General features: G+C 44.0%; 2 protein-coding genes across 2 annotated transcripts in view; both read right to left on the reverse strand.

The window, feature by feature from the left end:
- The window catches only part of LOC307073803 (olfactory receptor 13C7-like), a gene marked incomplete at both ends in the record, with an annotated part of 918 nt that extends 169 nt beyond the window's left edge, over positions 1-749 (reverse strand). Inside the window, one exon of the mRNA XM_079733765.1 lies at positions 1-749. This exon is cut by the window's left edge and continues 169 nt beyond it. Within this exon, the coding sequence (XP_079589891.1) occupies positions 1-749 (749 nt within the window).
- Positions 750-9922: 9173 nt separating this feature from the next.
- On the reverse strand, positions 9923-69320 carry mylkb (myosin light chain kinase b). Its single transcript, XM_079732769.1, has 19 exons — positions 68884-69320; positions 68093-68209; positions 67288-67344; positions 62809-62856; positions 61939-62066; positions 61444-61600; positions 53728-53918; positions 52953-53067; positions 43952-43987; positions 43220-43310; positions 41535-41738; positions 32582-32799; positions 32106-32229; positions 29801-29953; positions 29582-29705; positions 29043-29133; positions 28502-28630; positions 12378-12490; positions 9923-12095 (listed from the first exon to the last, which is right to left on the reverse strand). Exons 1-19 carry the CDS (start codon positions 69305-69307, stop codon positions 11970-11972), a joined length of 2646 nt encoding a protein of 881 aa, XP_079588895.1. The 5' UTR covers positions 69308-69320; the 3' UTR covers positions 9923-11969.
- Positions 69321-144179: the final 74859 nt, after the last annotated feature.

Here is a 144179-nt window from a genome sequence, read left to right on the forward strand (position 1 = left end):
TCGTAGGAGGTGGTGATGAAGTAGTTGATGAAGACCAGCAGGTGAGGAAGGCAGGTCTGAAGGGCCTTGCCAATGAAGACTCTGGAGCTCTGCATGCAGACGGCCAGGATGCGTGCGTAGGAGTAGAAGACGAAGAGGCTGGGCAGGTACACGGTGAGGAAGATGCCCAGCATGCCGTAGACATTGCTTAGCAGGATGTCCCCGCAGCCCTGCTTGGCCAGTGAGTAGATGTTACAGTACAGTCGCTCCATGCCCAGCCTGCACAGCGGCACCCTGCTGGTCAGCAGAGTGGCTCCACCGATCAGACAGCCAGGGGCAAGCCACGCCCCCACCAGCATAACCCTCACCCGGGCCTTGGTGATGAGGGTGTGGTACTGCAGCGGCCGGCAGATTGAGACGTATCGGTCGTAGGCCATGACGGACAGCAGGGTGAACCCCGAGGCGCCGATGAAGTAGGTGACAAAGGCCTGCAGGATGCACATGGAGAGGGAGATGGTGGGCTCCGATGCGGAGAGCAGGTCCACAAGGAGCTTGGGCAGGATGGCGCTGCTGCCCACCAGGGAGTTGAGCAGCAGTGCAGCGATGAATATGAACATGGGCTGGTGGTGGAGGCTGCTCTGGGAGCAGATCACATACAGGACCACCAGGTCGCTCAGCAGGATGAAGCTGTACACTAGCAGCAGGATGGAGAAACACACAGAGTTATACCGCCCTACACCCCGGAACCCCAGCAGCGTTATGAGTGTCATGTTGGGACTGTGGCCCCCAAGCTGGGACGCATTTAAGGCCATCAGAATTGGGCTGTGCCCGCCTCCAGCTTTTATGAGTGGAGATGGACGTCTCTCTGGAGTTCAGATGTTGTGATGACCTCATCACCAATCAGCCCCGCCCCCAGGGAGGTTCAGACCGTTCAGGGACCCCTGGTACCCTGATCAAAACATATGCTGATTGGAACTCAAAGAGAGCTTTAACAACTCAATAATATGGATATTTGTCATGTCTCTCTGTTTCTCCTGCTGCCCAACCATTAAAATATTGAAAATGATAAACAACATGTTACACACACATCAATTATCTTTATTAACTAATTTTTTAACTACATACACAAGTCAACATTTAAACTTCATACACACCAAGTTAAATTACACATATATCCTGTATCTATTCTTGAATTTGCCATATGGGTTAATGCTCGTCTTAGTCAACATTCTGATTTATATAATAAACAACCCAACAAACTTTGAGTTATATTTTGACATTGTTTAGTTGGATCTCATAGATTATGGTGCTTCTCCTGTATGTATCCTTTTGTTTGTATGTCTGCAGAAGATACCTGCTGAAGCTGCTGTCAGGCCTTCAGATGGTGATGATATCACCAGAGATGTGGACTCGAGTCACATGACTTGGACTCGAGTCATGATTTTGATGACTTCAGACTCGACTTGACAAAATTACGCATGACTTGCGACTCGACTTAGACTTGACTGCTATTGACTTGAGACTTGACTCGGACTTTGCCTCTTTGACTTGTAATGACTCGACGCGATGTCTTGAGTCAAAAACATTTTTTTTTTTAGATAACCTATTTCCCGCCTAGAGGGCTAGACACCCAAGACGCATTCACTTCCGTGAAGATGAAAAAAAACAGCGAGCAAAGACAGATCCACACTTCAATAATATCAAAACGAAATTTCGATATCGTTTATACCTTATTCAGAATAACAGTTTTAGTTTCATATCGGCTGCGTTTTGAGTTGGTCCCATTGAAGCCGTCTGGCCAGCCTCTGACACTTAAGACATCGTAGCTAAATCACTGTTCAACCGTTTACCTTCGTTCAAAAAATGTAAAAAATCTACACACTCGTATCTTCAATAATATCTAAACTGAATTTCGATATCATTTATGCTTTCTTCAGAATCACAGTTTAAGTTTCATATCGGCTTCGTTTCAGTTGGTCTCATTGATTTACGTTGACGCTGGAGGTGAGGACGTTCAGCAGTGTTGCCAGATTGGGCGTTTTTCCCACATTATTGGGCTACTCTTAACAACATAAGATTTCGGCGCATGCGCATAACACATTTGAAGACAAACAATGAACATATTATAACTGTATTGATAAGAAATGACTGTACATTAGAGTGATATGTTGAAATTATGATCAATAGCCTAATCATGACATTATAAAGTGAAAATACATAGTGACTTGTTCAAGAGTTGAAAAAGTTTGGGACTTGGACTTGGACTCGACTTGGCTTTGGTGTGACTTTGATTTGGACTCGACTTGCCTTTCCCTGTCTTGACTTGGGACTCGACTCGGACTTGATTGGTAAGACTTGGGACTTACTTGGGACTTGCCAAACAGTGACTTTGTCCCATCTCTGGATATCACTAATACTACTGTAGTACTATGGTAGTAGTACTGTAGTACTAGGACCTTTCATGTGTAACATGCAGTCTGCCCTTGTCCTTTGGCGGTGATGAAGCAGGTGGGGATGATTCAATGACTCAGGTGTAGAAATGCACAATCATTTGTTAGGCATATTGAATTTCCTCAGCTGCCTCAGGAAGTATAACCAATAAAAGTTTATATTTATGTTTCCATGAACATTTAGTAATCAAGACATCCAAGTGCTGCGATCAAAACTTCAATAACTGGTTGTACTAAGTACAAGCAGGTTTGCATAGTCGAATCAGAGTGAGAAGTGAGTCCTTTTTAATTGAAATAGAAAACAGTCTGGCTGACCACAGCCGCCCTCTCTCCTGCCACGATGCCATCTGGGGGGTTCAGGGTCAGCTCTGAAGAACACAAAGAACACATGATGAGGACTCATCAAGTAGACTGAAGAGTCTACTTGATGAGTCATACAAACTATCTCAGAAGTTTGTATGGAGAAGAAATCGTGCTCTTTTTTCTAAATGAACGAGATACCTCCAAACCCCAAGAGCAGCTTTAACCTCAGGGAGCAGGTCGCTCATCATTCTGAACCCCGAAGGTCTTTCCAATAGGGGCTGGAACTGGAGACCTGAGCTATAACATGTCACATGTGACAGGTTACATGTTACATGTCAAATTAGGATTCACCACTTGCTAGGCTGGATGATCAATGTTCAAACCACTGCCCTTCTATTTTATTTAATAGCAGTTTATAATATCTGAGGCATAGTGCTTAAGGTCTAACGTTAGCAGAGAATTATGTGGAATCTTAATTCTCAACTTCCTTTCAATTTGTTGGCTTGGCACAAGTAAACCAAGCTTTATCGCTGTAGGCTATTTCTGCTGTCAGCCTACCTGAAATACACACGTTTCCATTTACAAATACCACTGTTGAGGTGCTCAATGTGTTTTATAATGAGAGTGGATCAGACTCAATGTTGTCAGAGTTGGTACAGATAAAGGAACAGCACCTCAGCAGGTCTTTAGAAAGTGAAGCAGCACTCTGACCACAGGGGGCGCCACAAACAGCAGTCAGAGTTAAAGGGGTGATATCATGCCACCGGGTGTGAGTGTGATTAGCCGTTTGAAAATCTGCCTTTCCCTGTGCCCTAGTGACATCACTAGTGGGCGTGTCCACCTAGATGTATGGAGTATGGTTAGATGCATAGACATCCTATATCATAGACGGAGCATCGAACTCTACTGCCGCTGACGAGAAGCGGGGCCGCCATCTTGGAATGGTGATCCGCTCCACTTAGGCTACGTTTTCATTATGACGGTCTGAACAGAAGACGCAAAAGTGGCGTCACGTCTTCACTTTTTATTCCGCGTTTAGACAAGCGTTTTCGGCAAGGTGGTGCTGTGATACACTATCACACAACACCCCCATGTCTGAGCGCATGCATAGAATCTTCCTTCTTCTCTTATCTGCGCCACGAAAACCTAAACATGATTACAGTTCTTTCCTTGTTCAGTAATACTATCTGTACATATCCTTTACATTTCGTGGAAAGACTCCTGTAAGTTTATAAGAGCTGCCAGAGCAGCTTGACGGTTCGACGAATGGAAATAATCCAACATGTTTGTTTATTTCCCTGTACTGGCGCTGTATGTGACGTAAACGCGTACGCGACGTGAGCAGATCTGAGCAGAGTTTTGCGTCTTGGCAGTGTAGACGGAAACGCTACGGCGGAGGGTATTCAAGTTTTCCACTCTGGAGGGTGGTTTCAAATGTTTGCGTTTTTAAGCCCCAAAAACGCTGTCACCGTCTAAACGAAAGCCACCTCCGATAAAATATTTGGTTGTTTTTACCCGCAAACCTCCTCGTGTAAACGGGGCCTTAGTGTAATCCGTTTGGCAGGAGCAATGAACTGTCAGCGCATTTAATTAATCATACCTCGCTGAATACCACTGATTTTCACACGTTTTTTTGTCATACGTGTAGCTATGATAAAGGACACATGGTTTGGTGTGTTTTATTATTCATTGTTGGCTTAACAGTAATAGAATATTCTTATATGCTATAGGTGACCAGACGTCTGAGAACAAAATTGGGAACATAATCCCAGAGAAGGGGAAAAACAGTCAGCTATTTTTAAGTTGATGAAACTATATATGATTAAGCTATATATACATATACATCCTACATAAACAATGTATGAATACATTAGATATCTATATATTTTAGGGACCTTATAGACTGTATCTCTGACTGTTGCTGCAGCAGCAGAGTTTTTTCTGTCTTGACACTTCGTATTGATATTTTGTATTTACTTGTATTAACAACATTCTTTCCTTAAATTATTATAATGTTCACAGTGATTGTTTTATTTGTATTTTTTATGTATGTCGCTTTGGAATAAAGCATCTGCCAAATACTTAAACATAAACATATATAAACACCTTTATATACCTTTATACACCTTTATACACGTCTTTATATCAGCTAAAACCACCAATCTGTTTCACTGGATTCCAAATAAAACCAAATTCTGTCTTACCAACAATGTTAGTATTTGAATATTGTTACTTCAATGACTCCATTTATATCATGGTTACAATTATACTGTTAAGGAAGTATTGTCTTATACTTTGCCTAAAATGAGAATGCATCATAATACAAATCTGCTGATGGAAGGATGGATGGAATGGACTGGAGTTTGCAGTTGGGAATTTATCCAGGAAAATGATCAGACCAGAACCAGTGAAATTCAAAATACAATAAAAAGCAGCCACGGTAAATTCAGACTGACCATTTACAGTGTTTAAAAAATAAGAGAATAAAATTCAAAAGAATTATGATGGAAAATAAATCTATCGCATTAGGCCTGATTATCATGAATTAGGAGTGAAATTCTAAATACAATAAAAAGCAGACAGGGTAAATGCAGACTGACCAATGTAGTGTATGCAAGGCAATGTGAATGTAAAAAATATCAATATCTGTGTGGGATTAAAACCCCTGAAAGAGGACTGTTTTGCATAGCTTCTTTCTCATGCTTCCTTTCTGAAGTTTAAGAGAGGCGAGTTTGGCAATGTGGTACAGCCTTATCTTATGAAACACAGACACAACCAATGATAACAAGTCCGAATGGTGGTTGTCGATGCCAAACTGTAGCGGCATTTACATGGATACATCTGATCTGATAAGAATTGGAAGAACAGCTCAATCGGAATAGAAAAGGATCATATATACGCCTCAATCGGAATACATTTCTCTGATCGGAATATAATTCTATGCAGAATAGAAGAGGTGGTGTAGTCCCCTATAATCGAAATGTATACACTTATTCCGATTAGTTTGGGGTGGGTGCAGACTATTTCTCTGCTGATCAACACTATGAATGGTAATTGTAAAAAGACACACCGTGTGAAGATATTGTTTCGTTTTGGCAAGGAGCCGTGTAATAAACGGGATAATGTATACAGTAGAACGTCGCCAGTCATTATCGAAAAGAATACCCTTCAGGGCGAAGCTAGACACCTACGCTTCGCATCGGGGTCCAGTTCGCCCTGTCAATGCTTATTTTCCCGATAATGACCAGCGTCCTGTACAACATTATCCCTTACATATATCATATAAGTCCAGACCAACATAACGGTTGTGCACGAGAGACATACGGTCGTACACTTACCACTTTTGTAAATGCCATATATACAGTACATTCGGATTGCATGATAGGAATAGATCTGTTCCGATTAGAAATCTAATCGGATCAGAAGTGTCCATGTAAACGCGGCTACTGTGTTCCCTAGGAAATACATCCTCCGTTCCAATCTCCCCTCAGACTTTATGCTGCTCCCTGGCTCCCCATCCACACTTCAAGATGGCGGCCGCATTTCTCGCGTCCCAGCAGCCAATGCTGCGTCTATGATATAGGATGTTTATGGTTACATCAGGCCACCAGCCTTCCAATTGGACTGTTGCTCATCTATCCATCATACATCTAGGACAGTAGATACGCCCACTAGTGATGTCACTAGGTTAAAGGTAAAGGCATATTTTCAAACGGCTTGTAACGGCTAATCAAACTCACACCTGGTGGCATGATATCACTCCTTTAAACAATCAGCCCCAGTATTCTATCAATTTCAGATCAAAGTGGAGCCTGGACCCTGTACACCAGCCATCTGAGGGCCTCTCTCAATCATTCAAGTGTCACACATCTGAACATATAAACAACCCAACATATTACTCCATTATTCTACTATCGTACTCTACTATGATGCACCATATGTACGATATGTGCTTCTGACAGCATTCTGCAGTGTTTGCAATGATAGAAACCATATTATTACTGTGTAAAATGTGTTTGAGGTCTTGCCTTTGTATGAATACTCTTTTATAATTTATAATTAGTAATCCTGCTTTGTTTTTATTAATGTATTTGTCATTCTCCAGGAGTAAAATACAGCAAATAGCCTGTATGTTAGAAATACCCCGTACTATTCTCACACTGTTCAATTCTGAAAACTATTTCAGCGTCTTTCAAAAACGGTCTGTATTGTATCATGCCACTTTAAGGCCCCCTTCCCGAGTAGCCCACTCTGCTGTGATTAGTCGAAGGCTTTGCACGTGTGTCGGCAAATTCACACCCCGAAAGGTTATGAACTTGCAGGTAGCCGAGTGTCGGGGCTTCTGCACTTCAGCACCGCCCACAACTTTACGGAAATAAAGTTTGGCCGCAAACGAGCCGTTTCACACACTTATTGAGCGGCGTTCTCGGTGGGTGGGAATACTCCCCCAGGCCCGGACTTATATTGTTAGCAGAAGCTAGCTTAGCAGAGGTAAAAAATGTAAACATACGTCAAATAACAGTAAAGCAAAGGTTAAAGTCGAAAAAGCATGATATCACCCCTTTAAAGGTGGTCTGGTGTAGAGGTGTGGTTTCCATTATTAGCGGGCTCTGGCAGGATACAACAACCAGCCCGTCCTGCTGCATGGTGGACTCTTTTGCTTTCTCTTTCTCTCTTTAGTACATAAAACAGTAAAACAAAACACATGACAGTGGCGGTCCCCTTCAACAGCCACAACATCTGAGTCCTCCGTCAGGGTGGTGGTGGGAACAAGAGAGATCCACAAAGACAATTTAGGATGAAACTAAAGGTCGTTAATAAGACAACTCAATATCTCTGTTCCTGTACAGGCAGAATAACACGACAACTGGGGAACCACAAGGAATAAAGGACATGACCAAAAACAGAGAACTGACCAGGAACAAAGGAGGTGAACTAAACTGGGGAGTGATCAGGGAATGAGTTGCAGGTCAGAATATGGACAAGGACCCTCAGGTGAGGGGAATGAGTGGAATGAGTGGAATGAGGGGAATGAGGGGAATAAAGGGAATGAGGGGATTGCAAGCTGGAGAAGTTAAGGGACATCTGGTGGACAAGGGTAGAATGAACACTTCACAACACGGACAAAGACAGATCATGACAGTCTGACTGGATGGCAATACACTGAAGTGCAAAGAAGAGATACATTTTTTACATAAAGTTTATGCACCCATGCTTAAGTCGACAAAAAAGAGGAATAAAAAATGCCTTAATTAAACAAATGATGAAAAATCCAACCTTTTAGGCCACCAATGTTCTTCGTGAATGAATAATGTACCGTAAAGAAATAAATGTTCTTCATTAAAATACAGGGTGCATAAGGCTAACTGAAAATAGCCATGCCAATCTCTAGGTATGGTGAAGGGAGGGTGAGGATGTGGGGCTATTTTAATTCCAAAGGCCTAGGTGACTTTACAGGATGCATAGTATCCTGGAACTATGAAATAAATGGCCTTTAAAAATAACAATCTGCCTGCCTCTATGCCTGCCTCGGGTTCCTATACTTATGCACCCTGTATTTGAATGAAGAACATTTAATTATTTACGATACATTATTCATTCACAAAGAAAATTGGTGGCCTAAAAGGTTGGATTTTTCCTCATTTGTTTAATTAAGGCAATAATTAAATTTGAATAAAGATCAAAAGATCAATCAGTCCAAAAGATTATATTTTTATTCCTCTTTTAAGTCAGCTTTAGCATGGGTGCATAAACTTATTCTTACCACTGTATTTAGTAGAGAAAGCTTGAGGCGGAGTGCCCAAATAAAATCAATAATTCTAATGTCAACCATGCAGAAAGTACAAGACATATCTGGAGGAACCCTTGTTCAACAGGGACGTTCAACCTATTCAAGGTCAGGCCTACTAGAATCAAGACACCAAGACTCAGGTCAAATATTACAAACACTGATGTCCTCTGTTCCTTTTTAACCAACTCCCTTGACCTTAATGGAAAACGTCCGGAAGAGACACGAAGGAGGATTAGAAAATGACAGAATCCAACAGTTACACTCGGCTACGTCGTAACTACAAGGTCCTGTAGATTGACTAGTGGAAGCATCTTAAATACATAGCTCTATGCCTTCTCACTGTCTGTAGAAACGTGGACAGTCCGGTAAAAAATAGTACTTCATTACCAAGGTTGGAATTGAAATAAAATAAGTTATAAAGGTTTACCACTCACAAAATTGTAATTGTACTTGTAGGGCATTTTCATTGTTTGTTCTCCTGGTCATCCAAATGGTGCATTGATTTAAATGTTCTTGCCTTAAGGAATTATTGGTTTATTTTGTAACAACGACCAGCTCACAGTATATTATCCAGCTTATTTTGTTACCTACTAAATAAATAACTGTCTTACACAAAAAATAACAAGAAACAATTCTTACACTGATTTCACAATAATTGTATTGTTTTCTCTAAAAAGTTTAGGCAGTTAGATTCTAGGGTTGGAACTGTGTCCATAGCAATGGCCTGTTATTCATAGCAGTGGTTTGCTATTCAGAAATAAAATACTTGAAACAAGTGACAGATAATTTACAACAAGCCGTCATTTTCGTGAAATAACCCCTTGAATAACCTTGAAGAAGTTTATTCTGCGATAATGCGGGGCTTGCTGTACAGGGTCCACCTTATCAAATGGCTACTAACTTAAGAAAACAAAAATCAAGTTTATTGATTTAAAATGCATTGCATGAAAAAAATATTGTTTGTTAGATTAGACGGTTTTGAATAGTCCAAAGCCACGTCTGCTAAACATAGCCATGGCCTGCTGTCATGGAGGCAATAAGATGCTGTTTGTTCCCTATGAGTGTCCTCTGGGGGCAGCACTCCCTGGAGGGGAGGGAGCAGCCTAATGACCTCCTGTTTACTGAAGCCCCATCATTGACGTCCACTAGTTGTGTGGTCAGTAGACAGGGGGTCCTAATGAAAGGTGAGAGGACAGTGGTTTCCTGGGAACTCATTAGTGATGATTTGTAAAGCTAATACGATAACAGAGTTAGGTAAGGTCACCAGTGTGGTTGGATAAAGCTTACATTACACCTGATGCTTTCATGGAGTTCAGGTCCTCAAACATTGTTTTCCATCTTTGGTGAGAGTAAAAACTCCTTCTGGAGGATCTTCTAAACAAGAGGAGGACCAGGGGTGTTGGTTTTGTGACAATAAGTTTATTAAGTAACTGAGTAAGTACAGCAATGGTGCTCTCCTATTAGACCGATGAAAACAAAGGCTACATACATCAGGAATAAACAGAACCGCAGAGTGACAATTAGCAGATAATATCATATCAAAAATCTGTGCTTAAATAAGTCAAAAAAATAAATCCTTCTTTATAACATCAATTGAACAGGCAGTGTCAACCAAAGTGAGTAATACGATCACACCAAGAACACCTGTGACATTCCAAACGGATCTAAACCAGAACCAGAACATTTAAATAAAGTTCAGAGCCCACGCAACGCTGGAATGTGGCGTTACCATGTGGATCTCATAAGGCATCACTGCGACACATGGATGATGTCATACCTCAGGCACATCGGACGACTTCAGATAACAATACACAGCTCTTGAGTTAGTCTGTGCTGTAGTTCTGTATCTAGAGAACTTCCAAAGATTCGATCAACCTGGGTGGTTGCTGGGTTTTATTTTTAAACTTCAAGGGCCGGACTCCTTGGGAAGGAATGTGCTTGTTTGAATCTCTTGTGGTAGAATCATTAAATAATGAAGTATAACTTAAGCACATCTACTTTCTAAGAGTTTTGCCCAGAAAACATCAGGTAGGATCAGACACGCACTAAAGACCAGGGGAATCTCAATTGCGATCCAAAATGGTCCTTTTGGTAAACTCCTTTCTGCAGGCTTGCTGCTGAGCTTGTAGCTAGCTGAATATGTATTAAACTTAGAAACTCTAACCAAGTAGGCACTGATAACCACATGGGGAAGTGTAGTTTGGCTGACTAGTGTGTGGTAGGCAGAGGACAGCCCATAATCTCCTTTTAAGGGTCGGACTGTTGCTACCCAACTCAAACCCTAGCTCTAAAAGTTCTCACCCCCTTACCATGTTTAAAGTTATAGCTCGAGGTCAATAACTTGGCAAGAACTTACTCCATGACTGTATAAAAACATAGTCAACGGGTCAGAAGATGAGAGACAAAGGGGTAAGCTGAGAAACAAATCCTGAAGAGCTAAGGCACTGAGCAGTGAAACATAGAAGACCTTTTTCTTCACTGTAATCCTGGTGATAGTCAAACGTAAGACCCATTATTCATAAAGACTCCTCATTCATTTCTACATTTGATTTTAAGGTGATATTATATACCATTTGCTTTGTGCCAAAGGTCACTACCCACAAGGCCACAAAACCTGCCCATGATGAGTCTGCCTCTGGGGGAGGATTGTGTGTGTGTGTGTGTGTGTGTGGGGGGGGGGTCGGGCTGTGGTTGGCTCTGATTGTCGTGTAGTCTAGTCTCGTCGGGTATCTCAAGAAACGTGATTTTGCTGCGCCCTGCAGAGTTGAGACTATCTGGCACAACTTGGATAGTGTGGGGGGGACTGAAACCAGCCATTAGGGTGGCGACGGCCACTAGGTATAAAAGCTTGAAATGCTATTACCAGTAGTGAATAAGGATGTGCCAGATAGTGAAACTTTAATTTGAGCTAAGTGACAGCGCCGTTCATTTGAGAGGTCTTGATAAATCAGTCAGCCATTATTCAAATATCTAACGGACCTCGTTCGCCGAGTGGGAAGGATCAATAAATGGTTACCTTTGGGATGTAGGACACTGGCCTCACACTAGGAATACACACACCAGTAGTCACACCTGTAGTCACACCTGTACTCACACATGTGGTCACACCTGTAGTCACACCTGTAGGCAAACACCTGTAGTCACACCTGTAGACACACCCGTAGGAACACTTGTAGACACACTTTTAGGCAAACCTGTTGACACACTTGTAGGCACACCTGTAGACACACGTGTTGACACACCTGTAGGCACAGGTGTGACCACACCTGGCTCAAATAGCCCGCAGCCCAGTTCCCTTGTTGTAGAGCTGGGTGGTGGGTAGATTTGAGCCGGGTGAGTGGGTCTCTGATTCCGTTTGTGGTTCAGGTCTGGACTGATCCCTCAGGAAAGACATGGGAAGATCAGACCTGAACCAGCACACCTTCCTCCCCTGACGGTTCCATAGTTTACTCCTCCTCCTCCTCCTCTTCCTCTCCAGCCATCACCTCCACCAGGAGCTCTGCGGTGCAGGTGGCTTCTCCCAGACTGTTGACCGCCTTCACCGTGTACTTTGCATCATCATCCCCAGACACCTTCACACACACACACACACACACACACACACACACACACACACACACACACACCTTTATCTGTCTGTCTACACCCTCACACACATACACCTGTCTGTCTGTCTGTCTGTCTGCAGAGATAAGCACCTTACCTGTCTGTCTTTCAGTCTACCTACAAAGAATCACACGCTCCTCATAGCTATCTATAGTAATAATAGAGATACTAAACCTCAATCAATATAACAATGAAATAAATAAATATAATCTACCAGCTTTAACCAGGATGATATTATGGGATGTCACCTCAGATATGACCAGGCTACAGTTGCCCTCCTCATCATAGTCGATTTGGAAGTGTCGGGTCTCTCTGATTGGCTGATCGTCCTTATACCACACCACCTCCGGGTCCGGGTAACCTAGGAAACCAACAGATACACTTAAACTGGCAATCTGGTAAACCAACTCTCCACAGGTAACCTAGGAACCAATAGTTCTCACTACTGGTAACCTAGGAAACAAATAATAATCTCTACTGGTAACCTAGGAAACCTTCACTACTCTCTAGTGGTAACCTAGGAACAAACAGTACTCAATACTGGTAACCTAGGAAACCGACAGTACTAACTACGGGTAACCTAGGAAACTGACAGTACTCTTTAACTATAGAAACTATTGTGTAGATGAGTTATCAATGTAGTCATCTTATGTGTAAAGGGGACATCTTCAAACATACTCACTACTTGTAACTTAGAAAACCGACAGTACTCACAACTGGTTACCTAGGAAACCGACAGAACTCACTACTGGTAACCTAGGAAACCAACAGTACTCACTACTGGTAACATAGGAAACCAACAGATAAACAGTACTGGTAACCTAGGAAACCAACAATACTCTCTACTGGTAACCTAGGAAACCAGCAGTACTCACTACTGGTAACCTTGGAAACCAACTGTACTCACTACTGGTAAGCTAGGAAACCAACAGCACTCACTACTGGTAACCTAGGAAACCAACAGTACTCACTACTGGTCACCTAGGAAACCATGAGATAAACAGAACTGGTCTACAGTACTAGTAGCTGGTCAGTACTAGTCTACAGTACAGGTCAGTTCTGGCCTACTGGTAACTGGTCAGTACTGGTCTACTAGTAACAGGTCAGTACTGGTCTACTGTTAACTGGTCATAACTGGTCTACTGGTAATGGGTCAGTAATGGTCTACTGGTTACCTGTCAGTACTGGTCTACTGGTAACTGGCCAGTACTGCTCTACTGGTAACTGGTCAGTACTGGCCTACTGGTAACTGGTCAGTACTGGTCTACTGGTAATGGGTCAGTACTGGTCTACTGGTAACGGGTCAGTACTGGTCTGCTGGTCACTGGTCAGTACTGGTCTCATGGTAACTGGTCAGTACTGGTCTACTGGTAACGGGTCTGCTGGTAAATGGTCAGTACTGGTCAACTGGTAACTGGCAAGTACTGGTCTATTGGTAACTGGTCAGTACTGGTTACTAGTGATGGGTCAGTACTGGTCTACCGGTAACGGGTCAGTACTAGTCAACTGGTAACTGGTCAGTACTGGTCTACTGGTAACTGGTCAGTACTGGTTACTAGTGATTGGTCGGTCGCGAAAGATTCGGTCAGAATGAACGAATCCCGAAGGAGAACGACGAGAACTGATTCCCAAAACAAGAGAACTGATTCTTTTTTTTTAAACATATAACAAAAATATGGTGACGTAAATAAAATACACAAACGATCAGAGCTTTGTCTCCCCGCAACCTTATATTGATTGAGTCTAAAACGTTCTCAACGATTCAGCCAATGAGAGTACTACAGCAGATAGCAATCGCGTTGCCATGGCACATGGGTAAACAAATGATAAGGCACCGCCACACAAGTTAACTAACGATCGCTGTAGGCTTCAATATCATGCAAGCACTTTGTTTTCTTTTTATTTTGTTCTACATCACAATTGCATGCTTTGATAATGTTACGTATTTTAAACACATAAGCTGTAATTACTATACATAGCCACAGGGGGTAGAACACATAAGCTGTAATTACTATACATAGACACAGGGGGCAGAACACATAAGCTGTAATTACTATACATAGCCACAAGGGGCAGGACACATAAGCTGCAATAACTATTTCAGCCATAGAGGGCAGCACCTTTAGAAAGGTGAGAATAGCGAAACCGGTGCATTTTATAGGCCACGCATACTCAGTATAAAAGCAAGAATTGAAGCCCGAGGAATTTGAGAAACATCCGGCAAGCCATAGAGAGAGATAGGTAGAGAGGATTGCTGTTTGTCGCTCCGCACGTGCGTAATACAATTCCCCTCCTTCTGCTTCGTAGTTACCATACCGAAATACTTAAGTAAATAAAGTGAGTTCAAAGCGATCCTGATTAGACTACTTTCCTTGAAGAAGAACGCAACATTTGGCTGACCCCGACGTTCTGGGAAATAGCCGAGGCCCGGGGCTCGGAGGCACGCGGCCACCGCGACACTCTACAACTCTTCACAGGCGCCACAAACAAAGGTAAGCAGAACCTGTTGTCGTAAAGGCCGAATCTGCATAGGATTAGATATAGCAATATTTAGGTGTAAGAGTTGTTGGAGCCACCGTCTGGTCGCGGCGCTCTCTAGTCCCGGCCCTGGGATTACAAAAGCATAACGGACATAGTTAACCGATCGCGAGAACTCAGATAGAAATTTCTTTAAATAATACTGTACAAGAAGCAGAGGGCCAGAAATGTGTTAATGGGTTAGTTTGATTTGGTATCCATCCCATATAGGCCTAATGTTTGTACCGCGAGGGGACTTTTCCTCCGGTTTTTTTTCGTTTGAAGAGATTGTACCGTGATGCTGTCCCACGTGCAATTCTCCCTCTCTTCTCTATATTGTGACGTGATGCTGTTCCACGTATAATTATTTCTCTTCTCTATATTGTGACGTGATGCTGTTCCACGTATAATTATTTCTCTATTCTCTATATTGTGACGTGATGCTGTTCCACGTACAATTATCTCGTTATTCTCTATATTGTGACGTGATGCTGTTCCACGTGCAATACTTGGTTTGTTAGTACCGCATGGTCTCACGCGCCATCTTTCTCCCTTCCCCCTTCTTCACCGACAGAAATGTGTTAATGGGTTAGTTTGATTTGGTATCCATCCCATATAGGCCTAATGTTTGTACCGCGAGGGGACTTTTCCTCCGTTTTTTTCGTTTGAAGAGATTGTACCGTGATGCTGTCCCACGTGCAATTCTCCCTCTCTTCTCTATATTGTGACGTGATGCTGTTCCACGTATAATTATTTCTCTTCTCTATATTGTGACGTGATGCTGTTCCACGTATAATTATTTCTCTATTCTCTATATTGTGACGTGATGCTGTTCCACGTACAATTATCTCGTTATTCTCTATATTGTGACGTGATGCTGTTCCACGTGCAATACTTGGTTTGTTAGTACCGCATGGTCTCACGCGCCATCTTTCTCCCTTCCCCCTTCTTCACTGACAGAAATGTGTTAATGGGTTAGTTTGATTTGGTATCCATCCCATATAGGCCTAATGTTTATACCGCGAGGGGACTTTTCCTCCGGTTTATTCGTTTAAACGTGTTGTACCGTGATGCTGTTCCACGTGCAATCGTTATTCTCTATTTCTCTCTTCTCCGGGTTTCTTAGTTTGACGGTATTGGGACGTGATGCAGTTCCGCGTGCAATACTTGGTTAACACTACGCCGGTTTTTTCGTTTGAAGAGATTGTACCGTGATGTAGTTCCACTGCAATTCTCTCTCTCTTCTCTATCTTGTGACGTGATGCTGTTCCACGCACAATTATTTCTCTATTCCCTATATTGTGACGTGATGCTGTCCCACGTACAATTCTCTCGCTATTCTCTATATTGTGACGTGATGCTGTTCCACGTGCAATACTTGGTTTGTTAGTACCGCATGGTCTCACGCGCCATCTTTCTCCCTTCCCCCTTCTTCAGCGACCAAAATGTGTTAATGGGTTAGCTTGATTTGGTATCCATCCCATATGGACCTAATGGTTGTACCGAGATAAGACTTCTACTCGGGTTTTTTCGTTCGAATGTGTTGAGACGTGATGCTGTTTCGCGTGCTATTTTTTGGTTATTTGTTAGTACCGCAACCTCGGATACATAGTTGCATATTCTCACGTAGGCGTGGGACTCAGTTCCCCGGAGGCCATTACACATGCTTCATCGGCAACGATCCAATGCATTGTGTTTGTCTAAATACTGATTAGGACGCTTTACAGTAATTCAATTTTGTCTACAGACGCCGTCCTGTCTTGGGTGAAACACCAAGGACTTTGTGTTCAGAGGGATTGCACCAATTTGAACGAGTAGGACCTCTTTGTTTAAAGCAACACCGCCATTTTGTAACGTGAGTGCATGTGACAGTGTTCTTTAGGACAGTAAACGCCATCTTGTTTTCTGTAAGCACCGCATGGTCACTTACCTGAAACGATAAGGACAGGCAACCCAGTTGAGGTGTTGCACACCCCCCTCTCCCGAACCCCCACCCTCTTGCGCTCTCCCCCCCCTCACTACCCCCCCCACCCACGCACGCTCTCCCCCCCTCCCCCACCCGCGCCCTCTGCCTCCCCCACCCACGCCCTTTGCCTCCCCCACCCGCGCTCCATCCCTCCCCCACCCGCGCTCCATCCCTCCCCCACCCGCGCCCTCTCCCTCCCCCACCCGCGCCCTCTGCCTCCCCCACCCGCGCCCTCTGCCTCCCCCACCCGCGCCCTCTGCCTCCCCCACCCGCGTCCTCTGCCTCCCCCACCCGCGCCCTTTGCCTCCCCCACCCGCGCCCTCTGCCTCCCCCACCCGCGCCCTCTGCCTCCCCCACCCGCGCTCTCTGCCTCCCCCACCCGCGCTCTCTGCCTCCCCCATCCGCGCTCCACCCCCCCACCCCTGCGCTCGCTCTCCCCCCCCCCCCCCCCCCCCCCACTCCCTTTCCTCTCGCTCCCCGTTATACAACCCCCTGCCCTTCTTACAGGGGTACCTGCGCGTATGATTACACTCAATGTGTATATATTGCTATTAACTACTTTTTTACGTCATCAACTACCACACCTTTCACCCAAACAAATAGAGTTTGTTTAGTTTGTTAATAATTACGTTTGTGGTTTCGAACACCACCATATTAGTCGTGCTTCGTCAACTCGGTAGCTGAACACCCCACCTCAACGCCACCACTACTGGCCTACAACCGACATCTGCACCAACAATACCGTAACGCCTCCTTGCTCCCCAAGGAGCAACTCCCACTACACACCCACACCTAGCCCCAGTACATACACCCCATAAGAAGGAATTCATGGCCTCGCCCGACGTGCAGCCTCCCCTTAAGAAAGCTAAGCCTACTCCAGACACCCCGGCCCAGATGAGGGCAGCAGTGGCCAGGTATTTGGCAGCCAACGCCCTAAAGGACAGACCGCTGTCCACTGAACAACAGCGAAAATGGAAGAAGAGAGAAGAAAAGTACAGAAAAGAGTGGGAAGTTGTTGGAATATGGGCCGTTGGAGCAAAAATTACCACCGCCCTAACTGCGGCGGCCTGGGACTATGCCCAGAAGGAGAGCGAATGGGCTAATACGAGACGCACTACAAATCAAAAAGTGCGGGAAAAGGATTCACCAGACTACAGGAAGAAAAGAGAGGGGTACACCTTCACCCTACTCAACGCGTATAATGTGGCAATCAACGTGGAAACGCGGAGGAGGGAAGGACTAACAACCGACCTTTCGCCCCCACCGCCTGTACGATTACTTGAACCATCTCATAACATGTTACCTGCGACTCCACTCACCCTGGAACAAGCGGATGCCGAGGACACGGGAACACCATTTGAAGCAGGAGACACCAGCCTCCAACCCTGCGCGTACCCCAGCCTCACGACTGACCCACCTTTCCAAACCATCGCAAAGGCACCCCCCCCATACGGGTGCTATGACCATCTAGCACCACAAAAGTCACAAAACCTCGCCCTTCAATACCCAGTACTCCATATAGCAAAGGGGCCAGTGGATGTCTCATACAATGGCCAAATCCAACCGTCATGCCCGGAGGGACGTCAAGAAGACGATGGTAAAGACGGGTACAAAGCCTCGATGACGACGATGGGTTGGACCAACCGAGTGATAAGTGGGAGAAGTGGCCCGGGGGCCATAATTAGTCGAGAAGATGACTACCTCCCAAACTCAACCTACCAAAGCATCCAACAACCCCCTCCACACCAAGTCGACCAACAACCCTCTCCCCACCAACACAACCAACAACCCCTTCCCCACCAAGGCAACCAACAACCCTTTCCCCACCCAAGCAACCAACAACCCCTTCCCCACCCAAGCAACCAACAACCCCTTCCCCACCAAGGCAACCAACAACCCCTTCCCCACCCAAGCAACCAACGACCTCCACCCCACCAAGGCAACCAACAACCCTTTGCCTACCAAGGCAACCAACAACCCTTTCCCTACCAACACAACCAACAACCCTTTCCCTACCAAGGCAACCAACAACCCTTTCCCTACCAACACAACCAACAACCCTTTCCCTACCAAAGCAACCAGCAACCCTGTTCCAACCAAGGACCTCAGGGACAAGGATACCAAGGGACCCATGGTCCCTATACCAACAGCGAAACAACGCAAGACGGCACAAGGAACCCCATGAAGATTGAATTAAGTACAGGGGCCACACAAAAGACCCACAACGCTCACGAGGATCAACCGGACCGGAGTCAAGTCAACACTCTTACGACCTTACCCGACACGAATCAACGCACGACGCCGGGGACACTAGGAACGAAAGAGGATCCACGACGAAGAGTGGCGGCCGGCCCCCATACCCGACCCCAGCCGCAACAAAAAACGCCGAACCAGGGGGGAGCCCCATACTATGAGGACCAGGTCGAAGGATCCCGGTACCCGACGTCAACAGACACCGACCCAATCTGATGTGGGATCCTCTGACGACGATGTACCCAAACCCAGACAATTTGACTTTCCGAGCCCGAACAACAGCGATACACCCCGACCCAAACAAAGCGGGTCTCGACATCCCCCACAGCCGGACTTCATGGCACCCCTAACCACAGACGCAATGGGGAGGGACACATATACAGCATGGGGACACCGGGACATGGCGGCCCTTGTCACACGCTTGCCATTACTTACGGCAGGGGCGGCTGCCTGGATCAGGACGTTCGAGAAGGAGACATCAGGGGATGTCCTAGCCATAGGTGATATACGAGCCATCATCGGCAGGTCTCACAGCTCCCTTAAAACTGTCGAACTGGAAAATTTGACCCAGACCACTCAACTGCCTGACAGAACCTCTTTCGACATATATCGAAACATCTTCTGGAGGACCTTGAAGAAATTATATCCACCCGATGTTAGCAAAGTCGGAATCGCCGGCCTGACCATCGCACCTGGAGAATCCGTCTATGCATACGTTGAGAGAGCCGAAGGGCTGTGGGCGGACAGGAATGATTGCCACCCACACAGTAGCACCCTGGCAACAAGTGTTTTCCAGAAGGCGATCATGGATGGACTACCACGTGAGGTCCAGAAGGCACTTAAAACCGTGGTTGGACTGTCCGTCAAACCAAAAGCAGAGTGGATGGAACACCTAGTTCACCACTTCAATCTTAGCGAGGAGAAAAGATCGACCAACGACGAGGATCATGAGGCTATAAGAAACCAATTAGCAAAGATGCAGCTAAAAAAAGAAGTGGAGGAGTCTCTGCTGCGCTAGAAAGCCAAATGTGCCCAGGAGCCCTTAGCTATGATGTCCCTAGTACCCCAACAAACGACACCGGTACCTCAGAAGACCCTGGCACCTGTATGCTCACACCAAGAAGACCAACCCCCAACACGCCCTGCATACGAGACCGCCGCCCTGCAGCAACAACACCAGGGTTACGGAGGTAGAGGAAGAGGAAGAGGAAGGGGGCAACGTGCAATTCAATGTTTCCATTGTAAACAACTGGGACACTGGATCGGGGATTGCCCCTCTTACCAATCCGACAGGGTGCAACGTACATCTCAATGTTTCCATTGTAAACAACTGGGACACTGGATCAGGGATTGCCCCTCTTACCAATCCGACATGGCCCAAGTATGAACCACACCACACCAACAACAGCGACAAACCTACGGGTCTGCGACCGGACCAGGTGAACCCATGTTCAGCTTACAGCAATAGGGATGCCCAGAGGACGATCGGACGAGAACGGAACTAGGCCTTGGACTACCTACAGTGAACGCATATGTAGGCGGCCACCGATGCACGTTCTTAGTGGACTCGGGAGCATCCGTATCAACTATCGGAAGTCTCGCAGGAAGACCACCTCCACTATCTCGCCGCTCACTAAAGACCATGGGGTTCTCTGGGAAACCCATGGAACAACCTTTCACAACCCCACTCGACTTCGACATACTGGAACAAAAAGGATCTCATTCGTTCTTATATGCCCCATCCTGTCCCATCAATCTATTAGGCAGAGACCTAATGGGTTCCCTACAGATCACTTTGGCCTGCGACTTGGGAGGCATCACCTTGTACCACCCCACAAACCCGGCACCGGAAGATGCACACATGTTCATGTTAATAGATGACCCAAGGCCGGAAGCTCATGACGATACCACCATCTACTGGCAGGAACTAACAGAGGTAGCACAGACGACTCCGGGACTGGGAAGTACATATCGAGAATGGGAGATGTGGATTCGAGAAATCGGGGGATACAATGAGCTATTAGACCCACTGCACTGCACACTCAATATCACACACGGACAAGATCTGACCTACGATGAACCATGGTACGATCAGAAGAATGGGAAACTGGAAGACCTAAGATGTGGAGATATATTCCTGGGACCCGAAGGAGTGGCAGCGGGAGTCGACCTCACACAAGAACAACTATCGTGGTTCCAACTGGACCCAGAAAGCGTCCCTCATGTCTCCCTCTTGGTCAGCACAGATCATCAACCCAAACAACTCGGACCAATGGTAAAGAGAGCACAGGCCATCCGTGAGTGGCACTCTACGGACAACAAATACCTTTTCAGGAGCCCGAATGCGGAGTTCTGGAGAATATCCTCAAGAACCAGAGACAAGGTCATTGGTCGAAAAATGGACGGACATCGGCTAGTGATCAAGGACGAAACCACCAAAGACGATCCGGAAGACCCAGAAGTGTCCAATATGCTCTCACGCATAAATGAAACGGTGTGGGCTAAAGGCCCATATGATGTGGGACACACCCCACAGCACAACGTTGTGGTGAACGTTGAGAACCCTCATCGACCAGAATGGAGACATCAATACAGAATAAAGGACGACGCTGAGGAGGGAATCAGCGACACCATAACAGGACTACTGGCGGCAGGAGTGCTGGAGAAGACCACCTCGGAATGGAACACACCGATCCTACCGGTGAAGAAAGCGGATGGACTGACCTGGAGGATGGTGCACGATTTGAGAGCCATCAACATGCGGACCGTGGCCCCGCCGGAAAAAGTCCCGAACCCATATGTGGCCCTGAATCTTGTAAGCTCTGACCACAGATGGTTCACGGTAGTGGATCTTGCAAACGCTTTCTTCTGCCTCCCCCTGGCAACTGTGTCAAGGCCCTTCTTCGCTTTCACGTATAGAGGGCAGCAGTACACATACACGAGAATGCCACAAGGTTTCCGATGCACCCCCACCATCTTCAACGCCTGCCTCAAGGAGGACCTCATGGAATTGGACCTCCCTCCTGGGACAGTCCTCATTCAATACGTGGACGACCTCCTCTTGGCAGCTGAGACGAAGGAAGCTTGTCTACAAGCGACCGAGGTCTTACTGCAAACGATAGCGGACAAAGGCTACAAGCTGAAGAAAGCCAAACTACAACTGGTAAAAGAAGAGATTACTTTCTTGGGGAAAGTAATAGGAGGGAATAGTAGAGAAATCAGCAAAGGACACAAAAGCGCAATCGGAAACTACCCAAAGCCAATCAGGGTCCAACAAATGCTAGCATTCCTAGGACTGACAGGATACAGCCGGACCTACATCCCTGATTACACCGGCGAAACAACCAAACTACGACAGCTCATCACCAAAGCAGGACACAGGAATCTGAAAGCCCCCTTGGAATGGAACCCTGAAGCAGAAGAAGCATTCACCAGACTAAAACAAAGCATGTACAGTGCCGCGGCCTTAGCTGCCCCAGACTACAAAGAACCCTTTCACCTGGATGTATCAGTAAGAGACTGCGTGGTCAACGGAATCCTGTGGCAGAAACACAGAGGACAACGAAAAATCCTGGCATACCACAGCTCTGCTCTAGAACCACCAGAAAAAGGACTCCCTGAGTGTGGAAAAGCTATATGCGCCATCGCCAAAAGCCTGGACAAGACGGCCTACATAGTAATGACACACCCCGTGGTGGTCCACACTATCCACGGGGTAAAAGCATACCTGGATAGTTCAGACTACACAATCACCACAGCAACCAGGAACGCTAAACTCCAGAGAATCTTGGGGAATCCAATGGTCACCTTCACCACCCAAGGTGTCAACATGACAGACACCATGCCCGGACCCAACGATGGAGAACCCCACGTATGCTCAGAAGAAATAAAAAAGGCAGTGAAGATCAGACCAGGATTGAAAGCAGAACCCCTACATCCGGTGGACGTGACCTTGTACACCGACGGATGCTGCTACAGAGCCGCCAATGGAGAAAATCTGGCGTCTTGGGCTGTAGTGGAACAAACCAAACAAGGAATATGCAGCACTCTGGCCAGTGGCATATTAGAACAACCCGCTTCAGCACAAAGAGCCGAGCTGTATGCCATGTGTGAAGGACTACGAATAGCCAAGGGGCGAACACTAAATCTATACACCGATTCCAACTATGCATACGAACTGGCCCACCTAAACGGACGACAGATGATGGACAGACAGATGACCACCAGTGCTAACACCAAAGCAAAACACACAGACTTGATCTTGTTGTTAGCCAAAACAGCCCAACTACCTCGAGAAGTCGCCATAATGCACTGTCGAGGACATCAGAAGACACAAACAGCAGAGGCAAGAGGAAACCACGCGGCGGATGAAGCAGCTAAGAAGGCAGGCGGATACGTCCCAGTAGAACATCTGAAGGAAGGAGGATACACCCCGGTGGTACACCTGATGATACTCAACGAGGAACCAACCCTGGACCCAAATGAACAAATGGTCAAAGAAATGCAAGAAGGAGCAGGACCTTATGAGAAATCGGCATGGAGAGGAAAAGGGGCCAGGGAGAGCCCGGATGGAATACACTACTCCTCCAATGGAAAGCCGGTTATCTCCTCCAAGGCCCTGTTGTTCTTCCTAAGAAAAGAACATGGATTGGCCCACGAAGGAAAAGCCAAGACCCGGGAAAGGATTGAAAAATACTGGTGGCATCCAGAGCTCAAAGCTGTGTGCGACCAGTATGTCCAAGACTGTCAGACGTGCCAAACCTGTAACCAAAGACGGGGATTCAAGATAAACCAAGGACAATTCCCCGTGCCCCAGCTCCCGTTCCAAGAAATCTACATAGATTTTACAGATATGGGACAAGAGAACAGAGTAGACGGAAAAAGGTTTATGTTAGTAGCCGTCGACAGGTTTTCTAGATGGGTAGAAGCAATTCCAGCTAAGAGGGAGGATGGAGACACAGTGATCAAATGGTTAACACAAGAACTGATTCCCCGATGGGGATATCCAAAGTTAATCTGCTCAGATAATGGAAGCCACTTCGCCAACGCCCACCTTCAGGAGGTAGAAACATACTTAGGACTAAAACACAGGTTCGGCTCAGTATATCACCCCCAATCACAAGGCCTGGTAGAACGTGCAAACCAGACAATTAAGAATCAGGTGACCAAAATACTCAAGAGTGACAGACAGAAGAAACTCAGAGACAGCACAGAGGAGGTAGAAACCCGAAACTTAGGTCGCATGCAGGTGAATCTGTTGACAGGGAAAGTTAGAGAGAGGATAGTAGGAAAAAAGATGACCTGGGTGACAGCTCTTCCATTAGCATTAATGGCCATACGCTCCTCCCCCTCTAACACCACCCTTCTCAGCCCCCATGAACTAGTCACAGGACGTCCCATGCAAGGACCATACAGTCCACCATCCAAAGGACCCCCATCAGACAGGTTTGATGAAGTAATGCAAGAGTACCTACAAGCACTAACCTAAGCCTCGTTAAGATTGTACTCCCAGATCACAGACCAAAAGCAGTCCGACACAGAGGACCCCTCACCACCGTTGGTGACACCGGGCGAGTGGATCTGGGTGAAAAAGCTCCACCGAAAGAACCTAGAGGATCGCTGGGAAGGACCATACAAGGTACTCTTGGCAACACCCTTTTCTGTTTCTGTAGAGGACTGACGTGGGGCCCAGTGGCATCACCTAAGCCGGTGCCGCAAAGCAGATACCCCTGGCCGATCGTGGACAGAGACTTTGACCGACCTAGCTGCACTCCAAGCCAAGGACAAACACGTCCCACTCCAAGACGATGGGCCGGAATATGCACCTCGGGAAATACCTGGTGGGACTCATACTGATGGTCCTGTTCCAGGAGGGAGCAGGAGATAATCCCGCCCTACATGAGGACCCCGTCAGGTACCCACCGTACAAACCAAGAATACCAGGTCATGTCTTGCTAAAGTACTGTCGGGGGGTAGAAACTATCTTTGAATTAGATTTCTGTCAACTACTGCCCTGTGGGACCCGGATGGACCGGGTCTATTTGGCAGAAAAGTACATGTGTGTAGTAACCGGACCAGGTGGAGACTTCCAAGGAAAATATGCCTGCCAGACGTGGTCACAGGCGTCGTGGCTTACTCACCCTGGGTACAAGGAGGGTTATTACCCTCTGACGACCAGCTACAAGATACTCCAAAAGGGAATCTCCCTGACCAGAAGGACATATGGATATAAGGAAACCTGGACCAGTGATGGTCTAGCAGTCAAGGGGGAGACAATATTCATAAGGTTAAAGGCAGAATTAATCGTTCCTGAGAACAAATCGCAAGAGAAAGACAAAGGCCTGGTCTTTCTAGTGTTAAGGGTGGATACAAGGGGAGAGGACCTAAGAATAATAATCCTTCTTTCTGGATATTCATGCGGGCCCAATAAATCACCACCTAAAGGAACGCATTATTTTTTAGAAACGTCACATCTCTCACCCACCCCGATATTACAACCTGACGAGGTGGCTCGAGAAGAATATTGGGAGGTACAGACGGGTGAGCTTAATCAGAACATGTGGTTGAAATGGATGAACTATACGGCCCGGGCTCAGGGCAAAACCAACTGTATTATTTGTGCCGCAGGACGTCCCACCTTAACCACAGCCCCCGCTAGGATCACCCCTCTCAACTCACCACAAGGTTTTGCTTGTCTATTGGAGCTGTTCGTAGACGGCCACATCCCGGGGTGCTCGATTCCAATAAAAACCAGATTACAGATCATGTATCCTCAGACCCCGATTAGAGCTATTCCCCCCAGATTCGAAGTTAATCTAACTCCAGACTATCATTGTATCACAGGGAAGGGAACAGGGAGAAAGGTAGGATCCCTTCCCCCTGGGACATGTAATACCACTAGGGAAATAGAAGAGTTGTCCAATATGACCCATGCTCGTAGTGATATTTGGTAGTACTGTGGAGGACAGACCCTCAGGGGAGTTCTCCCCTTTAACTTCTTAGGCACATGCGCAATAACACAATTGGTAATGCCCATCTACATTTTACCCAATAGCAAGACTGTAATGGATCTCAAATTATCTAGGAGTGGTGATTTCCCGGATTTGACCCGTCGGAAACGGGAGCATGTAACCGTCCCGGGTAGTTTTGATAAAAACATATATATAGATTCAATAGGAGTACCCCGAGGAGTCCCAAACAAACATAAAGCCCATAGCGGCAGGATTTGAAACGATTCTATTCTGGTGGTCTACTATTAATAAAAATGTTGACTGGATAAATTACATATACTATAATCAACAACGGTTTGTGAACTTTACAGAAGAGGCAGTCAAAGGACTGTCCGAACAATTAGATGCCACCTCTAGGATGACTTATCAGAATAGGCTAGCCTTAGACATGTTATTAGCAGAACGAGGAGGAGTGTGCGGAATGATAGGGACGACATGTTGTACTTTTATCCCAAATAACACAGCTCCTGATGGGTCAGTGGCCAGGGCATTGGCCGGACTACAATCCCTCAGGTTAGAATTGGCTGAGAACTCTGGTATCAGTGACCCTTTCACTGGATGGATGGAGAACCTGTTTGGTAGATGGAAGGACATGATCCAGTCAGTGCTCATCGCAGGAATAATGGCAGCTGCCGTGTTAATTGTGGTCGGCTGCTGTTGTATTCCCTGCGCACGAGGACTACTACATCGATTGATCACCACAGCAGTGGGCTCTACGGAAGGATCAAGTGCCATTCAGGCATACGTAGGAGTCAGATATGATTCGGTGAACATGGACGAGATATCACCTGAGGGGCCCGACCATATCCCACTGCAATAAGTAGAATAGTCAACACCAGTAGTAAAGTCTAATTCTAAGATAATTAATATCCCGAATATACTTGAATAACAAATTGTTAAAACAACCAATGCAGGATTTGTTTGTTATTGATAGTATTGTTTGGATGTGAGTGCAACCCGTTATTTCTGTATCACTGCACTGCCAATGGGACTGTTGATTTTTTGAGTTAGTTGTTTACAGGTTTCTTGCTGTTGACATGACCGAGTGGATGAATGAACGCCTGAAGGAGGCTCACATGATGTGCTAGTAACCTCTCTATGTGAGCCGCGCCCTTGACAAGGAGGGACAAACGTTGGGCACATGAACTACAAGTCCTGAGGACAACTAAGGAAGATCACCTGAGCCATTCACAATGTCCAAAACCCCCCACATGTACCAGCGCACCAATACATGAAGATCACCCGGGCCATTCAAATCTATGCAAGCCTACAGACATTTTTGAAATTTTAATTGACGTAATTTTACTTGTTTTTTGTATGCTACTTGTTTTTGTATCTTTTACCTCTAATGTTTTTGCATGCTACTTGTTTTTGTATCTTTTACTTCTAATGTTTTTGCATGCTACTTGTTTTTGTATCTTTTACTTATAATGTTTTTTACATGCTGAAAATTTATATTACCAGGAAGTATTACTCCAAATTTCTATGAATGCATTTATCTATGTGCCTTTTGACCATATGATTGTATGATAACCAGGTTATATGCTTCCTATTGTGTTGTTGACAATAACCTGTATTTCCTATGAGACCCACCAAGGTAAATTCCGTTTCAGAATTAGGGGGACGCGAGGTGGTTTCTCTCCCCTCTGGAGTTTTTTCCACCTCGGTTGGTGGTATTGATGATTTTCCTACTTTGACTATGTTTTCGGTGTGGTAAATGATGTTTATGACTTAAAATATCGTATCGTATGGTCATCTGAGATGACCAAGGAGGGACTGTTACGTATTTTAAACACATAAGCTGTAATTACTATACATAGCCACAGGGGGTAGAACACATAAGCTGTAATTACTATACATAGACACAGGGGGCAGAACACATAAGCTGTAATTACTATACATAGCCACAAGGGGCAGGACACATAAGCTGCAATAACTATTTCAGCCATAGAGGGCAGCACCTTTAGAAAGGTGAGAATAGCGAAACCGGTGCGTTTTATAGGCCACGCATACTCAGTATAAAAGCAAGAATTGAAGCCCGAGGAATTTGAGAAACATCCGGCAAGCCATAGAGAGAGATAGGTAGAGAGGATTGCTGTTTGTCGCTCCGCACGTGCGTAATACAATTCCCCTCCTTCTGCTTCGTAGTTACCTTACCGAAATACTTAAGTAAATAAAGTGAGTTCAAAGCGATCCTCATTAGACTACTTTCCTTGAAGAAGAACGCAACAATAAAGTATTGTTTTCACCTCCCATTACAAGTCTTGTTTAGTCTAGTAGGGAATTCGCACAATGGTGATTCACTGCTTATTAGTGCTACTTGGAAGACGCCATTTAATTCTTACTGCACCCCATTATGTATTAAGGATATTTATGAAAAAAGGCCGATTGTGCTTTATATATATGCTTAATATTTACACTTAACCTGGGTTATTTCGCCAGAACATTAGAAAGTAGTAGGCTACATGCATGTTGACATTTATTCCATCATTTCCGATTCCCTGCCAAATGAAGTAGCAGACCATCTGACTCAACGAACGAATCAAACAAACAAATTGCGATAGTGAACGGAACTGAAAAAACTGATTCCGGGAAAATAATCGTTTTGCCCATCCCTACTGTTTACCGTCTATCTTGCAGTGGAAGCGTGCGGCACTCCCCTCCACCACCTCCACGTCCTTCATGACGGAGCTGAAGGTCGGCTTCCCCTCCACCTTCTGTTCATACTCTAGACACTCCAGGAACTGGTTGTCCTCTGCACACGGATACACACACACACACACACACACACACACATACCCCCCCCCCCCCCCCACACACACACACACACATAAAGGTTACACACACTGACACTGATACAGGTTACACACACATGTACAGGTTACACTCACACACACACACACAGACACACACACACACACACACAGATACAAGTTACACACACACACACACACACACACAGATACAAGTTACACACACACACACACACACACACACAGACAACACACACAAGCACACACACACACACACAGATACAGGTCACACGCACAAACACGCAGATACTGGATAAGCACACACACACACACACACAGGTTACACACGCACACACACACACACTAACATGTAACATGAGCAGAAGTGTGTAGAGCATCCAGCAACACACACACCTTCTGTCGGGGAGCCCTTCTTGGCGCTGACTCCAGCCAGCATGGCCATGGAGGACAGCCTACCGATCGCACGCACAGCATGGCCCGTTTTCTACACACACACACACACACACACACAAACACACACACACGCACACGCAAACACACACACACACACACACACACACACACACACACACACGTACATACTCAAACAGATACACAAAGGACAACACAAAGGTCACCTTTGCGTCAGCTTTTATCCAACGGGACATTTTGGGCATCTTGCTCTAGGGTGCCAACTGGCAGATTGAGGGAACAAACCAAGTGCCTCCTTAAGCACTAGACCATAATTTCCTGTCTACCTGCCACATCCTGCAGAGGATATACTTCCTGTCTAGCTGATACCTGTTACGTCCTGTAGAGGATATACATCCTGTCTACCTACCACTTCCTGTGGAGTTTGTACTTCCTGTCTACCTTTCTACACAGGAAGTGTCAGATGCACTTCCTGTCTAACTGCCACTTCCTTCAAAGAATGTACTTTACTTTGTGTGTACCTGCCACTTCCTGCGGAGAATGTACTTCTTCATCCTCTCCTTGGACAGCTTCTTCGCCTGCATGGTATTGGTGTCCTGCTTCAGCCAGGGGTGTTCCACACAGCTGGCACAGGTCAGACGGGCCCTGGGGGGAGGCTGGGGGTTAGGGCCTGAAGCAGAAAGGTTTCTACTGAATGACTGCCCAGCAAGTCTATATGAGATGGTGAGAGAGGTCAGCACTTCATGTTCTTCTTCAGCAGGTTGGTGATGAAGTCCTTGGCGTCATCAGAGATCTCGTCAAAGGCCTCGTCCTCAAAGTCCCAGGTGGCCGAGGTCACGTTGGACAGGGTCTCGTTGTCGTTGTCCCCCATGAAGGGAGAGAGACCGCTCACCCTGGGGGAGAGAGCTACGTCAGCCAACCTGGACCACACTGGTCTAGTCTGGTCTGGGCTACGGGTACGGTCAGGGTTTAGGGTTAGAGGTCAGGGGTTAGGGTAAGAGGTCAGGGGTAAAGGTTTGAGGTCAGAGGTTGGGGTAGCGGTCAGGGGTTAGGGTTAGGTTTAAGGGACCTTAACCTGTCTGTAGGGTTAGGATCAAGGTTTAGAGGTCAGGGGTAAGGGTTACAAGGTTCTTACAGAAAGTAACGTATCTCCTATCTTCCACATGTCTGTAGGGTTAGAGGTCAGGGGTTAAGGTTAGGGTCTTACAATAGTTCTTGTTCTAAAGTTATAGTTATAATTATGATGCCTACCATGTCACATCTCTAGCTGTACATCTGGTTATTTAACCTGACTCTTTTACTTTTTTTTACTATTACTTGTTTATATACTGGAGGGGTTAGGGTCAGGGGAGGGGACAGGGGTTAGAGGTCAGGGCTATATATTGAGTGTAGTCTCCAAGGTCCTGGAGAAAGTAGTTCATGAACAATTGTTTTAATATGCTGTGGATGCCAAACTCCTCTATGAATTCCAATCAGGGTTCTGACAGTCACATTCAGCTAACTCATGTCTACTGTACCTAACTGACTCCATAAGGGGTGAAATAGATAGGATCATGCCACATAGCAAACTATGTGGCATGATCCTAATTGACTTACAAAAGGCCTTTGATACGGTCGATCATAGCCAACTGTACAACAAGTTGTCATTCTTGGGCATGTGCCCTTCCGCCTTAACATGGTTTGTTTCCTACCTCTCCGGTAGATCCCAAAAGACTGTATTCCAAGGTCATATATCCAAGGTACAACTGGTAACTTGTGGAGTTCCACAAGGGAGCGTCATAGGGCCATTACTGTTTTTAATCTACATCAATGACATGAAGTCCGCCTGCAATGAGAACTTGTTTTTATATGCTGATGATTCAGCTATTATAGCCTCCAACAAAAATGAGCTTGAGCTGCATGCCATTTTGCAAGAGGAATTCAGTAAGATCAGTGTCTGGCTATTAGACAATAAATTGTCTCTTCATGTGGCCAAAACTGAATTAATTCATTCATTTGTCTGGCTCTAAGCCAAGACTGCACCAGAAAGAGTTGTCCAGTATCAGCCTTGGTGGGCAGCTCTTCCCTGCCAAGCCCTCAGTTACCTATTTAGGAGGCTGTTTAGACAGCAACCTAGATGGGGGGAGCATGGCTTCAAAGGTCATGAGCAAGGTAAATGGCCGATCCAGATTCCTAAATTCCATTCCTTGATGCAGTGAGCCTCAGATTGCTAGCTAATTTACTGGTTTTATGCTGCTTTGATTATGGCCTTGGCTCATGGTATGGTGGTCTTACTAAGGCCCTAAAAGACAAACTGCAGGTTTCTCAGAATAGGTTAGTCAGGGTAGTGTTGGGGCTCACACCAAGGGATCATGTGGGTAAGCTCCAGTTCCAACAGCTGGGCTGGTTCCCCCTGGAGGCTAGGGCAGTTCAGCTCCAGCTCAGGGTTGTCCATAATGTTTGCAATCACAAGTCACCGGCATACCTTAAAAATCACTTCATCGAGAGTAGGGATGCCCATGCTTACCACACCAGAACTAGTAATGCAGACTTGTACTTGCCTAAGTTCAAAACAAACATTGGTAAATGTACTCTCAAATATAGTGGTGTGGTGAACTGGAATAAATTACCATTGGATATTAAGAGCATAGACAACTATCATTGTTTCAGAAATAAGGTAAAATCCTGGCTCATGTTGAATTTAATTCCCTAGTGACACTATCATGTCTTCCTCCATGTGAGTTGTTTTCTGTTGGTGTTTGTCTATGTATGCACTTTGCACTTTAATTCAGAAAGTAAGGGTTAGGGAAGATTCTTTTATATGTATAGCCTCTCATAGTCTCATAATTTTTTATGATGTTTAATGTTTTGTTTTATGTGTACATCTGTCCTGTCTTGTAACATCAGGGACCATGATGGAAATAAGTGCTTGCACTTTGTCATGTTTTTCTTCTATCCCTTGGATATGTCTTTATTCCAAATTAACCAATTCAAATAAAAAATCTGGGGTTAGGGTCAGGGGAGAGGTCAGGGATTAGGGTTAGACGTCAGAGGTTAGGGTCTTACAGGATGTAGCAGATGACTCCTATGCTCCACATGTCTGTAGGGTAGCTGATGGCCTCATAGTTTATGACCTCTGGGGCCACAAACTCTGGGGTCCCGAACAAAACCTTCAGGGTCCCTGCACTCTCTGGATGGGGGGGGGGGGGAGAGTAGTAGTATTGTCAACAACACGCCTGTACACTGTCATAGTAGTAGTATTAGTACTCAATACTTTAATAGTATTACTACTATACTGTGGATCAGAAACAGTACTGTATACTGTATTATTAGTAGTTAGGTTTGCTGTGGTAGTGATAGGATTGCTTAGTTATGTATTGCTAGCATTATACTGTTAGTGCACGACTAGCAGTCAGCCTAGTAGATTTGAACCAGCCTGGCTGGAATGTTTCTTATTTTCTTAACTCTATTTATAACACAGGGGTAATAGTTTATAACAAATGCTTTGCATTGGAGTAGCCATATATGAAGGTCTGCATTACCCAGGCGTCGTGCCAGGCCGAAGTCGATGAGTTTGATCTTGCTGCCAGTCTTGTTGACACACATGATGTTCTCGGGTTTGAGGTCCAGGTGGACGATGCCCTGGCTGTGGATGTAGCTCACCCCGTCAACGATCTGGAGCAGGTACTTAATCACTTCTCGCTCTGTCAGCTCAAAGTCCTCATCAATGATCCTCTCAAACAGCTCCCCGCCAGAGATCCTGTTAACACACAGTATACACTCATTATACATGTTACACACCTTATACACAATGTTATACATAACATTATACACAACATTGTACATAACGTACAAGCAGTATTCAGCGTCTACATACATCTCTAGCACCATGACGATCACGGAATGGTATGTGTTGTATAGTTAACAATTATTCGCCGAAGGCGAATTGAATAGTGAGGGGGCTATTCCCCACTATTCACGGAGCCTGAGGTGAATAATTGTTTTAGTATATACTACACATGAACAAAAATAAACAAGATAATATTTTTTGCCGGGATTTTTTTGTTTTTATTAGCGGTTTATTTGTTGTTATTGTTATTATTATTATTATTATTATTATTATTATTATTATTATTAAAATAAAACAATTATTATTGTTTTATTAGCACGACGAGATGACCGATATCCCGAGTTTGAGATCTCAATCATGGCGATTCCGATTGAAACGAATGACGCAGTGATTAGTCTTCAAAACGAGAGCTGGTAAAATGTGAAAAATGAATTAAACTGTTATCAGACAACGCCGTTATATGCTATAGACCCTAGAGTATCTGTGGTATAAAGGCTGGGACGAATTTCGAATTATAAATATGTACGATGCATAACGTTAGCTCTCTGGCTCATAGCTGAGAGGACTAGAATATCTCCCGTTGCCATGTCGTATCTAAGGTCTGTCCTATTTACTGGAGGAGTCAACAACGTTTCCGTTGCATAAGAACCTTACAGGAGGCTAATGATTGTTCCAGGTATTAGTCAAACCCTCAGGTGTTACCAGGGAAACTAAATCATGGCTTGTGTAATACTTTATATTTGGATTGTAAAACGCATGAAAATATAAATTAATGGTCTTAATTTCTTTTTCTTTGGCAAGTGACCATGGTATAAGCGGGATAATGCCCTTCGAGGTATCAATTATCAGGAATTAATGGACAACGCAGGGATAATGCCCGCGAAGTCGGGCATTATCCCTTACTTATTCTACTTCGCTTAAGAATGCTTGATTCTGATTGGCTGGGAGGAGGGCATTAACCTGGCAGATGGCTGCTGACTGTTATATTAATATCCGTTCACTTGCATGGGCCTTCCCAACTTCCGGCAGTCAATTATTTTTTGATAATTGACCGTGGCTAAGCATAATTGACCGCTGTCAAGGAAAGTGGATTTTTTGCCTCTGATTCACGTCTTTCGGATCTATGGAAGTGTATCTGTCTCATCGGATTTTGAAAATAAAAGCCATTGAATATTTATGCACTGAAATAACGTATCTGATTTTTTTTGCCTCTGAATTTAACTCTTTCAATTTCCAAACTTTATTTTACAATCTTCACAAATGCAAAATCTAATATTCACCGTTAAAAAATTCAATATGCAAGATTCAGATACAAAATTCAATGTATAAAATTCAAGGACGGGTTAACATGACCACGGGCTCTTGACACAGAGAGAGAGAGAGAGATAGAGAGAAAGAGAGCGAGAGAGAGAGAGATTATCTAACCCCGAGGCTGTGGGCATGCATAGTGCCAGCGCTCGTCTTAACGGCAGATCATGGAATCTGTCAGGTTAATATCATGACTTTAAAAGCACCTAATGACTTCCTTTAACAAATTTCGTTAGTTTAAAATATAAAGAATTCCGTATCGTCACCTTGTTCTGGTTTTTTGTTAAAAAATGTTGAGATGGACGGTATTTGTTGTAGGCCTACCAGGGCAGTATCTTTAGTGTCTTTTACTTTCTTTTGTTTACGCTTTGCCGACCCGCTTAGCACACGTTTCTCCATTTTCACTGTGAAATTGGCCGTTGACCAAGCACTACGACATTGACGCCTTTAAATGTGATGTATTTATTTTGCAAATCATAAACATTCAAATCCTTTATGACCAAAGTCTTGGTCATTTGAATTTTTTTTAATAAAAAATAAATTAATAATAATAATAATAATAATAATAATAATAATAATAATAATAATAATATATATGTATATATATATGTATCTGTCTGTCTGTCTGTCTGTCTGTATATATATATATATATATATATATATATAAATGGACATGGACATGTGCCCACTTTGCCCATGCGGTAATCCGTCGTTGATGAAATTCAGATAACACCCGGGGAGCCAATTAAGAGCAATTGATCCAGGATGCTTGATCGTGGTCAAGCACGGAGAGCAAGCTATATTTAGTGTATATTCTGAACAGTAAATATAGTGTAGTATAGTCTATACTTAGTCTAGTATAGTATAGTCTATAATGTAGTATAGTGTAGTATAGTCTATAGCAGTGGTATTCACTATTTTTTTCAGGAGAGCCGCACTGACAGGGCGACGTCAACAGGAGAGCCATTTTTACCGCAAAGTATCAAAAGCTATAAATCCAGTCATAAATAAGTATGCCTGCTTAATAATATGTCCTCCCTAAAGCAGTGTTTCCCACATAATTTTGTGAAACTGTGGAGGGAACCCGGTCCTTAGCGGGGTCCGGGGGCATGCTCCCCCGGAAGGAAATTTGGTACCTTTTAACCTGGAATGCATCAATCTGGTGCACTTTGAGAGGAAAATTATGACTTGTGTGACTGTGTGCTATTTTCTGGAATAATGTGGCGACACTGGGTCACATAACATGGAAGCTATTGAAGAATAAGTTAATAAGAATAAGTCCATCCAAAGAGCACATTCTCTCTTGTTATGCAGGAAAACCGCCAATCTGGCAACCCCGCTGTCAGCGTAGAGCCGAGCAAGTTTAAAAATATTTTCTAGACAAGGCTATATTTCCACCTTTTAATGCCGCTGTTGATTTATTTTTTAAATAATTGTTTGTATTGTTTTTTTAAATATCTGTATTCACTGCATGATCATATCACTGTATATTTTTACCCCCATGCGAGCCGCAAATAGAGGCTTGGCGAGCCGCATGTGGCTTGCGAGCCGCGCAATGAGTAATGCTGGTCTATAGTGTAGTCAGGGCCGGCCCTGTACACCTGGGGGCCTTAAGCATGATCATTTTGGGGCCCTGCTTCGTAGTAGATAGAGTAGTTTTGCCACAGAGAATAAGCAACTGTATGCATTCATAACCCTTGCTTAAGAGTGCTTAAGAGCTTTTGCACAGTTTATGGCGTTCATCCATTGTCATAATTTGTTAAATATCCTTGAACATTCTTTATAGCATTTTTGTATGTGCAATTTATTAGACTTGATCCTTTTTGCTTTTTTGTGTCGCGTTCTTTTAGAAAAGGTAACCGAATCAGGATCGCTTTTAACTCACTTTATTTGGTAAAGTTTCGGTATGGTAACTATGAAGTAGAAGGAGGAGAATATGTATATGCACGCGTGGAGAGACGCTTAGCAGGTCATCCGAGGTTGTCCTGCCTCTAGAGATTTTGTCTGTCCACCTGCTTACGCGCTGTTTAGATGCGGAGTAGGCGTGGCCTAGATGACGTAGTACGTGCTCTGATTGGCTAGGGCTTTGAGAGCCCGCCTCCCGTTTTACCCATGTGTGATGGTGCTGCAATCTTGTGGCTATGTGCAGTTATTACAGCTTATATGTTTGGTCTTGCTCCCCTTGTGGCTATGTGCAATTATTGCAGCTTAAATGCTTATTTGCGTCACAATTGTTAATAGTTGATTTCATGTAAAATATTCTTGAGCATCTTTAATTTATTTATGGAGTTTGTTTATGTATGTTTATGTGTTTATGTATGCATATAAGTTATTTAAAATAATTAAAAGATTAAAAAGTTTGTTGTCCATGCATCACACATTGTTTAATGCAGCATAGTATAGTAGAGCTATAAGTGGGTGAAGAAGCTGCTAAGCAAAGTAAAGTAAAGTAAATAAATCAGTTAATATGTGTCTTCAGTGATGTTTAGTAATGTAAATTAACAGGGCAACGCTCCGCACGCTTTTGAAACGGGGGACGCAAAACTCAATCTCCCCTAGGGCTACCAAAGGGCTAGAACAGGCCCTAGGGGAGAGAGCGGGAGAGAGGCGATGTCGGACAAAGGTAGCGAGCTTTGTTCGTCATGTATAGGGTTGCCAGATCAGTCAGAATCAGGTCATTTTAGGTTATCATGATCAGACCTTTATACACAGTCAAAATTCTTAATTCCGCCATTGTTTTCTTAAACTAATATGAACTGTATGTTTAGAATGTTTCCTTTCTTGTTAAGCAAATTGCTTTGTGTAAAGAAATAATAAAAAAAACTAAAAATATAGTTGCAAGCAACCATGAAGGGGTCCTACTGTATGACCTTTTGACTGTATGACCGACATTATGAACGTATGACCAACAGAATGACTGTATGACCGACAGTATGACTGTATGACCGACAGTCTGACCGACAGTCTGACCGACAGTCTGATCGACAGTATGACAGTATGACCAACAGTATGACTGACAGTATGACTGTATGACCGGCAGTATGACCGAATGACTGTAGGACCGACATTATGACTGTATGATCGACATTATGACCGTATGACCTACAGTATGACCGTATGACCGACAGTATGACCGACAGTATAACCGTATGACCGTCAGTATGACACTATGACCGACAGTATGACTGACAGTACAACAGTATGACCGACAGTATGACCGTATGACAGACAGTATGACCGTTTTACCGACAGTATGACTGTATGACCGACAATATGACCGTATGGCCGACAGTATGACCGTATGACCAACAGTATGACTGACAGTATGACTGTATGACCGACAGTTTGACTGTATGATCGACAGTATGACAGTATGACCAACAGTATGACTGACAGTATGACTGTATGACCGACAGTATGACCGTATGACTGTATGACCGACAGTATGACTGTATGATCGACATTATGACCGTATGACCTACAGTATGACCGTATGACCGTCAGTATGAAAGTATGACCGACAGTATGACCAACAGTATGACCGACAGTATGACTGTATGATTGACAGTATGACAGTATGACCAACAGTATGACTGACAGTATGACTGTATGACCGACAGTATGACCGTATGACTGTATGACCGACAGTATGACTGTATGATCGACATTATGACCGTATGACCTACAGTATGACCGTATGACCGACAGTATGACAGTATGACCGACAGTATGACCATATGACCGACAGTATGACACTATGACCGACAGTATGACTGACAGTACGACAGTATGACCGTATGACAGACAGTATGACCGTTTTACCGACAGTATGACTGTATGACCGACAATATGACCGTATGGCCGACAGTATGACCATATGACCGACAGTATGAAAGTATGACCAACAGTATGACTGTATGACCGACAGTTTGACCGTTTTACCGACAGTATGACTGTATGACCGACAGTATGACCGTATGACCGACAGTATGACCGTATGACTGACAGTATGACTGTATGACCGTAGACTGCCAAGGGCAGATTAGAGTATTTTTTGAGAAATTATTTTCTTTATTATTTGAGAAATACATGTCTTCTGTACGCAGAGGTATGGCGAGCTTGGTCGGTATGGTAATATGGCATTCGTATGCCTTAAAAGCTAAACAATCACCAACCATGTTTCTAAAGCAATTTGTCAAAATCCACTGTCAAACAGATGTTAGCGAAATTACGTGTGTACCGCTTTAAGGCCCAGCCTGCATTGAAGAGAGGCCGTGGTTCAGAAGGGAGAACTTCAAATATATATCTTTTGTTGTTTTTTCAGTTATAGGGCCCTATCTTGCATCCAGCGCAATTGACTTTCTACACTGACGCATGTGTTGTTGCTAGTTTGCAACTGTCGCAGAGCGTTCTTTTCCCTCAACCGCCACTCGTCGGTAAATTAGGGAATGATCTTGCGCTTCAAGGGGCGGTTCGAAAGGAGGAGGCGTGTTCTGGCGCAAACGTTCCCTGGTGCTATTTTGCAGTTTCAGAAAACAATTCTGCCACAAACCAGGAAATACCTGGTTTAAAGTCAGTGGCGCGTTGTTCAGAAGCTATTTTAAGGGCGCATGCATAATGTTGCTTGTGCACCTCGCGCATACACTTTGCTTCTCTCATCTACCTAGCCACACATTCTTGGTACATTTTTTGGGAAAGAACAGCTGATATAGCAGTAATAAGTTGTACTTTTAAATCAATGCATCTGCAAACACCGTACAGCAAACACATATTTTCTTGACACAGACATCGTGTACAAGCCATAACTTTTAGGATTGATGAGTATTTGATCGTGAGAAAACATTGTTTTACCGTGAGTGAGTGTGAAAGAATGAACGAATATGGGCGCGTGTGTGTGTATGTGTTAAAGAATTAATGAATGCGGGCGCACGTGTGTGCGTCCATCTGTTTAAACACACGCAAACTAAACACATAACGCCTAATACAGTCCATGGCAATGTATATTAACGGGGGGACACATGCATATTAGGAACACAAGTCCTTAATGATAATGCATACAATACTGGTAAGAAACGATGTTTGTTATTATAATTAGGCTACTTCAGACAAACACTTTTTAGATTTGCGCCGGGCGCAAGAGTCATTTATCCGCCGGTAAAATAGCAACATCGCCATAGAACCGCCCACAAAGCTACTGGCGTTTGGCTCTTCTCACTTGCGTTTCAGACCGTTAAAATAGGGCCCGTAGTCTTCAAATTGGCATGGCGATACTATGGAATCTACCATTTTTAGCCATATTCGACTGCTGAGCTTACGTGTTTTTGACGCAATGTCAGAGCTGTATGTATGCTAGGCTTTGGCTTAAATTTAACACCATATAGTCCCACAGTCACCTGGTATATTTGTGCTGAGTTTGCAGCTTTTACCACTTTGGCACCAAAGGAGTAAATTTGTGGGTGTTTGTTCAAGTTGTGGTCACTGCACCATATCCAAATGGTCTGACCGTATGGGTTGCAGTGTGAAAGTTGTTCATCATGACAAATGGTGCATGCATAACAAGTTTAACGCAAATTCCACCCTCCTAGTGGTAATGGCAGCCTGTTGAAATGCTGAACTTCAAGGCCTTGTTATAGCGCCACCTATGTGTTATTCTTGCCCATCTTTTGATTCCATTATTGATTCTACGAGTTATACGAGCCTGCCAATTTTTATAACTTTTGGAGCCAAAAAGTCAGGAAAATAATAATAAATATAGTTGCAAGCAATCATGAAGTGGTCCTACTGTATGACCGTTTGACCGTATGACCGACAGAATGACCGTATGACCGACAGTATGACCGACAGTATGACTGTATGACCGACAGTATGATTGTATGTCCGACATTATGACCGTATGACCGACATTATGACCGACAGTATGACTGTATGACCGATAGTATGACCGTATGAAGTCTGACCGACAGTATGACGTTTCACCGACAGTATGACCATTTCACCGACAGTATGACGGTTTGACCGACAGTATGACTGTATTACCGACAGTATGACTGTAGACTGCCAAGGGCAGATTAGCGTATATTTTGAGAAATAGAAGTCTTCCGTACGTGGAGGTATGGTGAGCTTGGTCGGTATGGTAACATGGCATTGGTATGCCTTAAAAACTGGTTTAAGGCATAAACCAGTTTTTATGCCTGGTTTAACCCTAACCTTAACCCTGGTCTAACCCCAAAACTAACCCTATCCGTAACCCCTAACCCCTAACCCTAACTCTAACCCTATCCCTAACCCCTAACCCTAACCCTAACCCTAAGGCCTAACCCTAAGGCCTAAACCTAACCCTTTACCAGAAGTTAACATATCAAAACAATCACCAACCATGTTTCTAAAGCATACTGTGTCAAAATCCACTGTCAAACGGACGTTTTTTTTAATTACGTGTGTACCGCTTTAAGGCCCACCCTGCATTGTAGAATGGCCGCGGTTCAGGAAGACAACTTCAAACAAATGCATCCAAATTTTATTTTCAGATATCGACTTGAAATTTGGCATGGGTGTACTATGGAATCTACCCTTTATAGCCATATTCAACTGCCGAGCCTACGTGTTTTTCACGCAATGTTAGGCTGTTTAAACATCGGAGGTATGCATGTATTTCACTTTAAAATGTATATCTCTGCCGTCTTTGGCCTTATTGCTATGAATTTAACATCATATAGTCCCACAGTCACCTGGTACATGTGTGCTGAGTTTGCAGCTTTTACCACTTTCGGCGCCAAAGGAGTTAATGTGTGGGTGTTTGGTCAAGTTGTGGGCACTGCACTATATCCAAATGGTCTGACCATATGGGTTGCATATGGTGCAAGTATAACAAGTTTCATATATATTGCACTTTCCTAGTGGAAATGGCAGCCTGTTGAGTTGCACTTCAAAGGCTTGTTATAGCGCCACCTACACTTCATTCTGGCCCATCCTTTTTATCCCTTACTTCATTTACGAGTTCTACAAGCCTGCCAATTTTCAGAACTTTTGACAATGTCGTTTTTGAGATATGGACGATTTTGTCAGGAAAATAATTATAATACAATGATTACAATACAGTTGGGTTCCTACGGATTTCGTAGGACCCCTAATAATAATACTAACGAAAACAAAAGGGATCCGACGGATTTCGTAGAACCCCTAATAATAATACTAACGAAAACAATAGGGTTCCTACGGATTTCATAGGACCCCTAATTATATATATATCAAAATAATACAGTACTCTTGGGGCCCCCTAAGCGGCCGTTTAGTTTGCGTATAGGGAGGGCCAGCTCTGAGTTTAGTATGATACGTACATCTCCAGCACCATGACGATGTCGGACTTGCCCTCGAAGGCGTCGATGCACTGGACCAGCTTGGGGTGGTGCAGGCTGTTCATGATGAGGATCTCCTGCCTCACGTTCTCCTTCTCCTTGGCCGAGAACGCCTTGATGAACTTACCGGCCCACGTCTTCCTGGTGGCTTTCTCCACCAGCTTGAACACCTGGCCGAACTTACCCCTAGACACACAGGTATATAGACATAGATACATCAATATAAACATATAGACATAAATATATAGACATGAATATATACATACATATAAATATAAAGACATGAATATATACATCAATATATAAATTAATATATAGACATTAATATATACATCAATATATAGACATCAATACAAACATGAATATATACATACATATATACATACATATGTATGTAAATAAATACATAAATACATACATACATACATACATATATACATAAATATTAACATATATAAATTAATATATACATACATATATTCATAAATAAAGACATAAATATAGACATAAATATATACTCACCAGCTCAAGCATCTGGCCAAACCCTAAAACACATGCATTTATATAGACATACATATGTATATAAAGATAAACATATGTACATAATGATATATACATATCTATATCTATATCCTCTATTTGTATATCTATATAAACATATGTATATCTATATACCTGCATGTGTTTTAGGATAAGTTTGGTGAGATGCTTGAGATGGTGAGTATATATTTATGTATATATGTATGTATGTATATATATATTGTGGCAGACTGCAGGGAGGAGTGAGGGGAGTGGTAGGTCTGGCAACCTGCTGGCTCCACCCCCAAGCCATACATGGACTTCCTCCCCTTAACGAGGCAAGCCTGGGGATCATTGAGCTGGAGTGCTGGGGCTTAAAAAGGCTGAGGCTAAAGCTAGGGGTGGGTGATTTTGGAGGGCTAGCACACTATGGGTAGGAGCTGTGTGATTGTCTGGAGTAGCTGTACGGCCGACGGGAAAGAGACAGGTGGAAGGTGTTGGATTGGTTGGACTGTATCACAATGGAGGTGGATAACCCTTTTCCCACCCTGGTGGTTGTATTTACGCGGTAAATAAACCATCTCTTTGAACTGCTTTCTGTGTGTGGTGTCTATCTGTCCAACTTGGTAAAGTAGAAACCCCACACCCATAGGCCCACTACTATATATATATATATATATAATGACACTCATATTCCATGGCACACACTAGGCACGGCGCCAGGATTCCAGTTGTGGATGGGCCAGAACAATTGTGGATGGTCCGTTATGAACGTTATGAAATCCCTATTTAACCCAATACAAATGACTGACTAATATACTGTTATATTATCTGTGTATAATAGAGATTTGAATAGCTTGATGCTCTTTAAATATTTGTATATGTATATACATCAGCACCTGGTACCCTGAATAAACACACACAAGCATCAACAGGTACAGATGTGGGTCCTTAAATTAAAAACGTTATCAAATCCCTGTTTAACCTAATACAAATGACTTACTAACATACTGTTATATTATCTGTGCATAACAGAGGTTTGAATAGCTTGATGCTATTCAAATATTTGTATATGTATATATATCAGCACCTGGTCACATGAATACACACACACACAAGCATCAACAGGTACAGATGTGTGTCCTTACGTCCCCAGTCTCTCCTCCACGTCGTAGAGGTCCTTGACCTTCAGGTCGGGTCTGATGCTCACGTCTCGGTAGTCCGGATCTTTCCCTGATTCTAAAACAGGACGAGGTCAAAGGTCACTCTTCCTTAAGTCACTACCATTTTTATTAGGGTCATGTTGGGTTCTGTTATGTTGAGAGGTGCCCGGTTGTGTTTGGGTGGTGTTGGGTTGTGTTTGGGTGGGACTGGGTTGTGTGATGCTGGATTGGGTGGTGCTGGGCTTTGTTTGGGTTGTGTTGTGTTTGGGTGGTGCTGGGTTGTGTTTGGGAAGTGTTGTGTTGTGTTTGGGTGCTGGGTTGTGTTTGGGTGGTGATCAGTTGAGTGATGCTGAGTTGGGTGGTGCTGGGTTGTGTTTGGATGGTTCTGGGCTGTGTTTGGGTTGTGTTCAGCTGGTGCTGGGTCGAGTGATGTTGGGTTGTGTGGTGCTGGGTTGTGTTTGGGTGGTTCTGGGATGTGTTTGGGTGGTGCTCAGCTGTGTTTGGGTGGTGCTGGGTTGTGTATGGGTGCAGCTGTTTTGGGGGATGCCTGGTTGGGTGGTGTTGTGTTTTGATTGGGCTGGTTTGGTGCTGGGTTGTTTTTGGGTGGTACTGGGTTGAGTGATTCGGAGTTGGGTAGTGCAGGGCTTTGTTTGGGTGGTGCTGGGTTGATGGTGCTATGTTGTGTTTCAGTAGGATGGTTCTGGTGGGAGTCAGAACCTTCATCCTCCTCCTCAGCCTCGTCTTCGTGTTCCTCTGTTGAAGGAAAACAAAAGGTTGGATCTCTGCTCAGAGCTTCACAGCGTGGCCAGTTTTGAGTACACCAGCCCTAAGTACACCTGTTCAAACTAGAAATGCTCAAAGTAGACCTGCTCTGAGCAGACCTGCTCAAACTAGACCTGCTCAGAGCAGACCATCTGTTGAGGGCTACGTTATGGCAGAAGTCCTTTTATTGGAGTAAAGGCTTTTTATTGGAGTAAAGTAATATGTTCCAGGCTGCTTCCTGTATAAAGGTCAGTAAAGGTAATATGAAGGAGGTTGTATCTGATGTCTGTTTTTTTGAGCCCAGGTTGAACACATTCTTCACCCTAGAGGTCAGACATCTATTGAGGTCTCTGTCCATTCTCTGTTGTTCCTTTATCTTTATGCTGTTTCAACCTGCTTTGGATTTCTTCTTCTTGAGCAAGCAAAATGTCTAATGTCATAAGGAAACCTGGTCTCACAGGAATCTGTGAAATGACCACGGACGCTTATCTCAAAATCTGTGGAATCCTCACGGAAACACGCCAATTTCTGTGATATGGCCACAGATTTTGCTCCAATGCAAGTTGACACTCATATTCCGTGGCACACACACAGATCCCCGTTTTAATGAACGAGTCGAACAAGGGCGCTTAACTCAAAATCCGTGGTGGCCTCACGGAATCACTTAAATTGTCCGTGATATGCCAACAGAATTTGCTCCAATGCACGTTAATGACACTCATATTCCGTGGCACACACCAGGCACGGCGCCAGGATTCCAGTTGTGGATGGGCCAGAACAATTGTGGGTGGTCCTTGAATTAAAAACGTGATCAAATCCCTGTTTAACCTAATACAAATGACTGACTAATATACTGTTATATTATCTGTGCATAAGAGATTTGAATAGCTTGATGCTCTTTAAATATTTTGTTGCATTGTAAAAAGTTTCGGTGCATAGGACGGACCTATCAGCGATTGCTCCTTAGGTCTTTCTACACTGCCAAGCCGGTTCGTTCGCGGCTTGGCAAGCCTGGCAACTTCACCGGGGGTGGGAGGCGGGGCTGTGCACGGAGTCTAGACCTCTTTAGAATAAATTCCATACTCTCAAACGTTTTTAAAGAATGAAGACACCCGCATGAAAGAATGAGTTCATGTTTGAGTAGGCTACAAACACGATTAACTATTTACAAGTGCAAAAATGGCAACATATTCTTAATATTGCTGACCATTTGTTTTTTATCCAGACAAAAGCCTCATAAAGAACGTTCCTCTTCGTCCTTCTCATAGATCGCACCATCTTTCAACGTCTTTGTTAAATGCGACTGCATCACCTTCTCTCCCATGATGGTCAGCAGCTCTCAGATTTCACCGTCTCCCAGTGATATCGCTGCGTTATTGTCTCTGTTGAGACAACACACCTCTACCCAAGCCCCCCCCCCCCCCCTCTGGAACCGCGGCGCTTCTAATCACATTTAGCCTACATCAAAAAGAAACCGCCAGTGTGTGTAGGGTCCGGGAGTGTAAAAACGTCCCCTGTTTCTGACCAAAGAAGAGCGCTTTGGAATCTCCATTACGCATCATACCTGGCTGTGCTTTAGCGCGTCACTCTATAGACCAGGTCTAGTAGGCTATGACTGTAATTGTCAGGATCTAATATTTCCCACATACTTTAGTTATACTTGTATAACATGAGGCCGACTATTTCCGAATTCTGTTTAATTGTTTTAAGTTTTCAACAATATTTTAATATCATTAGCAACAGACTGAGCTTGGCTTATTATACAAAGAAGATGCATTCAAATGTAGCCTAGGCTACAAGATAATACAATAGCCTACCGCCAATTCACGGTCATCCACAAAGATAACAGCCCTTTAACGCAAATTGGATCATGAATGAAAAAATGAAGCATTTCAGAAGCCTTTAAAAAATTATTTATACAAAATTAAAATATCTAACGTTTTCTTTTTTTTTTAAGAAAGGTTTTGGGTGGGCCTGTTGAACAGTGGGTGGTCCTAGGTCCGTCAGGCCCACCCATAACGCCGTGCCTGGCACACACACACAGATCCCTGTCTCACCAACCGAGTCAACCTGGTCTCACAGGGATCCGTGAAATGACCATAGCCTATATATATATATATATATATATATATATATATATATATGGATGTAATTCATATTGACGGTATGGCACTATATCCCTGTTCTCGCCCATGCACATCTTGAATTTAATAGACCATTTCCGTTGCTTCAAGGAGGTCTGGTGGTCTCCGTATATAATAAATAAATAAATATATTATATATATATATATATATAAATACACATACATATTTATACATAGGCCTATATATTTATTTATTTTGTTGCTTCGAGGAGGTCTGGTGGTCTCCGTATATAATAAATAAGTATATATATATAAATAAATAGGTATCTATATACCTATTTACATACATACATATTTATATATATTTATTTATTATATACGGAGACCACCAGACCTCCTTGAAGCAACAAAAGTGGTCTATTAAATTCAAGAAGGGCCGGCGAGAATAGGGATATAGTGCCATACCGTCAATATGAATTTCATTCATTTCCGAGAGGATGGTCAATGGTCAGATACAGATCTCGTTATAACAATAATTTATATCGATGTAACGAGAAAGGATGTAATGATAACGCCAAGAAAATAAAGGCTAGGCCTACATGGTTATAATAATTTAAATAGAATTAACTTAGAAAGCATATAACAGACAACGAGACAATCTAGTTGTTGGCCAGCAGAGGCTGCATTTTAACCAAATTCGGCCTATAACTTTATGCATATAATAGTCTAACTCTATATGTCAAATGTATGTGTAGCCCATGCTATTTCACAGTATCTGGTAATATATGAATGTATATATATTATGTGTATATATGAATATATATATTATAATAATATATATAATACAGTGTGTATGGTGTATATCTATAGTATATATACAGTGGGGCAAAAAAGTATTTAGTCAGCCACCAATTGTGCAAGTTCTCCCACTTAAAAAGATGAGAGAGGCCTGTAATTTTCATCATAGGTATACCTCAGCTATGAGAGACAAAATGAAAATAAAAATCCAGAAAAACACTGTCTGATTTTTAAAGAATTTAATTGCAAATTATGGTGGAAAATAAGTATTTGGTCAATAACAAAAGGTCATCTCAATACTTTGTTACATGCCCTTTGTTGGCAATGACAGAGGTCAAACGTTTTCTGTAAGTCTTTACAAGGTTTTCACACACTGTTGCTGGTATTTTGGCCCATTCCTCCATGCAGATCTCCTCTAGAGCAGTGATGTTTTTGGGCCTTCGCTGGGCAACACAGACTTTCAACTCCCTCCAAAGATTTTCTATGGGGTTGAGATCTGGAGACTGGCTAGGCCACTCCAGGACCTTGAAATGCTTCTTACGAAGCCACTCCTTCGTTGCCCGGGCGGTGTTTTTGGGGTCATTGTCATGCTGAAAGACCCAGCCACGTTTCATCTTCCGTGCCCTTGCTGATGGAAGGAGGTTTTCACTCAAAATCTCACGATACATGGCCCCATTCATTCTTTCCGTCACACGGATCAGACGTCCTGGTCCCTTGGCAGAAAAACAGGCCCAAAGCATGATGTTTCCACCCCCATGCTTCACTGTAGGTATGGTGTTCTTTGGATGCAACTCAGCATTCTTTCTCCTCCAAACACAACGAGTTGAGTTTTTACCAAAAAGTTCTATTTTGGTTTCATCTGACCATATGACATTCTCCCAATCCTGTTCTGGATCATCCAAATGCTCTCTAGCAAACTTCAAATGGGCCCGGACATGCACTGGCTTTAGCAGGGGGACACGTCTGGCACTGCAGGATTTGAGTCCCTGGCGGCGTAGTGTGTTAGTGATGGTAGCCTTTGTTATTTTGGTCCCAGCTCTCTGGAGGTCATTCACTAGGTCCCCCCATGTGGTTCTGGGATTTTTGTTCACCGTTCTTGTGATCATTTTGACCCCACAGGGTGAGATCTTGCGTGGAGCCCCAGATCGAGGGAGATTATCAGTGGTCTTGTATGTATTCCATTTCCTAATAATAGCTCCCACAGTTGATTTCTTCACACCAAGCTGCTTACCTATTGTAGATTTAGACTTCCCAGCCTGGTGCAGGTCTACAATTGTGTTTCTGGTGTCCTTTGACAGCTCTTTGGTCTTGGCCATAGTGGAGTTTGGAGTGTGACTGTTTGAGGTTGTGGACAGGTGTCTTTTATACTGATAAGGAGTTCAAACAGGTGCCATTAATACAGGTAAACAGCCTCTTAAAGAAGAAGTTACAGGTCTGTGACAGCCAGAAATCTTGCTGGTTTATAGGTGACCAAATACTTTCCACCATAATTTGCAAATAAATTCTTAAAAAATCAGACAATGTGATTTTCTGGTTTTTTTTTTTCATTTTGTCTCTCATAGCTCATAGCATAGGATTACCTATGATGAAAATTACAGGCCTCTCACGTCTTTTTAAGTGGGAGAACTTGCACAATTGGTGGCTGACTAAATACTTTTTTGCCCCAGTATATATTCCCGACGGCCCCTAACTGAAACGGTTCACTGGAGACCGTGTTTTGTTGACGCTCCCTAATAGAGGCAAAAACATGCGACAGGTGGTCCCGTCATCGCAGCGCGACAGAATCGGCAAACGCCGGAGAAGTGGTTCTCTGCTGGAAGTGTAAGAGAGAGACCGAGAGACCAGGAGAAAATAGACTTGGAAAAGCGAACAAATAGAGTTGAAAGATTGAACATAGACTTGAAAGATTGAACATAGACTTGAAGAGCGAACATAGACTTGAAGATTGAACATAGACTGGAAAATTGAACATAGAGACTTGAAAGATTTGACGATACTTAGAACAAGAGGACTTCGCATTGGAGGTGAACACTGGAAATAGGACCACTCACTACGTGCATGAGAGAGGAAGAGTCCTTAATGTTTTTTGTACACCCCGTGTTCTGAGAGAGCCCGGATCCACGCTGAAGCAGCCTGTCATCGACTGGCCCTGCTCAAGAACGTTTGGCCGTAGCGGTAGCGGTAGGAACAGAACGCCCCCTTTCATTGAATTGAGTGCACTCAAAGACTTGCTGGGTACCCATTTTATTTAGTTTGTTATTTTTCTTGTGGACCTCTTTTGGGTTCAGCGTTTTGAGTTCAGTGTTTTAGGTTCAGTGTTATTATTATTGTGTGAATAATCTTTGATTGATTCTGATTGATCGTTAGATAAAAGGTCAAACGTACCTCACTGTGTCTGTGTGTTAAAGAATACAAGCCAGTCTCCTTACAACCTGGAATTGATGCACCACTGCATTGTGTTATATTACCTTTAACAATACAGTTGGTTACATATGATTTGCTGTAGGCCTACGTATAGGCTAGTTTTTTATATTATAAATAATTAAATATTGTCATACCTGAACCACATTCCCCATAGAAAAAGTACACTGTGTTACTTGATGTTACAACCCTCTTCGTTGATTGGATTGGTGTAAGTGGATTGTCGATGGTCAGATACAGATCTTGTTATAACGATAATAGCTACAAGGTCTGCTTATAATATAACTAAATAATTGTATATTTATTTACATTACATTACAATAACGGCTCTAAACATGTGACACACCTACTTTTTTCGGCCAATTCATTTCAATGGGCCTGCATCCACGTTACGTTGCTGTCATGGTTGCTATGGTGGTTGCCCTCGACCGCCCCCCATATCTTTCAATTTTCCACAGTTTAGACTTGTAATTAATAAGTTACTTTTGAAATCAACTTGATTCATTTTTTTTAATCACTGTCTGGTGGCCAGGTCACTCTGAGAGATGCGCACGGACATATTTGGTAGTGACACAGCCTATAACCTATTCGAACATCAAGCTCATTGATTGAACGAGGTAATAATTCATTAAGATATCATGTGTGAGAGCTCATTCCTCCCCCTGAGTGTGTATTGACTATACTGGTGATTGAAATGCTAATTGCAAGCTTCCTATTTATATCTAGTATACCCCTATGCACCCCCCCCCCCCCCCCTCCCCATATGGATATGGAGAATTGTTACCATGCCCCAGTGGTGGTGGTGTCATATCTATGAAAGATGACATTCAAATATACTACAATGATCAATTAGGAGGCCGAAGCCCTAAAGGAAGTCATGCAATAGGTAATTTCTGAGGTAAGGACAGTAACAAGTAAGCTATAGACCTGGGGTCTCTTTTATATCAACGGCGGTCTCAAACGCATACGATCATCAATTTAGGGATTCCAGCCCTACAAGAAATTACTCAGCAAGTGCTTCATCGCGTTGCACTTCACCCAGCGGCTCGCTTGCAAGATTTTGGCCTGAAGCTCTTCCCAGACCTACACCCTAGCCATCCAACATTCATATCTGAGAATCAGCCCTCTCTTCAATAATGACAAAAAGTTATGAGAGAAATTCACATTAACTTTTTGTTACCTTATAAGGTGCGTGGTGCCGGCTCGTTTTGACATTTTGACCCCAGACTTCAAAATCTTTTCCACAGGCCAGCTGTATCTACACACCTTAAGGCACAAATTTACACCTCCATCCCACCAAAAATGGGGACCAGAAACGAACCTGTCTTATGCACATTTACCTTACTGTTGACTGATGACAATATTTAAATATTTATAATATAAAAAACTAGCCTATACGTAGGCCTACAGCATATCATACATTTGACATATAGAGTTAGACTATTATATGTATAAGTAAGGTTATAGGCTGAATTCGGTTAAAATGCAGCCTTTGCTGGCCCACAACTAGATTGTCTCGTTGTCTCGTTATACGCTTTATAAGTTAATTAATATTTTCTTGGCGTTATCATTACATCCTTTCTCGTTACATCGATATAAATTATTGTTATAACGAGATCTGTATCTGACCATTGACCATCCTCTCGGAAGTGAATGAAATTCATATTGACGGTTGGCACTATATCCTTATTCTCGCCGGCCCTTCTTGAATTTAATAGACCACTTTCGTTGCTTCGAGGAGGTCTGGTTGTCTCCGTATATAATAAATAAATATATATAAATATGTATGTATGGAAATAGGTATATACATACCTATTTATTTATATTTATTTATTTATATATTATAAACGGAGACACATAATAAATACATATTTAATAATAAATATTTATTTATTTTGTTATATATAGATGTTTATTTATTTATTTATTATATACGGAGACCACCAGACCTTGAAGCAAAGAAAATGGTCTATTAAATTCAAGATGGGTGCATTGGCGAGAACAGGGATATAGTGCCATACCGTCAACATGAATTTCATTCATATATATATATAGGCTATGGTCATTTCACGGAGCTGTGAGACCAGGTTGACTCGGTCGTTGAGACGGGGATCTGTGTGTGTGTGCCACGGAATATGAGTGTCATTCACTTGCATAGGAGCAAATTCAGTTGGCATATCACAGACAGTTTAAGTGATTCCGTGAGACAGGGAAATTAAAGTCATATCCAGTCTGAACTCTTTTAAAAGTAGAATCAAGGCCTGGTTACTAGAGAGGGTAGCTGAATAGAGCAGGGGGCCAGCTCCTGTCTTTTATTTTTATTTTAAAAAATGTGATTGTCATACACTCTGTGAGTGTCTTGTGACTTTTCTTGTGTTGTCCTGATGTTTTTTGTGAGGACCACAATGGAAATAAGTCCTGTTTTTAATGTCTTTTAATGTGTGTTAGACATTTTCTGATACAATTAAATAAATCAAATCAAATCAAAGAAGCTTGTATGACAACTGGACCAGTGGACCAGCTTGTATGACCACTGGACCAGTGGACCTGCTTGTATGACCACTGGACCAAGTACTTGTATGCTGATGTACAACATAACGTAACACACCAGGCTGATGTACAACATAAAGTAACCCACCAGGCTGATTTACACAATAAAGTAACACACCTGACACAACAGACCTGGTTTACTTTCTGCGTGCGGATTGCGTTCTCACTGCAGGTGAGACAATCGCTTGCACCAGCGTCCAATGGAGCTTTTCCCCAAACCACATTGTAATAGAAATTCACCACATTGTGTGCTAGTGAAATCACCTCTAGGTTAGGTTAGTCCAGCTGATCTGCTTAGAGTTAGTCTAGATACGCCTCTTCGATTCATTCTATGTTAAGCTAGGTAAAGTCCAGATAAGTCTAGTTTAGCTTGCCCAAGTCGAAGTTAGTCTTGTTTAGCTGTGTTGAGTCTAGGCTATTCTAAGTTTGTCAGGTAGAGTAAACTCCTGGTTAGTATAGTTTAGAGTCATGGTTGGTAAAGTTGACACTAGGTTAAGATAGGTAGACGCCAGTTTTGTAAGGTTTAGCTTGGTAGACTCATGGTTAGTATAGTTTGGCTGGGTTGAGTCTAGGCTAGTATTGGTTAGTCAGGTAGAGTCAAGGGGGGTCTAGTTTACTCTAGTTAAGCTTGATAGAGTCTAGGTTAGTCTTGTTTATTTAAGCAGGAATTATGTTAGACTAGTTAAGTTAGTCCTGTTATAAGTCTAGGTTAGCTGGTATATTTAGTCTAGGTTAATATAATTTTTAATTTTTAAAGGTTAATATTATAGTCTAATTTGGCCTGGGTTAAGATTGTAGTGTTTGTCTAGGTTGAACTGGTTTAGTTAGTCTAGGTTATTCTTAGTCTAGTTTAGTCTAAATAAGTCTAATTCAGCCTAGGTTGGGCATGTATAGTTAGTCTAGGTTAGGCTGGTATAGTTAGTCCTGGTTAATCTAGTTGACTCTAGGTTAGGGTGGTCTAGTTAGTCCTGGTTAATCTAGTTGACTCTAGGTTAGAAAGGTTAGCTGGTTAGTCCTGGTTTGTCTAGTTGACTCTAGGTTAGACTCTAGGTAAGCTGGTTAGTCCTGGTTCATCTAGTTGACTCTTGTAAAGCAGCTCTCACCGTCATCTGCGACCAGGCCCACGGTGACGGGGATGGACTCCACGCTGGGTTCTCCAACTCCATAGATGTTGACTGCACGCACACGGAACTTATACTGACGCTCTGGAAGGAGGTTCTACAGACAAACACAAGATTAACCCATCAGTAGTCTGGTTCCAGACAACACACGATTCTCCATAGGACAGGCTCCCAGAGTTTATCTGAGAATATTTGGTTCTCCGTAGCAGAAGGTTCTCCATAAGACATGGTTCTTCAATAACACAAGGTTCTTCTCCGTCAGCACAAGGTTCTCCATAACATAAGGTTTTCCAATAATGAGCTGGTTCGCCCAAACGCAAGGTTCTCCGTAACACATGGTTCTCAATCAACACAAAGTTCTTCATAACACAAGGTGCTCCGTAACACATGATTCTCCATAACACAAGGTGCTCCGTAACACATGATTCTCCATAACACAAGGTTCTCTGTAACAAATGGTTCTCAATCAAAACAAAATTCTTCATAACACAAGGTTCTCCATAACACAAGGTTCTCTGTAACACAAGGTTCTCCAGTAACACAAGGTTCTCATATATCTGAGAGCTATCATCACACTCAGATGTCCTTTACTCTTTTGTAGAGCTAGGAGGTGCTGTCGTAAATTCTTTGCATTAGCCACTAAGTAATGAATAATTGGCTGATTGCTGAATGAATGAATAAATCCTACAAATCATGAATGACTGCTATATCTAGTGTCAGGATGTTGCAGGAGGAGTGTGAGGCTGTGATGGCCTACCTGGACGTTGTAGGAGGTGCTGTTGCAGGAGCCCAGGGCCCTCCACTGGGACCCCAGGCTATCCCACACCTCCAGGTTGTAGCTCTGGACTGCGCTGCCTCCGTCGTAGGTGGGGCCGTACCACGACAGGGTCAGGGTGGAGCGCCGCACGTCTGAGACCGCTGGCACCTTGGCAGGGGGGTCCGGTTTATCTGGGAGGACACGTCAGTTCACAGGCAGAGTAAGAGCAACTCAAGTAAAGATACATTTGAACTCACTGTATCGGTGTGTTTGTCCCCATAAAGAAATATGATGCTACTCTTATTTGTGTCGTGCTACAAAAATAAAATAGAATTTGTGTGATTTATTTTAATTGGAAGAGGAGCAAGACCGTTAAATGGTAAATCTTACCCACTATGGTGAGGTCGGGGTTAGTAAGGTTAAAGGATTTGGCCAGTTTGCTAAGACCCCAGGTTAAAGGTTCAGTTTGTAGAACTGAGTTTCACCTAGCTGTGAGGTGGCAGATTACCACCAACTGAATATCTTACCCCTCCCTTTCCAATGGCTTCTCTGGCCTGTGCTTTCCTGTATTGTTTCAGGTGTCCTGTACTGGCTTGGTTTGTGTAATTTGGTCTGTACTACACAACAATGGTACTAAAAAGAATCACAAATTGGTCGCAGCCATGGGGATAACACGCCCCCCTCCTTCCTACAACTCTTAGCTCAAAATGCTTTTTTAAAACATTCTCTCTAGAGGTTATGAAAAAGGGCTAATTTAAAAGAACAAAAACACATACTCATTCAAATATACTCGTATTAATTATATTCTCAATTGATGACATATCCGTTCTGCTAGATGCCCCTAAACTATTAATTTAGGGGCAATGTCAACAATTTAATTGTTGACATTGACTATGAGGAAATGTAAATGAGCCATGATTTCTGTCTCTCAGCCGATTATGCAGTGTAAATGTGTTCTGTAATTGGGCTTCTGGTTTTTATGTCCAACGCAAGGATGCACATACAGATGGCCCTGTTTGTTTTCCCCAGTAGTGCCCACAAAATAAGTGTTTCCAAGCCACCTCACACGCTAAGGACTTCCAGACAGAGGCACAGTGAGAGTTCAAGTAAACACAAAATACAAGCTTGTGGATTTGTTTGTTTGGGGGTTGATGAAAATCAACTGAGATTGAAGAAATCTATCAGCCGGGCAGTTCATATGCATTCAGTGTGTTGGCCAAAACAAAGAGACATCTATGGGAGCTGCCGAACACTCCTTTAGAATACTCCTACCTACTGCCTAATCGGTGACCACTGTGAGTTAAGGTTAATCTAAGGGTCATGTGTCCCCCCCTATGGTGAGCTAAACATGGCTGCCCAAACACAGCTGTGTGCTAGGAACCGGACAACATCCATCAACACCACCCAGTGCTCCAGTGCCTTAAGCTGATCCTCTTAAAACATGGACACAATGGAGGACAGGGTTAATGGTGAAGGTCAGGGTTAGATTAAGGCAGGGGTCGGCAACTGGCGGCCCGCAGGCCATGACTGGCCTGCCAGACATAATATCTGGCCGGCCAGATTATTCAGAAGTTACAGTAATGATTTTTTAAAATTTTAATTTTTTTTAAATTTTGAATATCGAATATTGATATCTGTTAGCTTAAATGTAAAGGGCCGGGTACAATCAACTTTATTTTTTTATTTTATTTAAATGCATCAAATCCTACTACTTCCACGAGGTTAGAGACATATTCGTCATGATCACACGTAAGCTGCGAGGGGCTGAGCGATGAGTTATTGGAAACTATGCAATATTAAATGAAACGGAACCCCCCTCTATGCAAGCCCCCAGGAATAGTGCATACTTCCGCAATCCACCAGTGCTCAGCGGCTAAGCCTGGTTTTGCAGCTGTTTAAGCGGGCTGTGGACGGGTCCCTCGATTCAAGGGGCCCAGAAGTAGATTTCTCCGTTCACTCCAATACAAGTGGGGAACAGGAATGTGTCTCCGCAAAAAAAGTCTGGATATCAATCAAAGGCTCATAATTATCTTTATGCCATGTACTAAAAAAATGTAAGTTTTCTCTTTTCAAAACGCCACCTCAAGCGTTTTATTAGCTGTTTTATGTTATTGTTTTTTGCTGGAAAAGGAGGGGTGGGCAGCTGAAAGGAGTCGTAGTGAAACAAATATTGTTTTGGCCTGGTGTGAGTATCGGATTGACTCGGCTGCCAGATCGACTCGGGGTCCTAGATGAGCAATAAGGACGCACTTCCTGTAAACGCTGTCTTTTAAATGCGCATGCGCGTTTCATTCATTCCCATGTTATTCCCAAGTATTAATGATCTCCTTTTGTTTTCTAATCTATGAATAATAATCTAATGTACAAATTATTGTTGCCTATATTTGGGTAATATAGAAAAGAAGAATCGGTTAACTCCATTCACTGAACGGGGCGATCCACTTTATTTCCAGCGCTCCCAACACAGAGTCAAAACAGCGACCCACACGCAGACACTTCCGTTCTCCTCCTTCAGAATAAGAGTCCCTAACAGGAACTGGGTTACATATGCATTCATCAGTGCTTTAAGACGTGTTTCCAATGGCTTTGTTTGTGCGAAAGAACGGGCTGCGTTCAATGAAATCAAAACCAAAACGGATTGAGCCTTCTTTTTATGTCCATGATTGAGCCCCGTTTATAAACAACCCTTCCGGGTTTTGTCCGTTGGCTTGTGTCGATACGTCAAGTGTCGATACGTCATCTGTAAGCGCAGGACCCCGAGTCGATCTGGCAGCCGAGTCAATCTGGTACCCACACCGACATTCGAGAGGGCCTAGTGCACCGCTCCGTTAACTTTGAGGTTTTTCCTTTTAGTTAACATGAATGACGTTGATGGTTTTTCACTGTGGTGAGTTTTTATCACTAAAAGTGTTTTAGTGATAAAGGGATTTTTTAGACTGGTTCAGCTTAATGACTCTCACTTTCCTCTGCTTGCGATCATTGCTATTCACCATGTATTGATCCATTTATTCAAGAGATCCAAAGACAAAAAACGGGTGCATTACGGTATCATTTCCATAATATTGTTAATAGCCTAATAATCATTTCAGTTGCGTCAGTATTTAATTTTTCATTTGCTTGTTTAGCTGTGTGACAGTTAACAATGTTGGTGTATTATAATTATTTATGTGGGTAGGCTACTCCAACCTCGTTGCTGATCGATATGTAACCATTTATTTGTATATAAATTATTGATTGCATTTTTTATAAATAGTTGGAAGGAATCTGTTTCTTAAACATAACATTGAACTGTATTTTTTTTTAGGCCTACATACATTTACTAAGTTTTTGGTGTTATATGGAGCAATCTTTCATATTTATGAAGTCTTATACTTCCATGGTCGGTAAACAATGCAACTGCGACCGCTCTCGCTTATGATGCTACAATGCTAACAATGCTAGAAAACGATGAATATTTCTGCATCCGGTACGTCATAAACTAGGGCGTGGCTAGGCTCCCATGATGCGGAAGCATCTCCTTGATGTTGCCCTGCGACATTGAGCAGTTTTCATAGGAATGAATGGGCGCCATTTTGGAATCCGCTGTCCATTCTATAATATGTCCATGCCTCTATGGCCTATACCAGGGGTTTTCAAAGTATGAGAGAGTGAGCCCCCCCTCAGAGAACAAATTTCAGCTGAGCCCCCCCCCCCCCCCCAAAAAAAAGTTCTAAATCCTTGTGTTTTGAAAGATCTTTTAATTATTTTACACATTTTAAACATCTCTGATCATATCTTAAACATCTCTGATCATATTTTACACATTCTAAATATCTCTGATCATATTTTTGAAACATTTTAAACATATTTTTGAAACATTTTAATCATATTTTTGAATCGTTCTAATCATCTTTGTGCGTTTTTAAACACATTTCTTAACACATTTTAACATCTTTATCTAAGCATGTTTTTGCTTAACTTTTTTTAAATACATTTGAACAGCTTAATCTGTAAACTGCCAGTTTAGCATCCTTTTTTGCTCACCTGTACTTTAGTGGGAGCAATGAGTTTGCATCTTTATCTGTGTTCGAAATCGTTCCCTATCACGGATATAGTGCACTATATAGGGTGCTCGCCATTTTGTAGTGGTGTTCGAATTCTCAGTGGTAAATTTCATTCACTATATAGTGGACTTAAAATACCCAAAATTTGAGTGAACATACGATGTTCCCTACATGTTACTCCCGTATACCACAATGCAATGCGGTCGTGTATTTCCGGAGGAGAAGAAGAAGCTGAATAACCGCGAAAAAGAAAGCCGGAGACTCGAGAAAATTTTACATTCAAAATTAATTTAAAAAAAAACTTGATCAAAGAAATGTAACACTCAACATCAATTCAACCTCCAGCTTACCTCGTGGGTGCCCGGTTTGTTTACATGATGTGGGTGCATCTGTCTGCGTCACACAAATATCTGGCGCATTTACTGACGCAAATGACGTTTGGAAATGTTCAGCGTAGTGTCTGAATTGTCGTTTGTTCGCTCCCTATATAGTGCACTATATCATAAACACTATATAGGGAATAGTGAGTGAGTGAATAGGGAACGATTTCGAACACAGCTTTTAACTTTGCGTCTTTGCGTTTTTTTCTGTCACTTTTTCTGGTTTATTTTTTCTCACGTCGCGCCCCCCCTGAGGAACTCTGGTGCCCCCCAGGGGAGGCGCGCCTCACAGTTTTAAAACCACTGGCCTATACAACAACCATGGCGACCCGACATGACGTACTGACGCCAAGCTCTGAGACTTTGCCTTTTAACGAAAGCAGAGTCTCTGATGAGGCTACTTCGCCTACAGCTCTTCTAACGGTGAGTAGTCTAGGAACGGAGGTTTGTGTGAGTCAGTCAGCACCCGCCATGGTGCGTGTATATGTGCGTGTGTGTGTGTGCGCACAGTCAATCAGCACCCGCCGTGGTGTGTGTCTGTGTGCGGTCAGTCAGCACCCGCCGTGGTGTGTGTGTGGTTGTGTGTTGTGTTTTAAGAGTGGTTGGCTGCTTTTTTAGGTGCACACTACTGCCCTCTCTCTATGGAGCCAGTGTCCTGCCATAATTCAAACCTGAAAAAAAAGGTTTCAAAGGCTTGTAAGTCTGGGTTTGAAAACTCAACACCTTGTAAAAAAGGTTTTGCAACACTGAAAAAAGAGCTTATAGCCTGAAAAAAAAATTAAAACGTCTGCAAACATGATTTTGTGTTCTATTTTATCTTCATAATTTTCATCAACACATTTTCAAAGTTTCAAAAATGTCACCAGCGCATTTGCAGAGTTTCAAATCTGGCACTGTTCTAACAGTGTATTTCATTGTTTCCCGGTTTTGAAACCTTGTAAATGGGATTCTGCAAACAGGTGTTCATACATTGAGAAATAAGTTTTGAAAGGTTGAATATTTATTTTTAAAAACTTGTAACGGTGTAAATTTACACCATTGCAATGTATTTTTTCATAACTGACTTTTCAGCACTGACTTTTCAGAGATTTGACCACACAGGCGCAAGCTTTGAGTCACGTGATTATTGGCAGTGTTCTGTCGCGCATTCGTTTTGAAACTCCCTGACAGTCAAAGGTCTGAAATCGTTGATCTGCAAAAAGGAAAAAAAAAAACGTTCCTGGGGGCGGGACCATTTGGCTCTAAACCTATTGGTTGCTCTCTGCTGACGTACATTCCAATCACGTGTGCCGTTGACCGGGCTGTGCGTGATTGACAGTGCTCTGCCGATGACAAGAATAACAAGCGACCTGCGCGGTTGATTTTGTTTTCCATTTTCTGGAACCATGGCTGGTTACGGAAACCGTAAAGGGACACCGGGTAAAATAAATAAAAAATTAACGTTTCTCGTGAGCACGAGAAAGTAACTGGTGAGCACAAGAAAGTATCTCATGAGCACGGGGAACTATCGTGCGCATATCACTGGCAGTGTGTGTGTGCGTATGTGTATGTGGGGTGGACGAGCGAGCGATAGCGTGCGTGTCAGTTTAGTGAAGTAATGAACGATTCCGGTTGTTTGTAACAATCAAGTACCCAGCCTGTCGAGAATCGGTGGCCACTTCATTCCAACCATATTCCGACCTATAAGCAGACCCACTTTCTCGTGCTCACCAGTTACTTTCTCGTGCTCACGAGAAACGGTAATTTTTTATTTATTTTCCCTGGTGTCCCTTTCCGTACCCAGCCATGGTTCCAGAAAATGGAAAACAAAATCAACCGCGCAGGTCGCTTGTTATTCTTGTCATCGGCAGAGCACTGTCAATCACGCACAGCCCGGTCAACGGCACACCTGATTGGAATGTACGTCAGCAGAGAGCAACCAATAGGTTTAGAGCCAAATTGTCCCGCCCCCAGGAACGTTTTTTTTTTCCTTTTTGCAGATCAACGATTTCAGACCTTTGACTGTCAGGGAGTTTCAAAACGAATGCGCGACAGAACACTGCCAATAATCACGTGACTCAAAGCTTGCGCCTGTGTGGTCAAATCTCTGAAAAGTCAGTGCTGAAAACTCAGTTCTGAAAAAATACATTGCAATGGTGTAAATTTACACCTTTACAAGTTTTTAAAAATAAATATTCAACCTTTCAAAACTTATTTCTCAATGTATGAACACCTCAACACCTTTTTTACAAGGTGTTGAGTTTTCAAACCCAGACTTACAAGCCTTTGAAACTTTTTTTTTCAGGTTTGAATTATGGCAGGATACAGGCTCCATATCTCTCCAGCATAGACAGGAAAGGGGGAGCGGCTTTACGCGTGGCCTTTGCATACAATGAGACCCTTTCTACGGACACTTTTACCTGGCAGAACCAGGCTGACAACTGCACAACTTTTCACTTTATCTTCAAATTTAGGGTTAGGACTAAGTTACTGGGGGACGAGATGAGCAAATAAAGTCATTAAAATACCAACGGGATGTCCCCCGCTCGGCTACATTATGAATGAACTTATTTTGTCTTTTCATTTTTAATTCAATTATCACATTGGCGTTTGCAGTTTATAACGTGATCAGGCACGTGATTAGGGCATACACTTGTTTATATGTAGGCCTACATCTTTCTAGAGTAATCTAGTGTGTGGTAGGCATATGACTAAGCCAGCTGACGGGCCTGTGTCGCAGTTCCAGATGCATTTTCATTAATCAATTCCTTGAACTAACCTTTGATTATGTTCTGGCCCGCCACCTACTGGCTGGAAAAACATTTTCCCGAGGCCAAACTTACTTGCCGACCCCTGGATTAAGGTAAAGGTCTTACACACTATGGTTAAGTGGAGACCAGGGTTAATGGTGAAGGTCAGGGTTAGATTGAGGTAAAGGTCTTACACACTATGGTTGAGTGGAGGGCTGGGTTAATGGTTAATGTGAGGGATATATTAAGGTAATGGATTTACCCACTATGGTAAGGTTGAGGGAGGGGTTAATAGTTACTGTGAGGGTTAGATAAGGTAAGGGTCAGGTCTTACCCACAATGTCGAGGTTAAGGTGAGGGTTAATGGTTAAGCTAAGGGTCAGGCCTTACCTTTGATTGGGAGGTTTAGGGCAGGGTTAATGGTTAAGGTGAGAGTTAATGGTTAAGGGTCAGATCTTACCCACGATGGTGAGGTTAAGGTGAGGGTTAATGGTTAAGGGTCAGGTCTTACTCACGATGGGGAGGTTAAGGTGAGGGTTAGTTAAGGTAAGGGTCCGGTCTTACCGACGATGGTGAGGTTGAGGGCAGCCTGGCGCAGGCCGTAGCTGTTCTTCAGCTCGATGGTGTAGCAGCCGCAGTGCTCCTGCTGGCCCGAGGCGATGATCAGCTGACTGCTGCTGTCACTGCTCTCTATGCTCACCCCCCCGGCGCCCTGCTGGATCTGAGGAACAGGATCAATCAATAGTTGGAGATGATTTATGGATCCATGTTATTTATAGATTCATATTAGTTATTGATTCATATTAGATATTGATGAATCATTACTTTGTTTAAGTGTTATTGATAATTTGATTATTGATTAGTTATTGATCATTTGGTTATTGATGAGAATAGATAATTTGGTTATTGATGAGTATTGAGCATTAGGTTATTGATAAGTTATTGGTCATTTGGTTGTTGATGAGTATTGATCATTTGGTTATTGATGAGTATAGATCGTTTGGTTATTGATAAGTTATTGATCATTTGTTTATTGATGAGTATTCATCAGTGTCCTACCGGCTTCCTGAACTTGAGCCAGGTGCAGCTGAAGGGCGGAGCTCCGGAGAACCGGCAGCTGATCTCCACCTTCTCCCCGGCTAGGATCTTCATGTCCTCTGGGAACTGGAGGATCTGAGGAGGAAGGGCTGAACACACACACACACACACACACACACACACAAGCGCGCGAGCACAAACACACACACAAACACACACACACACACACACACACACACATACAGAGAAACAAAACAGAAACACACAAACACACACACACACACACACACACACACACATTAACAACATACACACACATTAACAACATACACAGAAACAACCGATAAACACACACACACACAAATATGCATACACTCAAACACACAAACTCATATACACACACACACACACACACAGAAAAACAAACACACACAGTAAAAACACACACACACACACACACACACACATACATAAATCCGGCATGCACAAGTTTGCATTTTGCATTGAGGGCATTTAGCAGACCCTCAAAAGCAACTTACTTACTTACCATTCACACACAGGCTCACACTCAGACGGCGGAGTCAACCATGAAGGCGACAGTCAGCTTGTTGGTGGTAGTTAGGGTGAGGTGTCTTCCTCAGACACTCTTGCTCAGACACTCTTACCACACTAGGGTTGGTGAGGATGTAAGTATTATTATCTGTGTGTCTGTGTGCCTCTCCCTGACACCTACATGTTGTAGCAATGCAGTTTGGTAACGCAGTACCAAAGCTCCTATATCTGGAGTCCCCAGCCCTGACCAGGTCACCGTGCTGCTGAGTACAGTCGCTCCAGACCCTTGACCCCAACACCCATTTCCTCATCACGGCGGTACGGACACACAGACCGTACCCTGTTTAGGAGGGGTCTTCGTTGTCGGTTTCTTAATCCGGGCTTCACCTGCAGAGAGATACAACAGTCTGATTAAACCTGCTGGACTGGTCATCTGACATGAATCATGTGTCTTATCCCAATAGTGGCAGTAGCAGTGGTAGTAGTAGTGGTCGTAGTAGTGGTCGTAATAGTGGTGGTAGTAGTAGTGGAAGTTGTAGTGGTAGTATTAGCAGTAGTACTATTATTGGTAGAAGTAGTGGTAGTGGTCGTAGTAGCGGTAGTAGCAGCAGTAGTAGTAATAGTGGTGGAAGTAGTGTTAGTAGTAGCTGTAGTAGTTGTGGTAGTAGTAGTAGTGGTAGTAGTAGTAGTGGTTGTAGTAGTGGTAGTGGTAGTAGTAGTGATAGTAGTAGTGGTAGTAATGATCTCTGTATTCGGTGTCTTTAAGAGCGGTGACAATTCTGGAGCCATATACTGAAGTATAGCAACCAAGGAGGAGGAGAGGGAGAGGAGAGGATGGGGGAGGAAGAGGAGGAAAGGAGGCGGCGATGGGGGAGGAAGAGGAGAAGACGAGGAGGGCATGGGGGAGGAAGAGGAGGAGGGGGAGTGGAGGGAGGGGGTGATTAGGAGGAGGTGATGGGGGAGGAAGAGGAGGAGGGGATTGGGGAGGGAAAGGAGGAGGAGTGGAGGGAGGAGAAGGGAGCAGGGAGAGAGGGACGTAGGAGCAGGGAGAGAGGGACATAGGAGTACATACTATTTGGTTGAGTGTCTGTGGTTCTCATGTCCTTATATGGACATTCTAAAAATACTCCCTGAAGGAATCCAGGATATAACTCCTCCAGTATTTATTTTCCATCTCAGAGCCATGCGACCCTGCCGGCTGAAACAGTAACCCTCACTCTACTCTAACCCACAACTCAACTCTAACTCTACTCTCTAGCACTTTCCAGAACTCTCTATCACCATATCTATTACTCTCTATCACTCTCTGTAACCCTCCATCACTCTCTATCGCCATCCATTACTCTCTATCTCTCTTAACCAATCAGCTCCCTCACTCTCTCCAGGGGCCACCTGAGTCTTTAGTCCTTAAGTCATGGGGCAGTTATCAACAATGAACAATTTTAGCTCACTAGGCTAGATGTAGGCAACATGAAGCATGCTAGGCTACATGTAGCATGCTATGCTAACTGTACTATGCTAGGCCTGTGGCCCTAGCCTGTTGAAGATAGAGAGAGTGAGAGTGTTTTGACAACAAATCACCACAACATCAAAACACAATAACACAATAACAACACAACGATAAGTAGCAATGTAGCTCACTAGGCGATGTAGAATGCTAGGATAAATGCTAAATGCTTGGCTCAATGTAGCAAGCTAGGCTAGATGTAACATGCTAGGCTTAACACCAATGACATCCGGAACTTCCGACCGATATCTCTTATTTCATTCCTTTCCAAAACTGTCCTCCTATCACTGACAAAGCAATCTGCTTGACCCTTATCAGTCAGGCTTCAATACTGCACATTCCACTGAGACACACCTATCAGGTCACATGGAATGGTTCCTTCTCCAAACCCTTCACTCTTGACACTGTTGTCCCTAAAGGCTCTGTACTTGGACCCCTTCTGTTCTCCCTATATACCATATCCTTGTGCTGTCATCACATCACATGGTTTCTCCTGTCACTGCTACGCTGACGATTCCTCAGAGATACCTCTTTTCCCCCTCCTCTGACAACACCCTCATCTCAGAATGTCAGGCAGATATCAGCATTTAGATGACCCATCACCTGAAGCTTAACCTCAACAAGACTGAGCTCTTCCTTGTGCAAGGGAAAGATTGCCCTCACATAGACCTATTGCTCACTGTCGAGGACATTGTGGTATCTCAATCACAAAACGCGAGAAACCTTGGTGCAGTACTCGACATTTACTCCCACTCATCTCATACAATCATCCCGTTATTCTGCACCACGAACATTCCCGTGGTGGCCCGATCCTGCAGATTTGCTCTCTACAACATCCGCTGGTTTCCCCTCCTCACAATGGAAGCTGCCCAGCTCCTGGTCCAAACGCTCGTCGTTTCCCGCCTAAACTATGCAATTCGCTCCTGGCTGGACTCCCTGCCTCCGTGATCAAAGCATTACAGCGTATCCAGAACGCTGCAGCACACCTGGTATTCAAACCTACCTAAATTCTCACATTTGACCCCCTGGCACTTAAAAATAGCATCATGTAGCATCTTAACATAGCTATCTTTGTTGTATATGGGGAACGGGTTAGCCTAGCGATTGTTAGTGCTTGGCACTTGGTTCTATTAACATCCTTACTGTACCGACAGAGACATATTATTGTTTCTCTTTCATCTGACAAATGTACCTTTTGTTAGTCGCTTTGGATAAAAGCGTCAAAAATTCAAAATTCCCTCAATTTAAATGTAAATGTAGGCTATATGTAGCATGCTAGGCTACAAGTAGCATGCTGGGCCTATGGCACCAGTCTGGGGAAGATGTGCGAAGGAGAGAGTGCATATGAGGGAGTCCTCCACACCATGTATGGTCATGGAGCAGCGCACGCACCCTAACATTGAGAGAGAGAGAGAGAGAAAGAGAGAGAGAGAGAGAGAGAGAGAGAGAGACACACACACACATAACCACACACATACACATACATATAAACCACACAGATACAGAGAGACACAGAGACAGAGCGATAAGGATGGATAGGTAGAGAGAATAAAGAGAGAAAGATGGACAGAGAGAAAGGAGGGATGAAGAGAGAGGAGGAGGGGGAGAAGAGAAAGAAAGGAGGGCAAAGAGAAGAATACCTTTCATGGAGATGAGAGGAACAGACAAGAGGACCCAAGCAGATCAGGGTTACTTGATCGCACTAAGATCACACATCACTCACTGTCCCTGTATTGACTGTCTAACCTCTACCTGCTCCTTAATGACCTGTCCCTGTATTGACTGTCCAACCTCTACCTGCTCCTTAATGACCTGTCTCTGTACTGTCTAACCTCTACCAACTCCTTAATGACCTGTCTTTGTACTTGTCAACCCATATATGCTCCTTAATAAACGGTCTCTGTACAGTCTAACCCCTACCTTCTCCTTAATGACCTGTATCACTAATGTCTAACCCCTACCTACTCATTAATTACCTGTCTCTGTACTGTCTAACCCCTACCTGCTCTTTAATGACCTGTCTCTGTACTGTCTAACCCCTACCTCCTCCTTAATGACCTGTCTCTGTATCCACTGTCTAACCCCTACCTGCTCCTTGGTTGCACCGCAGAGCAACCATTATTTTGATTAATAGAAAACGAATATATGATAAAAATAAGTAAGTACAAATATTTGCTGTACCACTAGCAGTGCTTTTTAGTAATTTTGGTAGTATAAAAGCTAGGAATACATAATGTTGAATGAATACATAACTGTACTACGAGACTGAATTTCACATGTTATAAAAAGTAACGTTATTATACGGTGACTGCAGTCAGCAACGAAGGAACGTACCATGTCGACGACGCTATACACTATATGAAACACTAACATACACACACATACGCACACACACACACACAAACACAGAATATTTGACACAACTTGTATTAACAATATAAACAATATAATAATGACAAAGGTTATAAGATGCAAGATACGCGCTAAACTATTGGGTTGGAACCATTGCATATAATAATGTACACAGTCTTGTACCTTTGCCTCTCCTTCTGTTTTCCAAATTCCTTTTAGCCTCGAATCAAACGTTTTATGGTCACGACTACCTTGATGAACGATTGGCTTGGTTCCAGGCTTAAAACTCTTTATGTAAAGATTTTACGAAAAGTCAACAGTGAAAATGAATGAGAAATTTGCTTCTGGAACCAGAGCTGTTAAAAAAGTGTGCGGTCACTGTAACGCTCTATTGCTTTGACCACTCTAGTATCAGTGCTAGCGTTGTCAGTAGAGACCTACCTACGTCCTACTCATATTCCTACGGGAATATTAGCTTCACTATGCTAATCTTAACATCACTGTGGTAATGTTAGCATCACTGTGGCAATTTTAAAAACACCATGGTAGCATTAGCATCACTGTGGTAATGTTCAAATCACCATGGTTATGTCAGCATCACCGTGGTTATGTTAGCATCACCGTGGTAATGTTCGAATCATCATGGTTATGTTACCATCACTGTGGAAATGTTCGAATCACCATGGTTATGTCAACATCACCGTGGTTATGTTAGAATCATCGTGGTAATGTTAGAATCACTATGGTTATGTCAGCATCACCGTGGTAATGTTAGCATCATTGTGGTAGAATTAGCATCAAATTGCAAACATTAAGTGTGTGTGTGTGTGTGTGTGTGTGTGTGTGTGTGTGTGTGTGTGTGTGTGTGTGTGTGGTAGCGCAGCAGTGGGAAGCGGCTCCAAGCTGCAACTCCTTATTGGGACAAAAGGAGAGTGAGGCTGCATAGTTTGGAAACTCACTCTCAGACGCTGGGCCTGAGTTCTTCTTCCTGTCAGCTCGAGCACTGTCCTCTGGGTCTGAAGAAGAGGACAGAGGAGGAGAGAGGAGGAGGAGAGGAGATAGGAGAGGACAGGTGAGGAGAGGGGAGGAGAGGAGAGGAGGGGGAGGAGGTGAGGGGAGGAGAAGAGGAGGGAAGAGGAGAGGGGAGAAGAGAGGATAAAAAAGAGGAGGAGAGGAGAGAGGCGGGGAGGGGATGAGAGAGGGGAAAGGAGAAGAGAGGGGAGAGGAGGAGAGGATTGGTGGGAGAGGAGGAGAGAGGAAATGAGAGGAGAGAGGACAGGGGAGAGGAGAGTAGGAGAGGAGAGGTGATGGGAGGCAAGAACAGGAGAGAGGAGGATAGAGGAGAGGAGGGGTGGGGAAGAGGAGTGAGGCGAAAAGAGGAGGAGAGGAAAAGAGGAGAGGTCAGGGGAAAGGAGGAGAGATAAGAGGAGAGGAGGAGGAGAGAGGAGGAGAGGGGAGTAAAGGAGAGGAGGAGAGGAGTGAGAAGAGGAGAGGAGGAGAGAAGAGAGGAGGAGAGGAGTAAAGGAGAAAATATTATTTTCTGATATTTGTAACCCTCCTATCTTCTTAGGTGGTATGAAGGAGGGGTGTTCTTTACCAGATACATAATGTAGTACAAAATGAGAACATTTCTTTTTGAGATTGAGTCCGGTCTTGAGCAAATTGATAAAGTTACTAGCCAGAAACGTTTGCCACCAAACATATATTCCTATACTGGGGGCCCCAGGTCGGTGGTATGGTGTGTCAGGCTCAGGTGGTACTCACCATCCACTAGGACCATGCAGGAGGTCTCGGTCTTCCCTGAGCTGGTCTCCACGCGGCATTTATACTGTCCCTCATCCTCCGGGAGGGCCTTTTCTATGGTCAGGGAGCACAGCCCTCCTGCAACACAGTACATGTCATACATCTCAATACCTCCTATCAGTGTGAAACACCCTGTTATAGAAGGTATTAAAGAAGGTATATTCTACATATAAACCACCTGCTACATGTCATATACTTTATTATTTAAGGTCTTCAACAAGGTATATTATATGTAGCAGGTGGTATAAACACATATATATATATATATATTCTGATTCTGATATCCCTTGCAGCAAATAGTAGTCATCAATATATTTTCTATACCATCTCATACCATCACAATATGTACACCAGCAACAAGCCAAGGCAACAAGCCAACACCATGACCAGGTGTAATAGACTCGTAGTTGCTAAGCCCCCACATTAGCAGCTGTCATGTCTGACCATGACTCAGATGGTAATGAAGAGTAGATTGATCTGTCTGTCCTCAACAAAAAGACTAGTATCTAGAATGCTAGCATTAGCATCTACAATCTACTGGACTTCAAATTAGCTATCCGTGCGTTTGTGTGTGTGGTGTGTGTATGTGTTTGTGTGTGTGTGTACGCACATCTACACAAAAACACACACCTAGACAAATACACACAAAACACATATCCTTGTATATAGCTGTCTTTGTATTTAGGTAGGCACATATGTATGTTTATATGACTGTGTGTGTGTGTGTGTGTGTGTGTGTGTTTGTGTGTCACCTTCGCTAGCCAGGACGATGAACTTGGATGGTTTGATGACCTTCCCGTCCAGTGTCCAGGTGACCTTGACATCACGGAGGTCAGAGGTCAGCAGGCAACACTGCAGCCTGAGCTTCTGACCGTCCAACACGTTGATATCACTCAGCTTCTGTTTGAAGTCAGGCGCTCGTCCTCCTCCTCCTCCTCCTCCTCCTCTTCCTGCGTCCACACAGTTCTTGGCCTCCTTCTCTCCGTTCTTAGGGGTTTTCTCCACCTCCTTCTTGGGGGTGTTCTCCACCTCCTTCTTGGGGGTGTTCTCCACCTCCTTCTTGGGGGTGGTCTTCTTACCCAGGATGGACCTGAAGTCCACCTGCTGGGGGCCTTTCTTCTCCTCCTCTGGCCGGGGCTTGACCCCTGACCCCTTCAGGTTGGCTCTGAAGGCCATGGGTGGTGGTGGGGGGTGGGGGTGGGGGTGGGGGGGGGGGGTGGGGGGGTGGGGGGGGTTGGTGGGGGGGGGGAGGGGGGGAGGGGGGGGGGCGGGGGTCTTTTGTCCGGGGGGCCCGTGGGGGGCGAGGAGCTTGCGGAAGTCCACCTGCCGCGCCTCGACTAGACGCTGCTGCTCCTCGACGTGCTCCTAAGGCTCAGTGCTTCGCCTGAGGAGGCCTCTTCGATCTGCTGCTACTGGACCTGCTCCTCCTGCTCCTGCTGCTCCTGGACCTGCTCCTGAAATTGCTCCTGGACCTGCTCTTCTCTGCCCCAGAGAGACCTGCTCCTGGCCTGGTGTCTCCTGGTCCAGGCTCTTCCGTTCCAGCTGTAGAGGAGTGTTGCTGCTGTGGTCGCTGCCTCTCTCCCCTGTTCCTCTCTCTCTTCTGGCTCCGCCCCCCCCCCCCCCCCCCCGGGCCCGCAGGACCAGGCCTGGACCAATCACAACCCAGGGAGATGGGAAAGTAAAAAGGACAGGCTGCATGGATGCGTTACATCACAGATGACTCTAATGCCCCAATATGGGCATGGACCCAGAACAGCCTGGAACGCAGTCAAACTCCCTCTCTCTCACACACCCAAACACCCACCCACCCACACACACACACACACACACACACACACACAGACCCTTATATGCACACAAACATGTGCATTAGAAAAAGAAACTGACGCATGAGAGAGATGGGGATGGCCCTGTTATCTCTGAACTTCTGAAAGTTTATTTTTAACTTTTAGATGAAGAATGATTTTTACACACACACACACACAGTATATATGTGACATGGAGGGGGATCTGTGGGGATAATAGATATAGAGGGGAGGGATGGAAAGAGAGGCAGAGAGAACGTAGTACTAGAGCACCAGCGGTTGAACGATATAAGACAGTAGGAAGAAGAGAGAAGGCTGCTCTCACCTGCCCTCCTCCTCCTTCTCCTCCTCTCCTGGTCTGTCCATCACAGAGTCTGGTCAAACAGCTGCACTCTCCTACCTTGTTACTACACACACACAAATAGATGTTTGTGTGTGTGTGTGTGTGTGTGTGTGTCTGGGTGTGTGTGTGTGGTTGTCAATGTGTGTTTACCTCAGAGTATTAACATAGTCTCCAGCGTGGTGCTTTTTGACTCAACTGAGGAAGGAACAACATGTTAGCATGTTAGCCTGTCTAGCGTGTTAGCATGTGTTAGCAACTTAGCCTGTATTAGCGTGTTAGCATGTTTTAGCATGTTAGCGTGTCTTTTTGTGTTAGCATGTGTTAATATGTTATCCTGTCTGAGCATGTTAGCCAGTATTAGCATGTTAGCATGTCTTAGCATGTTAGCCTATCTGAGCATGTTCTTGTCCTGGTATGTGCTTACCTGATGAGCAGGGAAATCAGGCCCTCCTTGTGCAGCAGCGTGTACTCAGGCCCCGCCTCCAGGGGCCCGGCGTGTCCTGGCCCCGACCAGCGGGGGAGGGGGGGCGGCTCCCCAGCAACCGCACAGGTCAGCTGCGCCTGCTGCCCCAGGACGCCACACACCGTCCTGGGCCTGTAGGGCCTGGTCAGAACAAATATAAAATTGATAAAAAAACAAAAAGACAGACAGAAGAACGTACCCCAATTGATTTGGCAAAACCTTTTATTTTAAGTAAATCTGGATTTGATATATATTTATAATGTTTTGTTAACTTTTCTACCTTTCTTTACTATATTCGGAACTCAACCTCCTAACTTAAGGACATTGGACCTTAAGGTAATTTAGGAATGGGACCTGAGGAGATATGTAACACTGTCCACTATAAATCCAACTGTTCATTTAGCCTGTTTACTGAACAGTTGGCTGAGGTTCAGCCCAGCCGTCCTCTTTTTGAAACAGCTTTAGGCAACGCAATGTGACTGAAGGATCTGGCCGTCGAGCAGCCTCATAGACAACCGCTCTGAACACAGGGAGAGAGGCCTTCACCTCAACTGCTCTCACCGCAGAGAGAAATCTCCAACTCAGCCTCAACCGCTCTGACAGCGGGGAGAAAGGCCTTCACCTCCAGCCTCGACCGCCCTCTGACAGCAGGGAGATAGGCCTTCACCTCAGCCTCGACTGCCCCTGACCGCAGGTAGAGAGGCCTTCACCTGCAGCCTTGACCGCCCTGTGACAGCAGGGAGAGGCCTTCACCTGCAGCCTCAACCACTCTCTGACAGCAGGGAGAGAGGCCTTCACCTCAGCCTCGACCGCCCTCTGACCGTAGGGACCCTTCCCTGCAACTGCAGCAGAGCTCCCTACAGTAGGACACCCTCCAGCCTCCTGTGATATCTAACCAGCCCCGCCCGCTGAGGGCTCCAGGTGTGTTTGGTGACTAAAGAAGAGAGGGTAACATTCATTGTAGGTATCTACATAAGAGTGAGATGTCACTGTCATAACTATGACATGACGGTGTCATGAACTTATTAATACTCATAACATAAGGCAAGGCAAGGCAACTCTATTTATATAGCACATTTCATACACAAGGCAGACCCAAAGTGCTTTACATATAAACATTGTCATACAATAAAATAAAGTAATAGATAAGTAAAAGAAAACATATGCAAAGAAATTAGTAAAATAGATCAGCATTTTAGAAAGTGCAATCAGATCAACAGTCTCTCTAGTACCCACGTTGGGTCTCCAACCCGACCTAAAGGTGTTAAGGGGACAGGACGAGGGGACCCAAACGCTTGACACAGGGAGGCAGAGACTTTGAAAGGAAGTGGGATTTATTGGGACAAGGGGTAAACGACAAGCCGGGGCTAGGCAAGCGGTAGTCAGGCAGGCGAGGGTTCGGTAACGGGCAGGCAGTCAGGCACGCAAGGACTCGACTAGGGTTGGATATCGTTTGGGTTTTATTCGATACCGGTGCCTACTCTGTACTTTTTAAATGGTTTCGGTGCTAAAACGGTTCTCAAACCGGTACTTAAAAAAAGGAAACCACACACACTTGCATACATGCACGACTTGACTTGAGTTTCACATTAAGCAGAAAGTCAGCGGACACTGAGTTGAATGGCAATGGTGTTTGCTAGCCTACTTGATATGCAATATTTACGGTTGGCATTAAATTACTCGACTTACCAAGAGGAAAGGCTGCTGTGAGTGCTGCTACTGATAAATATATTTTTAAAAAATAAAAATAATTACAAATAATATTAATTACACGCTGAAATCAGGCAGGCACGCAGCTATGCTGCTCGCGTTTACACTTGCGTGCATGGTGCAACATTACTGCCAAAGTCATATTAAGTAATATAACGCAGGTGCGCAAGGCAGCCACAGGAGACGCCAATATTGTTTTCAACCGCTCGGTACTGCGCCTTATTAATTCCCAAGTTTTGAAAGAAAATAAAGTACTTGAAGTGAATAAGCGACTCTGTTTTTGATTTGTTTATTTGGTTTTGAACAGATAGTTTTGGATGCATGCATCCAAAACTGCATGCAAAAATCCAAAGCATCGGCTTTGTAGTGAAAAAATACAAAGCCGATGCATGCAGTGGGTAGGGCACCCACCACAACCTGCCGATCTTCAATCAAAACAACATCAAGTAAGTGATGCCGCAGCGCGTTGACAAGTCCGTCCCGAGTCGCGAGGCGCCCATAGGGTTTATGGTTTATCTGGACAGAAAATAAGGAGTTGTAAACGACGAACTGGCGCCGGCAGGATGAAGATCCCCGGCTGAAATTGGGAGTAGAGACTGTAGATTGAAGACAGGTGTGTCGGGAGAATGAGGGCCAGTGGCGTCAAGCGACGACTAGATAGGGGTGTTGGACCGTGTCGCAGGAGGTGGCGTAACAGTACCCACCCCCTCTATGGACGCCTCTCGGCGGATGCCCAACAACGGAAGGGTGATCTCGATGGAAGTCCTGGATGAGTGAGGCATCCAGAATACGATTCCGGGGAACCCAGGAGCGCTCCTCAGGACTGTTCCCCTCCCAGTCGACGAGTTACTGGTGTCCCCGGCCGCGACACCGCACATCAAGAAGACGACGGACAGTCCACACTGGGTGGTTGTCAATGACCCTGGGAGGAGGTGGAAGCAGAGCGGGGGGAGACAACAGGCTGGTGGAGACGGGCTTGACCTGGGAGATGTGGAAGGTCGGATGCACACGGAGGGATGGGGGGAGTCTTGAGACGAACGTCACAGGGGTTAATGATAGTCTCGATCTTGAAGGGACCAATGAAACGGGGGTAGAGTTTGGGGGAAACTCCCTTCAAGGGAAGGCCTTTTGCTTGAAGCCAAACCCTTTGTCCGGTAGCGTACTAGGACAAGGGGTGAACGAAGCCGGGGCTAGGCAAGCGGTAGTCAGGTAGGCAAGGGTTTGGTAACAGGCAGGCAGGCAGTCAGGCAGGCAAGGACTCGATGACAGGCGGGAGAGTCACGCAGGCAAGGGTCCAGCAACAGGCAGGCAGTCAGGCAGGGGAGGGTTCAGTAAGGGGCAGGCAGGCAAGGACTCGGCGACAGGCGGGTAGTCAGGCAGGCAGGGGTTCGGTGACAGGTAGGCAGAGTGAAGGACAGAGAATAAGGAGTTGTAAACGACGAACTGGCGCCGGCTGGATGGAGATTCCCGGCCCAAGTAGGGAGTGGAGACTAGATTGAAGACAGGTGTGTCGGAAGAATGAGGGCCAGTGGCGTCAAGCGACCACTAGGGGTGTTGGACCGTGTCGCAGGTGGTTGCGTAACAAAAGGAATTTGGTACCCACGTCGGGACTTCAACCCGACCTAAAGGAACTTGGACCTTTCTCTGGGACTCCAACCCGGAGTCTAATCAATTTCTATTCTAGGACTCCAACCCATATTCTAGGACTCTAACCCAGACCCACGTCGGGACTCTTTTTTTTTTGTAATTGGTATTTTATTGAGTTTTTATACACCACTATTACACTGCAATCAACATTGTAGTCAACATGACAATTGACATCTTACAAATTGTTCCTTAGTGATGTTACATTTTTGAAAAAGAACATAAAGATTAAGCCAAAAAAGATAATAAAAATCGGGTAGAAATAGTTAAATGAAAAAGAAAAAGTAAAATAATAATAAAATAAAAAATAAAAAAAATTAAAGAAAATAAAAATAGAAAAACACACATGGATCAATTTTACATTTTTACAATAGGCACCACACTCTCATCTTATAGCAATATATTGCACGTACTTTCCCCATTTCGCCACATACCGTTCAGTCCTGTCATTAATGTTGAAAGAAATCTTTTCGTAGGATGCCACTTTTGCTAACTCCGTGCTCCACTCCTGGAAAGAGGGCTCACCTGGGTTCTTCCAATTTCTCATTATAATTTGTTTTCCAACCATTATACTGGTCTGGATAAAGTCTGCTGCTCCGGAATTGGATGTTATTTGTGGATCATTTAAGACATAAAGCCGCGGGCAGAACTCCAAGCTAGACCGGGTAATATTTTCAATGTGATCATGAATCTTTAGCCAGTAGTTCTGTATCATGGGACATTCCCAGAGCAGATGAAGGAGAGTCCCTTCTGAGCTGCAGCACTTCCAACAGTCTGCATTATCCCGCAGCTTCAGCCTGAACAGTCGGCTTGGAGTCCAATAAAAGCGATTAAGAATCTTAAACTGGATTAATCTAATTTTAATGTCTCTTGACACCCTCTTAATGTTTTCACAAATACGATCCCAGTCTTTATGTGTGACATCAATGTTCAAATCTGCCGACCAAGTTAACATTGATGCATAAGATATGGTAACTGTCTGTTGGAATAACATTGTATAGAATATGGAAGCCTCATGTCCCAAACCCATTATTTTCGTAGTCCGAGAGAGAAGATCCGACTGTTGAGGTTCTATTCCTCTCCCTATGACAGTAAGTAACAAGTGACGCATTTGTAAGTACTTCCAGAAATTATTTCTGGGCAGATTGTATTCACCAGTCAACATTTCAAATGACTTTATATTATCGCTCTCATATAGGTTTGCTAGTGTAATAATTCCTTTTTCCACCCAATCTTTCCATAAAAAAGAATGTTTATTAATACGTAACTTTGGGTTATTCCAAATACAAGATTCAGAATTAAGATAGACATTGATATTAAAAGCTTTAGAAAACTTCTTCCACACATTAACGAGGTTGGATATGATAGGGTGAGATTTTAATTCGGAAGGTATAGTGCTAGACAGAGCATTTATAGGGGCAAGTGGGGAAAGCAGTCTCTGTTCAATCTCAAACCAGGGAGGGGCTCTCTCAGGTGGCAGTGTCCACTGAGCTATATGTCTCAGACAGAAGGCATAATGATACAGGGCTAGCTTGGGGAGGCCCATGCCACCCTTATTGATTGGAACTTGAAGCCTTTCTAACTTTATCCTTGCACGTTTGCCATTCCATAAAAACTTTTTGCAAATTTGGTCAAACTTTTTAAAGTATTTCTGGGGTATTGCAATAGGAAGACATTGAAGCAAATAATTCAACCTTGGGATACAGTTCATCTTAAGGACGTTAACCTTCCCCCATAATGATAAGAATAGTGGTGACCATCTATCTGTATCTAATGACATTTTATTAAAAAGTGGGTCCAGATTCTTTTCGATTATTTTATCAATTTGGTGAGGGAAGAGAATGCCAAGATATTTTATGCCTTCAGTAGGCCACTGAAATAGCCCTGCCTGAAATAAAGTTTTTGGGCAGTATGAGGTCAGTGGGAGGGCCTCTGACTTAGACCAGTTGACTTTATACCCTGATATTTTGGAGAATGACTTAATAACGTCCAATAATGCTGGGACAGATCTGGCTGGGTCCGAGGTAAGCCACAGAATGTCGTCCGCGTAAAGCAGAAGCTTATGTGTAGACTCATTTATTTTAACTCCCTGAATATTCTGATTCTTCCGAATAGCTGCCGCAAGAGGCTCAAGAGCTAGACAAAAAAGCCCTGGCGACAATGCAGAGCCCTGCCGGGTGCCTCTACCAAGTGTGAAATAAGAGGAAATCAGACCATTTGTTCTCACTGCGGCCTGTGGGTCTTTATAGAGAATATCTATCCATCTGAGAAATGTTTGACCAAATCCAAAAGCTCTAAGCGTATGAAACATATACCTCCACTCCAGCCTATCAAACGCTTTCTCAGCGTCAAGTGAGATAGCTGCTGTTGGATCGTTGGAGTCCCGTACAGACCACATAATATTTACAAGACGTCTCACATTATCAGAAGAATTTCTTTGTCTAATAAAGCCCACTTGGTCCGGATGGATAAGTGACCTAAGTGTTCTATCCAATCTATTCGCAAGTATTTTAGATAAAAGTCTACAATCAACAGATATTAAACTTATTGGACGATAGCTTTTACAGTCAGTTGGGTCCTTTTCTTTTTTAAGTATAAGTGTGATAATTGCCTGGTTTAAGGAGGGAGGTAATTTACCAAATTCAAATGCTTCTGTAAGCATATTTTCAAATAATGGTAATAGATCTTCTGCATAACATTTAAAGAATTCTGCCGTAAACCCGTCTTGTCCTGGGGATTTACCTGCTGGTAGGGCCTTAATTGCATTAAGTATCTCCTGGGAACTAATAGGTGAATCCAAGTCTTCCTGTTGGGAGCTACTCAACTTAGGAAGGTTTAATTTATCCAGAAATGACATTATCTCTTTGTCCGTGGCAGTACTTTCAGATGTATAAAGATTTATATAGAATTTCTTGAACGCATCATTTATTTCCCTAGATTTAGTTGCCATGCTTCCATCCCTAGTCGTCACCGCTGCTACAGAAGACTTGGACTCTTTTTGTTTAATGTACCTGGCCAAAAACTTCCCTGCTTTATCCCCCGATTCAAAAATAGTCTGCCTGGCCCTAAACAAAAGATATTCAGTTTTCTTGGATATTATAATATTATATTCGTATTTAAGGTGAGTCAGTTCTTTTAAAATAGATTCAGATATATTCCTTTTTAATTTAGCTTCAGTGTTCTTAATTCTCTTTTCTAGATCTGTGAGTTTAGCAGTATTGACCTTCTTCTTGTGAGAAGAATATTGAATAATAAATCCCCTTAGAAAGGCCTTCATGGCCTCCCAGGCCACTATGGCAGAGGGAGCTGTGGAGACATTGGTCTCCAAATACAGCCTAATCTGGGCTCGAAGATCTTCCTTAAATCCCACATCTTGCAATAAAGATGAATTAAAACGCCACATCTGTGATCTTTCTGTTTCCTGATATGGGGTGATTTGTAGTCTGACCATAGCGTGGTCCGTTAACAGAATGCTATCAATTAAACAGGACAATGTGGCAGGCAGTAATGAGCTAGAAATTAGAAAAAAATCTATTCTTGAATAGACTTTGTGGGCTCCTGAGTAAAAACTGTAATCTCTGTCCGTTGGGTGGTTCAGACGCCACACATCTGTTAGACCCATAGATGAACACATTCTCTTAACAAGCAAAACAGAGTCAGGCATTCTACTTAATGATGGCTTACTTCTATCAAGGATTTGGTCTAATACAATATTGAAGTCTCCTCCCAGAATTATTGGATACTGTCCCATATCATGCAGCTTACTTTCTAAGTCTACGAAAAAATTAGGGTGATCAACATTGGGTGCATATATATTGGCCAGTATCAGAGTCTGTCCTTGAATCTCTGCTTGTATTATAATAATTCTGCCCTCTTCATCTTTAACCTCCTTCCTGAGCCTGAACTGTAAGCCTTTGTTAATTAATATAGCTACTCCTCGACTTTTAGATGTCCCAGCACTAAAGGATACATGTCCTACCCAGTCCCTACATAATTTAACTGATTCCTGGGAACAACAATGTGTTTCCTGCAAGAATACTACATCTTGTTTTTTAGTTTTCAGATGCCCCAGTATTTTCTTCCTTTTAATTGGACAGCCCAGGCCATTCACATTCCAGGTCGAATAACATAATGTCCTCCCACTGCTAGTCATGAGCAATCTTAAAGTATTTTACTGTAGAATAAGTGGCCATTCTATTATGATATAAGATCCATGGTGCAACAGTAGATATACACATTGACAAGAAAAAAACCAAAAAACCAACATAAAACCAACACCATAGTGATGTCAATACACTGCAGACTGCGAACCAGTCTGGCACAAAAAACAGAACCAAGAACATTGGTGAGATAAAACAAAAAAGTAAATCTCTTAGGTCCATGACTTATGGAATAAGGGCAGCCTAAAAGCCCACTGCCCTGAGTATCGTTTACAAAATTGTGTTCAGATATTAGGTTAAAGAAAACATAGCGATTTCTATACAAAAATAGAAATGGTCGGCAATACAGGCCCCGGCTATAAAGATATAAACTTAAATGCCAGCATCCAACTTATTTGTGACGTGCAAAGCCGGAAAGGATCTTTCCATGTCCAAAAACAGAACAAAGGTCGTGAAATCTGCATATACACACACCCTATCTCACATACCGTTACTCTCCCGGACAAGTGGCCGGCAGAGACTTGTGTAGTTTCCAAGTTTATCCAGAGCGCGCCCGGAACGTATCACGCACATACTCAGTGTCAAGCATGTACCTCAGCGCCTCTCGATGTATTCCATTGCTTTTTCCGGGTCATCAAACACCGTGGACTCTGTCCATTGATGAAAATCTTCAGAAGTGCAGGGTATAGCATTCCAAATTTAATCTTGCGCTCGTGGAGTGCTTTCTTGCAGTGTGAGAAGGCTTCTCGCTTCCTTTGCGTCTCCCTCGAATAATCCGGGAAAATCATAACTTGTTTACCGTTCCACGTCAGGCGTTTCTTTTCCCGTGCTGCTTCCAGGATGGCTTGGCAATCTTTGTATCGTAGCAAGCGCGCCACAATCGTTCGGCCACGATTCTTCTCCCCTGCTTCCAGCCGCGTCCCGATCCTGTGAGCGTGGTCCATCTCGATACCCCCCGGGGTTGGATCAATGCCAAGGGTCGCTGAGATAAACTCGTTCAGAAACGCAGTAACATTGTTCTTTTCAGCCCCCTCCGGTATCCCAACGAATCTGAGGTTGTTGCGTCGGGATCGGTCTTCAGCTGTGGCCAGCCTGTCTGTCAGGAGTTTTATGTCCTCTTTAGTCGCTGCCGCCGGTCTTGCCTTTAAGTTAGCTTGCTCGTCCTCTAGCTGACTCACTCGGTCTTCCACCTGCGTAATACGAGAAATGAGGGTGGATAGCTTTGTATCAACGGAGCTCATAGACCGACGAATTTCTTTCAAATCCGCGGTTTCTTCTAGTATTTTGCTTAGCATCCCGTGAATCTGAGCCATATCAGGCTGATCGGGCTCCGTGGCAGTGCTAGCAGTGGTATCCTTGCTAGATGCTACTCCCTTCGTACACATGTTGAGCTGAGTCTGTGCGGCTGAGCGAAGTTTTCTTTGTTCAATGTTACAGCCAGCCGTCGAACTTTTACCTTCTTCTGACATTGTTTAGTTCAACAACATGTAGGAGAAAAATGCCTATATCTGAACTTATTTTAGGATGTATTAAGGATATTAACCCAAAAGACAGCAGGAGCACACGTTTCAAGCTGCCATCACGTATCCCAGCGTCACGTGACTCCTCGTCGGGACTCTAACCACGAACCAAAGGCCTTATTCTGGGACTCCAACCCAGACAGACGTTGGGACTCTAACCCAGACAGAACTAAGGTCTTTCTTTGGGACTCCAACCCGACCTAAGGGAACTTGGTCCTTTCTCTGGGACTCCAACCCGGCCGAAAGGAACTTGGTCCTTTCTCTGGGACTCCAACCCAGATTCTAGGACTCTAACCCAGACAGAACTTGGGTCTCAAACCCTTATCCTTTCTCTCTGGTATCAGTATCTTTCTGGTAAAAATAGAAAATAAAGGGAAAGTTAAAAAGGCACTTTATTAATAAAATTGAAAATAAAGGCAAAGTATAAAAAGTTTATTTAAGATTTAGCAGAAAGCTAAAGCAAACATAAAAGTCTTCAGTCTTGTTTTAAAGGTGGTCAGAGTTGGGGCAAGTCTTAAATCCTCAGGGAGTTTATTCCAGCTATTTGTTGCATAGTAACTAAATCCTGCTTTCCCATGTTTCGTGTTTACTCTGGGGATAATTAACAGATTGGTCTCAGAAGATCTTAGTGGTCTAGAAGGCGTATGTAGTGGAAGCATATCAGTTAAATATTTTTGGCCTAAACCATGTAGGGATTTATAGGTTTGAAACATGATTTTAAAATCAATTCTCTGACCTACAGGAAGCCAATGTAATGATTTAAGAATTGGTGTAATATGTTCAAATTTTTTGGTCTTTAGAACTCTAGCAGCAGCATTCTGAACAAGCTGAAGCTTCCTTAGAGTTTGTTTTGGGAGACCTGTAAGGAGACCATTGTAGTAATTAAGCTTACTAGTGATAAAGGCATGTACAAGTTTTTGTAAGTCTTCGGTTGATATGAGCCCTCTAAGTCTTGCTACATTTTTAAGGTGATAATATGTATATTTTTTAACTGATTTGATGTGACTGTCGAAATGTAAATCTGATTCCATGATAACCCCTAGATTTCTGGCTTTGATTGAGGCTTTCAGGGACAGAGAGTGAAGGTGTTGGGTTACTTTAAGCCTTTTCGTTTTAGCACCAAATACAATTACAATTACAACGGTTTTCTCCAAATTTAGTTGAAGGAAATTTCAGCACATCCAGTCTTTCACTTGCTCAATGCACTGGCACAGCAGATCTATGGGCCGATAGTCATTTGGTGATAACGATACATAGATTTGCGTGTCATCAGCATAGCAATGATGGTCAATATTGTTATTTTGCATGATTTGCCCTAGTGGGAGCATGTAGATGCTTAATAAAGAGGGTCCTAAGATCGAACCTTGTGGGACTCCACATGTCACTTTGGTTGATTCTGATACAAAGTCGTCAATGGAAACAAAGTAGTTCCTATTTTGTAGGTAGGACCTGAACCAATTTAAGACTGTGCCTGTAAACCCCACCCAGTTTTCTAACCTGTCCAAAAGTATTGTATGGTCTACAGTGTCAAATGCAGCACTGAGGCCTAGTAGCATTAGTATTGAGGTTTTGCCAGAGTCTGTGTTAAGACGGATGTCGTTTACAACTTTAATAAGGGGGGTCTCGGTGCTGTGCAGGGGTCGAAATCCTGATTGGAAGGTTTCATAGCAACCAGTGGATGCCAGGAAGTAATTAAGTTGCTGGAGAACAACTTTCTGAATGATTTGACTTATGAAGGGTAGATTTGATATTGGTCTGTAGTTGTTAATAATAGAGGCATTCGGCATCCGCTTTTTCAAAAGGGGTTTAATAACTGCAGTTTTCAAAGCTTTTTGGAAATTGCCTGACTGAAGAGACTTGTTAACTATTTGCAATATGTCTATTGCTAGGCAGTCAAAAACATTCTTAAAGAGGTTGGTAGGTAAAGTATCAAGGCAACAGGTGGATGTGTTAGAATTTGTGTTGGGGGGTTGGTCAGTCTGTCAACAGTTGCAAATAGTGTTTTTGCATTATTAGTATATGAAGTTTTGTTTTACGCCAGATGCGTTGAACCTTCCTGCATTCTTTTTTCTGTGCTGTTACAGAAGCAGCTTTTATTCAGGGTGCCTTTTGCTGTCCAGAAATCATCAGGTGCAATGACATCTATGACTTTCAAAATTTTCAAATTAATGTTTTCCACAAGATCATCAGCAGAACATGAGTTAAGAGTTGGTATCAAGGAGATGGCTTTTATAAAAAGTACATTCGAATCTTCATTGATATACCGTTTTTTGACAGTATTTGATTTTGTCTGTATGTCGGGAATAAAAGATATATTAAAGAAAACACAAAAGTGGTCAGACAGTGAAGGATCAGTCACAGATAGATCAGAAACATTGAGGGACTTTGTGATAACCAGGTCTAGAGTGCCCCTTACAATGAGTAGCCTCTTTCACATGTTGAGCCAGTTCAAATGTGTCCAAAATGGTATAATGTTTTTTTGCACACTTCATTCAAATCATCAGTATGAAAATTGAAGTCACCAGTTATAACTAGACAGTCAAAGTCTGTGGAGATGCTAGACAATAATTCTGTGAAGTCATCGCAAAAATTTGCAGAGTATGTGGGTGGCCTGTAAGTAATTAATAGGAGACCTCTGAGGGAGAATTTCAATACAGCACAAAGGTATTCGAATGATGGAAAATCACCAAATAACATCTGTTTCCGCTGAAATACATTTTTAAATATAGCAGCAACCCCTCCACCTCTTTTTCCAGATCTACATGCATCAAAAAAGTTAGAGTTGGGAGGAGCTGTCTCTATCAGAACGGTTGCACTGTTATTTTTTTCCAGCCATGTTTCAGTTAAAAACATAAAATCCAGTTTAGAAGTGATAATAAAATAAGGGGGGGGTCTCCCTCCGCTTGGGTGCCTGTGGCCATGACGTGGCGATGCTATCATTGACACAAATGCAAGTTTGATGCCAACATATTCCAGTTTCTTAAATTCAGCTGGAAAATCGCAAAGGGAGGAGACAGTGGAGCTGGAGTTCTTGCTGTGCCTATGGGCGAGATGAGGCTGGAGGTCATCGTTGATGGGGGAGTGCAGAGGAGGGGGATGGCCATTCCTCGCCAAGCCAGCATCAGCGATGGGGGAAGGCATGGTGTCGGGCTGTTTTCTCTCTTCAAGGTCTGTGTTCCGTCTGCTATCTGTGTGTCAGATAGTGGCAGAGTAGATGTGTGGGGGAGCGAGAAGAGAAGATTGTCGCTTAACAGTTTTGAGCCTAACCTGTTTGGGTGTAGGCCATCTGCTTTGAAAAGATATTTCAAAACAAGTTGAAATTGTCAATAAAGCCCATTCCTCTTTCATTGCAGACTCTGGAAAGCCATGTATTTAGTGAAAGTAGACGACTGAATCTGTTTATTCCCCTGTCAACTGCTGGTACGGGTCCACTGATGAGTGACTTAATGTGTATTTTGTCCAGTGTGTCCAAAAGATCAGTGTAATCCCTCTTCAGAAGTTCTGACTGTTCTCTTGAATATCATTAATTCCTGCATGCACAATAATCTGTGAGATTTTTGGTTTTCCAATATAATTCTATTAATATCACTAACCATCACATCTGGGAAGTAGCATGTTTTGATCTTCTTAACGGTTATATCCTTTATGGTTGAGTCTCCTACAATCAGAATGTCTGGTTCATCTGATTGCTGTGAGATGGGCCCTTGTTGGCTTGAGGTGGCGGTGGCAGACGCATGGGCAGCTTGCCTCCATGGCGACTGGTTCTTGTTCCATCTCTGTCCGCACTGTCCGTCCGGACACATCTCGGGGCTCAGGGGTGCACGGGTGGCCGACGCATGCGCAGCTCGCCTCCATGGTGACTGGTTCTTTTTCCGTCTCTGTCCGTACCATCCATCCGGACGCGTCTCGGGGCTCGGGGGCACATGGGTGGCCAACGCCTGCACAGCTCGCCTCTCTGGCAACGGGTTCAGGGTCAGTCTCTGTCCGCAGCGTTTGTCCGGACGCATCTCGGGGCTCAGGGGTGCGTGGGTGGCAGGCGCGTTCGTGGACTCTTGAAGTGGGAGGAACCGGTTCTTCAACGGCAGGGTTAACTTCAGTGATCCAGCAGGGTTAAATTCAGTAATCCGGCTGATACATGCAACTTTAGCTTTGGGTGGCTTAGCATTTGGCGTCGAGTGAACTTGTTGATTCACTTTGGTATGTTGTTTGGGCTTAGCGCCGACTCTGTGCCAGTGAGATGCAGCTGTAACTGTCTCTCTCTTGTCCAGCTTCGGGAAGGATACAGTGTAGCTTTGATCATCTTGTGTATTTGTCTGAGTTAGCTCAGCAAACTCACCCATCGGCACTGTATCCTGGAGGAGTCCTTTGCATTTTCTAATGCTGCTAGCCTCGTTTCAAATAAAGCCACTGTCTGTCGCAGTTTGGTGCAGTCTGTGCATTTCCCAGTCTCCGTGCCTGAGATATCCGAGGGCAGAGGCACGTTGGCGATAGGAAAGTCCAAGGCTTTAGCTGCGGTCTGATCCGGGAGTCATAAAAAGTGCCAAAATGTAATGTTGAATCGGGCGATTATCATGAAATATAATAAAATAAAGTAGATCTGAACGATGAATTAAATCTTTTTTTCCACTGCCTTGCGGAGCTTCGGGAAACATGACCATGTCATTCGAGATAACATGACGCAGATAAACATGTCTAAATAAAATAAACATGAGATAAACATGTCTGCTTCCTGTCTTTTGAACGTTATGTTATGAGTATGTCAAAAACATTTATGACTTGGTCATTAAGTATCATTTGGTTGTTGTTGTGACAAGTTGACATTATTTGGATTGTCTTGATCATGAAAAGTTATTAATCAAAGTGACATTAACAGAAGTAGTCTTGGTCATGACAAGTTGACATTAAATTTGTTTGGGATGTCTTTATAATGACATCTTCACATTAACCAGGATGGCACTACCAGAGGATGTCTCTGTCATGACAACTTAACACAAACAGAAATCTTTTGTATTCATGGAATTTTGACATAATGATTATTATAACTAAATTTGCAAGGTTACAGACCAATTCCAGCACTTGGTCAGATAGTGCGACAGGATATTTCACAAATCTGGTTTTCATGACACCATTATGAACCTTATGTGTCATGAGTAAATTCTCAGACCTCAAGTAAATTGGTACCATTTTGATTTGTCATTAAGATATCATGAAGGATAGACTGGCTGTCAGGACACCATTATGACAGTGTAACGAATAAATTGGTGTGTGCTGTGTGGAAGAAGGAATGAACCACAATGGAGGCTGGTTGTTTGCATTTATTTAGATCTGCATGAGCTGCGTTAATGGGTTGCGCTGTGCGTAAGAAGGACTGGACCACAATGGAGGCTTGCTGTTCACATTTATTTAGATCTGCATGAGCCAAAACAAAAGTGCCACAGAGCATCTAGTACCCCATACACGGGTCAGCATTCCACTCCTCAGTTAGGTTAGCCCAGAACGCTAATTTATAGAAGCATATATTTAACAAAATAATATGAAAATATATAAAATGAGATACTTAATGCAATTTGCTGCATTCCTACAAATGTAAATATGACCAGCATTGATATTACATATAGAACAGACAAAACATTCATACCTGCATGAGCCAAAATAAAAGTGTCACTGAGCATCTAGTACACGGTACACGGGTCAGCATTCCCCTCCTAGCAAACAGAGAAATGGGGAACCCTGTAGCACTTGGACGCATGTGTATACGTGCGTCCGAGTGACGCACGTATACACGTCCGAGTGCAATTTGAGGGCGCATGCTCGTGCAGCGACTGGCAGCAAGTCACGTCTGTTTGTGAACTCTGTTTGTTTGTTTTTCTGTTTCTGTCTTTACGCACCTTTTACGGACAGTATTTAAAAAGTCAACAAATCATCCTACTGCTGGACTTTTAATATACCTTATTGAGATGACCAGATAAGCATCACATCTTATCAACAGTCTTGTTCCTTCTGTGGACGGTGTTCCATCTCGCGGAAGTGCTAACCTTCTCTATTGGAGCAGACCTTCTGCTCCAATAGAGTTAATTTCAGGATCTTGTGGTGTGGATCTAGCCCGATCTAAACTGTCTTGCCGATCAAACAAGTGGAAAAGATTCTACCGGCACATTTTCCCGCAAGACCAGGAAGCGAGGATAGTGGGCTGGCCTGCGTCAAAGACTAAGGAAATAACCCCTTTCTCATATCACTTTGCCTTCCAAAATTATCTCGAATGCGCGGTCTCTTCGAAACAAGATCGATGAGCTGCAAAGCCAGAGAGAAGCTTGCTTGTTGGCGATCACAGAGACATGGCGGTTGGAGAGGGATTAAGCCATCAAAGTTGCCATTGACAGTTTTGCTCGCTTGATCGGGATGCTGCTGCGACTGGTATGTCACGAGGGGGCGGGGTCTGCCTATGCCTGCTAGCATAACGTTAGCTCTCTGGCTCATAGCTGAGCGGACTAGAATATCTCCCGTTGCCAAGTCGTATCTTAGGTCCGTCCTATTTACTGGAGGAGTGAACAACGTTTCTGTTGCATAAGAACATTACAGGAGGGTAATGATTGTTCCAGGTGTAGGAAAATCCCTTTGGAAATTGAGGCCTAACTATTAAAAGTTCATTGATTAATAAATAGGAATTAAAAGGTTAAAAACTATGCATATGTCTGATATGACATATTGAATATAGTTTATACAGTTCATGCATTGTTATTTACATGATGTTAATTGTATTTTGTTTTCTTTATCACTATGTTTATGATGCTGGGAATGTTTGAAGAATCTTTTATTTTAAATACCGTATAAGAAGCAACCGAATGTAAAGTTTGCATTTTGTTTATTTTCTAAGCCAATGAGAGACGAGTGTAAGGTGAAGGGTCATGAGGAAGTGTGGGAAACGTAAGGAAGAACGAAAGGGGATAAATGGGAGAAGACGTGTTGAGATGAGCTCGATGACACAGCTATAGTTTATATGGGTAAAACACACTTGTTAATGTTGTTAGACGAACGACTAGTGACTCTTACGGAAGCATTGTACAGTAGTGTAGTTGTGTAATGTACTTTAATTCGAGAACTCGGACTGAAACACTGAAGAGCATCATGAAGCTAACTCGGCTAGAGTCAGTGTATTAGTCGTAGACTTTGCTGACTTGTCCAGCGGACAAGGGACTACTCGGGTCGCCGGACATCTCGGTGGGCTGGACGTCTCACCTTTCCGCCGGCTCGGCACGCTCGTAGCAAGGACGGCGGCCAGTGTTGCTGGCGGACAGTTTCATTTGTTCTCGGCGCATTGGCGCGAAGTAGCCTTTGTGTTTGGGGCTTCTACGATTCCGTGCTTCATATCAGACCTGCACCATATGACTCAGTAACTCATTGGGTACCCAAGGTATTATTTAGTTATATTTGCCGGCTATAGGATTTAGAGGTAAAGGGTTTTGGAATACTGTTTCATTTAATCTGTGTACTATTGGGTGTGGTGGTCAATGACCAGTACTCGTATTTGAACTGTGACTATGTTTTGCTAATTGATATTGTTGTACCGATGTAACTATAGTTTTCCAAGTAAATAGTTAAATGGATCTGCATTGTGTTGGCATGGTTTATTAGGCTTAAGGCATAGGCATAGCTAATAGGTAAAATATAACAGTTTAGTACATTGTGTGACTGAAATATAGTATTTTAAGTTTAAAGCAAATTATTTGGAAGGTGAGTAATTGTCATTGAGTCATCATAATCTTGATACTTAGTTGTTATTGCATACAGAGAAAGACAAAGTAAACACAAACAATAATAGTTAGAGATAACATTTCATTTAAAGAATTCAGGTTAGCCACCCCTATTATTTGCCAAAAACAGCAAAGGGGCACTACACAGGTATTAGTCAAACCCTCAGGCGTTACCAGGGAAACTAAATTTTGGCTTGTGAAAAACTTTATATTTTGGATTTTGTAAAACGCATGAAAATATAAATGAATGGTCTTAATTAATTTTCTGTGGCAAGTGACCATGGTATAAGCGGGATAATGCCCTTCAAGGTGTCCATAATCGTCATTAATGGCATTAATGGACTTTGCGGAGGCAATCCTCCTCCGCTGACGGTTCTAAGGCCTCCGCGTCGTCCCTGCGTCGATAATGCCCGCGTCGTCATCAGGCATTATCCCTTACATATAAACCTCTTCCCCTTTCTCAACTTGGGGGTTCCGACGATAATTGTATTCAGCTCATCCCATCATACTGCACTGCACTGCAGAGAGAAAAAACGGTCACCAAGCGGGTTAAAGTCTGGACTGATGAATCCATACTGAGTCTGCAGGGCTGCTATGAGTGAACAGACTGGGAAATGTTTAAGGAATCCTGTTCGAACATTGACGTTCTTACAGATGTTGTCAGTTCTTACGTTTTACTTTGTGAAGATAATTTTATTCCTGAAAAAACTGTAAAGGTGTACCCAAATAGTAGGCCATGGGTGACGAAAGCACCACAGGCACTGCTATACAGGAAAAGACAGGCATTTAGAGCAGGGAACCTACCAGAGCTTGAAAATCTAAAAAAGGAAGTTAAACATGAAATCTCAAGAGCAAAGCGGTGCTATAAAGAAAAACTGGAGGTTCAATTAGGGAACAATAATTTAGGCTCTGCTCGGGATAGCATGAAAACCATTATCTACACAAAGGAAATAAGGAATTCTAAATTTGTGCTGGATGCGTTCACCAAAACGAGTTTTATATGAGGTTTGACACACCCACATTTAAGGATGCCATTTTAGAGCAAAAAAACGACTTAAGGGATAGTAACCTAGCGCACTTTCATTTGCATGCTGTAGTAGATACCTTCAGACACTCAAAGGTTAAGAAGAGCCCCGGGCCAGATAACATAGGGGGTTGCCTGCTCACTTTGTGTCCTGAACAACTTGGTCCAATATTTTATTACATTTTTAAGCTCTCCCTGAGCTAACAGAGTCCCCAACATTTGAAAAAATTCTACTATTGTAACAGTGGCCAAAATCAGTCGCCCTAAGGTTATTAATGATCTTAGACCAATTGCTTGGACCTCATTGGTGATGAACTGTTTGGAAAAACGAATGAAAAGGGTGCTCCTTATCAAAACAAAGAATCTCTTGGACCCACAACAATTTTCTTATCGGGCCAGGCAAGGGGTTGAGGATGCTACAGCCAGTGTTGGGAAAGTTCATTTTCTACATGGTTTCTCAACGGGGGCGGTACCGCCCCCTGGGGGGCGTTTGCACAACCTAGGGGGGCGCTGGGAACGTGAGTTTTTTTTGTTTGTTTTTTAACTTTCATGGTTTTCAAATGTTTTTGGTGCAAAAATAGGCTACCTGAAATGTATAGCATTTTTTCATTTGATTTTAATGAAAGCCCTTAATGAAAGCTTACCTAGGTGTCCCTTCAGCATCCAGTTTGATGAGACAACAACTGCCGACAACAATGCCCCATCCCGGTGACGAACATCATTGCCTGTGCCACGGTCGGCCGCGGATTTGCGATGCTCTGTGTACTGCACCGTCACAACTTGGTGGCAAAAAACATCTCTGACTCACTCCATCAGTCCCTTGATGTAGCAGTCAAATCCATAAATAAATTTAAAGCTCATGCCCTTAATGGTGGAGAAAATGAAGAGTCTTTTCGGCGCCTGCTTTTTCATACAGAGATGCGCTGGCTCCCCAAGGGGAACTTCTTGGCCAGGCTGTGTGAGCTGTTCACCTCGGTCCTCGAATTCCTGGAGAAGGCCGATGCGACTTTGAAAGACCAACTATGGTCCTGCCGCCACGATGTCTTCTATCTTTCGGACTTCTTTGGGAAGACGAACGAGGTGTCGCTGAAGCTCCAGGGGGATGGTGTGACTCTCATCCATTCGATGGCCACCATACGCAGTCCTCTCGCAAAGCTGGAGCTGTTTGGAAAAAAATTGAGCAGGCGTCAGTTTGGCAACTTTCCACAGTTGACCAAGGTAGGCTAATAATTAATTTTTAGGCTACCAATGTCATCATTCTTTTCACAAAATAGCCTAGGCTACACACCAATAAAATAACTTACTGTACTTACATTCAGGTGTTGGATGAACTGACTGATGGCCATCTGCTGGTTTACACGGACCACTTAAAGGCAGTCAAGGCAGATATGGAGGTCCGTTTCAGAGATCTGGACCAGTTAGCCGTCCCCGGCCAGCAGTGAGGAGCCTCATTGACCTCCAAAATGACGCCGAGGCAATGGCAAATTTCCGTACCTCGGGTTGGCGAGCGTTGTTGCTCACTAGTAGTGAGCAACGATTAATGCGATGCATCGATGAATCGATTGTCAGTCCTACCGATTCAACTAAATCGATCTGCTAAAATAAATAAATAGAATGAATCGCTTTGGCTTCACCAATAATCAATATAAATGCTTTTAATCATATGAATCGCGATTCTTAATTATGATTAATGATTTAAGACTTAGTTTACACATTTTTTTTGTGAAATGCAGTTCGATAATCCGTAACTGTCATCAGCTAGGCAGCCTGCAAGGAAGTACCGCCAAGAGTTTTTTTTCCCCCTCACCCTCTGCTGGTGCATTTCAAACATGGCAGAGAGCAGCAGCGAGATTGTTAATGCACCAGCAAACTTGAAATCAAAAGTGTGGAAGCATTTTGGCTTCGCAAAGAAAAATGGTGAAATTGACAAAACATCTGCAGTGTGTCGAATTTGTAAAAGTGCAATTAAATACCACGGGAACACTACAAATCTAGCCAGCCACCTTTTAAGGCGACACGGTATCACAGAAGCGTCTGCTTCAGTAGCTGCAGCTTGTTCGGCTTCCCCTTCTGCTAGCGGTAACATTGCTGCTAACCTTTTTGAGCAAAAGCTCGGAGTAAAAACCTCACGGCCTAAAGCCATCACCGCGTCGATTGCAAAATTTATTTGCACAGATTTACGTCCTTACAGCATAGTAGAAAATGCTGGATTTAGGGAAATGGTAAAAACACTCGAGCCAAGGTACAAGATACCCAGCCGCCAGTTCTTCAGTGACACATGCATTCCGAAGATGTACGAAGATGTCAAGAACGAGGTGAAGCAGTCACTCTTTGAAGCGGACCGGGTGGCTATCACCACCGACGGATGGACGAGCTGCTCTACAGAGGGGTATGTCACCATAACCGCACATCTCATTAACAAAGAATGGGCCATGCAAAACATAGTTCTCCAGACCAGAGTGCTGAACGAATCGCACACCGGAATAAACATTGGAGGCTTACTTCGTGATGTCTGCCAGGAATGGAACATCACGGACAAGAGTCCGGCTCTAGTTACGGACAATGCCCGCAACATGATTTTGGCTGGAAGAGCTGCGAAGTTCAGTCCCCATATTCCCTGCTTTACACACACTTTAAATTTGGCATCGCAGAAGGCAATGCGAGTGAACAGTGCTGATCGATTGTTAGTGAGAGTGAGGAAAGTGGTCTCATTTTTTCATCGAAGTCCTTTGGCTACCAACTCCATGCGAGAGAAGCAAAGATTACTCGCCTTGCCACAGCACAAGCTGAAAACCGACGTTTGCACTCGATGGAACAGTTCCTGCGAGAGGTTGGAACGTTTTCTCGAGCAACAAGCGGCAGTAGAGGCAACACTGATGTCTAAAGATTTCCGAAAGGGAGAAGAGGCGAACACCCTGAAAAATTGTGACATCAGTAACGCAGAAGATGTAGTGCAACTTATGACTCCAATCAAGTTGGCCACCACCGTCATGTGTGAAGAGCAGCAGCCGACCATGTCTATGATTGCCCCCCTCAAGGCTAAACTCCTGAGCCATCTTAAGCCTAATGAAGATGACTCTGCCATTGTTAAAGAAATTAAGAATGTGATGGTCAAGGACCTCTCTGACAGATACTCAGATGTCAATGACAGTCTTTACAAAGGTATGCCTAAGTTATGCTTTTTTGTTATGAATAACTTCTGCCTTACCATATTTTATAATGTGTGTGATTGGTTGTGTGTGCACGTATGCTCAAAAATGTCTTTGTTTTTAATCAGCATCAGCGTTGGATCCGCACTTCAAGGAATTGCCTTTCCTTGAATTTGAGGACAGAGAATATACCTATGCTAAAGTAGTTGTTGAGGCGGCTGACATCCATACCAAGGTAAGCCTACTACAACAGATCTTGTAGATTTTCTCTAAAATGCTAGAAATTGGCCACAATTTAGCTACTTTTGGCTGATGGCTCATTAGGCTCTCAGAACCTACTGTAGGCGCATGACAGTATATGTATGTGCTAGACCTGATTTGGTAGACTTGTTAGAGTTGTTGTGTAAAATGTATGTTACCAGACATACTTTTCTGACAGTTTGTTCAATTTTGTTAGAGCTTAAACATTTTAACCAATATTCAACCAATCTTATCTTATATATTGATTAGATACCATTAGATGTGGAAGAGGGATGCTCACAATTGCCTGAGCCTGAGGGAGAGACAGGTGTGCTATTAGTATAGCTTTAAGTCAGTATATGATATTGCAACTGTGGCTCAGAACTGGTCTGGCTAAACTAGGCCTGGCTTGTCTTTTCTTTTTTCTCAAACACTATGATCTACCATGTTAAGCAGCAACTAAGAAAAAACGGTTCCAGTATAATTAAACAAACAATTCTGGTTTCCATCATATATTTGCCAAACGTATAAAGTTTACCATACGTTTTAATTTTTATGATTTTTTTTTTTGTTTGTTTTGTTTTTCAGATGAGCCGTGTCCCAAAAAAGCAAAGGCATTGGACATGCTTTTTGGAGACACATTTATTCAGGTGCAGGAGAGCAGGTCCACTGCTGATAGGACCAGGGAAGAGGTTGTCAGATACCGAGCAGAGGCTCCACTCGCACTGACAGGGAGTGTCATGGACTGGTGGAAGTCTCACGAGGGGGAACTGCCATTGTTAGCTAAGCTAGCTAAAAGATACCTTTGTATCCCAGGCACAAGTGTCCCCTCCGAAAGGGTGTTTAGCACTGCAGGTGACATAGTGTCTTCTCAGAGGAGCACTCTTAAACCTGAACATGTTGACCAGTTAATATTCCTGAAGAAAAATCCACCTTCTGCTCCTCACTTTCCCCACGTCCTATCTTGATCTGGTTCGTGATAGTTAACTGTTGACTTGATTATTCAGGTGATGTGCAAATGTTGTTCACGTGATGTGCATATGATTTTTGTTGACACGTCTTGTAGCCTACATTTAATGTTCCTTTTGATTTAAAAAACTACATTACAACCAATGCTGATGTGGTCGTGTTTTTTTTCTTATCCAACCAGCCTCCTATTCCTTATAAAAGTGTGCTAAATCTGCTTAATAAAATAGGCTCATAGGGAAATTTTCTCATAATTCCATGAGAACCCCAAACGGCACAGAAATGGGCTAATTTTTTATTCAAGCAATATAGCATAAGTGTGAGTGGGGTTGGTAATGGATATAGCCTACCCACGGGCGAGTGCAGCTTTTTTTTTGAGGGGGGGGGGGTTGCCGGAGGATCAGGGTAAGGTCAGGGGGGCGTTTGCTCAAAAAAGGTTTAGAACCACTGCGTGAACTTGTTCAAAGTTCAGTTCACGAATTTTAAAATTAACTAGTTCAGTTCAACGTTCATAATTCAAAATGTTCTAAGTTCACAGTTGCAAAAATGAAGTAGTTCATAGTTCTTTTTTTCAATATGTTGCTGTGAGCTATTATTTTTCAAAATGATTGCCACAGCCCATATAGAACGACAGACAGCAATTATTTTATCAGTTTTTACACTGAAACTATGCATCAGATTTCATCTTCATATCCAATTTTGAATCCTCATCCAACCAGGGTTTACATTAGCATTGAGGGGACAGCCTTTCCCCATTGTTGCTTTAACGCTTTGTTGCTGTCCATTCAGTCTACACTAGTAGCAGCTGCAGCTTTCACCCCTACATTATATTCTCAAAAACATGAGGAAATACTTGCTGCTTGAATGTTCTTTTTTAATGAGGAATTATTATAAGAAAAACAGGACAGCAGTCCTTACGGTGCAAAAATAATTTTCAATTTCAGTACATATTAAAAATGAATACTGGAATCCTGAAAAAATATACCAGGCAGGTTCAACAAACAAGTTGCATGAACCGTAAAGTAACCATTCTAATAACACAAACTGAGGTAGGAAATTAAGATTGAACTTGAAAGTGCAATATTCAAAGTGCAAAACATTTCAACATTATTAAGTCACTTTTAAATTTTTTGGCTTGTTTGCCCAATGAATAAGTAAAACAAAACAATAACTTAAAAGGGTCAGTCAGAGTCCAAGGCCATGGACAGTGCCCCTACTTTCTGTCCAGTGAATGAAAATCCCTTAACTGAATGAATATCACTGGTTACATTCCACATAAATAACTAAAGTAATAATAATAATTAATGAAAAAAGTCAAAGTGTGCAGGGCCAAGGACAGTGTTATTTTCTCTCCAGCCCGAAAATCCCTTATCTGAATGAAGATCCTCTGTCATTGGTCACAGTGGTCTCTTCCTGGTGGATCTGCTGTTTTTTGCCTCCTGTAAAAACAAGATACAGGTATGCTCTGTTATTTTTATGCAGCTCACCTCTGCACATCAATATAGTCATCTCCATTGGCAATACATTGTACTTCTATATCCCAATAAACAGATCACAACATTTTTTAATATACCTTCAAAACTTTTTGTTGGCATTCAAGATCAGCTGCTTCTCAAAGTTGGCATCTCCCAGCTGAATGAGTTTTTAACATCATAATAAATAGACAAAAATGGTAACAGTATTCTGTATTAAAGGAATTGTGAACTGAATTTTTCACCTCTTTCAATGCTTTTATCCTCCCCTTGGAAAAAAGCGGTGAAGTGGAGCAGAGAGATCGCCATGTCTGTACCGGAGTTCCAAGTGTGGGTGGTGACATATATCATTCGCGTCGAGAGCAGCGAAGAGCTGTAGTTCATGAAGCGGCGTCACACAAAACCTAACATTCTTAACCTAACAACTTCTTCATAAAATCTTTTAGTTTTCTTTGCATGAAAAAGTATCATTTAAATCCACAAACAACATATGTGTGATCCAGGGCATATAAAGGCTGGGACCAGAAAATAATTACTTTCTCTCCATTGAAGCCCATTCATATTATTCGATCTCATAGGTCCCATGGACTCTACCGGAAGGGGCGTGACTTCGCCACTCTATAGCTGTCCAGATTCTTCAGATTTTTGAATAACCTCAGTTTTTTGGTTAAATCTGAAGAATGACGGTGCAGGATCTTTCTTGTCACGTTTACCACTGGACTGAGCTTGACCTGAGTCTCTTGCAGCTGAGTCATCAGAGTTGAGGGTTGGAAATTCTCTTTTCAGCATCAATCTGTACTGCATTTGTTTCTCCTCATCTTGGACCCAGTCTAGCTTGAATCTTGGCATCAGCATAGCTGAGAGTATGTGGTCCCTCTTCTCCAGAAGACCTGCAAGCCTTTTGCTCAGTGACACCAAGATACTCTTTATGAGGGGTCTGCATGTAATGACACCCTCTGTTGCAGTGGGCTTTTTGCTCTCATCCAATAGGTCATTCATATGACATTGCAGCTGCACAATAGTTGGAGGCAGGTAGCCAAGAAAGATGTTCTTCTCTGCTTGGAGGATGTTTAGTGCAAGTGCTAAATGCCTCATCACATCCCCATTTATCCAGACCTCGACTTCCTGTGGAGAGAATCTGCGAAAGCCAAACTCATCACTCACAGTGTGCACAATCAGCTCGTCATGTAGGGGAGTGGCATCATTTTCAGGGGTGACCTCAGTCACTTTCATTTCTGCCTTGGTAGTTAGTGTTTGTGACAATAAAGCCAATCCCAAGCTTTCCTCCACAGCATCATTAGCCTTTGCACTTCGCTTAACCAGGTTCCACAGAGCAGATAGGGATGATCCAGACCTGAGAGCGGCTCAGGCTCCATCTGGTCATCTTCATCTGAGTACTCACGGGCGGCAGCAAAGGCTGACACTTCAATGTCATCTTCACTTTCAGTTTCATCAAAGTGGACCACTGTCTCTGGCACGTCAGTATCAATAGCAATATCAATTCAAAAACAGTTGAATTTCTTGACAAAATTTGTAGCATTGTGTTACTGTACTCACAACCTTGTTGTGGATTTTGAATACTTTGTTTACTTCTGACAATAATTTTGCCAACACATCTCTTAGAAATATCAGTTTTGTTTAGCAAGTGGACAGTGATGCCCATAAATGCCTTGTTCACAGTTGACCAGCCATCTGCTGTTGTGCACACAGCATCGATCTCAGACAGTTCTATTTCATGTAGGCTACGCCGTCTAGGCTTCGCCTTATGCGCTTGTCCCGTGCGCATCCTCTCGCGCACTGAAAATTTCAACTATGCACCAATCAACGTGGGAACCGCCCACATTTCCCACGGCACCGTGTATATAAGGTGGCACATACCGCCGCTCATCCACCCTTTTCTTTCAGCATTGCACTGATCAACAAAATGACTTCTAAACTTCTAGAACCCTGTGGCAGCGGCGTGGGCGAGGCGACAGACCAAAGGCCCTTTTCAGGGCCACTGGGGAGCGCTTCCCTAAGAGCTGGGCCCTTCTCAGGGCCTCATTGCGCTTCCCTGGCACCGGGTGATGGGCACCTGGCATGTTTCAGATGCCTCGGCGCTGAACACGCCGCAGTTGCCATGGTTACCCCCGCCTCCTGCACCGCCTGCCTGCTGCCTGAAGAGGACCTCTCGGAGGCCATCAACATTTTTGAGGCTGGAGTTCCGGATGTCTAAGACGACGACGACCACATAGAGGTGGACGTGGCGGCGCCACCTTGGACAACGTCTTTGCGGGCTCTGCGACCGGGTTCTCCCTCTCCAGGGCTTTCAACGCCACAGTCGTCCCCAGGGAGAAGCCACGACGGATGGCCGATCTATTCGGCCATATCATGGGCGAGGCAGCGGCCATCAAGGGCATCCCTATGCCAGCCCCGCCTCTCGCCCCCATGTCGGATGACATGCAGGGCGAGTGCTTTCGCACCTTGTCTTTCTCCCGGCGAGCTACCCAGTGCCCCCTGTTCCCTCGGTTCAGCATTTCTTCACTGCTGCGGGTGGAAACCCTTCTACCCTGAAGGCCCCAGTGAAGGCCTTCACTGACTTCCCTAACGTGGAGGGGTGGGCTGATACTCAGGTGAGGGGGATCCCTCGCCTGGAACCTCCCCTGGCAGCTCTTCTCTGTCCGGGCGCCGGATGGTGTCCTAACGAGAAGCCACTGCCCCCCGACCGCCTCCAGAAGCAGATTATCAGCCTGACGGACAGAGTGTTCGTCTGTGCCTCACAATCTGCGGCGGCGGTCAACAACCTCGCCCTGCTCTCCTCTGCCCTGGTCTCCTTGTTGACTGGAAGGGAGGCTTACGGCCTGGAGGAAGCCGCAAGATGGCTGGCGGTTTCCCGCTTCTCCAGCGCCATCCTCCAGCTATGCCAGCCGATAGCCATTTTGGCCGGCCGGCATATGGCCTGGACGACCATGATCCAGAGTGCCATATGGCTCTCCCACACTGCGGTGCCGGAATGAGAGCGGGCCAGCCTCGTCCAGGGCCCATTAGCTCCGGATGGACTATTTGGGCACCGGTTCTCGGAGGTGCTCGCGCTCCAGCAGTCTGTCCGTGAGAATCGTTGCCGATTTGGGGCGATTCTCACAGGCTCCTCCCAGAAGCAGGCCGGAAGGAAGCGGGGTCGAGCCCAACGCTCCAGGGGGCCGCCTCCAACCCGATGCCACAGCCGCCGCCGCCGCAGCCGGGGAGAGCAGCACAGCGGAGCCAGAAGCACCGCAAGCTGGCTCCCAGTTTTTCCTTTCAAACTTTTAATAAAGATAATAAAGACCGTTCGGCCGAACGGCAGTACATACTTCCTAAAGAGCGATATTCCTTAGGCCAACTGCGTCGTATGCTTGTTGTGCATTTCTCTAGGCTGCCTCTTTCCCCCCCTCAGCCTGGTGGCTGTAGGGTGGCGGCCGGATGGCGTGTTTACATAACCTCTGGTTCACCTGCTTCAAATAATCGGTGTCCCTTTGAACTTCGTGGGCGGACTGGGGACTCGTTACGCGAGCACGTAGATGCGGACGCTTCTACGGGCCAGTCTCCTAGTTCCCCAAATTATCCCCTCTACCTCCCTCCTACAGTCTGTGGATGGTGAGGAGGGGTTTGCGCGCTATGGTTACAGCTAGCGGACAACGCGGCGATCCTAGCGAGGCGGCTGGACAACTCGTTGCTCGTTCATCAGGCACGAGTGAAGCGGCTAGACGGCTCGCTGCCTGTTCAGCAGACACGAGCGCGGCATCTAGACAGCTCGCTGTATGTACAGCGACTGACTCTGTAACGTCTACCATGCTCACTGAGCCCCCTCCCTTTCATGGGATGCCCCCCTTGGTTCACACAAAGTGTGAAGGCGGTAGGGGCCGAGAAATATGGGTTATTCCTGGACAGCTTTTCTCAGCTGTCAGCTCGCCCTCTCTCCGACCGCTATGCGTGTTGGCAAAAGCGGTGCGTTCTACTATCGTGGTTGGACAACACGCTGAGATGGGGCCATCCCATACAGTTCAAGCGCCATCCCCCACCCTTTATGGGTTTGGCCGAGACCAGGCTACGGGACCCAGCGGCAAGCACGGCTCTGGCAGCAGAGGTGGCCCGTCTCTTGGAGAAGGGGGCCATCACTACCGTTCCCACCCACGAGTCACACCTAGGGTTTTACTCCCGCTAGTTCCTGGTTTCCAAGAAGTCAGGGGAGAAGAGAACTATTCTTGATCTTCACGTGTTCAACAGATTTGTTGTCGCGAGGAAATTCAGAATGCTCACTATCAGAGCGCTACTTCGATGTGTGAGAGAGGGCGACTGGTTCACATCCCTGGATCTCAAGGATGCTTACTTCCACGTCCCTGTTCGGCAGGCACACAGGAAGTTTCTCAGCTTTGCCTTTATGGGGGTGGCGTACGAGTACCAGTGCCTTCCATTCTGCTACTCTCTGGCCCCAGGCACCTTTTCAAAGTGTGTGGAGACGGTGTTGAGACCGCTCAGGCATCAGGGAAAGAAGGTTCTCTTCTACCTCGATGACCTACTTATTCTGAGCAACTCAGGGGAAGCTGCGAGAAGGGACACCATGACGGTGATAAACCATCTCTCTTTCCTGGGTTTTGCCATCAACTGGGAAAAGAGCTCCCCAGCCGGCAGATAGTCTACTTGGGGCTTTGCCTAGACTCAGCCACCATGACAGCGATGTTCTTACCTCCTCGACGAGACGCCATCCTGTTGGCACTCTCCTGCTTTCGCGTTCGCAGAATTGTGACCGTATGCCGCCCATCCCGTGGTTCCCCTGGGTCTGCTCTTTATGCGCAGACTCCAGCGGTGGTTTGCTCACCAATGGTTGGACCCCATGCGACACAAGCTCAGGGTGCTCCTCGTACCCCGTTCGGTGTCACCAGACCTGGGATATTTAGAAAACGCCCCCGCCCTTCTCAGGGGTGTTCCCCTGGGCAGAGTGACGTCCTACGTAGTGGTCTTTATGGGCGTCTCATTGACGGGTTGGGGAGGAACGTGCCTGTCTCACTCGGTCGGAGGGGAGTGGCTTACGCCCCCTACAGCACACATAAATGTGTTGGAACTCGCCGCTGTGAGGAAAGTGCTGTTGCATTTCTTTCACCTTGTACGTGGCCGCCACGTTCTGATCAGGACAGACAGCGTGTCGGCGGCGGCGTACATAAACAGACAGGGGTCCTCTCCACCGAAAGGCGGTCAAGCTCTGGTTTTGGGCTCATCCGTATCTCCTCAGTCTTAGAGCCCGGCATATCACGGGCGCCCAGAACTTCGGGGCGGACCTCATGTGTCGCGGCGGTCCCCCCGGAGGTTCGGGACGGCTCAGGTAGACCTGTTCGCATCCAGGGAGAACACACACTGCAGGTGGTGGTGCTCTCTCAACCCTCGGGATCTTCCCCCGTTAGGGGTGGATGCGTTGGCACACACACCTTGGGCGTGGGCTCTCTTGTATGCGTTTCCCCCGCTCCAGCTGATCCTTCCTCTTCTGGAGCGGGTCAGACAGGAGAGATTGTCCCTCATTATAGTGGCTACGGAGAACTGCTCAGCTCTGTGGTTTCCACAGCTAGCGGCGCTCCCACGGACGGCGCCATGGCCGGTACCATTCAGATCGGATGCACTTTCACAGGCCCACGGGACAGTCCACCACCCGCCCGATGTATCGGGACGGCTGTTGGTTTGGCTCCTGAGAGGTTGATCTTGCAGGGCAAAGGTTTGGCTGAAGCGGTTATCAACACTAGTCAGAGTGCTTGTGCACCATCTACTTCTTCCCTCTATGCGGTGAAGTGGGGCGCTTTCTCTAATTGGTGTGACAGGAACCACGCTGTCCCATCTCAATGCGAGGTGGGAAGCGTGCTTGCGTTTCTGCAGTACTTATTGGAAAAAGGTTTGGCCTTCTCCACTATCAAGGTCTATGCAGCAGCCGTTTCGGCTGGCCATGCAGGCTGTGATGGTAAACCGATCTTCAGCCATCCACTGGTCAAGAGATTCTTGCGTGGGGCTAGACGTGTTAGGCCTGTTCCGCGTGTGCTTACACGACACTGGGATCTCCCCACCGTGTTGCGCGGGTTGTCCAGGAACCCTTTCGAGCCTCAGGCGCCTTTGGATGCCCTGTCCATTAAGACGGCGCTCTTATTGGCTTTGGTTTCTGCCAAGCGGGCCGGTGAGTTGGCCGCTCTGTCTGTCAGCCCGAGCTGCTTCTTGCTTAACGAGGACAGCTCCTTTGCGCTGCTCAGACCTAATCCTGCGTTCCTCCCAAAGAACATTAATAGGTCTTTCCGGTCGAGAGATATTGTGCTTAAGGCTTTTCACCCCCCGCCTCATTCTAGTGAGGCGGAGGCGGAGTTGCATCTCCTGTGCCTTGTGCGGGCGCTGGCTATGTACGTGAAACGCTCGGCCGCGTACCGCTCCACACAACAGTTGTTTGTGTGTTATAGCAACGCTGGCAGGGGCCGCGCTCTCTCTAAACAGTGGTTTTCTAGATGGATATGTGAGGGTGTTTGCTTAGCCTACTATCGGCAGGGCTTGGCACCACCGTTGGGCGTTAAAGCTCACTCGACACGGGGCGTGGCCGCTTCAACGGCTCTACTCTGAGGCGTTTCGGTGGAAGACATTTGCGCGGCTGTGTCTTGGTCTTCTCCCGGCCCCTTTGTCCGTTTCTACACGTTAGACATGTCCAGGGGCTCACTCGGCAACTCTGTGTTGGAGTCCGGGGCCCCTTCTACGGCTTAAGAATATAGGCATGTTCTTTTAAGGGGCATCGTTAATATCCTCTCGCCGGCTGGCGAGTTGGATATGACTGCCAGTATTTCTCTCCCGCCGTTTTTCAAATGGAAAACGGACTAGAGGGGTTCCTATTGGCTCGCCAGTTGACGAGTTGGAAGTTCCTTATTGGAGAGTTGGACTCCATAGCCCCCGGTGGTAGCGGACCTAATGGAAACCGTATTACTCTGGTTTTTCTTTTCCTTTTCATGGATTCCATGAAACACAGATTGGAGCCGCAGTTTTTACAGACTCACTTTTTTCTCTTGATCATCGCCTTGCTTGATCTAGGAGGAATTAGTTTTTTATTAAGCTGTTGTGTTTTGCACATCCTCTGCTTTTTTGAGTCTGATGTGCCCTGGTGACTTAAATTTTTTGATTAAATTTTTTTGACACCGTGCCATGGGAATGTGGGCGTTGCCCAAGTTGATTGGTGCATGGTTGAAATTTTGGTGCGCGAGCATGTGCACGGGACAAGCCCATAAGGCGAAGCCTAGACGGCTACGCCGACAATCATAGAACTAAAGTTATAATATCATAACTATCGTTCAGCCTTAAGTTCACATGTTTTTTTTAAATTTCTTGTGCTACAAAACTACAGTGTCTGTAGTTTTTTTCTCGATGGTACCTTTTTGGTAGCCTGGTTAACGCCAGACCTCATCTCAATCTACATTGAGATAAGGTCCGGGAACCACACATTATTTTTCTCGTATTTGAGGCGTGGTTTACGATTGCCCTGAGCCGTTTATTGGGCGCTACGAATGTCTATCTTATGAGTCTGTATGTAGCTCATAGCCAATCAAAGCCTGTTGGTAGCAGGGCAATGACATCCTTCTTGGTAATGAAAGAGTTTAACGCTGAAAGTTGCTATTTTTTCAAAATAAACTTGCGTTCTAAACTACTTAGAACACTATCTAAGGCTGCATCGAAAGGTAACGCTGCCATTTTGGATCCGTAAACTACAAGCTTCGGTGTGTCGCATAGACGTCGTCATTGTCTTGCCGTCCCTCCCCGTTCTGTGATTGGTTCCCTATCAGGGATCGACCGATTATCGGCCGGGCCGATTATCAGCCGGGCCGATTATCGGCGCCGATATTCGGCATTTTGACGCATATCGGCATCTGCCTTTTTTTTTTATACGACGGCCGATAAGAGATAAATTTAAAACTGGGTTATTTTGGCTCTGATGCAGCCACGCCTCTCTGTCTGCTGTCACTACGCTGTATCCAGCATTGTCCCACCCACAGCACCATCTGATTGGTTACATGCTCTGGTTACACGCAGAGCCACGACGGGTAACAGACAATCAGCAGTTTTTTGTTTTGAAGACACATGCGGCGGTGCGACGCTGGTGGCTGGTGGTGCCAGGCAGATAGGATGTTTTTCCCGCTACATATTTATGGACAATTCCGGTATTTTAAAAATTGAGCCCCCTTTCTGGTTTGTCTAGGAAGAAATATAGTGGTTGAATCAAGTATCGTAGCAAAATACAGCTTCTATCGTGTTTTATTGCACATTAATCGCATTTTGCAAATCCAATTGATTTCTGTTGGAAGACTCATTGCTCGTTGGCCGGAAATGGTTTCGCTCTGTTCTAGCCCTACTGTTGAGACGGAGAACCGAGCGAAAAGACTACAACCAAAAGTAAACAGCCCCCCTTTCCATTTCTGGCCAACAAGCAATGAGTCGTCCAACAGAAATCAATAGGATTTACAAAATGCGATAAATGTGGAATAAAACACGACAGAAACTGTATTTTGCTACAATACTTGATTTAAAACATCAACAAACACCACTTGCCACTCGGTGAGTTGCACATTGACCAATAGTCAACATTCGTTGTCAACCACTCTATATCCTAACCAAAAAGGGGGCTCAACGTTGAAAATACCGGAATCATTAAAGGCCTGCTTACGGTGTGTTTTAGACGGGTTTTCGCCTGGAAGGCTCTATAGTCTGGCACCCTATTGAACGAAGTTAAACCGAGTGAGCGTGCCGTTCACAGACACCAGAATGAACGCGTTCGCAGTAACGTTCATCAGGTAGTAATACAGTATGTTCAGTTCACGTTCAGCCAAAATATGAACGAGTTCATGAACTATCATTCAATGAACGTGTTCAGGCATAACACTGGCTACAGCTACTCCGCTTAATCTGATATTTAAGCACCTTGAAGGTAGCAACACACATGTCAAAATTGTATTTGTTGATTTTTCATCAGCTTTTAACACTGTTCAACAATACATTTTAGTTGATAAGCTGTTAAGAAATTTTAATATATTTTTCAGTTTAGTGGGTTGGATTTTGGATTTTTTAACTGACAGAACTCTGAGAGTGAGGGTACCCACACAGCAAAAGGACTGTGTCCTTTTGCTTTGAGGTATTGCGCTTCCGGAACGGACCCGCAAAACGGACCCGTATCGGCGTCCACTTGCCCTCAGTGACGGATCCGCTACAAAGGCGGATCGCGGATCCGCAGTGGCTCCGTGCTGCATCCGCTCCGGATCCGCGATTAAAACCTTACCTCCGTGGCAGGTCCGTTTGGGACCCGCAAATGTATACAGACATCTGCTGCGGAACCGCAACGGACTCATAAAGATCCTGGCTCATCTGGCCCGGGTCCGTTTTGGACCCGTTTATCTTATTTTCAAAATCCCTTCTGTTCTTGCTGTAGGATAAAATAGGATAAACTAAACTATGGGATAAAACTTAAAACTATCACTAGGCCTAGGCTAGGCTACTATAGCAATATAGGCATAAGTTTAAATATGCATTGCCTTGTATTTTTAACCTAACAATATTGTCAATAGGCATAACAATAACAGAATAGGTTCAAGTCAAGACATCAATTTACTGTACAAAAGTAATCACTACTCAATAGAAATATAAAATTGACATTTACATTTATGGAAAATTATAGGTTATAGCCTATTCTGTTGTTGTTAAGTAGTCTACGTTGGCTAGGCTACTTTACATTCATTTTGTGGTCAAAGCCTAATTTAGTGCTTTATAGGCATAGGTCGGTGCAGACATAAAATGTTATCTATTAGACTGCAACATGAAATGCTGTGCTATATACAGCTAAAATATCAGAAAATGAATAACTGGTGAATGACAAGAAGTTCAATCAAAAGATTGTTTAATTATTAATGGATGGAGGAGTGGATGGAGGAGGGACATGTCTCCTCACCGCCCGATCCGCCGCCAGGTTGAACCACCTGATGGCATGTTTGGTGACCTCCGCATCCGTGGCTGACCTTGTCACCAAGTTTTTCCTCACAGCAACTGTAATCAGACAGATTTTATGTAATAGGTTTTAACTAACTTTAAGAAGAATGCACACATTTGGTGAACAGGGTGCATTAATGTCAACTGTTAGGCATGCAAACATGAAAGTGCTTCGATAAACCGAGTCTTTTGTTTTGGGCCTACTGTAGCAGCAAAGACAAGACTACTGGAGCAAGCACCTTGAAACATTTCGAAAACGAAGCAATAAACGGCAAATAGAACCAGCTGAACAACCGCAGCCGGTATTATTTGATAAATTAATACCCCCCACCCATAAATTAATACCCCCCACCCCCATGTGTCTTTTGGTAATTTGCCTCAAATCCAAAGTATTTCCAAACAACACTCCTGCCGTTTTCCTTCTCTACCTAAATTGGTCGCGGAGGCACTGCACTGACATGCTAGCTCGGTTGGCTAACCTTTAGCTAACACACAGCATTGAGACTAGTGACGAATTACTGCCAGAGACCGGGAGTGAGGGGAGGCAGGGCTATGTTGCGCTGATTTGTGTCTGTTAACTCGCTGTCGGAGAGAAGAGAGCGAGAAAGCGCAGCTGGTATTTGTGTATCTATACGGCAGAGAATTATTATTGAAAGCTATCGCAACCACCAGGCAGCCAATACGTTTGCGTGCGTTTACTTCGATAACATGATGGGCCTGTTGCCCACACCTGGGGTGCGTTTCTCTTGACATGATAATCCACTGTGATTCCAATCATCAAACATTGATGCGCTTTATTTCGCAGTGCACAAGTGCAGGTACGCCACTGTTTTGCACAGGATTGTGCCGTAAATTGGCATATCCACTTTCTAGAATCGCACCCATGGTCAACGCCGAAGGAAACTGAAGGAATCAAAAAGAGGAAGTCTCACAGCAGAGTGCATGTCAGAAAGGTAGGATTTTTGTTATTATCATTATTGCACTGTCTGATAGTAAACAGGAAAATTTTTCGGCGGTCAGGTTTTCACTGACGCGCTAGCTATTGCATTGTGTTAAACATAACATCAGGCATAGGCCTACCTGACTGAAAATTTGCGTAGGCAAAGTAGCCATCAGCTGCTCAGGGTGTCATGGTCATACTATGTTTGATTTCGAGTAAGAAAAAGACATCAAACATCAAAAAAAGGTCTATGGTATAGTAGCCTACAGTCTAAAAAAGGCTACACAGTCATATTGGTATTACGGTTGCTACGATTTTTAAGGCTGCCCCAACAAAGTATTGACTTTGAACGTATTTAATATTACTAAGAATTATATACTTACTGAAAAGCAAGGTCTATGTTGCCATCCTACTAAAAGGCTTTTTGTTGTTGACACCCTTCCAATTGATCTGATGGGACACCTCATCAGTGAACAGCCTGCCCAGGATGTTCCAGGTCACCCTCTTCACATCCTGCCCTCCAATGGTGGCCAAAGAAGAAATCTAAAAGGTAAAGATGTAGTAAGTGTAACATAATTCACCTACAGTATTTTGTTATGTGTTGTTCTTTACACTGTGTTAGGCATGTCGTTTACTGTCTCTGTGTTTCAGGGATCGCTGTCCCTTTAAGGATTACGAGCTTCTCATGACGCAGAGCCCGATGCGGCATATGTTCACTTTCAGCACGTTTTGATTCCTGTTTTCTAAAACTAAATAAACGAGTCACACAAGTGTGTGCTCAACGTGCGAAATTGTATCCTTCATTTAATGCATTTCCACACTGGTGACCCCGACGTTAGTCTGGTGGATGTATCCAGGGACACGACACGACCATAACCGCGAACGCTGTTACTCTCAAGCTCCCTGAATTCTGGTAATCGTTGGCGTCGGCATGGTTCGCCCAGACCGAAGCGCAGTTCGCGTTGCGGGAGATCACCGCGGATACGACGAGGTACTACTACGTTGTGTCAGCTCTTGGAAATTCGACAGCATCCAGAGTGGTGAGCCTCCTTAAAAATCCTCCGGCAAGGGAGAAGTATGCGGCACTCAAAGCCCACCTGTTAAAGACATTTGAACTGTCGGACGCTGAGAGAGCCAGCAGGCTTTTCTCACTTCAAGGGCTCGGCGACAGCAAACCATCTGAGCTCATGGACCGTATGCTGGATCTCATGGGTGAGCACAAACCCGATTTTCTTTTTGTTAAGCCTTTCCTGCGTCAGCTGCCTTCCCAAGTGAGGGCTGCTTTGGCCAACACCATGATCACTGACTGTCGGAGGCTGGCTGAGGAGGCTGATAAATTTTTCCTGGCGGGTCAAGGGCACTGTGTGCCAGCGATTTTTCCCGCGCACATCGCTCCTGTGACACTGGACGACTCCACGCTCATCGCTGCCACCACTTCTCGTCGGCAGCTGTCTTCTGACCCCCAGCAGTCTTCAGGCCCGCAGCAGTCTTCAGGCATGTGTTTCTACCATGCAAAGTTTGGACCGAAGGCTCTTAAATGCCGTCCGCCATGCAGTTACGGAGGGTTGGGAAACACCAGGGCCGGCGCTCGGTAGTGGCCATGAGCGTCGGCCGTGCTGGCAGGCTGCTTTTCATCCGCAAGAGCATCTCCGGACGGCGATTCCTGTGCGACACGGGAGCACAGAGGAGCGTCCTTCCTGCTTCCCGTTTGGACATGGTGACCGACGGCCGCAGCCCCCCTATGGAAGCTGCTAATGGTAGCCCCATCCGTACCAATGGAACGAGGTACATTGAATTGTGTTTTGGGGGCAATCGGTTTGGCTGGGAATTTATTACAGCAAAGGTCTCCGTTCCCCTCCTCGGCGCCGATTTTTTGTGTGCGCATGGACTGTTGGTGGATGTAAAGAACCGCCGTTTGATTGACGCATCATGTTTTGTTCCTATGCGTGCACGCTCAGCGGGGCTGACTCCATACGACTGTCTAGCATGCTCTCCACCTCAGATGACTTCCACCGTGTACTTGCCGGTTTCCCAGCCTACTTTCTCTGCCGTGAAGCATGGTGTGGAGCACCATCTCGCCACTACTGGTCCACCCGTCTACGCCCATGCTCAGCGCCTCGACCCGACCAAGCTTGCCGTTGGGAAGGCTGAGTTTGCGAACATAAAGCGCCTGGGTATAGTCCGCCGGTCCGACAGCCCGTGGGCCTCACCCCTCCACATAGTCCCCAAACCCGGCGGCGGCTGGCGCCCGTGTGGCGACTACCGGCGGCTAAATGAGGCAACGACGCCTGACCGGTACCCAGTGCCGAATATTCAGGAATTTTCGGCCCACCTGGCTGGTATGGTGATTTCTTCCAAGGTGGACCTTGTCCGGGGATATCATCAGGTGCCTGTACACCCACTGGACGTTCCCAAAACAGCAGTGATCACGCCGTTTGGTCTGTTTGAGTTCCTGCGGATGCCGTTTGGCCTTAAAAACGCAGCCCAATCTTTTCAACGCCTCATGGACTCTGTTTTGCGGGAGCTGCCTTTTCTTTTTGTGTACTTGGATGACATCCTAGTGGTGAGCACGTCCAAATCCCAGAACCTGGCGCACCTCTGGACGCTTTTTGAGCGGCTCGGCCAACATGGGCTAATTGTCAACCCCGCCAAGTGCCAGTTTGGTCTCTCCATCGATTTCCTGGGACACAGAGTCACTAAGGACGGTGCAGCCCCTCTCCCATCAAAGGTGGAGGCGGTCGCACAGTTCCCACGCCCGCTCACTGTCAAGTCCCTGCAGGAGTTCCTTGGCATGGTGAATTTTTACCACCGTTTCATCCCTCGAGCCGCCCAGCTCATGCGATCCTTGCATGAGGCCTTGCAAGGTAAGCCCAAGCACGCTGTGGACTGGACTGAGGGCAGGGACAAGGCTTTTGTTGCCACTAAGGAAGCCCTGGCGAACGCCACCATGCTGGCACACCCTTCTCCCACAGCCTCCATCGCCATCACCTCTGATGCCTCGGACTACGCTGTCGGTGCCGTCTACGAGCAGTGGGTGGGCGGGGCCTGGCAGCCACTTGCCTTCTTCAGCCGTCAGTTGCGTCCCAACGAGCAGAAGTTCAGCACTTTCGACCGGGAGCTGCTTGGTCTCTACCTCGCCATCAGACACTTTCGTTCCCTGTTGGAGGGTCGACACTTCACCGCTTTTGTCAACCACAAGCCGCTGACTTTCGCCATGGCCAAGGTGGCTGAGCCGTGGTCCGCCTGCCAGTAACGTCATCTGTCCTACATTTCCGAGTTCACCACGGATTTACAACACGTTGCCGGTAAGGACAACCAGGTGCCGGACTGCCTGTCACGGGCTGTGGTAGGAGCAGTCCATCTTGGCTTGGATTACAACCGCATTGCAGCGGACCAGACCACAGACCCAGACGTGCAACTCCTGAGGACCTCGACAACAGGGCTGAAAATAGAGGATGTGGTTTTTAGCGATGGCGGCACCACGCTCCTGTGTGACGTCTCCACAGGCAGTCCTCGCCCAATCATTCCCACGGGATGGAGACGACAAGTTTTTGATGCCATCCATGGTCTTTCCCACCCAGGTTCGAAAGCGTCACAGAGATTGGTTGCGGCTAAGTTTGTTTGGCACGGCCTCAAGAAGGACGTTAGGGACTGGGCTAACACCTGTCTTGAGTGCCAGCGGGCCAAAGTGCACCGCCACACTAAAGCCCCGTTGGAGTTGTTCCCGGTGCCGGAGAGATGGTTTGACCATGTGAACGTGGATCTGGTCGGCCCTCTGCCCTCCTCTCACGGTTTCACCTACCTGTTGACCATGGTTGACAGGACCATCCGTTGGCCTGAGGCTGTGCCACTGACGTCGCTAGCGTCGGTCGAAATGACACGGGCGTTTATCAGCACCTGGGTTGCCCGTTTCGGCACCGGGGCGCGCAGTTTACGTCTGAGCTGTGGAATGCTGTCGCACAGAGCCTCGGAGTGCAACTCCACCACACGACCGCATATCACCCACAGGCTAACGGACTCTGTGAGCGATTTCATAGGTCCATGAAGGCTGCTCTTCGTGCCAGCCTCAAAGACAGCAACTGGGTCGACAAGCTCCCATGGGTACTGCTTGGCATCAGGACTGCACCAAAGGAAGACCTACAGTCCTCCTCCGCAGAGCTTGTTTATGGCCAGCCGCTGCGGGTTCCAGGGGATTTCGTCCCTGGCACCACTCTGCCACTCTCCAGCGGTCCACACTACTGGACAATGCAGGGCTTTTCGCACCTGTCCCCACTTCCCGTCAAGGCCTCCCTCAGTCGCACATCCCCGCTGGGCTTTGGACGGCTGACTACGTTTTCATTTGCCACGACGCCCACAGGGGACCGTTACGCCCCCCCTACGAGGGCCCGTTCCGGGTTTTGGAGACGGGGGACAAACATTTTATGGTGGACATGGGCGGCAGGCCGGAGCGACTCTCCATTGACCGCCTCAAGCCAGCTCACTTGGACGTGGCCAGGCCCATTGAATTGCCTCAGCCCCCACGACGCGGACGACCTCCAGCTCTGCCCCTACCCCCTGCTCCCCTCCCTCCCGGGACTCCCACACTCCAGGCCTCATACCCGTGTCATGGTGGGACACCTGCCACAGTTGTGGCTCCTCGACCTCCTGTACGACGCAGCCGTTGTGGCCGGTTAATACGCCCGCCCCCGCGATGACTGTTTTGTTTTTGTTTTCTGCTGATGGTGAATTCTGGGGGGACATGTGTAGTGAGTGTAACATAATTCACCTACAGTGTTGTGAATGAATGTGTTGTTCTTTACACTGTGTTAGGCATGTCGTTTACTGTCTCTGTGTTTCGGGGATCGCTGTCCCATTAAGGATTACGAGCTTCTCATGGCGCGGAGCCCGATGCGGCATATGTTCACTTGCAGCACGTTTTAATTCCTGTTTTCTAAAACTAAATAAACGAGTCACACAACTGTGTGCTCAACGTGCGAAATTGTATACATCATTTAATGCAATTTCCACAAAGACATCTTTTTTAAATAGACAGGTAGGTAAACATTCCTAAGTTTAGTTGCATTTAAAATGTTTTTGGTCCTGTTGAAAGCATCCAGAAATGTAGAAAAAATGAAAAAATAAATCTCTGTCACCTGCCCCTATTCCTGTCATGTCAGTCATGTCTGTCCTAATTTGATGAAGCCTTTTTTGAACGTCTGCACGTGTCCTTCGTCTTAAGGTTGATAAGGAGACAGGCACAGTCTTTCTATTCATTTTTGTTCTAAAAGACATTTCAGAAAAAAAGAAAAGACAGTAAAATATATCATTGATCATTGTTTCTAATGTTGTATTTAAATAAACACATTGTTGAATGGTGGTGTTGTCTGTTTGATTGCTACAAACTAGACAAGAACATAGAAATAGAGATTTGATTCATGATGTATTAGTCAAGCTTAAGTATATGATTCATCAGATTTCTGGCAATATACGTTTTGGGTGGGTTTTTGGTTGATTGAAAGGTTTTTAGTCTATAGTTCAGCTGGAAATTGCCAACAGAACAGCACAACTATTCTATATTTTACCTCAAATGTATTGAAACTTGATCACATTAGCTATTTGTTGCCATTTTCTGCAGGAAATGCATTGTGTAGTTATTATTATTAGTTGTAGTAGTAGAAGCCGTCGTAGTACTAGCAGTAGTAGTATCATTATTTGTTCTACGGCCAAGTGCTCCAACTGCTAGAAAATGTGTAAGCAACATTACATTTTAACAAACCAGAAAGTATCTTACTTGATGAAGCGAACCCAGCAGAGGCAATTGTAGGGGACGGGCAACAATCAAATCCAGATGCTGCAGAACACACAAAATAGAAGATGGGGACCAAGTTCCATACAGTAGCATAAGAAATCAGAAACAGGCGCGAATACCCATTAGTTGTATGAACTGAATCCCTTCACTTGATTTTACGCCATTTAACTGCATTTTCTGCAGGAAATGCTCCAACTGCTAGAAAATGTGTAAGCAACATTACATTTTAAGAAACCAGAAAGTATCTTACTTGATTAAGCGAACAGTCAATGGGCAACAGTCAAATCCAGATGCTGCAAAACACACAAAATAGAAGATGGGGACCAAGTTCCATACAGTAGCATAGGAAATCAGAAACAGGCGCGAATACCCATTAGTTGTCTGAACCGACTTAAACAGTGATTAAAACGGCAAATTTTCATTTTAAAGAGGATGGCAGATAACCACTACACATGAGACCAAACTTGCCAAAATGTTAACTTGCTGCAATCTATTTGTATGGTACACATGCCTGGAATTTCGTGATATGAGGGGCAAGGCCACTTGGCCTGCATCGGGGCAATTCTTTTGAGGGCACAAAGGCCACATGCCAGGGCATCAAGGCCATAACATGATTTTGATTTCACTTAAATAGACAAAGGCATTTCTCAAAGCATTAACGCCTTGTTAATAAACGTTGGTCTTTGGCGGACTATTTCTCTGCTGATCAACACTATGCTGGTAACAGATAAATTGTAAAAAGACACACCGTGTGAAGTTATGTTTTTCGTTTTGGCAAGTAGCCGTGTAATAAGCGGGATTATGTATAGAACGTCGCCGGTCATTATCGAAAATAAGCCCCTTCAGGGCGAAGCCAGACACGTCCGCTTCGCAACGGTGTCCGGTTCGCCCTGTCGGGGTTTATCTGCCCGATAATGATGGGCGTTTTATACATTATTCCTTACATAACAGCGACACATTAAAACAGACCAGGCCAGACCAAATAAGAATGTGTGTTTTTTTAAACTGAGTGTGTGTGTGTGTGTGTGTTCACCGGCTCCCGAATGAGTCAAAAGCAGCGAAAGAATTTACCCCAAAAAGGGACAATGAAGGATAACTTAACTTAACTACCATAACATATTCTGCCGAAATTGCTATTCCATTTTAAATCAAATAGGCTACAGACTGACGTGATAATCGCCTCACCTAACTAGCCTGCTATCTAAGTAGCCTACTAGCTAGCTAGCTAGCCTGTTGCAAAAAATGATAGCCTAATTTAAAAATGATTTAGGCCTACTGCTAGTCCTAATATCAAACTGCGTCATTACAATCATATGTAAATGATGATTAAAAAACACAAAGGCCAATGTTTATTGTGAATGTCGCAATCATCAATAATAAATCATACTTACGTAACGCAACCGTGTTCCAGCAAAGAAAATCTCAACTGATATGATCGTCTCTGCTCTAGGCTTTCAACGTGTTGGCGCGTCCGCGTTCGCGGATCAGGCACGGGTCCGCTCAGGATCCGCAATATATCAATAAATAATCAAATAAATAAATCAAATATAAATAATAATAATTAATCAATAATAAATCATAGCTCAACTTGCATGATCATCTCAGCTCTTGGTCTACTTCCAACAGTTAAAGGCGCATCGGATCCGCGAACGTGGCTCCGACACGGGTCCTCTGGGCGGCGCCAAAACGGATGTGACAGTAACGCGGGTTTGGTGAATCCTATGCAGATCCGCCTAGGAGTCTTGCGCGTTGGATCCGCGTTCACGGATCCGACACGGGTCCTCTGGGCGGCGCCAAAACGGATGTGACAGTAATGCGGGTTTGGTGACTCCTATGCGGATCCGCCTAGGAGTCTCCTGCTGTGTGGGTAAATGGGGTACTCTCAGAAGAGATACTGCTCACAGGGTCACCACAGGATTGTGTCCTGTCCCCTCTATTATACATGCTATGCACTGATAACTGTCGCAGCCAGCACACAAACAGACATATTTTAAAATGTGCAGATGACTCAGTTGTTGTCAGTCTTTTAAATGGAAAAGAATCTGAGCATGGTCCTGTTCTGAACGATTTTATAGCCTGGTGTGATAGTGCTCATGTGACCTTGGGTACAATGCTCGGCTGCTTTTTGAATGAACTTCACGGAGACAGGTTGGGTGGAGTACTGGACTGGTTTACTAGCTGTAACATGAGACAAACACACAACCAGTGTGCACATATAAATAGCTAGCCGTAGTCTGTTCCCGCTCGAACACAGCATAAACTCGATTGCTTCTGAGCAATTTACAAATTACCCAGCATAACGTCATCGTATAGTGTTTATTCAAATAAAATATAAAAGGATCCTATCCTGCAATCTAGTGGCAATAAAACATAACAATTATGCCCAAAACACATAGTTAACTTAAACAAAGAGCACATAACACAAAACAATATTGCACAAAATAAACATACCTGTAAAATGGGACAAACACACAACCAGTGTGCACATATTAATAGCTAGCTGTAGTCTGTTCCTGCTCGAACTATAAAAGAGGAGCCCCGTATTAGTGCGCACATGTCACGTACACCTCGTGCTTAAAGATCTCCTATTATACTACTTTTCTGGTCTTAATTTCTTATTAATGACTCCTATAGAGCAACCTGACACGAATTCCAGAACAAAAACTATGTTGATTTTCGGGAAACTCTTCCTCTCATCTAGGCGCTTTCAGCATTCTCTGTCAACACTCAGCTTCGTCCTTCTCCGCCCCCTCGGCCCCCTCCTGCCAACCCCACTCGTTGTGATTAGTTACCTTCCGGAAGAGCATGTTGCAGCATTACCATACATGGAAAATCCGGATTGTTCTACGAAGAAAAATCCCGGAAATTTGAACAAGTGAATCGCGACCGGCGTCCCTATAGGCTAGTGACAATGCCCCCCAAATTCTGAGATACCCCTACCGGAGGTAGTACTAAACCGAACAATGTTTCTCCTCATCTCTAAGGTCTCCCATACATGAAAGTGATTCTTGGCTAAAATATTTTTACTGCTAAGATTGTGAAATTGACAGATATTGTTATATACCTCCAAACAAAAAAAGGCCTAAAATATAGCCTGTCCGTATGGGAGTTAAGAAATATAAACTAATGCAGAATGATAACACAAGCTCTGAGAGCTTTGAGACTTGGCAAGGGTAAGTTTGTAGCCAGGGAGTCAATGCACCTACTGGAAAAAGCTGGATGTGAATATCTTGATGTATGAAGTAGATGGAGACCTATAAACACATACCTAAAATAAGCGGACAGTGAAAAAAATTATTTCTATGCAGAATGTTATCATTTACTTTCTAGTTGCTTTGCCAGGCATTATCATAGGAACACATAAGATGGCTTGTTGGAAAGGTGGGATTGTGCTGAATCCAGCAATACCAAATATGTATATATGGTATGAACAATAAAGATGGTATGTCACTCAATGTATGAGGTGTCCAAAATGAAAGAAAATGAAACTCTGATATAAAAGTCCAAAGCTGCAAATTGCAAATTAAGTAAGAGGTTAGTGCTGCTCTATACTACACATTTAATAATGACACAAATAATATAGCACATTGTATATATACTGTATATATCTATACAGTTCATATGGAAACAAAGACTGAAATTGAAAGATGACACGTTTACAGTGACTACTTGAACTGTCCTCGAAACTCATTAAATGGCTTGTTGGAAGGATGTCATTGCGCTAAATCCAGCCAACCAAATATAAAAATATAATATAAATATATTATATATATAATATAAAATAAACCATGCAACCATTCATAATTAGATGTTTTAGCTGTCCCAAATGAAAGAACTCATTGCATTGCAATGTGCTGTAGTGTCCTATCTGAGGCGAGTCTAGTTATGGCTTAGGGCCTGGCAATAGCACACACAGGAGACCAGGAGTCAGGATTGCAGTTTGGCATTGATGAGCCTTTTAATAAAACTATTACTTAAACTACAACATTTCATTGTCACTTATCCACATCATCATCAGTGACAAAATGAGTCACATTTGGACAGTCTGGAAAAGAGCAAGAGCAAAACTCAGTGCAAGTCAATCCCACTGCAAGACACTGGCATTTGGTGGTATCATTGCATTTTCCATCTTTACAGTACATATGGGTGATGTCTCTGACTTCTTTAGGTGCTGGTTCCTTCTGGAACATCACAGGTTCAATGGACCCATCTTCTCTGAGCTTCCATCCTCTACCAACTGGGTTCCAGAGATGAGGCCTGGCCAGGTGGCTGTGACGCCACACTGCTGTTTGATACAAGGCTCTCAACACATGTTGCTGGAAGGCATCTTCTGTTGGAGGTAGATTTGCTGCAGATGCATCTGTGGTAGATGCAAGTGTGTACCTCAGCTCATCCAGATTGGTGCAAAGATGTCCATCCACCCTTTTCTTTTGGCCATACAGGAGCAGGGCATATTTTCTTGCCACAGGCAAAGCTTCTTGCAGGCTTCCAGAAAGTCCAAACTTAGTCATTTCCTTCAGCTCACTCAGATGGGACTTCAGTCTTGTGAAGGTAGTGGTCTTCCCAATTCTGTATAAGCTGCTTGTTGTATCGCAACCTGTGAGGGCATGGCATGCAGGCAAACAATCACAAAGAACCGGTCCAAGCTTCTGAGTGATTGAACAGACTGGGATGAATCTTTCCTTCAGGCCATGTCCAGAGTGCATGAAAACTGCAGAGGATCCAAACATTCCTTTGCATGTATAGTAGATCAGCAAAACCAGCACATCTGTGTCATCACATTTGACCATTAGACGACAATGTGACCTTGCAAGGTGTATTGCATGTAACACCAGTCTCGTATCTGCCTCCTCCTGGTCACTGTAAAGCTCTGTCAAATTGTCGATGCCTGACTTCCTAACCCTCTTTACTTCCTCACCATTATCAAATCCACCAGCCAAGATAACTGTGTTCTCTGAAGAGAGTCTCATCGGCCCAGTACTTGTGATGTAGTTACTCACAAAGCTACATAGAGCAGCCTTGTTTCCACTTATCTTAAGGTATTTCCTATAGTTTGGAACACTTGCTTGTCCTGTGATGATATGTGTTCGTGTGGTTTGAATGGTGCCTCTTCTTTGCCTCTCTAGATCTTTGACTGAGTGTTGATGGTCATATCTGTCAAACACTACAACAACACAGCTGATGCCTTCCTTTCCCATTAACATTGTGATCTTTTTCCAGACACACTCGGCCAGGTCGTTGAATGTTTGAAAGGCTGAATCATGGAGAGTCTGTATAAGAGCCATGCCATCGATGATGTATGCTGATGGTACGTCAACATTTGGCAGCTGCTGTGACTCTTCAACAACAGCCTCCAGTTTCTTGGCAAGGTCAGCTTTAGTTGTCTTCCTCATGCTTCCATCATCATAAAACAAAGAGGGCGGGACAGCTGCGAGTTCATGAGACATCACAGTTTCCATGGACACCTCTCGCTGCTTGGAAACAGCCAGTAACCTTCGAAAGAGCACATCTGAGTCCATGTGAACCTGTCTAGACTGGACTCCAACTGATGTTTTCATATCCTTGAAGGTTGCACACTGGTTTCTTTTCTCAGGCTCCCAGAAGCTCTTTGTTCTTTTTGATTTTGCCAGACGTTCTTCAATAAAGACGGCATTCTGCTTTGCACCATCTTGGAGGAAGCTTGAGAGCCCTTTTGCAACCTTCTCAGATGCAACCTGACCACTTGCAATATTGATCAATTCCTCAGGAATGCTTTCAAGATCAAAAGGATTCTGTCTCTGCTCCACAGCTTCCATTATCTTCTGTATGTCTCTCTCAACTCTTTCCGTTCTGGATGCTCCATGCTCCTGGTGTACTTTTTGGCCCTTTGCATCAGTGTCACAAAGCTCTTTCATGGCATCCACATATGCTGTGGTCACATGTCTTGTCATCAGCCATCTTGTGAGAGCTCCCTTTCGCAATGTAAAACCAACAACTCCACCCTGACTCTTGCCTTCATGATTAATGGTTTGCTCCAGTGCCTGATCAGATGCCACACAGTTGAAGCTTCGATGCTCAGACCGGCGAACAACAAACCCACCTTGCTGCATGAATGTGTATGCTTCTGGTTGTTCATGTTCAATAGCTTTCATTTCTGCAACATAGACAGGCATGTACTTGGAATAATTGGTCCTTCCAGCAGCTCTGAACCAAGGCATAACTTCACACATGCAATTCAGGTGAAGTTGAAAGTCAGCTTCGCGTTCTGAGCGAAGGATCCGTAGCAACAGATCAGCACCATTTAGGAACATTATCCAGTATCCAAATGTTGCTGATTGCTTAACTCCCTCATTTGTGAACTTCTGGATTTTCTTCTGAATCTCATGGAGTTCAGTCTCTACCTCACCGATGAACTGTTGAGCAGTGGCCTTGTCATTACCATGAAATGCATGCTGTACATCTCGTAGGAGTTGCTCTTGTTCTTCAGTCATTGCACATTGGCCTTGTTTTTCAAGCCATGATTGCATAGCTTTCCAGAAGAGCCTGAACAGAGCCTCAGAGGCTAGCTTTATGCTCCTTACTCCTCGTGCCAGCTGTTTCCCTTGAAGCATCTGTCAAGCTGTTCCCTCTGCATACACATCTGACTCAGTAAGTATGTCAAAGAGTCCACCATCGCCATACAGCTTTCCGATGCTTGCCAGGTAGGCCATCGTGATATGCATACCTCCCAGTCTCATTGTGATCTTTCCTTGTAAAGGAAGTGGTTTGCTCCACATTATCTGTTGTGCTTTACTATAAATAGCAAGGTCTGCAGTCACAAGAATATGGTCCTGTCCCAGGTCTGCAGCAAGCTGTACAAGTATTATCAAAGATGTATAGATGGTGGAAAATTCTGAGGGTGATTCTCTTATGAAGGGCATGTAGAGTACACTGGCTACTGAACAAGCAGTGTCTGACGTGAAGGCATTGAATGCAGACCATGAAGGGACATGCTGCTGATTCTCAATTACATTTCGGGACAGCTTCCATACCAGATCTCTGTCTTCAGCTGCTTTAGAGACTGTTGTGTTTGTGTTTAGTAACTCAGGAAGTTCAGGTGGTTCTGGTCGCTTTGATGTAGCTAGCTTCATCATTGGTCACATCAAAGGTCAAATCAAAGGTCACATCAAGGGGGTAGTGGGTTCTACTGCCCACTTCTGGTCTGGAGAGACCAAAGCTGCCAACATTATTTCCCATTATTCAGTAATTACTTGACTACAAAGAAATTCAAGTGGATGTAAATATTTTGATATAGGTGTTCTTTTCAATTATAACCTGATTCAATTGGATCTTTCTTTCTGTATGAACTATATAATACAATGTGCCATATTAAAAATATAATCATTAAATGTATTATAATATACAGCAGCACTTACCTCATGTAAGTTAATTTGCAGTATTATTGAATTTATCAACATTCCTCTGACCACTGATATTGGGCATTGGACTGGTTTCATTTTCTTTCATTTTGGACACCTCATACATTGAGTGACATACCATTTTCATTATTCATACCATATATAGATGTTTGGTATTGCTGGATTCAACACAATCCCACCTTTCCAACAAGCCATCTCATGTGTTCCTATGATAATGCCTGGCAAAGCAACTACAAAGTAAATGATAACATTCTGCATAGAAATCATTTTTTTCACTGTCCGCTTATTTTAGGTATGTGTTTATAGGTCTCCATCTATTTCATGCATCAAGATATTCACATCCAGATTTTTCCAGTAGGTGAAGTGACTCCCTGGCTACAAACTTGCCAAGTCTCAAAGCTCTCAGAGCTTGTGTTATCATTCTGCATTAGTTTATCTGTCTTAACTCCCATACGGACAGGCTATATTTTAGGCCTTTTTTTGTTTGGAGGTATATAACAATATCTGTCAATTTCACAATCTTAGCAGTAAAAATATTTTAGCCAAGAATCACTTTCATGTATGGGAGACCTTAGAGATGAGGAAAAACATTGTTGGGTTTAGTTCTACCTCCGGTAGGGGTATCTCAAAAACTAAAGCCCTTTCTGACTGTTTGTCACTAGCCTACTAGTGTTTAGCGCTCTGCACAGCCACCCCGGACGGTCTGCAGGGAATATGTCTAAATGCATGTACGTCATTATTTGACACTTTAGTACGGTTAAACATGACTATAAATAATTATAACAACGTTTATAGGTGATAAAAGTCGAAAAAGCATAATAGGTGCTCTTTAAGGACTCTTCAAACATTACGGCAACACAAACCAATACAACGTTTAACAAGTATGTAACATTTTAAAAATCTTATTATACGTGGTTTGCATTTATGACTGAATTTATGTCCAATCGGTCAGTACGGCAACTTACCACAGCGTAAGCTCGATTGCTTCTGAGCAATTTACAAATGACCCAGCATTAAGTTATACACAAACTTCCGCTGTAGACTGTAGACTCCAACCAAAACGTTGGTTGGAGTCCCAAGTTTAACAGGAATTTAACAAATAAAACAAAGTCATTATTTACACTGTTACACTCACTTACACTTGAATGTAACAAAATCTAAGGACAAGGTCATAACCTCCCCCTTCCCAGGTCACTGCTATAAATTGGCAACCTGTAGAGGTAGTTAGCTCATATAAGTACCTGGGAAGCACATTTTCATTGTCTACAAAACAAATGACATGCTCAGATATGACGACAAAACCATCAACAGCGGTCACCTCAGTTAGGTTAGCGCAGACTTAGCTTTGCGCTGCATAGACGTTGCAAAACACACTTCTCTTAAAGCGACAGTACAGGGGTTGATCTTATTCAGTCACGCTCTTTTTAAAAAATTCTTGTCTTTCGCATTGTGTGGAAATTTCCGGTCGGCTAGCTACGGCTAGAAAGCTACGTTGAAAAACCCGGCAATATAAGATGGAGAGGCTAACGGGGGTAGAGACAAAAAACAATTTTAAAAGTTTGGATGGAGGGATTGTACTTCGCCACCCGAGGTTAATGAGTGGGTGGATGACATGCAGCGGTGGCCTCAGGTGTCATATGTGGATATTTTTTATTATTTAGTGCTGCCGGTGGGCGTCGATGGGTCGGCCATGAAAATTTTTAAGAGCACAGAGGCTCATCAATATTAACATAGTGGAGAGGTCATCGTGTTTTGCATTACGAATGAGAAGGAGGAATATGTTTTTTTGAAAGCTGCAGTTAACCCCAGTCAGTCAAGCACACCAAGTCACAGTGCATTGGTGTTAACCAGTCCAGGACCGATGGAGCCGTGGAGACAACCGGGTGCACATGTAATAGCCGGCCTGGGGAGGTCCAATTTTGTGGAAGGTAAGCATCTGTTAGTCAGCATAATTTAATGTCTCAGACATCTGTTTAATTACATTATTAGTTGCATTTTGAAGATTTGGCTAAGAAGAGGAGAAGCTGTAAACTTGCAAGAACTGTAACTAGGATAATGTTAGGACACCTGAATCTGCAAGGTAGCTAGCATTAGCGTTATGCGAAAATGTCCGCTGCTTCATAAGGTTAAAATCACTGCGATTCTCCCGTATTTATTTTCCCTTAACACGCGAGGAAAGCAATTGTTTGTATTACATATTATATAATGCTATGCAATATTGCTCAGACCGAGTTTCTCACACTTAACTCAGGAGTTATCGCAGTAGTTTATTTTGCATGTTATGGTAGCTTTTAATGTTTGTTAATTGTTTGTTGATTGTATCTGATATATATATATATATATATATATATATATATATATATATATATATATATATATATATTAACAGATTTTGTCATTGGACAAAAAGTTGCTGAAGTCGTGATCATTTGTCTAATCCTGTAATGGTTACAAGAACTTAGGTAAGTAAGGACTCCAGGTAAGAAAAGGTATCAAGAAGCATACCTTAAATTGAATTCTGGTAAGTATACATTTTACTTGGCATATGAACAATATATGTGTTTGAACTATACTGTCAGGCCTCTGACTACATCTAAGGTAGGTTAACTGTTCACTCTGAATGGATGGTCCAGCATGGGTTGTCAATATTCATGGAATGTGGTCTCGGATTAATATATTTTCTAGCATTAGCAGTCAATGTCTGGGGGGCTCGTTTTTTTTTAGCTTGGAGGAATATCATAACCAAACAAACTGGACATCATAGAAATGTGTGCACACATGTGTCGTATGCTTACTGCTAATCTCATACTGAAAAATGAAAGTTGACAACCCTGAAACTTTCTGTCCAGTCACCTGCTTGGAACAAGGTAAGGTCATGAATAATATTGATTACAATTTAAAAGGTAAAATAATTTGGGTATAGTCACTTCATTTGTGTTGTGATCATAACTATTGACAGCTATTTATAATTATGCATTGTAATTAAAGAAATGTATGGTTTAATTTATTTTAAATTTAAAATTGATTTGATCTTCTAGTGACAACCCAGTGTACAGTAGAGACAGCCGATCATTCCGGAAAGTTTCATGTGTACTAGATGTTGTTCAGGACACTGTGTTGCCTGGTCATGAAGGTGAGGACAATGGAGTGGGTCACTGACAGCATGTCCATGAATAGTAGTCCCACTGTGTAGAAGCATCATGGTGTGTCATCCCATCAGTCATCTCATCAGTCATCCCGTCAGTCTCCTGGTTTGTTGGCAGAGCTGGTTGAGGGTGTTTCTGTAGAAATAACACAGCATCAGTAAGTTATCAACGATAAGGTTAATCAGTTTGCTGCCTTTCAAAATAACCAATCCTGGACATCAAATTATAAAGCCTCGACCTGATCCTGTATTGTAATGCTGTTCATTTATTGAGGTCAAGTCAAGGCATAGTTACGGGTGTAGCCTATGATGTCTGCATATCTGAATAAGTGAGAATTTTATTCTGAATATTTTCCCCATGGCAGCATCCCAAAGGCTTCAAACAAGCGATTAAAGAGTCCGCCCACAACAATGCTCTGTGCAATTTCGTAGGCTTCTAGTCTCAGTGTGTCGAGACTAACTGGGAGGAGACGTAACTAGGAACTTGTATCACTAAATCTTGTAGCAATCAGTAACAACAGATAACTGCTAACAGACGATAGCAATTGCTATTGCTGGTTGCGAGCATACTGGTATGGATTCTGCTCGGTTTATCTAGGAAGTTTCGAGCCATACGTCGTAACAAGCCCTCACCAAACAAGACTGTTTGACAGCATAACTGTACATAGTTGTGAAAAAAGGTACTGGTGTGATAATGCTGATCAAACTCATTAGACCCTAGCTGGCTAACGACTAGCGTTATTGATAGCTGTTAGCGCTAGCAAAATCCTATCTTATCTTGGAGCCTCACAAGCATCCGACAAGCCTTTTTCGCCGGAGGAATAACATATCCCAACCATTTCTTGGGGTATGGGTGTTGGTCTGATGGTATGCCGTCCACAAAATGAAAAGAAGAGACGCAGGGTTTTTTCGGGGGGTTATTCAAGTTTAGCGCCTTCAGCCACATACGCCGGTCTTTTATTAAAGGGGAACTATGCAACTTTATGGCTTAATTTACCTTAATATAACAGGTTAAGAGTCATTGTGATGGATCTATTACATTTTATGGGTCGATTGATCGCTGTTTTGACTCCCCCTAGTGCATCTTGGCGGAGAAAGGGAATATGCAAGTTTCCACTCTCACGGGAGTCTCGGGTCTCGCGAAGTAATGAATTGCTTTGCGGCACTACAGACCGACGAACAGGCTCGATACAAACACAAGTAGCGAAAGAATTGTTACATTCATCATGGATCAGCCGACTAAAAAGAGACAGAGAAACCCAATGTCGGTGGAACAGAAGAAGAGAAAAGGGAGAATGACCGAGTAAACGTTGGCCGGGCTTCTTAGGAATAGCGTGAACTGAAAGAAAAAGAAGACTGCAAATCGGATGCAGACTTGGCAGTGTTGCTCTTGAAATTGTTAGTACCCTTGGGTGAACTTTGTCCTCTTTGTATTGTGGCTTTCTTGATATTGATAGTCTCTGTAAAAATGTGTTTGCTTGACCGTTTTGTTGTGAGCCCTGTATGTTTCTAGCTAGCTTGCTTGCTGGGGTGTTAGCGTGTTTCCATGGTTGTTTTGCTGTTCGTCTGTCTCGTCCCCCAGATACAGGCTAAATCCCTGAATCCAGGTTCTTGTTTATTTAGATCACTAGACCGCTATTCGGATGCCTCTGATTTTCTCAAGAGTGTAGCCTATATCATGTGATATGTCCGGCTGGCCATATAATGCAGTACCCTGCACGAGAGCTGCTGGTTAGCACATATTCTTCGGTAACAGAATTGTTACATTTAGGAGACGTGAACCTCCATTATATCTTTACCAATGTTATACATATGGTGTAGTTCCCCGCATGTAAACATGTTTGTAAAAAGATTGCTTTGTATTTTTTCTTAGATACAAGCGTTGGCAACTCATTGTTATGAGTTATCGTTACGAGGCTTGATGACCCAAGGCGGCTTGGCCTGCTTGCGCCGGTACAGACAGCCAACACCCACTTCCGAACTTGTGTGGCTACAAGTGTCATGAGGAAATCCAGAGAACCATCAAGAAAATGCTACCCAATAGCCGTATGGCAAAAAACTTTTTTTCAATATCCAAAATAAATATTTTTCTAACCAAAAAGTGTGTAATATTGAACAAATGAAACCCTAACCCTCTAAAAAAAGGGAAACATTTTAAAACTATATACAACAATATTTATTTACAAGACACAGCATCTGGCTATGACAACTCTCCTGCGGGGACTGGCGACAACATACCCTCTCGATGTCTGAATCCATCGCCCTGCAATTCCGTACACAAGTGTACGATTGCCGCGCAAATTGTTCATGCTATCGTTATGTATTATGTTGGCCAACACTCTTACACTGATCGTTCTGTTCAACAACCAAAGCTAAAACAATTCCAATCTAGGATATAACATCTCCCCGTCAACTATAAAAAAGGATGGGTTTATGTTTATTGTAACACAAATTTGCCGGCTTCTTTGAAAACAAATGCACATGGCTAGCTTAGAGGTGGATGGGGAAGGGTCGTTAACGAGTTGTTACGACAGTGTTGTAAAATATCTGCTTCGAAGCTGTAGATTAGATTCGATTTATTTATTGTCCTTGTTCAACAGAGTTAACAACGAAATTATGTTTAGAGCATCACCACCACCACTGGCATACAAGTACCTAATAGCATACATTACCCACTTAAAGATATACCATATGCTATGGTATAAAAATATATTTAGAATAAATAATAATAACAATAACCCAAAAGTGCAATAGTGCTAGTGCAGTTGAAATGTCAACAGTCCAGTTATAGCTACAATGTTCGAGAGGAAAGAGAATGAGAATGCAGCAATGCAAGTCCAGTCCATAGTTATTGTGATGTGTGAGTGTATCTGATGAGTGGTAAGGATGGGGGGGGGGGGGGCGGGGGGCGGGGGCTGCAGTCCTATAATAGATGGAAAAATAGTGTACAGTGCAGAAATGCAGTCCAGTTCACAGTTATTGAGTGGGAGTTTTAGTGGGAGTTATGTGACCGAGGGGTTGGGGGTGGGGTGCGGGGGGCAGGTTGTTCGTTCAGCAGTCTGACAGCCTGTGGATAGAGGCTGTTGGTCAGTCTGCTGGTCCTGGAGCGGATGGAACGGTATCTTCGTCCAGAGGGCAGTTGCTGGAAGAGATGGTGCGCTGGGTGTAACTGGTCCTGTAGGATGTTGTTCACACGGCGTAGGCAGCGGGTGGTGAAGACTGTGGAGATCTCTGGGAGGCTTATCCCAATGATCCTCCCCGCAGCCTTGACCACTCTATGGAGGGCCTCCTTTTCTGCCCTGGTGCAGCTGGAGAACCACACCAGTAGTCCGTAGGTGAGTACGCTCTCTACTGCGCAGTGGTAGAAGTTGACCATCAGTCCTTGTGGAAGTTTTGCCCTTTTAAGTTTCCGCAGGTAGAAGAGGCGTTGTTGTTCCTTACCCAAGGCAGAGGTAATGTTGGTCCTCCAGGACAGATTGTCGGCCACAGTCATGCCCATAAACTTGAAGTTGGACACCCTCTCTACCTCCTCCCCTCCGATTAGGAGTGGAGAGTGGCTGAAGTGTCTGGCCCTGCGGAAATCTATGATCACTTCCTTGGTCTTGGTGGTGTTGAGAACCAGGTTGTGATCACCGCACCACTCTACCAGTCTCTCGGCCTCCCTCCTGTATGATGTCTCATCATTTCCTGTGATGAGGCCAAGTACTGTTGTGTCGTCAGCAAATTTCACAATGAGGGTAAATGGAGAAGAGGAGCAGCAGTCATGAGTGAAAAGAGTGTAGAGAAGTGGGCTAAGCACGCAACCCTGAGGGGCCCCGGTGTTCATGGGCAGGGTGGGGGAGACGTGCTTGCCAATCCTGACATGTTGTGTGCGGTGTGTTAGAAAGTCCAAAATCCAGTTGCATAATGTGGTGTTCAGGCCGAGTTTGTGTAATTTTCTGTGTAGCTTGTTCGGCAGGATAGTGTTGAAGGCTGAACTAAAGTCAACAAAAAAGAGTCTCCCATATGTGTTCCTGTGCTCAAGATGTTCTAGTAGAGTGTGTAACACAATGGCAATGGCATCCTCTGTAGACCTATTCTTCTGGTAAGCAAACGGATTAGGATCTATTGATAGTAGTATGGAGGCTTTAATGTGTTTCATGACCAGTTTCTCAAAGCATTTTGCGACAATAGGAGTGAGTGCTACAGGCCTGTAGTTGTTCAGACCTGCAACATTCGGTTTCTTGGGAACCGGGACTATTGTTTCTGCCTTGAGACATTGTGGGACCCAGGATGAGGCCAGAGACAGGTTAAAGATGGTGGTGAGAACTGCAGCTAGTTCAGCCGCGCAGTCCTTGAGCACCTGTCCCTGGACTCCATCTGGGCCTGCCGCCTTCCTGATGTTGATGTTGCGTAGGCTGAGTCTGGCCTAATGAGTGCTCAGGACTAGGGTGGAGCCATCAGAGGGGATGTGACAATGCTGGCATCTCTCTATTGTTGTGGGATGTTTTCATCAGCCCAAACCTTGGTGATGTAATTGTGTAATGTTCTTGTGCACAGATACCCTCCCTGTTTAAGCAGTTATGCAGGGATATTGTCAGAGCCGGGAGACTTGTTATTCTTCAGGGTGCGGACCGCTGACAGAACTTCCAGGAAGGTTGGAGGTTGGCTGAGGTTGTCCATAGGGGGAAATTCAGGGAGTTCCTTCAAGATAGTGTAGTATACATCAGAATCCTGATTCAGCAGGGTGTTAAAATGCTCAGCCCACCTCCCTAGGATGTTATCCTGGTCTTTCAGGACATTAAGCCCATCTGCTGATCTCAGGGGAGTGAAGCAGTGACTTCTTGGTCCGTAGATAGATTTCACTGCATTGTAGAAGTTGTGCATATCAATTATATCAGCAAATGACTGAATTTCCTGTGCCTTCACTGTCCACCTCTCGCTCTGCATGGTCCGCAGAGTTTTCTGAACTTCCTGTCGAGCTTTCTGCCATCGCTGTCTGGTAGTGCTGGATTAGAGGTTATTTATGGTTTCCTGATGTGCTTTGTGCATGTTGCTTAGCAGATTATGGATTGACTGTCAAGGGTAGATGTGTTGGAGCGACTTGAACTAGATGAAAAAACACTCAGGAGCAGACGAGGAGTGATGGATAGGATGGGATCTTTTATTTATCCCAATTTAAGGCCCATAAGGCGATAAAAAAATACAACAAAAATTAACAAAAAAAACAAAAACATAAAAAAAATCTATATATATACATAAGGTTGACTCAGCATATCAAATAGGCTTGAGAGTCACCAAAAAAAAACATAAGTCAAAATTTCAAGAAACCGGACCTTTAAACAAGTCCAACACAGGAGAGCAATATACAGGCATAAGTCCTCTCTCCATCAGCTTCCACGAACCACTGTTGAACGTCGGCCTAAGTAGGCCTAACCCCCACTGCTAATTGGTGCATACCAATTTTCCCGTTGCGTCAGGGGTGTTTACCAGAGCAGTTACACAACAGCTTTAAAACAGCTTCCGTTCTATCCTCAACTAGCGAGAAACAATTAACCTTATAAACTGTGCACCATTGCTATATTTTGGCATAGCCAAAATGTAAAAAGACAGCAATAAAATAAAAATAATAACTCGGGGTCACTTCCGGTTTACCCGGAAGATTTGACGTAGATATAAACCCTGGTGACGCGGTGCTCCAACCCTCATATAAACATAAGACGAGTGGTTATTGTGACAAAACAGGTGACGTTAATGGTAAATGGAAACAAGCAGAAAGAAACAGAAAGTTGTAATGATGGTACTTGCAAGATTGTATTAAACTGTCGTAGTGCATATGATAAATGACATGTTTGATGAATGATTTTAAAACAGTGTGAAGGTAACGGAATACATAAACAAACAAGACAAACCCACACTCAGTCTCCTGTGTGTAGCGTATCGCTACCGTGACGGTAGCTATGCGCCCCGTCACATTGACTCAGAGTGGTTCTTGCTTTTACAGCCAATTGTTTGGGCTGCTGCTTCATGAAGGGCTGCAGTAACAGAGGTCCACTGTTGTTCTGTGGCATTTTCACCACTCAAGAGGAGTTCTAGCTCGCCTAGTTTCTCAGCCAGGGAGCGACGGAACTCGTTCCTAGTCGTGGTGACTTCCAGACGGGCACAGTCTATGCGCCTCCTACTGGATCCACGTTTCCGCATGGGGGGACGCACTTTCATGAGGACCTTGGTCATTATCATGCGGTGATCTGTCCAGCATTCTGCACCTCTCATGGCCCGGGTTAGGAGAACATCTCTGATGTCGCTACGCCTTACGATGATATAGTCAATTAGGTGCCAATATTTGGAACGTGGGTGCATCCATGATGCTTTAAGATTGTTCTTTTGCTGGAAGATGGTGTAAGTTATGGTCAGGTTGTGCTCAGAGCATAGGGTTAGTAGCCTCATACCATTTGAGTTGGCCTGACCAATCCCATGCCTGCCAAGTACTCCCTTCCATATACCACTGTCCTGCCCAACTCGAGTGTTGAAGTCCCCAAGCAAGGATCTAATCATTCTTTGGGACCCGGTGGAGAGCCTCTTCCAGTGCTTGGTAAAAGGGGTCTTTAGACTCACTGTCGGATGGTAGGGTTGGGTAGTGTGGCATAGCGGTTCTTCTCCAGGGGGATACGGAGGGTAATCGGTCTCTCACTGATGCCCAGAGGTGTTTCAGTGAGTTTTGGCAGTAGTGTGTTCTTAATGGCCAGTCCCACACCGTGCAGATGTTGTCCACCTTAGCCTTAGCCTTTCCAGTAAAAAGCCTAGCCCATGCCCTCTTCTGTTAGAGACCCCTCATCAAGGAGCCTGGTTTCACTCGGGCAGCGATGTCGATATTATAGCGGCTCAGCTCGGCCGCAACCAGGGCTGTCCTTCTATGAGGTCGTTCAGACTTGCCAAAGGAGTCCAGGAGGGTTCTTATATTTCATGATGCCAGTTTGAGGTTATATTTGTTTCTTCTTTTTCGACCGCAGAAGTGGATTGATGGCATGGGTAAGCCCAGGACGACCAGCTCCCCATCCTAGCTGCAGGAGGCTGCCGGGACCTAGCTCATATTTAGGCCTGCCTATTGCGCAAAGCCAGCACATGATTTTCTGTTGGGGTGTGCTCCCTTAGGGTAGCTAAAAGCAGAAAGTTGCAAGCAGAAAGCAGCATGCAGCATGCGCTAACTACAAGGACCTCTACACTACTGCACTAGGCGCTTCACACACACCCTGTGTGAAGCTCCATTGGCAGATGGTGCCCAGGTGCTGTCTGCTCGGACAGCACCTGGACAGCACCTGGAGGGGACACACACACACACCACACAGTATTGTTGCAAGGACACCTGTCTTTTATTCCAATTGTTCTTTGAATGTTGTACGTCCTGGCACTTGCACATTGCACTTATTCAAGGTACTTAATTGTGTAGCGTCTACAGTAGCTGCTATCATTGCTTTACACGGGGAATGGGTTAGCCTAGCGATTGTAATACTTGCACTTGGTTCTATGAACATCTTTACTGTACCGACAGCGATATATTGTTTCACTTCTTATGACAAATGTACTTATTGTAACAAATGCACTTCTTGTAAGTCGCTTTGGATAAAAGCGTTTGCTAAATACCCTAAATGTAAATGTTATGACAGCCCCACACGGAGCAGATAATGCTGGTCATCTTGACTATAATAGCTAATATGCCACTGTACTGCCATGGACAGACTTGCTCAACCTTTAGCAACTTTATCCGTTTTGTGTTCGAACACAAAACGGAAAAAATATGGCGCCCCCCTTGTTGACCCGCGGAGTCAGGTGAATAGTATATTTCTGACCGCTACTTACCCTTCATGTTAATCAGTATTTGGTGAAGTTTAAATAAAACAAAGACATGTCATTTCACCCCAGTTTCATACACCCCCCTCCTGAAATTCACCAACATCCTGATTAAAGGATGTCTTCTCAGGCTTACAAAAAGTCTATCACTGAAACAACCTGGGACAAACAAGTGTTTGCGGCTTGAAGACCATAATTGTTACTCCTATATTCAAGTCAGACGACCCTAAAGGTACGGCCACGCGTTACGCGCGTTAGAGGTATAGAAAATTGGCATTTTTGCATAGGGGACCATTGGTTTAGGCGCGTAGGTGCGTTACACACACTAAAGCAGCGGGTTAGGCATGTTAGACGTGTTTTACTCACCTAAATAACGCGCCCAACGCACCTACGCGCGGAGTTCAAAAATTTGAAACTTTTTACGCTCCTACGTGTGACTGGCAGAGAGACGGAGGACAGACGCTCCGCAGCTGATATGGAGCGCCTGTAGTTGGTGTCCTGACGGGAGATCCTGGCACTAACCCGGGCTAGCAGGTAATCGAACATGGCCCCAGTCAACCGAAAATACCGCTGGAACCGGCCGTCATCCAGGCAGGGTTCCTGGAGGAGGTAGTGAAACTCACCCAGCTGTGAGCGCCTACGGAGGATGTCATGCACCCACACACGACGGCGTTTGGGTTTCCTACTCTCCTCGAACTCCCCCAACAAAGCGATGCGATGGTGGTGATCTCAGCCATGTTTGTGGAGCAAAAGAAAAGTAGCGGGAAAAGCTGCGTAGGCGCGTAAGGCGCGTTAGGCACATTGAGACATTTTTGTGACACACAATGATCAAGCGGCAGGTTAGGTGCATTAGGTGCGTAATCCTACGCATGTTACACATTCAGTGTGGCCGTACCTTAAGAACATATGTACTGTAACTACCGCCCAATCAGTATTTTACCTATAATTTCCAAGGTTGCTGAGAAGTGTGTATCAGAGCAGCTTGTTGTTGTTTTTTTAAATAATGGTCCATTTACTCTTCATCCCATGCAGTTTGGCTGCAGTGCCCACCACTCTGCGGAAGTGCTGGGGCTGTGTTTTTAGAGCTTCGTAAAGCTTTCAACACAGTTAACCATCAGGTCCTTATGGCCAAAATGTCTGCTTTAACCTCTCACCCTTAAAGATCCCATGGCATGAAAAATCACTTTCTGAGGTTTTCTAACATTAATATGAGTTCCCCTAGCCTGACTATGGTCCCCAAGTAGCTAGAAATTGCGTTTGGTAAAGAGACCAGCCAACATACCTTGTGTAGACCTCGAGGAAGAGCTGGAGGACAATCCATTGGAGGGCAGCTCTTTAGTGGAAGATTCAAAGGGACAGGATTCCACTTATGATCCTGCCGACTCCATCACAGAATTGTTAGACTCTACACTAAAGTCGTAAGTTACTGAGTGTGAAGATATGTGTGACTCGTGATAACTTTCATAATTAGGATTATTTATGTGCATAACAATTATTAAACTAGCTGCAAACAGGGTGATGGTTTAAAGTACAGTCTAGATGAAAGCTCAATCTGTTTAACTCAAAATGTGTTTCTCTTTCTTTGTGGTTTGATATAGGGAAGATTCAACAGCAAAAAGTACATAGTGTACGAGCGCTGCATCATGGAGTTGTTTAATGCATGTCCAGTCTGCACACGGGCATGTGATGTGAGGAGCAAAAGGCTGGGGACATTCCTGTCTGTGAAGCAGAGGTGCCCCCATTGCACATTTTGAAGACACTGGAGTAGCCAGCCTATCCTTGGGAGCACGCCAGCTGGAAATCTGCACCTTTCTGCTGCCGTGTACCTGAGTGGTAGCTTGGGTATACCCATGCTGCCTTGCGCGCAATTTCATTTCGCTCTGCTAGGCAGCCTGGATTCCATGGATCTGATTTTCGCCTGAGATAGGGAACCAATCACAGAACGGGGAGGGACGGCAAGACGATGACGACGTCTATGTGACACACCGAAGCTTGTAGTTTACGGATCCAAAATGGCAGCAGGCGCGTTACCTTTCGATGCAGCCTTAGATAGTGTTCTAAGTAGTTTAGAATGCAAGTTTATTTTGAAAAAAGAGCAACTATCGGCGTTAAACTCATTACCAAGAAGGATGCCTTTGCCCTCCTACCAACAGGCTTTGATTGGCTATGAGCTACGTACAGACTCATATGATAGACATTCGTAGCGCCCAATAAACGGCTCCGGGCAATCGTCAACCACGCCTCAAATATGAGAAAATGAATGTGTGGTTCCCAGACCTCATCTCAATGTAGATTGAGATGAGGTCTGGCGTTAGCCATGCTACCTGAATGGTGCATCTTTCATACAAATCGAAAAGGTAAAGGATGTGCAACTGTAGTTACTTTGACTGTGAATTACTTCAATTTAGATCTAATTACATTAGTATTATTTATCCCCCCACACCAAAAGGTCTTCAAGACAATGACGCTACAGTTGTTTGGGTATGAAACATTTCGCCGCCATGCCAGAGCTTTCATTAAACCGGCAGTTATTCACCACTGGAAAGTCCTAAATGATGTGAATCTGCAGCGGCTAAGTCAGGAGGAAATAGTGATACTTGGTAGTGACATGAGAGCTGACTCTCCAGGTGTTGATACTTTACTGAAATTGTGTATTTTATGCAGGGATTAGATATTGTTTGTAGTCAAAACAAGTGACCTAAATAAAATCACAGACATAATACCAAAGTATTGAAGAGTGATTACTACACTTATGTCACTATTTGAACAAAAATAGGTCACTCTGCAAAGTATGGGAGTTATACAATGATGGATCTCCATACTAACACCGTTGTGGACATTCAGTTGGTCCAGGTTAGTTGTCAAAATTGATTTTGTAAAGGGGCTATTGGTTGTAATTTCAAAATCAAAATCCAACATGCATATTCTATGAATATATTGTTTTTCTGTGTTAATAGAGCAACGAGGTTGGTGGTAGCGCCCATATGGAGAAGGAGGCCCTGACGAGGAGTCTAGCATTACTGGAGTCGCGTGGCGTCAACCTTGATTGCATTGTCACTGATCCTCATCCTCAAGTACAGAAGTTCCTAAGGGAGAGAAACATAACCCATTACTACGAAGTCTGGCACTTTGCAAAAGGTATATTGTCAGTGCCTATATGGAGCAGTGTTGCTCCAACCTTTTCCTTTCTTTGATTTGTTAGTGATATCCTTTTGGTGAGAAGGACCTGATGTTTTGAAGCTTGCGTAAAGCTCCCATTTGATGGTCCTTAATTTGAAATTGTGACACTGAGTAAATGGTATCAAATGCTTTGAAATTAATTATGAAATGCTACAATAGATTAGTCACTCAGTTTATGAGTATCTTAACTAAGTGGAAAGTATTTTGCTCTCATTGTAGGAATTTCAAAGAAACTGTTAGCAATCAGTATGCAGAAAGACTGTGAGAAACTCAAGAAGTGGATGAAGAGCATTAACAACCACATATACTGGACTGCAGCTGGCTCAACCTCTGGGTCAGAGAGAATTACAAAGTGGACCTCGATCCTGAACCATGTTCGAGATGTCCATATACATGAAGATCCTCTTTACCCCAAGTGCGAGCATGCGATCCGCAAGACAACTGACCGGAGTAAATGGCTTCAAGCAGGTATTTCATCAATATACAGGCTAAATGTCAAAACAGTAAACAGACAACTACACATAGTTATTTAGTGGCTTTCAGAAATTTACCAGAGGACATTGTTGTAATATGCTTTACTGTAAGGTAAATGGTTTTCTAATATATTTTCTGCACTGACGGGCGCTGAAGGATGTTGCAAAGCTGAGCCCCCACCACCAAACTTCATCTTTGGAGGCTTTCCATGCCGTTATTCTTTGTTTTGCCCCAAAGAATGTTGTCTTTCCCTTTATTGGAATGCTTTGCAGGTGAAAGAAAGTTTGTTTACCAAATACTTTTGGGAATTATAGCCTAAAATATCTGTCAATATTAACATGTTTTGTCTTGTACTTCCAGACCTGGCTGCTATGTATTCCAATGAAAATGTGGACTGACCACAGGCCGAAACGGAGGAAGCTGTATCTGTTTTCGAAATCTCCTTTCCAAAGGCTAGGAAGGGAGTGCAGAGCTAGGGAGGTTGGCTACAGCTAAACCTTAAGGGTTCAAATCAATTCAAACCACACATTTTTTGGATTTCTAAAATGAATTTCTCTTGATGAAAAATTGAATAAATACAAAAACACAGTAACACAAAACAAAAAGAATTTCTATGCTCCTATGGATGGCTTGTTCTGTAACAATTTAAGGTTATTTTTTTTAGCCCTGATATAAAACATCTTGACAAAATTAGGCACAAGATTTAGAACAACTTTATTTATAATTTTATTAAATTCTGTAACAAAGCACAACTTACTTGTGTGTTCCTCTCAAATTTAGAGGACCATAGTCAGCTCGTTATATTTGGCTAGCATTCTGAATAGAATAACAATTTAGATTCTAGACAGGCTCCAATCCTGGATGGTCAACCATACATGACAGCTGTTGACCTCCCGTAGTCTTCTACTAACCTAATTTGTTAGTTGTTTTTTTTTGTTATTTTTAAGCACAATTATTTGTCAAATGAAGAGACAAAGTAGTTTCCAATTTAGTGGCGAGTGCTACCTGAGGTATCTCCATGCCACAACTATTGTCCACTTCTGTGAGCATGGTCGCACATTTTCCACAACGGCACCTATCCAAAAAATAAAGGTAGATGTAATAATGGCAGAGGTCTGACTAATGTAGTGGCTCTGGTTAGTGTCTATAGCTATACAGATATGACAGTGGACAAGCTGATGTTAGAGGTAAATCTTCATGAGTAAATCATGAGTTATGTGGTACATGACTTCAATATAAGTGGAAATGAACTTATTGAAAAATTAGCCAGTGATTAGTCTTCTCTAAACTACAAATATGACTGATATACACAAGTGGACAAAATTGTTGGTACCCCTCTGTTAATGAAAGAAAAACCCACAATGGTCACTGAAATAACTTGAAACTGACAAAAGTAATAATAAATACAAATTTACTGAAAATTAACCAATGAAAATCAGACATTGCTTTTGAATTGTGGTTCAACAGAATCATTTTAAAAAACAAACTAATTAAACAGGCCTGGACAAAAATGATGGTACCCTTAACTTAATATTTTGTTGCACAACCTTTTGAGGCAGTCACTGCAATCAAACGATTTTTGTAACTGTCAATGAGACTTTTGCACCTGTCAACAGGTATTTTGGCCCACTCTTCATTAGCAAACTGCTCCAGTTGTCTCAGGTTTGAAGGGTGCCTTCTCCAGATGGCATGTTTCAGCTCCTTCCACAGATGTTCAATAGGATTTAGATCAGGGCTCATAGAAGGCCACTTCAGAATAGACCAATGTCTTGCTCTTAGCCATTCTTGGGTGTTTTTAGCTGTGTGTTTTGGGTCATTATCTTGTTGGAGGACCCATGGCCTGCGACTGAGACCAAGCTTTCTGACACTAGGCAGCACATTTCTCTCCAGAATGCCTTGATAGTCTTGAGATTTCATTGTACCCTGCACAGATTCAAGACACCCTGTGCCAGATGCAGCAAAGCAGCCCCAGAAGATAACTGATCCTCCTCCATGTTTCACAGTAGGGACAGTGTTCTTTTGTTGGTATGCTTCATTTTTGCATCTGTGAACATAGAGCTGATGTGCCTTGCCAAAAAGCTCTAGTTTTGTCTCATCTGTCAATAGGACATTCTCCTAGAAGCTTTGTGGCTTGTCAATATGCATTTTGGCAAATTCCGGTCTCGCTTTTTTATGATTTGCTTTCAACAGTGGTGTCCTCCTTGGTCGTCTCCCATGAAGTCCACTTTGGCTCAAACAATGACGGATGGTGCGATCTGATACTGATGTACCTTGACCTTGGAGTTCACCTTTAATTTCTTTGGAGGTTGTTCTGGGCTCTTTGGTTACCATTCTTATTATCCGTCTCTTCATTTTTTCATCAATTTTCCTCCTGCGGCCACGTCAAGGGAGGTTGGCTACAGTCCCATGGACCTTAGACTTTTGAATAATATGTGCAACTGTAGTCACAGGAACATCAAGCTGCTTGGAGATGGTCTTATAGCCTTTACCTTTTACATGCTTGTCTATAATTTTCTTTCTAATCTCCTGAGACAACTCTCTCCTTCGCTTCCTGTGGTCCATGTTCAGTGTGGTACACACCACACCACCTGTGATGCTAATTAGAGGACACACCTTAGTTTAACATTTCCCTATGGTCAAATTATTTTCAATCTTTTTTAGGGGTACCATCATTTTTGTCCAGGCCTGTTTTATTAGTTTGTTTTTTAAAATGATTCTGTTGAACCACAATTCAAAAGCAGTGTCTGATTTTCCTTGGTTAATTTTCAGTAAATTTTTATTTATTATTACTTTTGTCAGTTTCAAGTTATTTCAGTGACCATTGTGGGTTTTTCTTTCATTAACAGAGGGGTACCAACAATTTTGTCCACGTGTGTAGATGCTAATATAGCGTTAGAACAATAGCAAATCAGAGAAACATGAAAAGCCAACAACCTAGGCTAAGTAAAACTACAAACTAACTAAAGTACCGTATCCAGAAAAATATATTAAACTAACCATTCGGACACGTCCTGCTGTAGCCACTGAGTATCAACTTCTTCAGGTGCTTCTCCATCTGGATCCGATTCTGGGTCAAACTGAAAAGCTTGAAAGACTGTGTTTCTACGAGCCATTGCGATACATCCACTGTAAACACTAGTGCATGGTACCGTGCGCACAAGCTGCTCAGGGCCACACTCCCACCCTCCTCCTTGACCCGCCTCTCTCCTTCTCATTTCCAATAAAGCTACAGACACTGAAACAGCACATTTGGGGAAAGCTCAATGTGCGACTGGCTCGGAGTGGCTGTAACTCTGCACCACGGCTGAATTTCGGGATTGTCTTCGAATACTGTATTAGGGGCCCACTAATACCTATATTAAAGCATCCATAAAGTACCATGCCATGGGACCTTTAGCACCCAAATGGATTGAGTCATATTTAATTGGAAGTCAACATGTTTTTGTGAACAATCAACATTCATTAGCTCTTAACTTATGCACTGGGGTACCACAAGGATCGATACTTGGTCCACTTTTGTTTAGTCTGTGTATTAATGATCTGCCGTCGGTTTGCCCTGATCAAAAACACAAATGTATGCAGACAACAATGTAGTATATGTGCATGTCAAGACAAAACATCTGGCTGCTGCCAAACTCACCTCAGCTATGGATCAGATCACCAATTGGCTAAACTGTTCATGCCTCCAACCTAATGTAAATAAAACTGTAGGAATGTTTTTTGACCAAAAGACAATGTAACATTGTGTCGAATATATCAATCTCAGGTCAGAACATTAGTATTCAGTCCCTCCAGAAAAACGCGATTATGCGATCGCATAATTCAACGCATAATACGCTAAAGTCTGCATATTCATGCAGAGGCTGCATTTTTTCAAATATGCCGCACTTTCACCGCATAAATTGCCAATTTCCGCGAAAAAATGTCTGTTTACTTCACAAAAGAGCAGCCATTTCCCCCTGTTGCCATGGGAACGTTATGAAGTGACGTAATTACACGACGTGAACGTCATCGAAAGCTGCAAACCCCGCGACGAAGGCATGATGAAGCGGTCTCATTTGCCAACAAAGATAAGAGCAAAAGACCGTGCAAAGCAGTTTCCCGGATTGTTACACGACAGTGGGGGCAAATTATTTTGCACTCCGTGTTGGACCACAGGCGGAAGTCGACGCTGGAAAACCACTTTGCCGCCGCCAAACATGCAAGGATGGTTAAAGCAGCAGCGGAAACAGCCAAGCAGCCAAGCAGCCAAACAGCCAAGCAGCTCACCTACACCGAGGCCTCAACTTCCAAAACAGTTGCTAGAGCTGAAAGAATCAAGGTCAGTAGCCTACAAGATTAAAGCTTGTAAAATTATGAAAAGGTTGATAACTTTAGGGTTAGATAGCCTAACAGTAGTGTAATATCCCATGCAAGATGATTGATTTTGCCATGAAATAATTGTTTTATTTGCAGAAACACTACTGTTCTGTGAAAGGCTTACTGTAAATGATTCAGTTTTATACTGCAGTTTTCTGTAGGTTACACTGGACTGTGTGTGTGTGTGTGTGTGTGTGTGTGTGTGTGTGTGTGTGTGTGTGTGTGTGTGTGTGTGTGCGTGTGTACATAATACAGCCCAATGATACACAATTATTTTTCTTTTTGTAGATTTGTGAAACCTGGGTTGCCACCTGCACTGCCATCAACATCCCACTGTCTAAGACTGACCACCCTGCACTGAGGAAATTTCTGAATAAGAATGTCATCAATGGCGGCGCCATTCCAGGGTTTCACCAGCTTCAAGAGAAGTACTTGGGAGCAGTATATGAGAGTGAAAAAGAGGAGCTGAAGACACATCTTGCAGGAAAACCTCTTGCTGTGATATTCAATGAGACTCCAGATGTCGAGGGGAGATGTGTCCTGAATATCCTCCTTGAAGGATTTTGGCCTACCTTGCAGATACCGTTTTCCTTGAGCAGTGCAATCATTCCACTGTATCTGTGGCTGTTGTAAGGTGCCTACAAGAATACAGTATTAACAATGAGGATGTGATTGTGTTCGACACTGATAATGCAGCCTACATGAAGAAGGCATTCACAGCAGCTCTGCGGTCGTTGTTCCCCCACTCACTACACATTAAATGCATGGCACACATAATGCATCTCATTGGCAATGCCTTCCGCAAACCTTTTGTTCAGTTGAACAGCTTCATGCTGAGTTTCTCCCAGATGTTCTTCAATGCTGGATCACAGAAGAGAAGATACCTCCGCTTCATAACAAACAAGCTGCCAAGAAAAAAGGCGGTCATGCCTCCAAACCCCTGTGCAACACGCTGGAACTCCTGGTTCTCTTCAGTGCAGTACCACGCACAGCACTTTGGACTGTACAAGGAGTTCATAGAGATAGAAATCGAGGTAAAAACTTCCTTCACATAATTCCTCAGGACAATTAACACTTCCTTTTCTTCATCCCTTTGCACATACAAACATGAATAGTTTAGTAAGATCAAAGTAAAAAATGTAATTGCATTGAACATAAATATTGTATGTTTGACCTAATTCCTTTCTTTCTACGTGTTTTTTATTTATAGGTGTGTAGCAGAAGTGTTCCGCAGTCTGTTGAGAGACTCCACGAGATGCTTCAAGACCTGAATGTCCACATCAACATCATGGCTGACAAGTGCAAACGCTTCCTAAGTCTTCTCGATATATTCCAGAGCAGACGTCCTGTGACCACAAAGATCTTCAATTATCTGGAGGATCTGCAGGTGGTCTTTGCTGCCAACAAAGAGCTGCAGTATGAGGCTTGTGCCGAATACTTTCAAGGTTTGACTTACCACACACCACGAAGACAGAGATCCTCAGCACAGTTGGTCAGGCATATGAAAACGCTGAAGAAAAGCTCAACAAGTACATGTCACACGGGCAACCGGCCATTGAGTTTCTCCAGGAGGTCAGGGTGTTTGAACCTCGCCACATCGCATTCCTAGATGACTCTGGAGCAAGCTACAAGGCCATTCCAGGTTTCACTGAAGTGCAGAGTGATGAATTTGATTCTTACTTCAAAACTCTTGGTCCAGCAGCACACAGAGCTGTACCATCCGTCGTGGTGGATATGGATGTGTTTTGGGATGGCGTACAGGAGAGACTTCCTGGGCTGAGTTCCTTGGCAAAACGGTACAAAGATGCTGTCTCAAACTCAGCTGATGCTGAACGCAGTAACAGCATCTACAAACTGGTGTTGTCTAACCGAAGAAGATCAACCACCAACCAAAACTTCAAAGCCTTGGTCTTCCTTTACCACAACCAACGAGTCCGCAGTGGAGCATTTGAGAGGGAGGAGATGGTGGAGGAGGAGGAGATGGAGGAGATGGACGTTGAGGGAGAGGGGATGGAGGATGAGGATGAGGAATGATTGGCTAGTGTTAGAGGCTAGGCAGTTAGTTTTCATTTTCACAGTGGACTGTTGTAGTTTCATTCAATGAGTTGATGCAACTTTACAGTTGTAAGATTGCACTTTTTTGTTACTTTTTTGAAAAGGTACCTCTGTAAAATAGGAAAAAAAAAATATGTTTTATTTAATCATTTTTATATTTTTTATTTTTTTATTTTCATTTTAAGTTGTAGCAGATTCTTTTTGTAAAGCTACAGAAATTGTACTCAATGTTTTGTAAGTTTGAGCCATGTTTTAAGGTCTCAAATAAAACAAGGTGAGAACTTAAATATTCCCAGCTATTTCTGTGATGTAGTATGCTTGTTTATCATAGAAAGTAATAAGAAATTACTCTTTACATTAAGGTAGTAGCCTAGTGAGAACAGGGTGTTGGAGGAATCACTTTTTTCCCCTCTTTTTCATCAAACCACAGTTGTAGCAAGTTCCTGCAATTTTCGCAAGTTCCCGCATTTTTCGCAAGTTCCTGCATTTTTTCACAAGTTCCCGCAACTTTTGCAAGTTCCTGCAATTTCATTGTATAAAATTGCATAAATATGCCGAATATTTCATCGCATTTTTGAAGAAAACGTGCCGCATAATCATGGATTTTTGGCCGCATAAATCACAAAAAAACGCCGCATTTTTCTGGAGGGACTGAAATATGCCGCATAATTCATCGCATTTTTTTAAGAAAACGTGCCGCATAATCAAGGACTCTTGGCCGCATAAATCACAAAAAAACGCCGCATTTTTCTGGAGGGACTGAGTATTGTGCCACAATTTAAGTATCCGGGCATTATTATTGATTCAAATCTTTCTTTTGAAGGTTGTATCAGCGATGTTGGGTGACGTCACTTCTGTTGGTATTTATTTATTTTGGTTTTGAGTGGTTGGTAGTACCATTTGTTTTGGTGTTTTATGTCAGCGCATAGACTGCCTACAGAGACGGTTTTTTTTGACAGCCTGCTTATGGGGTGGGCAGCTAGTGGATCGTGAGGAAAGATCAGGTGAATGTGATCATTTATGTTTCGGCCTAGAACTGCTGATACAACCTTTAAAGCACACGTTAAGAAAGTGTGCAACAGGGTCAAGTTTAGCCTAGCCAATTTTAAATATATTAGAAATGCACTAACTTTTAATGCTGCCAAACTATACATGGATGCCATGATTATGTCACAACCAATGTCAAGTTGGGGACAAACTAACAGTTTGTCATTGAAGCCATTAGCAGCTCTTTACAAGAAAACACTCAAAATTCTGGACCAGAAGCCTAACAGTTCACATCATTGTATTATATTAACTAACCATAAACTGCTGAGCTGGGAAGATGTAATCAAATGTAAAAAAATATGCCTGGTCTTCAAAATTCTTTATAACACAGCCCCTCCTCCTTTAAACTCATTCATTATCCAACGTAACAGCAGCAATCAAATCACAAGAAGCACCACGCGAGGTCACCTTCTAATCCCTTTTAGGAAAAGCACCTTTGATCAACAACCATTTTCTGTTAGAGCAATACAAAATTGGAATCCACCGCCTAACACTATCCAACATATACATACATACTCCACCTTTTCTTTTTTTTTTAAAACATGGCTGTCCGACAACTATAACTGCACACATTAATCTCTGTCAGGGGTGATGTGTCTGTTTGATGTGACAGTCATTGCTGCTGCCGCTCCATCTCTGCTACCGGCCTTCATATTCTCAGCTTTCAATGTGACCTCTGTGGCCTCTTTTCCCTTGTCTCCTGTGTGTTGTTTTTGTTGCATAAACTGCCTTGATGTCTTTGCCATCATCTGTGCTTGTTTGTTTGTTCTTTCCCCAATTGTGTGCAATATGTTTGTTTGTCTTTTTCCCATTTGTCTCAGGCCTGCTGTAATTATAAATGTAATGTAATGTATTTTATTCTTATTTTCTTTTCATTTTACTATTTTTTAATATATTTTTTATGTACTTTGGGTTGCCTTTTGACAACTGGCCAGGGACAACAGCTGGAAATTAGCGAAATAGGCTAAAGCTGCTCCTTTTACTGTACAGTTAACCAAAGGGGACTGTCCACGAAACTATAAACAAATAAACTTAACTAAACTAAATGAAAGATGCACCTAGTTTACCTTTGTCAACTTGAAATGTACCTTGCATACAAGGTTCAGGAAATAAAGAGGTAGATCAAAATCTCTATATTTCCCTTAGTTTAATGTGACGCCTTGTTCGTCACACAAAATTTGGCCCAAAATACTTATTCCATTGACATTTTGAATTGGTCGAATTTACCAATTTATTACCATTAGTTTATTATTTATTACCATCAAATTATTACCATGTTACCAACGAAGTGGTCTGTAACCTTGCCCATCTAATTATAATAATCATTATGTCCACATTTCATGAATACAAAAAGAGGTGCATTTTCTGTTTTTGTCAAGTTGTCTATGACAGAGACATCCCCTGGTAATGTCACTTTGATTAATGTCAACTTGTCATAATCATGACAACCCAAACAATTTCAACTTTTCAAAACAACAACCGAATGACACTTTAATGACCGAAGTCATAAACATTTGACATGTTCAAAATGTTTATGACAAGTTCATGACAGTGTCATGTCATAGTTTACGACAGTGACATGTCACTCTTATGTAGATACCTTCTAATAAAGTGTTACCGAAGAGAGCAGGCTTGTGTTTGTGAGGCTGTTCCTCTTTAGATTAAACACACTTTGAAAGGTGGGCACTGAATCTCAGATCTCCCCACTGCAATTTAAATATGTCAAGCATCCCACTATTATCTGGGAGCTGAACTGGTACTTTGTACTGAGAGTTGAACCTGAGTAGTGGTACTGTGTACTTGGCACTGAACTGGTAGTGTACAGGGAGCTGAACTGGTAGAGTGTACTGGGAGCTGAACTGGTAGAGTGTACTGGGAGCTGAACTGGTAAAGTGTACTGGGAGCTGAACTGGTAGAGTGTACTGGGAGCTGAACTGGTAGAGTGTACTGGGAGCTGAGCTGGTAGTGTGCACTGGGAGCTCAGCTGGTAGTGTGCACTGGGAGCTGAACTGGTACCATGTACTGGGAGCTGAACTGGTATTGTGTATTGGGAGCTGAACTGGTACACTGTACTGGGAGCTGAACTGGTAGTGTGTACTGGAAGCTGAACTGGTACCATGGACTGTGAGCTCAGCGTGTGTGCGCGCCTGCCCGTGTGAATTGCGGGCATGGCAGGTGTATGGATCTTCAGGGTGCACAGGCCGCTCTTCCGCAGAATAGGAAATCCTCAGTCGGCAACTTCCAGTCCGTTTTGCAGCCACACCACTTCTGGAGCAGGACATCCTGGGAAATAATCCATCCATGATCAACAGCACTAATAAGGACTAACATTCATCAACACCGTCCGTGATCAACAGCACTAATGAGGACTAAAACTCAAAACCGTCAGTGATCAACAGCATTTATAAGGACTAAAACTCAAAACCGTCAGTGATCCAGCTCATATCACTGATTCTAACTAATAACCGCCAGAAGACAGATCTAAAGATCGCATTGGTTCACTTGTACTATTAATAATAGTAATAATAGTACTACTTCACTTCTAGTAATGTAAGTATGTTATATGACTACTACACTGCAAATAACAGAGAGGGATGGAGGGAGAGAAAGAGAAAGATTGAGGGAGGGAGAGAGAAAATAAAGACCCAAAGTAATCACAGAATCCAGTCTTTATCGTATCTCCCTTGAGACCACACAGGAAATACCACACACACACACACACACACACACACACACACACACACACACACACACACACACACACACACACACACACACACACAAACACATACCAGACACACATACACAACATACACACACAAACATAACACACATACACACACACACACAGAGGCACACACACATGCAGGCACGCACACACACACACACACACACACACACACACACGCAGGCACTATGGAGAGATGTGTCATCTCATCCTCATCCAACACTATGATCTCAAAGGCTCAGGAATCAGTGCTTAAGTAGAAAAGTGTGAGGTGATTCACACTTTTCTACTATGTGAATCACCTCACACCTATATTGAATATAGACTTTTGGGCTGGGGGGTTGAATGGATTTGCAGGAGGGCCCTAAGTATGTCAGAAGTATGCAAGTATGTGTGTGGGGGTTGGGAGAGAGACCTTTCACACCAGTGTGATGAGTGTAAATGTCACTCTTTGCTATCTAAGAGGGGACTTCTGTCATTATGTATCAGCCAACAGTGGACCCCTGTACTTCCATACTATACAAGTGTGGATATTTCCCTGCGATGCACATCAACAATTTAAGTGCATTTCTTTAAAAATCGATTGAGGACTGAAGTACATTGTAAAATGTATGGGTATCACTAATTGTAAGATGGTAAATAAAGGTATATTTTGGGGATTGAACACTTTTAAGGGTCTTGACCCTAAAAGTGTATTTTTTTATTACCAGACTTATCATTTTTTTTATTGGTTCGAATTAATAGATATGATCTTGTTACTGACTGTTCTATTCCTAATTACAGCTTAGTGTTTGTTTTCTTTTCCCTGCATTTTTTAAAGTAATTTTCTAAAGTACTTACTACTCCCTTGCCTTCTGGGTAGCCC

Source organism: Pollachius pollachius (assembly GCF_949987615.1).
Source record: "Pollachius pollachius genome assembly, chromosome: 3".
NCBI classification, from domain to species: Eukaryota; Metazoa; Chordata; class Actinopteri; order Gadiformes; family Gadidae; genus Pollachius; species Pollachius pollachius.

Excerpts from the sequence above, each read along its gene's own strand:
- mylkb (XM_079732769.1), bottom strand. The coding sequence starts at position 69,307 with ATGGCCTTCAGAGCCAACCTGAAGGGGTCAGGGGTCAAGCCCCGGCCA. Across the intron at positions 53,068-53,727 it reads GCACCTCCTACAACGTCCAG|AACCTCCTTCCAGAGCGTCA; the intron begins GTAGGCCATCAC and ends GTTTGTCTGTAG. Across the intron at positions 32,800-41,534 it reads ATCGTCATGGTGCTGGAGAT|GATCTCTGGCGGGGAGCTGT; the intron begins GTACGTATCATA and ends GTGTGTTAACAG.